The sequence below is a fragment of the Cucumis sativus genome, chromosome 6 (assembly GCF_000004075.3).
Source record: "Cucumis sativus cultivar 9930 chromosome 6, Cucumber_9930_V3, whole genome shotgun sequence".
Lineage (NCBI taxonomy): Eukaryota > Viridiplantae > Streptophyta > Magnoliopsida > Cucurbitales > Cucurbitaceae > Cucumis > Cucumis sativus.
In genome coordinates, this window is record NC_026660.2 from 18,976,555 (window position 1) to 19,105,267 (window position 128,713).

Below are 128,713 nucleotides of genomic sequence, written 5' to 3' on the forward strand. Positions count from 1 at the left end.
CTTTGATAGTATTGTTGGAAGAATTTTACTAGAAGACATGTTACATGTTCCACGAATGTGCTGAGTCATTGATCTTGGTCATACATGTTCTCAACTTGGTTCGTGCATTTCAATAATTTTAGCATAATTTGAGAAAGTGGTCGTTATGGTTTATTTCACTGATCGCCATGATATAGTAGTTCCTCAACATGTGAATAGATAACATGTTTGTGATCTAGCTTTATGTGGATTAGATAAATATCCTGAATCTACAAAACCAACTAAGTTCAAATTTGATTTATTTAAATAAAGTAAACTCATATCAATTTTTCCTTGGATATAACAGAGTATATGTTTAATTTCATTCAAATGTCTTTTTGTTGGAGAAGAATTGTCTCAAGCTAATAAATTTACTGACAATGAAATATTTTGTATTATATTATTAACAAGGTACATAAGTGTTACACTAAGATATGATACTTTTGGACCAAAAAGTTCTTCATTATCATCTTGAGGTCAAAACATATCTTTCTTCACATCTCCTGGACTACTTGCATTAGAATGTTCAATGAATGTACTTTATCCATAAAAAAATCTTTTAAAAACTTTTCATGTATAAGTTAACTAATGAACAAATATCTCATCTACTAAATGTTAAATTTGTAAGCCAAAGTAAAACTTTGTTTTTCCAAGATTCTTTCATCTTGGATTCTTTCTTAAGATGTTCTATTGACATTGAAAGCTTTTCAGGAGTTCCTGTTATATTTAAATCATTAAAATATACCGTTATAATAGCAAACCATGTTTGTGATTTCATTATAAAAATACATTGACATATTGGATTATTTTGATATCATTCTTTGACAACTACCGATTCAGGCGATTATACCACATTTTTTCTAATTGTTTTAATCCATATAATGATTTTTGTAACTCTATTGAATATAGTTTTTGAGAACTTGATTTATATGTTTCAATTATTTTAAATCTTTATAAGATTTTTCTATAAATATCATTATCAAGAGATCCATATAAATATACTACGACTAGATTCATAAGACACATCCAACATTGAAGAATATGTATCCTCATAATCAATATCAGGTCTTTATGAAAAAACTTGTGCAACTAGTTTTGCTTTATATCTTGTGATCTCATTATTTTCATTTTCTTTTCTGACTAAATATCCATTTATATCTACAGATTTGACACATTTTGGTGTTTGCACTACTGGTACAAAAACTTGATGTTTTGAAAGTGAATTTAATTTAATCTCAATTGTTTCTTTCAACAAAGACGACCAATCTTTCTCTGTCAACATTTTTAATAGATTTTGGTTCATGATCCTCGTTTTCAAATATAATATCAAGAGCAATATTATATGCAAAAATGTTGTCCACAACTACATTAGTTCCGTTTTCTCTTTTTTCTGTCATGATATAGTTTATTGAAATCTCATATTATCCTAAATTGTTTTATCTTCTTTGATATACTTGCAACAATATTAGTGGTGTTATTATTTCCAAGGATTATGCACTATTAGATTGACACAATTCCTTATCAAGTCATGCAAGGCATGCAATGCCTCAAGAGTACCTACCTGCTTGGTCGAAATCACCAAAAAGTAAAAGAAACATAAAATATATCAATGTGTTTAACTTGTCGGAAAATAAAAAATCTCCAATAAATTGCATTATATATGCACAAGCATATCTTTGAACACTGACAATGCCGACATCAGGTGCCAATTCTGTGAATTGTTCTGCTATGGAATACTTGATCTTTGACCCTTTATATTAGATGGTAGAACTTAAAAAATTCTTCACAGACTTGTTTCCAATTATTCATCAACGATCCCGTAACAGGCTTTCTATCCACAAGTAGTCCTAATTGTTGAGGTTGATGTCATAAATCTCGTGATCTTGTAATATCATACAATCATTTTATTTATCTAATAAAATAAAGTGTTTTATTTTATTTGACATGTAGTTGCATTAACCCATAAAACCAATAAACCAACAACCAAAGTTACCTTCTGTAACCTCAACATGTATGTGAAGACATACAAATGAATCATTTTTAAGTGATAACCTAAATGGTCTGTAGTAGATGGATAAGTTTGGATACCTTATCCTAGTGACCTTATGAATACGACTTGCTTTGTAGTTGTAACAGTTGTTCTACAGTTCTACAAATGATTTTACCCTAATCATTCATGTTGAGACATTAAAGCAGAGGTATTCTATACAAATAGTTTGTATAAGACCAAACCATGAAATGAATGGTCTCTCTTATTAACATCGTTACTAGTTGAGACTACATTTCACTAGGATGACCATAGGTGACTTGACCTGAATCTTGAGTGAGTTGTGAACTCCTGCCTATGAAGGTGATCATTTGATTTGCATGGGTGAGAGTGGCCTATGTCGCAGACTCAATATTTCTACCATTTTGACAATTCATCTGATTTAGGAGTTGGGAACACAACTACAGAAGAAGAAATTCACTCATTCTCTATAGATAAAGTAAGTAGAGAAATTGCTCTATTAATGGCTAATTTCAAGGCTTGAACAATGTGGTGCCACACCCTCTCTTGACCCTAGAGGAGTTCAGTTACAACGGAACTATAACTTATTGTTCATTAGAGGAACCAACAGTACTTAAGAAGTTAGATGTAACTATAGAGACAAAATGATATACGATAGTTCAAATTGATTAAAGGGAATAAATTGTATACGATACAATTAAATATAATGTATTTAATACATTATAATATAAAGTTTTTAGGAGAGAAATTAATATTTGAATATAATTCAAATAATAATAATATGAATAAAATTCATAAAAAACTATATGTTAAAATTAATATAGATTTGATTCATATTAGAACTATAAATAATAAGAGAGATGTAAGCCATTAGTTATATTATATATGAAATAATATAAAGTTGGTATGATATGAGGTATATTATGGATTAAATTTATATGTATTTTATTTTATTAATATATATTTAATTAATAGAATAACTCCTGGGAGTTAGTCTACGTGAGGGAGGGAGGGGGAGGGAGTTATTGATAACTCCCCCTCCACCTGTCCTTAGAAAAAGATGGTTGAGATATAGTCTCTTAGAATCTCTACATTTTTCACAATCTCTTTGTTCTAAAGAGAAAAAAATGTCTCAATATTTTTCTCCTTTCACCAAACCAAATCACAGAAGCTCACAACTCTATGTTGATTTTCACTTTGAGAATAACAAGAAAGAGTTTGTGGTATTCGGAGATTCAAAGAGGTGTTCTTGGGAGAGATTCTACAAACATTAGTTTCTTTTTCTTTTTCCTCCTTAGAATTATGTTTAGGCTTTTTTTTCTCTGAAATCTTTTTGTTTTTCAAATTGAATTTCATTTGCACGACGTTCATACAATTCTGTTATGAAAATTTTATTCCTCTAATTGGATCACAACGTCATGCAGAGTAATGATGCATTCTTCACAAGGCATATGAAATGTGCGAGTCTGAGGTCTCTTCAATGCTCTACTTAATCAATACAAAGGTGTCAATCTAATGAGATCAATCTTATTTAAGAAACCCAACCACTTGGACGTACAACATAGTAGGCTGATCAAACAAGATACTGCATTGAGATGTTACCTCCCTCCTCCTACAGCTTAAAACTACAGTACGAGAAGTATCTCATACAAATTGTGAACGATGTGTCTGTTATTGATACAATTGTATAACATTAACTAAACCAGGTTGTATGATGCAGAATCACAAAAAGAATTAAAATATAAGGAATGAATCAATTCAGTAACAAACAAAAAATAAAATAACAAAATCAATTACTTTTACTTATAGGGCAACCCATTACATAAAGAAAAGTCATATTATAAACAAAGTTGACTATGTACAATCGTACATAGAATGAATTACATTTATAGAATATGAACAATCATTACATACCAAAGTAAAATAAATCAACTACACTATTAAACATCAATCTTCTCCAAGCGAAAGCACATGATGTACGTAGTAAACAAGTACGCTTGCTATGTCACTCTCTCCCTTACATATCATGCATCTAACTTCAAAGAGTAAAATAGTATAATTTACTTTTAGTTGTTATTTTAGTTAACAACCAATGAAATAGCTAATGGAAGACAAAAGATAAAATAACACAATAACTTTGATAATTGAGTTCGGTGAAAACAACTCCCCTATTTTTAGAGAGCTTCTATAGCTCATATAAGAAAATTTTATTAAGATTCAAATAAGTATAACACTTTAACAATCTAGAAGACACTCTCCCTAGATCTAGTACTCTTTAATTTTTAGTTTTTCTTGTACCCTAAAAATAATCAAGCTCCCCTTGAGTTGTGATTTGAATCTAATGGAGAACTAAAAATTTATCACGATCTTAAATCTCTTACCATGGATACACCTTTTATTGTCTTTGAAGATATCAAACAACCTTTTCATAAAATAACTAAGAAGGTAATAACTTACCTTCACAACGATTCTTCAACAAGTTAAATAGTAGTTTGAAAGTGTCTTGTCAGAATGCCTTGAAGAGCAACAATCTTCCCTTTTATGGAAGAACTTTCGAGAGGAAGAAGGAAAATTATCTTTTAAAGATAATTCGGTTAAAAGATTCTACAGATTGCAAACGTTATTGATGAAGGAAGGTGTCTTCTAAAATTAACCGTTAGTGAGAGAAAGAGACCTAAACTAAAGGATTAATAATATCCCTAAAATCAACGAAAATATTTTTCCCTTTTTTAAAAATAAAAATAAACTCAACAAATATTTGTAAAAAACTTCACGTAACTTTTATGCTAGAATCTCTCCAATCCATTTCATTATATATTCAAATACTTTTTGTTTGACTATATGCTCTTTAAATAAGTTCGCATTTGAACGCAAACTTCCATAAATGGAAATCCATGTAATTACAAACTACAATTATATGATGAGGGCATGAAACCTCAAATGACTTAAGCCTTCAAGTCTTGGACCAAGTATGTGATATTGCATTAAAGTCAGTCAGTCATCCACTATGCACGAAATCATGTACCGAGTACACGACTTCAATGTCAGGTCGTATACCTGGTACACGACATATAGTCCACAAGTTAAAGTAATCATATACTATGTACACAACTTTGCTATTCTATTTTTATTAATGATTTTTCCACCACCATATTGTCAACAACAATAATTATTTAAATAACATTATTTTTAAAAAAAATCCATATAAAGCATAAAACATATTTGTTGACTAGTAACCAAACAAAATCTATATTATACATAAAACTAATATACATTCATTTCCATATACCAACAAACCTAACATAGAAAGAATAAAATTAGAAACGATATTTAATATTTTATAATATACATTTTCATTTTCATAAAAGACATATTTGAATATAGGAAAATAAACTAAAATATTTACAAATTATAGCACAATTTTAGATTCTATAAATAATACACATTTATTAGCTTCTATTACTGTCCATCAACGTCAAATTTGTAATATAAAAACTTATTTGTCACACAAATTTATATCTAAAAGTATAGCTTTATATACTTTAGTTAGGTTTATTGTACAAATTAAAGTCAAATTTGTAAAATATGTCGGTAGAATATTGCTTTATCTCTTTTTTGACCTCTTGAGCTAAGATTTGATGGGATTTGTTTTGAAAGTTGGTGGCAAACTAGTTTTTAGCAACATTTATAAACTTAGATCTTATTTTAGTTCTATATGGGATGTGTTTACAATGAATATGTATTTTTATTATATTGACGTAACTACAAAAGAATTATATGTTCTACAATGTTGTAATGTAAATAGAACATAGATAATAGATATTTTAACTTGTTATCATATTCTAAATTCATACCCCAAAACTTCTATTATACACTTTGTATATTTCCAAATTCTGATATGCTTAATTGAAGTCAAACTCGTAGAAATGGTGAGTCAAATATTCCTTTACCCTCTAAAAAAAAGAAAAAAACATTCCTTTACCCTTTCCGAATTTGTAAGGTTATTCAGTAAAGGTTAAAGATTGATACAGTTTTATAATATGTTTAAGAGTACGATGACTTTTTTATATTCAAAATCATTTTGAAACAGATTTTTGTTATTTACGATTTTGGGTTTTCAATCCTATTTTTACCAAGTTTGGTTTGGGAGGATTGAAATATATTGAGAATGGTTTTAGTAATTTATTTAATTTTAGTCCCTTTAATTACTTTTTATAATTGATTTTTTTATAAAGAAACTTCTATTATTTTTAGCTTTTGGCTACAGAATAAAAAAGCATAATTGATAGCATACAAATTTAAAATTGAACTGAAAAAATATCTGTATATGAAATGATAATTTAATAACTAAGAAATTAATATGGTCTCATTGGGTTGAAATGTTTTATATATATAATATTTTTTCAATGAGAAATAGAGGGTACAAAGTTGGAAATGTGATAATTTGAAACATTTACATTCATGATTTCATCTATTTTCTTGGGAAAACAGTAAAAATTAACTAGCAGAGAAGAGAGCTTCAATATGTTTGAAGCCTTTTTCTTTATGGAGAACTTGAATTAAAAATGTCATTTCGATCAACCCTCTTCCATTTAATTCTCGACTTCACACAAAAGCCAAATCTATGAGAATCAAAAACTGGTTTTGAAGGGTTTGTAGCTCTTTAAATCTAGAACAACCCCGGCGATTGATCCGGCCGCAGCTGCTATCGAGATCATGAGACAGGCAAAACTTAAGGTTTGCAAGCACAACCATCTCGAACTCCATTTTGGTATCTTCTTTTGAGCAATGTACATCTCGACCGGGTAGTACACGGTGAGAGGCCAAAATCCTAGAGCTCCAAGGAATCCAACGACGTCGTTGAAGAATGGGAGAAGCATTGAGATCACGGTTGTGACGATCACGAACGCTGTCCTCCAAACCAATCGGAATAGGTTCAGTTTATAGGGGCGGAAACCGGGGATCGGAACATCAATATCTTTGGTGATGAAATCACTATCAGGACTCTTCTCAGAAGCATACTTTTCCACAAAGGCAAAGAGGGGTTGGCAATACACTTGGTAAGCACCAACAAGATGGATAACAATGGCAGCATTGGCAATATCAAGGAGCCAATAAGGATTATAGAACCCGAACCCAGTGAGCAAGTTTCCCGGTGCCATGTCCCCGAATGCGGCGTAGCCAGCAGCGCCACACAACATGTAAAAAAGCGTTGTCACCGACACACTCACTAGAGTTGCCTTCTTCATTGTCTTAGCCTCTGAAGGTGGAGATTTTAGAGTGTCCTGTTCCACAAAGCAATACATACCTCCATCAATCAAAGTGAAAAAAAAAAGAAGAAAAAAACCGATTAATAACCCGATCCGACGCGGATTTTTTCCGAGATTTGTACCTGAATTTCAATGAGGATAATCGAGTATGAGTAGGCAAAAGCAATGTCTCCAAGAGCTTGGAAGCTCCTCCATACTTTTTGTGTTTGAGTGACAGTTCCTATGCTAATTCCAGTCAAACTACCTCCAATTTTTCCATTTGCTAAAAACAAACAATCAAAAGAAGAATACAGTCACAATCTTCATCTTAAAATCCCATTAAAAAAGTTTAAATAAATACTATAGTTTGATCCATGTGTTTAATGGGATTTACCAGCAATTTGAGCAACTCCAAGGCCAAGTCCAATAGTTGAGTAAGTAAAAGACATAACAGAAGCAACAATGGAGAGCCACCAAAGTTGATCAAAGTCTTTAATTTGGGAAAATACTATCTCTACAACACCAAAAGCTATCATATAAGGATTACTATTAATTTGGCATGGATCTTTCCCACCACTTGCATGGAAGCAGTTTGACCTTTTAATTGCCCTGAAGATGAAAATGAAAATGAAAATTTCACAATTAGAAATTAAAATTTCACTATCCTTAATTAACATAAATAATGAATAATTACAAAATTTACACTCACATCATGCTTATGGCTGAAGCTATTGTGTACCCAATTGCCACTCCAACAATATTTGCATATTGAACAACTCCACATAACTTCACATTCCAACCACCTGTCAAATTTAAATTAAATATTAAACACAATCAAAAAGGGTTAACCCAAATTATTAAACTTTAACTCTCTTTATTTTTCTGCTTCTTTTTCATATTCCTAAATCTTTTACAACTTTTTAATACTTTCCTCTCCTCAATTGTATGATACAAGCTAACAAGTTGCAAAAACAATTTTTTTTTAAAAAATTTAACCATTCTTGTTTTTATTTTATTCTATAAAAGATAAAGAAATTCGTATTAAAAAACTTGTTATTGTTTCTTAAAATGACTAAAAAATTGAAGTGTTTCTTAAGTGAAATTTTAAGAGAAAACTAGAAAAAGGCATTAGAAATCAAATTGTAAAAAAAAAAAAAAAAGGCCTAAAGTAATAGAAGAGGGTAAAATTGGGAATTGAACTCACCAAGATTGGCTTGAACAGCATCCATATAAGTATAATTTCTCTTGCCGGAAACAGGGTCGCCGGAGCGGTAACAAGCAGAGAGAAGAACGGAAGTATAATAAGTAACCATAGAAAACAAAAACATAACCGCTGGACCGGCGACCCAGCCGAGCTGAGCCGTGGCCCAAGCCAATGATAGAACACCGGATCCGATAACGGCTGTAATTATGTGAGCACTCGCCGTCCATACAGTCCCTGTTTTTTTTTTTTTTGAAAAAGCAAAAAGACACACCACACCATAAGACTCTGTTCTTAAAAGGGAAGAAAAAAACAGAAGAGAGGAGTCAGAGAAATGGGAAATTACCGGTTCGTTTGAGGCGGCCATCGTCGTCAAAGCACTTGGAACCGCCTTGTGGAACCACGTCGTTGGAAATTCCAAAAGCTTGGTTCTCACCCATCTTGAAAAACAAACAATAATTACAAATAATACAAAGAATTGAGTGTATGTGTGTTTTAGTTTCTGTACAGTTTCAAAAGAGACTGAGAAAGGAAAAACAGAGGAATTAAGTGTTTTTATTGTTTTGGGGAAGAAAGAGATGAGGAATTTAGAAGTTTTATAGAGTAAGAAGGAAGAGGAAAAGGGAAGCACGTGTTGTTTGAAGAAAAAAGAATGGTGGCGCGTGGAGTTAACACTATTATTAAAAGCGCGTATATGTTGACGGCCGACTATACTTTCTCATCACTTTGACTCCACATTTCTCACCTTCCTCCCAACCCCCAAAAATCTTTCATCTTTTCTTTTCTTTCTAAGAAAAACAAATTCAAACTATTTTCAATTCTTTGTTTTTAAATTATGTGGACAAAGGATAGGCTGTTTTGGCCTTTCTTATTATATATCTACTCTTTACTTTATAATAATCATCTGTATTTAAGATTATGTTTAGGGTAAATATGATTTTAATAACACCACCTTTACTATGACAGACAGTTAAGAAATAGTAATATAGTAATTAAATTATAATTTTTTTAAGGAATAATTCATTTTAATAGTTTGCATAAACTATATGTTGTTCATAAAAGCAAAAAAGAGAGACTTATTTGTTACTTAAATTATGTTACGTGTTGCAGTTGCATTGTAACTGTGATATATATTTTTTTATTTTAGGGTTTTCTTCTCAATTTATGTAACGACAGATTTCTACCCATTCATTTTGATAACAATTTTATGTCTTTTTTCTTTCTTTTTTTTTTTTCAATTTTGTTTAAAACATATTTAAAATATGTATTCATTGACTTTTCAAACCAATATATTTAATGATTCTATCACGTAATTAAAGAAGCATTGAGATCTCTACGTAAATAAATGATATGAATCTTTTCTCAACCGTGCATGGTTGAAAACAATACCTTACAATTCATGAAATCATCTATTTATCTTGATTTTTAATAAAAATGGATATAGCAAATAATAATAGTAACTAAAAAGCATATACCATTCTTTCCAAAATTGGTGAGGCATATGCCATTATCCAATATCCAATATTACAATGATTCTTCCATGCAAGAGCCGAGATTATTCGATTAAAAACTTAATCAATATGCCTCAACTAACCTAAAGTTACACTTTTAAACAAAATCATCTTATGAATTTTGAAGTGCAATAAAAAAATACTTTTTCTTTATGTCCATGATTTTACTTTACTTTCAACTTTAAATTTAAATTTAAATGTATCAATACTTTAACCTATTTGCTAAAATCTAAAACTAAAAACTAGACATTCAAACCAAGTAATTTAATTCATGTATATTATCATTTTCATTAATAATTATAAATACCTTTGGAATTTACATATTTTAATTCCTCAAAATCTAATTTCCCACTAATCTACTAACAAAAACCCTATAATCAAATTATCTAATACAGTATATTAGAACTCTTGGCTTGCATGTAAAAGTTTTTATATACACATATCCACAGAAATTTAAAAAATAGAGGTTAATTACTTTTACAATTTAGTCTAAGATTACCGACAACTATAAAGAATTTAACCATCGATTACCTTTCTATATCTTTATTTATTATACTTAGAGTCAACAAAATCAAACCTTTTTTTAATTTAAGAATATAGTTTGTCCAAACTATATATTAGTGGTAGAATTTAAAATTTTGGTACATTTTATAAATATTTTTTATAATTTTGTCATTTATCAATATAAACATAGGTTACGAAAGTGAGAAAACAAACCAATAGCTGGATCAATTAAATAGTACAAAAAAGAATAAATGAAGTAATATATGTTGAAGAACTCACCTTCATTATGGTATTGATGATTAAAGAAATTAAAAGGCCGAATGAAGTAATAAAAATGACTTGTGATGCCCTTCCCCTCTCTAGATCTCAAAATTAAAAGAGATCTTAATGTATTTCTCTCCTTTTCTCTCCTTATTCTCTCTAAGCTTTGTAGTTTTAGGAGAGGGAGAGAGTGAAGGGCATTAGCACAAGATAAGAGACAAATATGAGATTATGTGCTTTGAGTTGTGAATCCAAATTAATGTCCCTAACCCCTTTATATAGCATACAAAATACCAATATTTATTCCCCCCCAAAAAGAAATATCTTTGTCATTCTAATTAATATTGAAAGAGGGTCACATCTCCAATTTTTTTTAAAAAAGAAAAAGGGAAAAAAGAAAAGAAAAATGAAATTAAAAGAACGGTCACGTGCAAGCACTCTCCTCCCACCATTTATTGAATATATAATTGGAAGGGAATGTTGTTGATGATGATGAAGAAGAAGAATAAGGTTCTTCAATTGTTAAACCATTGCCATACACAAAAAGAGTGTTCAAGAGCCAAAGTAGACACATTTTTTTTAATAATTGTGTATTATATTTATTATATTATAAATATTTAATATAGTTTGCATGAAAGTGATATTAATAAATAAATCTCAAGGCAATGGATCATCACTCTTTGTGCTTCTCCTACCCTTCTTCTCTCATATAGTATAGATGTATATATTATTATTATCATTATTATTATTATTTGTATAAAGTAATTAAATAATTATTGCCCATATAAATCAATTCCCATAGGTTGATAATGGGAATCATATTCCTACCTTTCTTTTATTTCCCAACGATGGAGGAAAGGAGGGTTATTATACAAAGCTGATCTCTCTCTCTCTCTCTCTCTTCTTTTAAATATATTTTTTAATTGTGGAAATTAATCTTTTTAGATGAATGAAAGAATTCAAGTGGAAGGATTGAAGAGAACAAAACAATCAATTGGGAAGATTACAAAAAGGGATTTAGCTGTTTTAGAGAACTTGAGAATAAGGGAAAGACAATGAGAATTGAAGTTATGCATAAAATTCTCTAGAGGATACTCAAGGAGAAAGGGTACTATATCTAATCAAAGACCATGTAGCATTTTGTAGGGGTCACTCAACACCTATGACACAATTGTTATAAGTAGGATCCAAGGTCTATGGACCCACTTTCTACATGGCTTTTCTAATTTCCACGTAGCTAGATAAATGAAAATGGTGAATTTTTAAGTGAAAGGTTTGTTGAGAGCAAAACCAAGATAGTGATATATCAAGCACATAATATACCCAACAAGTTTGACATACCAAATTCGACATCAATTGAGTTAACATATGTGTATCCAATTCTTAATTTTTTCTTATTTTTTTGTTACTATCATGTATTACTCTAATAGTTGCACAATAAGAAGGGATCAATATTTAAGAGTATTGTTGGGTACAACATTATATAGGTCCAAGTATCTTCCTTACATGTCATGCAAATTTGGATAAGATAGGTTAACTTAGATTCATGACATACACATGCCACCTCAACTAGGATAGATTAGCTTGAGTGATCGATCGCCTTAATTGGAAGGATATATTGTCAAAACTTGATCTTGGGGACTTGACACCTTGAGAAGGGTACATCAACTCACGTGACTTGAAACGCACACCTCAACTAGAGATAATTTTAATCTAACTGTATTATCACCGGTTAGTTTAAACATATCAAAACCTAGTCAGAAGATGGCTTGGATATATGGTCTAATTCTTGCATCAACAACACTATGATCTCTCATTGCTCATTATCTATTTATATATATCTTCGTTTTATTAATATATAAACACTTAGCTTGCATACCTGCAACATTTTGCAATGGTTTTATCTATTTTATCGTCAATTTTCTAAACATTTGGAAAAAATGTAACATTAAAAGTTCGTCACAATTTATATGAAAATAAATAGAAATAATAGAATAAAAGATATATATATAGAGAGAGAAAGTATCTTTGAATAGTCCAAATTCCATCTTTTATTCATAATAGAGAAAGGAGTGAAAAAAACCACCATTGAATGAGGTATAGTATATATTTCCTCTAATCTCTTACCCAATTTTGCTTTATTGAAGGAATATTTGTCAAAAGTTTGGCCTTGAACGAGGGACCTGCACATATATTTATTATTTAACACTCTTTTGCACTTCATTTTTATCAAATAATCAACTTGAAAAAGAAAAAGAAAGAATCTGAGGCAGTTTTTGTAAAAGAAAGCATCATCAATAAAACATTATCAATCTTTAGATTCCAACATCTTTGATTTGATAAACACCAAGGCCAGGCTAAAAGTTTTAATTGGGAACTAGAGGATCATCTGTTCAAAGAAATAGAAATATATTCTTCTTTAATTAATAAGGGTATATTTATTACACCATTTTAGATTTAGACAAACATTTAATATTCTCGTTTGTTTCAATTCACTTATTTCACTTTTTGAAACTTAGATATTATTATCAAGGTATCTTTAAAACGCATTATCAACCTTTAGATTCTACATATGTGAGGCCCAAGTTTGGAATAGAAGGGTTATCTTGGAAAGTAGGTATTTTTAGAGTAGGCATTTTGAAGTTGGCGTTGAAGATGTATGCGTTCAAGCTAAGCCCGGTAAACACGAGAAGGCTTAAGGTGCTTGGTGGTGTAACGTGAGATGATGCCAAGCGAGAAGAGTTTAGTATTTTAAGGAAAAATGTATAATCTCGATTAGACAGTTGATTACGTCTTGAGTTTGGATTAAGCATGGTCTGGAAATGTAAGTAAACTAACACGTGTAAAATTGTAAGTAGGAGCTAGCGAGCTAAGAGAAGCTTAAGTATGACTAATTCAGCTAAGGATGAGTATAAAATAGGATTGAAAGGTCTAAAGAAAGTGTTGTAATTCTCAAGTGTTGAGTTGTTGAGAAAGCATCAGGTGAGAAGAGGAGTTGGAGTTATACCTTCTGAAAGGAAGGAAACTAAGGCTAAATATTTTTGTGAGTGATATTTTAAAAAAGAAAGAAGTGTTTTGAAAGCATTCTTTTATAGTCTTTATGTTGTTTATGCATAATGTATGTTGTAATGTTGTTGATGTTGTTTGTTTGAAAAGAAAGTTCCTATGCAATGATTGTGTGATGCTCGTATGTGAGTAAACTATTAGTTTTATTCCTATTAATGAGCTAGCTATTATGTGCTCATAATGACTAAAGGAAACCATAGTGGTGTTCCAGACCATATGGCGTTGAGAAGTTGGCCAAATGTGTCTAAGGCAACAGCCTAAGCAGCTATGAATCTGGAATTTCCAAGAGATGGTGGTGAAATGAATCTCAAGTCTATACGTGGGCATGTGGTTCATGTTCTTGGCAGAAAAGAATAAGTAGAAACTAATGTGTGATTTATGTTTTATTGAAATGAGGCATTGAGAGTCTATTTATGAAAATGAATTTACGTGGTTGTATTGTATTCTCCGAAAGATTTTCCAAAATCGTTACTCACTAAGTATTTGACTTACGTGTTAAGTTTTCCTTCCTCAAGATCAAGGCTTTGAGGCCAAGTAAAGAAGGGTAAGGCAAGGTGTGCTACGCATTTAGGCGAGCAAGCCAGACATTCTAAGTTGTTTCTAAAGAAGCTACGCTAGGCGTTGGAAGCCTTTTACTTATAGTTCCTTGTAATCGAAAAAACATGCATGTATTATATATAGAACACATGTTAACTAATAAAGAGAAGTTGTTATATGTTGTGTTGTGATTCTTGTCGCCTAATAACTTAAGGTTGTAAGTCTAAGCTAAGTGTTAAAGGCTTAAGTTTGGAAAAGGTGATAGATTCAAGTTGTGTTAAGATCGGTTCTTGAGTTAATTCCGCTTACTAGGCGTTGAGTGTGGTATCTCGCAAAGGGTTATGCATTGAGTATCTAAGCGATCACATCCTACATGGTAACATGAAGTGATTTTGTGACGGGATGTGACAACAACTTTGATTTGATGAACACCGAGCTAGGCTAAAAAGTTTAATAGTAAACTAGAGGGATCATTTTCATTGTGTTATAAACCATATCGATTATAGAAATCTGTAAGTGATAGAGTCTTCCATTTATAGAAGTTTATTAGCAATAAAGTCAATTGTTATTCTTTTGAAATGTCGTACTAATTATACTATATACACATAATTATTATTTTGAAAAGTGCTACGCATTGTAATTGTCCTTTAGTATTCTTGTCTATTTTACACAATTATCCTTTAGTATTCTTGTCTGTTTTACACGTTTCATATTTTCAGACTCAAAATAATATTGTATGAGAAACCTTAAAACTCATATGGCATCTATAACACCTTCAAAATGTGAGATTTTTATTTTCGAGAGATATGTAATTAAAATATAGTATGATTAATTGATTATTAGATAAAAATATACTATTTATAGACTTAATGAATATTAACTAATACATCTACTTTTATATCTATGGATAAAATCTGAAATTGTATATCATTCCCAGAATCTGAAATTTTATTATATTTTAGTTGATTTTGTTAATTTAAAACTTTTTTGCTACATATTCATATTTCATTAAACAATTAATTAATATAATAATATACAAATAATGTTAAAATTAATTTATGAGCACATTGTTTGTTCACTTTCATTTGAATACATAATTATTTTTGTTCTAAACCAAAATTTAACTAAACAAAAAGAAAAGAAAATATCTAATTATTGGGGGTGTTTGGGAAAGTATAACAAAGCGAAACAATTTTGAAAACGGAAAAAGTCCACATGACCATAATGAAAAATACCAAAAATGTCCTGCGATGAATGATCCAACGCATAAGATATTTGGAAAATAAGCACATAATTTATTTGGTAAATAATTATTTAGATTTGGCTATTTTTTCTTATACGATCGTTTAGATTTGAGTTTCTAAATCTAAACGATTTTTTAAAGATTCTTGGTAAACGATCGATTAGATTTGACAAACGATCAATTAGATTTGGCAAAAAATCGTTCAGATTGGGCAAAACATCGTTTAGATTTGACACCCGATTTAGATTTGATCGTTTAAATTGGGATAACCAAATCTCAACAATTTTTTTCAAAAAAATTTGGTACACGATCGTTTATATTTGGAAAATGATCGTTTATATTTGGTTATTTTTGGTACGCGATCGTTTATATTTCGCAATCCAATATCCCAACGATTTTTTCACGATATTTTATATTAGACACACGATCTTAAATAGTCAAATAACATTTTGAAGAAAAATAAATTGCGGAAGAAGAGAAAAAGACGATGAAAATAAAAAGAAAAATTACACAAGAAACAATATGAAAAGAAAAGGAAGAGTAAATGTAAATATTTAAAAAAAATGCAGAAGAAGAGAAAATGAGGATGAAAAGAAAAAAATGGAGAAGAAAAGAAAAGCAGGATGGAAAGAAAAAAATTGCAAAGAAGGAAAAGAAAAGAATTGCAGTAAAAAAGATAAGAAATATGATAATAAAGAAGGACAAGCTTAAAATTTTATTTAAGAAATTGTTAATTTCATAAGTTTTTTCATTATATTACATTGACCATAAATATTCTACCTCAAAATTTTTCTTTAGTTTTTTTTCTATATACAACATAAATAAATTAAACACATATATTTAACTTTCAAATATTAATTATCTTCCATATATACGTTAATTATATTTAATATGATTAAATTATTTTTAGTTAAATATATAAGCTAAACTGTTAAATGTTTAAAAGAATCTTCCTTAATTACAATGAACCTAAAAAACGAGCTATAACATAAGAATTCTCTCTTGATATACATACATACATATATTTTGCCTCAAAAATTTTTTTAGTTCTTTTCTATATACAAAATAAATAAATTAAACACATATATTTAACTTTCAAAAAAAAGTTTTTCAAAAATTCATTTTTCAAGGTTTGCAGCAGTTGTCGGAGTTGATGACAGAAAGTTCGTTGGCGGAGTTGTGAGAAATGACACCCGTAGTGGGTCGATAATGGTCATTGAAAGTGTGTTCAGAGTTGGTCGACAAATTTTATTGATTGAATTAGAAAATGTCACGTTTCGCTCTGTAACGCGTCATAAACCTTGTGTTGCGGCATGAGAACGTTACCTGACAATCATGTCGCCTCAAATGAAATGCTAGAATGCTCAACTTAAATCCTTGAACCTTAGCTTCATTGCCTAGTTCAACTTAAGTCCTTAAACTACTAAGCAATAAGAACATACAACACATGATAACATCAAACTTAATTATATTGCTTAAACAATAGGCATTCCAAATACAATGTACATGCTTTCTTTACTACAAAAACTTAAAACAAAGCTTAAGGCCTCCAATGCCTAGTTCAGCTTGCTCCTTCAAGCTCAAACTTAAATGCCTAGCCAAAACGTCTTATCGTGTAGCAACTTGCCTCACCCTTTTCAACTTCGTCTCAACGCCTTGTAACCTGAAGAGGGAAACTTAAGCCATAAGTCAAATACTTAGTGAGTGAGGTTTTTTCTAAATCCTTTTTGGGCATACAATTCATCAACACAATTTTTTTTTCATAAAACATGCTTCAATCTCTTATTCACAAATCACAAATCACATATTAGTTTGTCTTATTCCTTTCATGAAAAACATGAACCATTCCCACGCATGGACTACTGTGATAACGTATCATCTCCAACATCTGACCTCTTGAAAATTTCTTAGTTTATCTTTTGTTGCTCAGGCTGTCAACTCAATGCATCATCACCATGTGTCCATAGACCTCATAGTTGCCTTGACTCATTATATGCACATAATAGTTAGTCCATTAATAGAAATAAAGTTGGTTTACTTGTATACAAGCAATTCATACATCATCACATGAAACACATAACTTAAAACATCACATAAAAGCTTTATTTAGAAATCATGCTTTTCATAAACATTAACGTGTCTTATACAACAATACAAGCCAACATGAAACTTAGAAAAAAAAAGCTTTAAAATCTTTAGCATCTTTAGAAAATCGCTCCCTATACTGAGTTTCCTTCTTTTTTCTGAACGCCTAACCTAAACCTTCTTCTCGCTTAATAGCTTCTCAGCATCACAACACTTAATTTCTCTCTTAGCAAAATCTCATAATAACACCCTTCTCTCTTTTGTGCTCTTCTCCTATTTATACTAATCCTAAGTTGGGATTAGTCACTTCTTAAGCTTCCTTAATTCGAAGCTCCTACTTGAAGTGCTACACGTGTCAGTTTAACATTTCTCTTTGTGCTTAAGCTTAACCTTGACACATAACCCACTAATTAAGCACAATTAGAAAATTTTTCCAAAAAGTTCATAACTCTCCTCGTCTGGCTTCATCTCACGTTGAGCTATAAAACGCCTAGTTACTCTTGATCGTAATTTCCTTCATTGCGTCGCCTAGTCTCAACGTGAACTAGTACTCAAAATGCGTACTTCAAAATGACCATACTATTCCAGACATGGGTCTCACTGGAAAAAAAAAAAGGTAATCCATGATCTCGAATAGTGTTTACTATTCAAACTCATGAGAAAGAGTGTAGGAAGCATTGGTGAAAATGGTCGTTTAATTAATGGTGAAGATGATCAACAACCACCAATGTTCAAGACGATTGGTTGTTCGTCCACCATCATGACAATCAATTGCAAATGGTCATGGTTATTGGTCATTACCTATCACTACGACCATTTGTTAATAGGCACCACATCGATAATTGATGATAAGATTGGTCGTTGTTGATCAAGATGTTCATCTTATGAAAGTAACGTCCAAAGTTATAGGTCACCAACGATCAAGATGACTAGTCACCGACGATTAATAATTGACGGTCAAGACAATCCGAAGCCGACTATCAAGATGATCTGAAGCTGACGGATAAGACGACCAGTCATCGTGACCGTCTATTGATCGTGAAGTTGGCTAACGTTTGTTGCCAACAATCATCAATTATCATTGATTAGTGGTTGAAGTGAAATTTTTTCTAAAACATATGACATTCAATAAAAAAAAAAAAAAAAACATATTTCAAACTCCATGAGTTCGGTTTCTTAATCCCAAAAATTTTATTAAAAGTGTTCAAACATAGAGTTAGCTTCAAATGTTAAACCCCTAATTCCAAACTCATGAGCCAAACCTCCGAGAGGAATGATTCGTTTGAATTTTGAGGAAGAGAAAGAAGGTATTGAATTAAAAATATCAAAATGGTAGGTAAAAAAAAAAAAACTTATATTAATGTATTTAAATAACTAAATAATGTAAATGGAATTTTGAACAATTTTGTGTTATTAAAGAAAAAGTGTAGTAATTTTATATTCTTAGGTCAAATGGAAGACACATATGGTTAAAGAGTAATTAATCTAATATAAAGTGAAAGTAGAGATGATAGGATGGCTGTGTGGGGCCCAATGAATTTTAATTTTGAGTACACGTGGTGAATCCTCTAACATCAAATTAAAATTCTTTTGGTGCTTTGCATTTAAGTCTTTTCATCTTCAACAATCCAATTAACATATTTTAAATCTCTTAAATATTTTATTTCATTTCTTCTGCCCCTTTTCGTCTTTTTTTTTCCTCCTCAAATCCTATTCTATGTCTTTAATTTTCTATTTCTTCTATTTGATTCAAATAATTCAATTATATATATATATATAGAAGTCTCTTTCAATAGATTCACTTACTTAATAGTTACATTTTATTTTTAATAATTCACTCGACTTCATTTTATCTACACTTCTGTCCATTTAATTTTGATTGGTTGATCTTTCTAAATATCTAATAAACCACTTTATTTTTTAGAAATAGAATGTCACATTTATATTTTAGGAACCTATAATTAATTTAGAAGTTTAATAAATAGTATTAGAAGTAACACAAACTTTATTCAAGTTCATATGGATTGCTTTTTAAGTTTATTTCAACAAAATAAAATAGATTTTAATTCATTAAAAAAGGGATTATTAAATTATTAAGGTAAAATTAAGTGTAAAAGATCTTATAAATCTACACTATTATAAGTGCTTTTTTATTTCCTTTTTCTTTTTTTAAGTAATTAATTAATAATATTATTATTTTGAGAAAGTGGAGTGGTCTTTCATATTAAAAGAAGAATAATAATAAACAAATAGATTCCGAAATAAGTGAATCTATTTTTAAATAAAAGGTAAGTGGACTTTTTCCCATTGAAAAAGGGTAAAGAAGGAAGGCAAGGTGGCAGTAAAATGATATGATTTTGGAAAGTAAATTTTATTCTTCCAAAATTAGGTCAAAGATTAAAAGCAGTTTTAGCATATAGTTAAAATCCACAACATTTCATTCATCATAACCATCTCACTAAAAATATTTTTTCTTTTCTTTTTGTTCTATATTATGTTACTTCCTTTCCATTTTAACCTACATACTATGTTGAAGAAATTGACACACACTTGAAAAAAAGGAACTTTTATTAAAAAAATATATATAAACTATAAGCACTTTTCAAGATAACACCATTTTACCCTCAAAATATTCACACACTTCCAAATTTTCATTACTTTTCTTGCTTAACATGGTTCACAAATTTGAATCATATTCTTAATCAAATATCAATTTCTGTCAGGTACCTATACATGTGTATCATATGTGCATTAAATTTTAACTTATAATTTTAATATGAATCTAATTTATATTAAATTATTATTTGAACTCATTTAAATATTTTATACTCTCATAGATTAATTTTGAATCATATTCAAAATTAAATATATATAATAAAATTTAATTTAAAATATAAACTTTATATCCTTTGGGGGAATCTAACCTTTTTGATTTATTATTATTATTATTGATGTTGAGACTCTCAAATAAAAGGAGTTATTGGTTTTATTTTGTAATTCTTAATTGCAAAATTAGTTTTCAATTTCAAATCCAAGAGTCATTTCACCTTTGCATAAAACTTGTTTACAAGCAAACTACATGCAAAAGCTTCCATATCTCACCACTTGACATTCTTAGTGGGTAGGTGTCTTGTATGCAATAAGCCACTTGCATATCACATGCAAGTGATAAGCTTGACAAATCTCAACAAGTGTTATTATTTAAATTAGTCTAAGGGCAATATGGTAATTTAACATTTAAATCAAATTCAAAGTTTAACTTTTTCAAGTCCAAATTCAACATTTTGACTTTTAACCATTTTATTCGTCTTGACTAATTTCAACCTCCCAAGCATGAATTCCTATTCATTTCTCTAAAATTCAAATGACGTTTGAATATAAAGTCGGTCAAAGTTTGATTTTTCAAAGTCAAAAGTCAACATTTTAACATTTTACATTTTTGACATTTTTCATCAATTTTGAGCTTCCAGATATGAACTCATATTCATATTTAAATCACATTTAAACATGAAGCTCTATCTTAAGTTATAACTGATGAATGTATTAGATATATTTGTCGGTTTCTCTCTGTTTTCTTAATTCAAACAATTCGAATTATTCCATTATAATGGTCCTATAGATCATGAGCTCCAACGATCCGAGATTAACTAGTTAAACTCTTTAGATCGAGTTAATAAACCTTCGTTACTAACGAGTCATTCCACTAAAGTCCCAAAGTTGCACTCTCCTCAATATAGATATATTTGTGTCCATGTGATATGACAATGATAAGTAAGTTAATCATTCATAGGTTGTTCATAATCTCGGCTGGATCAAAGTATCGTTTTACCCTCGAGATTATATATTTTCTCCTTAAGTTCCACCGATCCACTATTAAACAATTAGTTTAAGATCCAACCTTTAAACCGAATCTCTCTTGGGCCAATAAGAGGGTGAGATCTCTTGTTCAAGACATGAATTCAGTCCTTAAGGGAACAACCTATCTACTAACCCTAGAGTGGGTAGGAGTGAATTTCGTCTTGCACCCTATGTCTCTAGCTATCCACCCAGTGTTACCCCTGAAATGAAAGACTTATTGGGCCAGCGCCATTGAGCTGCCCTCACCTATGCAGATCTAAGGATAATCCTGTGTGAATAGAAGTTTAGAGTTAGCTCAGGATTAAGATTAAGTTACATTGGATATCTATAAACGAAATAGTCAGTTTTACAACAATGTTATAACTTAAAAGTGACTATTTCATGGTTTCAGTCTTATGTAAACTCTTTACATATAATGTCCCCACTTCCATGTCTCTACATGAATTATTCAAGATCACATCATTTGTACTAACTACAAAGCGAACCGCATCTATAGTGTTCCCAAAATAAGGTGTTCAACCGTATTCGTATACTATAGAATGTTTAGGCTATATACCCAAACTTGGTCCACGTTTATGTCTTTACATAAAGTTCAAGTTTACTCTACTATAGCCTTGTGACCTTAGTTTATTGGCTTTAAGATTATAATATCAATAACGACTTATTGAATAGAATATGATTACAAATCACGAGTTTTAGGACATAAATTCCAACAGGAAGATCCATCAAGAAAAATGATATATTGATGGGCATTGTCCATCAAGAAAAAAAAATTATAATTTTAGTTTAGGATAAGATCATGGGCAAGACCCATCAAGAAAAATGATATCTTGATAAACATTGCACATCAAGAAAAGAAAAACTATTTCCCACGAAGCACGAAATTCGAACTTTTGTTAATGGGCTCAAAAAACACGATATTCATCAATAATATTCTTAAATCTTTACTATTTTTTTTTCTAATTATTATTACTTTCTATTCATCAATAATACAATATTACTTTTTTAAAAGTTAACCGTTGTAATTATAATTAGATTGAAATAAGTGATTTTATCAAAACTAAATTAGTTATTGTGTCAAACTTTAATGAGTTGAATTGAAAGTTTATAATTTAGGGTTTTTAGAATTTGTAGAAACTGACCAATATGAGCTTAACTCAACTGACACATGTATACATCTGTGAACGAGAGGTCTTGAGTTTAAATCTCCACTCCTACCGTAAAAAAAATTGAATTTGAATGCTACAATTCTTAAAACAAGAATGATTGAGGAGGGGAAGATGCCAATGTCCATCTTTGATAAAATAAGGTTATCAAAATATAATTGTGGTGAGTATTATTGGGAAAGGGATCTCTCTTTGATCTCAACTTGGAAATTAATTGAGGCATGTGAGATGTCAGATCAAGATACCACACAGTTAGAGAACGACAACTCCACCATCTATTCAAAGCCAATATGGTGACAGGATTTGGACTTGCATTCATTAATGTTAAATTTTATAAAAAAAAAAATGGCTTTCAGAATAGTATCAAATTTATGTTTCTGTTCATATCTTCACATTTCTATTTTCTTATAAAAACACTTCTTTTTTTCTTGATATTTAAACATTCAAAACTAAAAGTTTGCGAAACCTTGTTCCAGCCATTTTTCTTTAGGTATCAGTTGATATTTTATGTAAACAATGACACAAATTCTATGATGGCAATTTTAGGAAAATGCGTCTTTTGTTTTTCTTTTTCTTTTTCCTTCATAAAGTTAGAGATTTTAACTTTTGATGGATTTAAACTGTCAATCTAATCTCACTTTGGAGGATAGTTTTAAATTGTCATCAAAAGTGGGTTACAATGGAAAAAGGTTTTAAAGCGTCAGAAAAAGTAATTAAAAAGAAAATTATAGCAGTAGTACAATAAAAAAAAAACAAAATCATCAATCGATTATTGAATTTTTTAATGAAAATTTCAAATTATTGGCGTGCTTATTTAATTTAGTGAATCTAGAAAATAAAACTTAATCAAGAATGCATAAATAGAACCAACATTCTAGTGTTGGTTTAATTATAAAATTGAATTATATATATGTACAATAATGAGGAAAGAGTACAGCTCACCTGAGAATCCATGGACAAAGAAAAAACTGATGTCCAATATATATATACATACCCCTATCTCAAATAGTAAGTTAAGAAGGCATCCCTTAGTGAACAATTAATGGCTTCACCTTTTGTTCTCAAGGTGCGATAGGGTAGTCTTGATCAGTAAGCTACAGTCAAACCTCAAGCTCAGGGACACTTAACAAATGGGATTTTCTATATAGTTTGAGTCCAACCAAATTGCATCAACTGGCAATTATTTGACCAAACTCAGACTAAAATCCTACTTAAAGCTTATACTCTAACAAAGGTCTGAGTCCACCATATATGACGAACATGCATGGGTGGTATTCAACTACAATGTTGTATACATAACAATAGCATATACTCTACCGTGGGTGGTTATTGTTACTGCTTTGGTTTACTAATTTTATTAACATGTCAGAGAACATTGGGATTGTCTGGCAATATCTTCGACACAAATATTTATTTCGTGGATTTTTTTCTTCACCTGTATCTATATTCGACACAAATATTTATTTCGTGGATCTCTTTCTTCACCTGTATCTATATGCCTCTTTTCGTGCCAATAATATTTATTCTCTCCTAAATTAATATTTGTATAGCTAACCATATTTATATTGTGTTCTCATTTTCTTTTAGGGTTAACCACCTTATAAGAAAAAGTGTTCGTAAGTTGAAAGTTTTGAGTTTAATTAAAACTAAAACTTTTTGAGTGATTGAGAATTTAAGATAGATATAAAAGAAGTGTAGTGTGTGAAAGTGAAAATGGAAGAAAATAAAACTTGCCTAGCTTAAAGAATAATATCCACCTCATTGTTTTATTTGATGATCATCAATTTTTTTTATGAATAAGTTCTGATTAGTTAGTGTGCCTAGTCTGTTAGTCTGGAATGTATCGAGATAAGCTCTCTAATGCAATAATTAATTTCTAAATAAAAACATATGTATGATAGATTTGAATCTAGCATTAATAAAAACCAAACGTTTGCATGTGCTAGGGCCGGTTTTATTAAGACGTGATTAATTAATAACTTGAGAAGCCCCTAAGTTACTAATTGATTTGTATTCTTGAACTATCTTGATCATGCAATGCTGAAAAAGAATTATTCTAAATACAACCTAAAATCCACAAACAAAGCATGTTTCAAATTTGTTACTTATAATCAACATATATATTAGTGTGCAAAAAATATTATGCATTAACCCCTTGACTATACATAGAAATTAAAAAACATCAAATGTGTTCGATTTTGCTACTTGGTGATTAACACACTTGTACGAAGCACAGTAGGGATTAAAAGTCAGTCTAGAAGAATTTGCCTTAGATCAAATCAAAAAATATGCCCTTATAATAGGGCACAACGATGCTAAGAAGAATTTGCCCTTATCAATACCTACATGTTACAAATGCGTAAATGGATTACATTGAGATTGTTTACAATGTATTATCTCGTATCATTATCTTTTTACTATTATCGTTACCGTTTAGGATCAAATAACAGTATAGTAAAAGTTGGTAAAAGTGAATGTGATTGATCATAAACTTTTCCTAATAACATTATAGGTAACAATAATAAATATCCATCAGAGCAATAATTGAAATTTGTTCAAAAGTATTTGAAAACATCTCCAACATGACATAATTACGTGGTTGTCAAATGGAATCAAATTGATCCCCTCTACTCTTGAATTGAATTGCATTTATTGATTATAGATTTGTGGTGGACACCACAATTATGATAGAGAAGTACACAACAAACTTAATTCATTGTGGTCAACTTTTCCATATTACCATTAATGTATTACTTCTCTCATTCTCATTAGCTAAGGGTGGCCTTAATATGTACATAAAAGCTTTGTTAATGTTGAGGATGGTCGTCAGGAGGTCTTATGGTAGTGTGTATCTATGATCGGCACAAGATTATGGTTTATGATTTGCTTCGAGAAACAGACTTATCCTAATGAATTACTTCAACTTGTTATTGTGAACATTAAAAGATCGTTTGATAATGTTTATGTTTCTCATTTATTGAAACAAATGTGTTTGATAACTATTCTCGTTTATCATTTCGAAAATTTTCAAAAAAAATTCAAAAAAATTGATAAACTATTAGAAATAATATCTTTTGAGGTATGAGTTGATGAACTAGTTTTGATTATTTTGAAAAACAATGAGAGTGAATAGGACCCAAAACCCAAAACATATTATTTAATGAACATCAAAATAACAATTGATGACAATTAATTCCTATACCCACAACATGTTTTAAAGAAAAATTATCCACCATAGTATTTAAGACATGCATATATTTTCAATCTCTTTCAATAATTTCACATGATGTTTATTTTGTATTGTAATTAAATGATTGGGAATATAAGATAGCTTATTGAAATTATATTAAAACAAAAAAGAAAATAAATGGTTTCTCTTCTTCATGTTATCAAGTTGCTGAATATCTCATAAAGCATTATTTTAGATAATAAAATAAAAATTAATCATGCCCTCAATATCTTCTGATTCCTTTTGCCCATCCGATTTAATCAAGGCAAACACATTCAATGTAGTTTATGTGAGTTTTCTCATTACGTTGAAGCTTTTTGGTCGTCAACCAAATAATTTTTGTTGACAAAATTTTTTATTGACATTTCTTGGCCATCGACAAGGACTATGATTATATTAGTGAATCTAATTGATAATTTTTTTAAAACAACGCTAATTAGACACATAAATGTAAACGTTTGGGTCCTATTAATCAAGAAAAATCAACTTCTTGTTTGATAGGATTGTAGACTTAAAAAAACATAATAAAACAAAAGCTATGTTAGGCACAAGACCAAAAGCTAATATGGATGACTTATTAGATAGACATTATATTCTAAAATTTTAGAAACTTGAAAGTAAGAAAATTTGTTAGACATTTTTAAAAAAAAAAAGTTTAAAAAGGTTAAATTGGTAATTTAGTGATACGTTCACATGTAGATAATCTGTCCAATTGTAGAAATGTTGACATTTTGATAACAAAATTGACTATTGTCCCATTAACCAAACTTATATGATATACTTGTTTTGAAAATGTGTACTATAAAAAGTGTCACCCAAAGAAATTCAAATTCTCCTCTCCACTTTTGAGTCAAAATATGTATATTTTTAGATGGGAAACAGCTGACTATTAAAAGATGATTGAAATTTTGAATAGTCTCTTCAACCCCACCTACAATACCTCCACAAACAAAATTATGACACTATACTATTGGAACAAAATTATAAGAAGAGAAAAATGAAAAGTTTTTTTCTCTTTGTTTGAAGTGTGAATGGAAGAAGGCATTGGTTGGAAACGCAAGTTGCTTGAAAAGATAGAAAGGACATAGCAATGGTTGAGAGAGTTGGAGAAGTCAATTAAATACTTTTCATTTGTTGGCAGTTTTTTTCTTCTCTACAAATAAATAAATAAAGTTGTCCGAATCAAATCATATAAATGGATGGAGATAATCCAACTAACTTTTAATTATATTTACATTATACAATCTTCACTTCCCTCGTTTAATGCATATATCTTATGCAATAACTCACTCTTTTCTTTTCTATCAACTTTCTAAAACAAATACTTTTAACTTTTACCCCACTTAGTATTCTAAAAAATACTACTTCAATTTACTTATATATCATTAACAACGGAAAAAGTCGACTTTAAACACATAACCTCTTTGAACCACTTGCTTTGATATTATATCTTAAAAACAAATTTTATTATATATCACTAACACCCTTCACTTATAGACTTTGAAATATTTGAAACACCGACATTTGTAATAGCTTAAATTAGGACTGTTCTAATACCATCATAAATCATGCATCGATTGACCCAAAAACTTAATATGTATCATCTAACAATTACGAAGAAAGAACAATAAGTGAAAATGAATATTAATCGAGGAGTTTTAATTATATACATTCACTCATGAGAATAAGCATAATTACAAGTTGTATCTCCAACAAATGAAAACTTGTCAATATGGAAAAATGCTCAAAGTTGAATTTTCTTTTGTTTTTTTATTTCAATTTGGTCCTTTGAACAATTATTTTACCCATTTGTAATTTTTATCTTTTAAGTGTATTAGCAGTTATATATAATTTATACTATATATATATTGGTATAATAGTTAATTTGTATGAAGTATGTTAATGGTAATGGTAATTTCCATCATTTAAAACGTACCCAATTAATTAATATATCTAAATATCAATACTATATTATTGTTACACTAATAGTGTCTTTATTCATCTCAGCTAGATTTTAGGTAATTTCAAAATTATCTTTAAAACATGTATTAAGTATGAGATTTTCTTTTGTAAAGATGGAGAAATATTTATAGAGATTTAATTTGGAAAGCAATGTTTAAGCATAGAGGGCAGAGGAGTGAAGAAGGTTAAAAGGGGAGAGGTGGAGGCCCCAATAGATTAGCTCTTTGATTGAAGAGAAGATTGAAAGTCAAAGTGAAAGCTAAGGATCCTAAGTTCAACAATTTAATAGTATTTGTTATTTTTGGCCAATACTCCAACTTGCCCTTTCTCTTTATTGTTATTTATCACAATTACACCCCTCTATGGCCCTATTCACAATTTACTCCAAATTTAATGCTTGAATGTGATACCTCTTTCTTGGTTACCCCATCCACTTCTATTTGACACATTTACCATATGTTTCATCCAATTTTACAAGACTTGCCACATTTCCTTAATTAACTTTACACCCCTCCATGCAACCTCTTTTTTTTAGTTAAGAAAAACACCAACTTGATGAATATGGCAAAACTTTGATCCATTTAGCTTGAGAGAAGTCTATCTTATCTCTAGATTAGTAAACTCATATCCTAATCTAAATTCGACAAAGATAAATCATATATCAAATCTTTTATAAAGATATTATTATAGTTTCATATGAGGTATCTAGAACTTCAGACTTCTTTCTATTTTCTCGAATTCTCTTACAAACTTAGGCATCTGAGTTCTTTTTCTTCGAAGTGCACCTCCAAACGGTTATAGAAATAAAATATAAGATGATGAAAATTTATTCATTCAAAATTCAAAGTTGGTAAAAAATACACATATATGTATGTATGTATTTGTATATATGTATGCATGCGTATCCATATGTATATGTACATACACTTTTCACAAAATATATGTTGGGTTGGAAATTGGCAAATGCACAAAATTTATTGTTAAATTTTTCAAAATTTTATTAATTTTATTAATTTTTTATATTTTATTTTATTTTATTTTAATATCATATTATTGTTTTACATCTGTGTTTGAATTGTGTCTCATTTTTATGACAAATATTGGAACAAATTTTACCAAATACATTTTATAAATCATACTTTATCATCTTCCATTACCACTAATTTTTTTTTTTTTTTTTTTTGAAAGTGAGGTATATAACATTATGCAAATACAATTTTAAAATTTCTTTTATATTTTTGTTTGACAACTTTTTGAATAAATCTTACTTGAATATAAGTGATCGAATTTCAAATTTTAGAATCAAATGATTGTAGTGCATGTGGACGTGAATTCTCATCATTAAAAAATGAAAAAGAATAAAAGGATAATTAAGGTGATTGGAACGATCCATTGCAAATTGGCTGATATGAAATTGGGCTTTCGATTATTTGTCTTATTCAATGGATGGAGGTTATAGATTCTCGTGTTTTGAAGATGGAAAAACGAAGAAATCATCATTGGGAGATGCATTCCTAATCACCATCATTGAGCATTCGAGGTAAATTAGGTGAGGTATAATGTTTTACATAAACTCAATTTGTGGTTGTGTCGATTGCCCTCTTTCCTTTACTAGTATACTTCACTGTATATCGGTTTCTTTTCTCTAAAATGTCTTCTCTCCCTAAGTTTATCAATAATATTTTACATTTTTAAGATGAATTAAATTGAAATTTGTTTTTTTTTCTCCCAACTAATATTAATCTTATCTTACCATTAAGGTTTGTTCCAATAAAGTTGTTGTGTTTGAATCTTGAAAAATTACACTGATTCTCTTTTATTTTGTTAAGTGGGTTTACACAAAATTAAATCAGCTTTTGTTTTCTTTGGTTTTTCCATCTAATCTTTTCAATTTTTTTAATCTTGTAGAAACAATTTTTTTAGAGTCAGTATTTCTAATCATTCATTTTTTTTTGTTATGGTTTTAATTTTAAATTTATTCAGATAATTTTGAGTATTTTGATACTTTTTATTAACAGAATAATGAATTTTTTTATTCTCAATTTCAGTTCATTATTAATTTGTTATTCGCAACTTTTTCGTAGTTGCTCGTAAAATTTTCTTTATATTAGTGGCGCAAGAATCTAAAATAAGTACAATCACCATAATAATCTTTATCTCAATAAATAAGATTAAGATTATTGTACCATCACGATACAATGTCATATGAGAAGTAAAAACTTTAGATTAGATTAGATCAACAAATTGGTGAATGAAAGTCATGGTAGTAATTATTTTCATCCCATTTGAACAAACTATGCCATGAGATTGTTCAGTAAAGGGATGAAGGACTATGAGTTCAAAATTTAAAATCCAAAGATTATAAAAAAGAGATGTGAAACAATATAAAAGTTAGAAATGAATTAGAGTGTCATAGAGAGCGCATTTTAGAGATGATGTGATACACGAGAATAAATGAAACTTAATGATATATATGTATGTATACATGATTTTCCCAACGTTGAAGTGCTAATTCGTAATGGACTCCTGAAAATTGGGCTTTTCCATATCTGGGCTGAAACAAAACTCATTCACCAAACACTCCTACTTCAATTTTGTTATGATAAATGAAATGAAATTACATTACATCTATTCTTCATTCCAACAATTCATTGATTGTATTTAAGATAAGCTTTTTCCCTCTTTCAATCTTACTATGTCTCATTTGACGGTTTACTGGATTGGCTGCAATAATTCTAATCTTATTCAAATTTTTGAAGATAAGAATGTCACATGCCTTGTGTTGGTTTGAAGAGTCTCATCACATGCTGTTTATTCTAATGATTCTAAATAGTTTTTATGATCAACAAACTGTTGTTTCATAAATAACAAGATGCTTGTTAATTAGGCCTTGTAATCATTTTTATATGATTGAACTATGATGTGGCAAAAGGTAATGTCCATTAAAGCTGGGGTTAAGCTCATTTTGACTTTCAATAATATGTTTACCAACATAAAAATCACAATACCACGTTAACGTAATTGTGTTTAAGATTAAATTCTAAGGTATGCTTAAACTAATTTTAAGACTAAACAGTCACTTTTTTTTTCCTTTCAATTTTTCATGAAAACAAGCCCAGTCCCCGATAATTCACTAACTTTTATTATTAAACAGAAAAAATAACAATGAAATAAAATTTAACTTTTTACAACTTATTGTTTAAAATTGAGATATGTCAATAATCAGCAGAGATTCTAAAGAAACAACATATTTTTATCATTCATCCTTAATTGTACATTTAAAAAGAATATTATAAACAAATAAAAGGGCATGGTTGTTAAAGATAACGAATAAAAAAAGTAACCCTAACTTCCATCACACCTAATACACAAATTTATAAACCACACCTAAGAATGAATAAAATGTTTCTTTAGTATTCATATCCATCCATGCCAAACAAGCCTAATCCTACATGAGATTTGGAACTAAAATAATTTATCACATACAAATAGAATAATGTTTCTGACCTCATTTCAATTTGTTGAATGTATCATTTACTTGTTGGTTTATGGCATGAACACAGGTATCTCCCTATGATGTTTTTTACGGGCAGAGGTCCCCTGTTCAAGTGAGTGACAAGAATTATAAGAACATCGTAGATGAAGTTGAGAGAGAGAAATAAAAACTTGGGGAGCATTCAATTCCAAGAACAATGATACAATTCAAAAATGTTGAAAGACTTTTTCTTTGGAGAGGCAAACTATACAGCATGAGAACTATGGGTGAGCATAGGTCAATTGGAGTCGGTTTTTCGACCACATTGCCACCAAACCAACTACGGTTAGTTTAGTAAATGTTAGAACCGACCTTGACTGTTGAGGAGTAAAGGTCTATCGGTTCTATTTTTTATTTTTTTAAATTTGTCGATTTGGAATATTTCCAAACTGACACCGAACCACCCTGACCCCAATCAGAACCAACGACAACCAGCAAAAATGCATAATATAACATGAAGTTAGGAACACTAACCAAATATGGGAGTCATAGCTGTTGTTGCGGTTGTCGCCCAACACGTAAACATGGCCTTCTGGAATTTGCTGCAAGTTTCAAACAAGTGAAATTAACTACAAACTTGAAACTACAAGTCACATTCCGTAGGAAACCAGTATTATTCAAGTCTGATTCCAACGACTGATCAAAATATCAATGACTTAGCTGTGGTGAAAATCAATGACAGTCTGAAGATGATTTCTAAAGAATATGGGTTCGTTTTGCATTATGAAATCACCTTGACTGCTTAACGATTTCGGTTCATCTATAAAATCTCTAAGGACGTGCTTTAAAAGCCTTATCTCTCTAATAGAAAATTGTAGGAGGAATCGGTAAAAATGAAAACGAAAGTCAAGTTTCAAACAAAACTCACAGTTGACTTTGTGGTGTACATTGGCCGCTCCAGTAAGAAGCTTTCATCCTTAGCAACCCCATTGACATAGAGGCACCCCTGACAAACCTGAAAGGTGTTGGATAAAAACCACATCAATGGTTAGTTTCTTTGACTTCAACACTAAAAGTTCTTCTCCTGCTAATTGATATGGCGTTTTTAGCAGTCAGTGACTCATAAAATGGAAAAGTAGTTAAACATAAACTGCCAATATACATTTTCTTTCATAACTGGACTGTTGAGGAGTCCCATTTCTTGCATTATGTTCGTAGCTCATCGAAATTATTTCAGGCAACAATCTTCTGTATAGGCAAAGCTTGGACCTTAGATACATCAACAAACCCAATTTCTTATTACTAGAGTCACCATTTAAGGGTAGCTATAAGTGTACATTTATTAGTGCACAAAAAGTGGTCACTCCCATTGATACGAAAACACTAGTGACTTAGAATTAGGAACTCTTTTGCTATCAGAATTCCTAATTCTCATACATTAGAACCCTCCATCTATATGATTTCAACCCTAAGGATTGGGTTAGATACAAATTATCTTAAGATCAAAGCTCTTGAGACAAGAACAAGAATAAGTTGCGCTCAAGCTTTGAACGCTCTACAAGATAGGATGATTAATGCCACTCGAATGTTCTTGGCATGCAATTCAATACTTACCAAATTCAAGAAGCTCCCTGAGCTAAACTAAGCACAAAGGCCACAATTGCCTAATGAAAATCCTAATGCCACGTCATTGATCATAGTAAAATGACAAAAATACCCCCTACTGAATAATAGAACATAAAAAGGATAAGATAGAAAAATACTAAGATTACATCAAAATAAATATAAATAATAATTTGATGTCTTAGACATTCATATCACTAGTTATTTTCAATAGAAACATAACAACAATCTTCCATACCTCAACTGTGTCTCCGGCTTTGGCAACAACTCTCTTTACAACAATGTTCTCTTCTCTGAGTGCAGATTGCTATAGCACACCATAATTCCAACACGATCCTGTTAGGAAAAACTGTTCAAGTAAAAGACATGCAGATTAGTCATCTGTCAACTAACCTGTGTCGGGTCTCGGAAGGTTATAATGTCATTTATAGAAGGATTTCTGATAAGATAAGAGGCCTGAAGAAAATGCAACCAGGACATTGATATTAGTTTGAGCAGAGATCACATGAAAATTTTCAGAACAGTCAATGTAAATCACATTAACCATCCTTTTTTTTTCTTTGTTATCTGTGAGTGTCTCAACTAATGTCATAGGACAATGTTTAGACGTTACAAAATGTCATAGGTCATCAATACAACAGAGTTTAAACTTATTCCCCCAAAAGTCCCTCTACTTTGTTCACCTAGCTATGTTACCTCAGCTTAGACCAAACTATTCAAAAACGAGTTTTCGCGTTCAAAAAATGACAGGCTCTTGTAAAACTTATAAAGACGAAAATAATTTCTGTCTAAATTACTGAAATCACATTCCGTTGTCTTGCTCATGATTATACTGTTTTCTATATGTTTGATTCTTTCTTCTTTATATAATAATAGAACTAACAAGAAACTACCAACGTTTTTGTAAACTAATGCATAGTTAATACTTTAATACACATGATTCACCGATACTCTTCGAATATGATATAACTGACACATAATTTTGAAGATTCAGTCGATCGATCGAGCTTCATCATAACCACGCTTAAAATCTCAATCCATTTTCACATCACATGCACAAAAATACCCTAAAACCTAGTGGAAGTCTGAAATTTAAAAAAAAAAAAAATTAAGCACATAATTCGACAGATAAATACAAAACCCAGCTTGAAAAATATTACCGTCTCGACAAGAATTCGATCGCCGACGCGAAGAGTTGGATACATTGATGAGGAAGGAATGGAATGAATCTCCAAAAGCATAGACCACAAGATCAAAAGGACAAGAAATCTAAGGAAAGCGTCAAAGCTAGGCCATCTGGGAAAACCCCAACTGTGAAAAGTCATCCATCGCAGCGAAGAGTAAAACAGAAAGGGCCTCAAAAAGGTCATTCCAGATATGGGAGGAAAGAGAGGAAATGTGTGTGGAGAATGGAGGAGGTCCGATGGAATTTGGATTGAAATTGGAGAAAATGGAAGAGAAAGAGGAGGAAGTGACCTCGTGTGTAAATTTCTGGGAAAGTGAGGAGTGGAGAAAAAAATGAGTTGATACAACGATTTTGTTCTTCAAATGAGACTACGTTCTTCATTCTTCAAATTTTTTCATTTTTCCATTTTTCCATTTTTCATAATCTTAAATTTTAATTTATTTGAGGGTGACTTGTTCGTATGTTCCACTCTACTTTTCATTTTTTTTAATTTCTTTTTATTGGAGAAAATGCAAATACCAAAATAATCTCAACTTTCATATTTGAACTTTCATCAAGTATGTATGAAAAAAAATATTAATCTATCTTAATACAATACATGGTGATGTTACTAATTGTATTTATCAATGTATAATGTTATATTTATAAGTGTTTTGGTTTTAGTAAAAAAACAATTCTTATTTATATTTACTAAATCTAATGTGATCTTTTAAACTAATTAATTATGTATGAATTATTCAAATGAATTTAGTTTAGTCATAATTGACTTATCAAGGCTTTAATTTTTATTTTGCCTTTCAAATACATAATTGACTTGTCTAAATTATTGTATTTAATCGGAGAATTATAAAGAAGGACAAATTTAACAAAATATCACAAAATATATCAACATTGATAGAAGGTTATCTGATAAGCCAATCTTAATCCTCGATCCAAAGATCTAAGTTATTATCGTAGTAAGAACTTTTGAAATAAGAAACTAACATATCCTTATACTAATTTAGATTAACTAAGAGAAAAGTTAGGATTAGATTACCTCCTAGATCAAAGATCTAGAAGCAATATTTGAAAATCTTATTCTAAATTGAGTCACTCCACAATCAAATTTGATCAATGTTAGATTGAATGGTCACATGCATTCTATCACAATAATTGCAAATTAAGGGAAAAACTCTCAAAATGAGATTTCAAATTGCATTCATAATAAATCTTGTTCTTTACCAGTGAAATGATAAAGACATTATATAGTCTCGTAGGGGTTCTATCCTAATTAATGAAAATACCAAAAAGTCTTTAAAACATTAACTAATTTTTTTTATCTTTCAACAACTAATTTTCAACCATCATCTTTAATACTAAGCTATTAATGGTAGTTACCGTAACTGGTTAAATTAAAACAAATGAAAATACAATAAAAATGTGATATTAAGTAAGTCATGAGGTCTTCAAAATGTTGGCTTCATGGAAGCTTAATGTCTACCCCGTAGTCCGCTTCAATCGAGAAAACATTGACATTCAATACTCCAAATGACCCTTCGTCTCTTGTATTAACATGTGACACTTGGAATTGAGGATGACCTGACCTTATCCATTCTTGTACGTGAAGAATAAATGATTCGTTAATCTTTGATGTCTTCGATCTTGTAATTGGTCTGTATGGAACATCATGATTCTTATCGTTTTCTCCCTCTTCAAAATGATTCATCCTCAAATCAAGAAATTCATCACCAACATCAAAAGGACAAAATACAACGGCGTTGAAACAATAATTTTCATTTCCCTCGCCTTGCAGAGTAATTTTGTAGTCATGGAATTTCATATATAAGCCATTCATGGAACTTCACTTGGGATTCTTCGAAAAACAATAGTGATTCTTCCAACAGTGTCTCCACGCTCATTTCCTTGTTTTGAAAATCGTATGCTTGCCACCATATTTTAATTTTGATGCGAATTTTAAGTGGCGTTCTTCTTTGATTTGGCCTTGAAGGACATATGACGTATGACATTGTTGGGTTGAGCTCACCCATTAGGAAACAAGTTCTTTTGTATATAAGAACAAAAATATTTTGTTTTGAAAACAAAATAGATTTAACCTCACTAACTCTCTCACAATACATTTGTTTTTCGACTTTTCTTTCATTTTTTTCTCTAGGTCATAAACTATCCTATGCTTTTCACTCTCGCACCTTTTCTTGCAAGATTAATTTTCAAACAAACTACATGCTTTTGTTTTAGCCTCTTTTTTCTCTAACTCACCCACATCAACATGAACTTCAAGATTATGTTCCCACCTCTCAACTTAGTCTTGTCCATAAAATGATAAACATATTGAGTCGACAATCTAGCAACTCTCACCCATACAAATAAAAAATTCTAACTATTTCGACACATTTCAAAGATTAAGATAACCTTTGAAAAAAAGATATATCAAATCATTATAGTTTGTGTTTAGGGTGGAGACTATTATAATCTGAGTTCTTCACTATTCTTTTTTGGCATACATATATATTGTACATGAAATACACATTTTTCTTCAATTGATTTTATCAAATCTAGTTAATTTAGATGTTCATTTAATAAATTTAACTTTAAACTAGGTTTTTCACCGTCATCAGTAGCTAATTGGTGCCCGTAGAAGAAATTAGACAGAGAAAGGGTTAACAAACATAAATGCTACAAAAATAACTCAAATAATAATGTTTTTTTTTTAATGAAAAACAATAATTAGTTATAAAAAAAATTATCCTTATATGAGTCAAGGAATTTAATTGTATGATATTTGATGGAGAATATTAGGTTAGTGACAATTTATGACCACATGGTGAGTGTGAGATCACCTTTATTGTAAGAATAAAAAGTGAAAAGGAATATAGAAAATGTTTAAATGCTATTTTAATTAATTAAATTCATATATTTATTTGTACTATTTAGGTTTTTAAAATTTATGTTTAAACTTCTAAACTTTATATATTTTAATTTAACCTCTAAGTTTTCGTAACTTAAATTTTAATTGATTCTAATATGATAGTAATATTTTTAACCTTTCTTTGTAACTTTAGAATAATGTTGTTTTCCTTTTGAAACTTTTTAATTGATTCTAATATGATAGTAATATTTTTAACATTCTTCCTAACTTTAGAATAATGTTGTTTTCCTTTTAAAACTTTTGAATTTGTTCTAAAAGAATATTATTTAACTTTAAACTTGTTTCAAATTAAAAGATGGAAATTGATTTGGTGGTCAACGCACGGTTAAATATCCACTATCATATTAATTTTCATAAACATATTACAATCTTTTAAAAAAAAAATTATGAACAAAATTCATTAGATATTTCTTGTGGCATGATTAGAATTCGTAAAGTATATAATAAACCTTGGAGAGTGAGGAGTAGTGAAGAAAGAGAAAAAAAAGAAGAGTAGAATATTTATAATTCTAGGATTATATAACCTTTTCTCAAACATAAAATGGGCTAAGTCCTTGGTAGTTCGGGAACAAAACAACCCTTAAGTCCTTAAGGACATAGCTATGAACTACATTTCCATTTACGGATACAAAAACAAAGATATGATTTAATATTTATATTCTTTTTGGGTTCTAAAATTGTTAATATAATAAATATATGATTTAATGGAAGTGAACCCTGTATACATTAATAAACAAATATGCTGACATAGTTGATGTGGTTGATAAAATATAGTTTAAAAGATTGTAGAATAAAAAGAAACCCGAACTAAAATAACGTAAAAAAAATCATTAGAATCAATATAACCCATATTATAAATGATCCTTTCAATTTTGCATAAAGAAAATAGAGTGAAGAATATGTATAAAATAAAAAACGAAATATAACTTAAAAGATTAAGGTGGTGATTTTGAATGGCAAAAGGGAGAGGAGAATGAAGAAAAGTTGGATCGGACCAAAGACGTGCCCACTAGGCCAATCCCACAATGCCACCTCAACAAAATTGATAATTAAATAGCACCCACATATCTGCCACGTGTCTACTATCCAGTATCCCCTCCACAGACCACTGATCACTAGCATCTTAATCTTCCCCATTTCCCCCGATCTCTCCGCCCTCTTTCCTATCGTCATGCCTTCCCTACTCCTCTTTTTCCTTCTTCACTTTTCTTCTCTCCTTCCCGCCTTCTCCGCCAAGGTTTCAGGTGGCCACAGCATAGTCTTCACCACCCTCGGCAGATCCTTCTACGCCTTCGATATCTACACCTTACCGGCTGACGCTAATAAAAACCCTTCTTTACCGGATGAAATCCTAATCACCGACGGCCAATACGTCAATTTCAATGGCTATTTCCCTTCCTCCACCTCCTCTTCTTCCCTTATATCGCTTTTAACGAATCAATCACACTCCTTCACACCGGATTTCGAACTCGTCTATGTCACAGAGAGGAATGGAATCTCTACAATCTTCTACGATGCGGTTTTTGGCGGTATCGGAGTCAGTGCCAGGCGGCGTTCGGAGCTCGAGATTCCTCATCGACTGCAAATTCCCCTTTTGGATGAGGAACAGAAAAACGAAGCTAGGGTTTCCTTCAAAGATCGCCCCAGTTTAAGTGGCGATTATTTGGTGTACGTGTCGACTCACGAGGATCCTCGCGAGTCCAGAACGAGTTGGGCGGCGGTGTATTCAAGGAATTTGAAATCGGGTCTAACTCGGCGATTGACGCCCTATGGAATCGCCGATTTCAGCCCATCTGTTTCGCCATCTGGAATTTGGACGGCTGTGGCTTCCTATGGCGAGAAAGGATGGGCTGGGGATGTTGAAGAACTAAGTACTGATTTATACATCTTTCTAACTCGTGACGGAAGTCGCCGAGTTAAGGTCGTGGAACACGGTGGCTGGCCGTGTTGGGCTGACGACTCAACTCTGTATTTTCACCGGAGAGGCGACGACCAGTGGCTGAGTATATACAGAGCAATTTTACCGAGTCATGGAGAAATTTCTCTCGATTCAGTAATAATCGAACGCCTCACTCCACCTGGATTGCACGTGTTCACTCCTGCCACTTCATCGGCTAACAAAAACCTCATTGCTGTTGCGACGAGAAGACCCGATTCATCCTTCCGCCACATAGAGTTGTTCAACATCGTCACTGGAGAGTTCAAGGAGCTGACAAAAACAGTTTCGCCCAATTCTCACCATTTCAATCCGTTTGTCTCTGCCGATGGGACTCGTATCGGTTACCACAAGTGCAGAGGCGACGGCAACAGAAGAAAAAGCAACCTCCTACTCTTCGAGACCGTTCGTAGCCCTGTTTCTAATTTATCCTTATTCAGAATTGCCGTTTCTTTTCCCTCTTTTTCGCCCGCCGGTGACCGTATAGCCTACGCGAACTTCCCGGGGTTATACGTCATCGAACGGGACGGTTCGAACCAACGGGAGGTGTTCTCAGGTGCGGCGTTCTCCACAGCGTGGGATCCAGTGCGGAAAGGTGTAGTATACACCAGCGCGGGTCCCGATTTTGCTCCGGTGAGTTCTCAGGTGGATATTATTTCAGTCAATGTTGATGAGGAGGAGAGAAATATCAAGAAGCTGACGACAAACGGTGAAAACAATGCCTTCCCATCGCCGTCCCCTGATGGGAAATGGATCGTTTTCCGGTCGGGTCAAACCGGATACAAAAATCTATACATAATGGACGCGGTCGAGGGTGAGAGCAAAGGTCTTCGTCGGCTGACAGAGGGGCAGTGGACAGATACAATGTGCAGTTGGTCGCCGGAGGGCGATTGGATCGCGTTTTCATCGGACCGGGAGAACCCTGGTGGTGGAAGCTTCGATCTGTTTTTGATCCACCCGAACGGAACGGGGTTGCGGAAGCTATTTCAGAGTGGTTTGGGAGGTCGGGCGAACCACCCGAATTGGCGTCCAGATGGGAAAGCTCTAGTGTTCACTACGGACAATGCGGGGATATCTGGGGAGCCGGTTTCAAATCCACATCACTATCAACCCTACGGTGAGATCTACACTATTAAATTGGACGGATCTGATCTTCAGAGGCTGACTCATAACTCCTATGAGGATGGGACCCCCACGTGGAGTCCACGCTACATCAACCCCGTTAACGTGGAGAGTTTATATGACGTGGAACCCTGTGGCTTTGAGGATTGTCACTGGCTTAACCAAAATAACAAGGCCCATAATCATGTTAGCCCCGTCTTAACTGGGCCTCGATGTAGCCCATAAAACATCCAACCATCGTGGTCTCGCTTATTGTACTTGTGTTTATATATTACGGCTGCTTCTCTCTCCTTGTATGTCAATATTATGTACATATAAATATATTCGTACATAACGGTTGTGCTTTCTCTTCCTCCATTTTTGTGTACATAAATAATCAAGGAATGTTAAGGTGTAGTTATATCTCAGCTGCTTCAGTTGTTTCTCCTTCATTTAGTATTCTACACATTACTGCCTCTATATAACAAAGTTTTGAAGGAAGATGACAATAAAGCATATGAACTTTGTACAAATCTCAGCATTTTGGTAATTCCGTAATTCCTTACAACGATACAACCGCCGAGATCCCGACGTTATGCAGAATAACCAGTGGCATTGGCTTACATCGAAAACTCTTACACAAAGGAAAGAAGGGAGAAGATCCACAAAAATGAGGGGAGGGGAGGGGGAGAGGCATTTTATGTCTCTATCTCTAACTGCTGTTAAGTCAGGCTGCTACTACTATAATCCAACAGTGCATTGGAATACAAATTTACTGTGTTTGATTCTGGAAGAACTCCGGTGGTATCGTCGGAGGGCAGTACTTCTTCGCCACGTGCTTGTACTGAGGTAGAAAATCATCAAAAACATCAGCATAAAAACATGAAGAAATGAAAAGAACTTGATAAGGTATTTCTCTCTGAAGCTAACCTTATGCTGGCTGTATTTTTCTCTGATGGCTGGTAAGCTAGAATTATGAGTGTTGTTACAGCAGAGGCCATGTAAATCTTTAACGCAGTCGACAAGATCGGATGGCTGATAATGTGTATAATGCTGCAAGGTGGAATTCTGTAACAAAGATGAGGAGTATACACTGTATAAGTTTAATTGGTTTTTAATGGCACGATACTAAAAAATTCCTTGTTATTTTTTTTCTCTCATTCATCATAAAGGAGCAGGGAAGAAAATATACAGACGAGTGTCATACCCATGGTCTCTTAGTTGGAAGAAGAATAAACTTTGCCAAGAAGATTGCGGACGCAGCTACAAGTGATGGTGCGTAGCAGAGCATACTGTATTCTAAAAGAGATAATTCGGCAAGGAAGTTGGACAAGCATTCCAACTGCATTGATGGAACCTCATCAGTGCTCTGATCGGTGGCGCCTTGAGCAGCACGAACAAATCGCCTATACAATGAGAACGACAAATCAGAATTAGCAGTTCATTGGTAATGTAGGAAAGTGAAACAGAAAGCATTGCCAACACATCATCACAAACATTGACTTGCCTTAAGAAACATTTCGGTGTTGGAGCTGTCATTTCGAACTTCAAGTAATTCAAAACAGAAGATTCCATTTCCAATACCTCTTCTTTAAAATATGTGTTATCGGTAATGTAGCAAAATTCTTCCACTTGAGGCGCACATATCTCTTCATATTTTCTGAAAGAATACGATCTTTACTGGTTAGCATCAGACAATCATACCAAAAATAGAAGTGGGAAGGATAACAGAAATAATAGCAATCAGTTCTTACGAAGCAATCATCATGCAAGCAACACCAAGCAACTGTAATCGTTGCCGATCCATCGAATTCCCAGATAGGAAGCGATCAATGTAGTTGACAGTCAAATATAGAGTGTCTGGCACAAGCCTGTACTCTTCTGCTACCTGCAAATGAAACTTATCTTTTAGTCAAACCTCAAAGAATGAAGAATTTTTTTTGAAAACCAATATTGTCAACAAGAAAAATTCACCTCCACAAGCCAATCAACCAGTATGGCACGCATATTTGAATTTATATCCTTCTGAATCTTCTCCATGAAATCTGTAGAAGGCCTTTTCTTTGCCTGAACCAATAACATAACACAAAGGAAAGAAATTTGAGAACCAATAACTCAAACTAAATATAGATTGTACTTGAAATTCTATAAGGACACGAAGATTATCACCTCAGATGCTCGTAAGTGCTTGTAAATATCACAAGCAATTGTAGCACATTGCTGCGGATCCATGAAATCGGTATCAACATCGACAATGTTGTCATCTATTTCCATTTCTGTAAGTACATCTCTACTGCATATGCTACCTGATCAAGGAAGCAAACAAAACATAATCAATTCGTAACTCTCACTTCATTACCATTGTTTTTAAACGTTGTATCCTCATAAACTAATCCATGAGCTCACCTTTAGTTGGTGGCTGACAACTAATTGGTGCATGGCCTGAGATGCAGAGACTGCTTTTAGTTTTCCTTTCAACAGAATCAACAGCTGGGACATCAGTATTGTCCAAGTACTCGACGTCGGGACTCTTAAAAGAATCACAAGTGGATATAGTTTCATCTAAGGAAACCGAAACTCCATCTGATTTAGAGGGAGAGACATCCATACAACTGGAGACAGCCGTGACGTCAGTTCTTGAGAAAGCTGTAACGTTGCTAGGAGCAACTGCATTCGTCGTTTTGACATCAAGCATTGTGGTTGTATTGGTCCCCGGCAAGTTAGTGCTGCGAGTTCTTGCAGGGGAACTCTTTCTGGCCTTTACAGCTTTGGTTGCACAAGGCACCTACAAATCCAAAATTCCATTTGGTAAGGCTTCATTTCATGGTTGATTATAGGTCAAAACAGTAAAGGGTACAGATCTTCAACAATGGAACTGACTTCCATTGACAAGATTATAACAGACAAAGAAGCACATGCTGCTGTCATACACTTAAAATAAGAAAAAAGGTTGACCCACAATGCTATCCAAATTGTAAATCCAAGGACATGTTTAATAGAAAAAAAAAAAAAAAAACCATTGTATATATCGATTTCTCATACTTGTTGCTTCGAATGGAAACAAAGACAGCTATGAGAACACACTAACAGAAATCTTTAAAAAAATTATGATAGTGTTTTCTAAGCTAACCAAAACTCTGAGAAGTGGCACATTAAATATAACATTGTCACAGGAATCTAGACTCCTATTCTTGTTAAAATCATCCACCCATAATTTTAATCTTAGTTACTTGCTGCAAAGTTTCTTGATTGACAAGAAAAAAGACAAGGATATCATAAGAAATCCTTCTCTGTTCAAGTTTTGGGTATGATCCCAGACGAAAGTTTCGGCCAAAGTGAACAATTAAAAAAATTCAGGCAACAGTTACATGGACTTTCATTCAGCCTCCAGTGATTTAAATAGGGAAATTCATTTCAGAAAACCCCAAAACCCAAAAACCAAAAACCCTTCTGAAAAGGAAAAACATAAACACCCACAAAATTCAACCCCATCAAGAAACAAAAATCCAAGGAAAAACCAAACAACAAAATAATCAAGGCCTAGGATACAGTAAGGAAGTACCATAACAGGAGGCGGACCAGAGCTCTTGGCTGCACTATGAGACACATTCTTAAAATTCGTTAGGTTTCCAAGTGGCGCTCGCTTCTTGGCCAAATGTGGCGGAACTGCCATAACCTTTCCAACATTGTCGGACGAAGACGCCGAGGACGCTTGGCGTTTGGCCAAGGAGGACGTTGTGGAGGAAGAAAAGGAAGGGCGACGATTATGGGCAGACATGGCAGATGGAATCAAAGCTAGTTGAGAATTGGAGAGGAAAAATGAAAGAAAGGTAATAAATTGGGAGAAATGACTCTCTAATTGGAACTTGAACCTTGTTGGCGTGAGAGAGAGAACAGACCAAGAAAGCAAAGAATGAAAAATCAAAACAGGAAAAGAAGAAAAGAGGGGGAAAGAAAAGAGAGTTAAAGTTGTTGGAATTTGAAAGGAATCAGTATGGATGGAGAATTTTGATTTTGAATTGTGAAGATTTTGAAGAAGATTTTGAAGAAGAAGATTTTGAAGAAGAAGAAGAAGAAGAAGAAGAAGAGAGCGTTATGGAAAGGTGAAAGGGAATGGAAGTGTGGATTTTATAATTATAAAGGGGGGGTTTTAATTACAGTTTTTGGTTAAGGGCGGGGAATTTGGATGATTTTGAATTGGGAAAGATCCTGGCCGTCGATACAACGCTCGGTATTCGTTAGGAGCGGACAATGCAGGTGGGGTCCACTCGAAGCTACTTAATTTAACCTGTTGGTTATTTTTACACCGTCACAGACGAATGTGATTCCGCCACGTGTAGAGTCCTTGTCGGAGTCCGTAGGGGCCCTTTTGCAACATTCGAAAGTACGCAGCGGATGTCAGATTTAGAATTCAAGTTTATTTGAATTTGAATTCGAAACGGTCACTGAATCTGTCTTCCTTTTTTTTTCTTTTAATTTTTCTTTAACCAACCTTCTAAACGTATCCCATTTTTTAATCTCTCTCTTACGCCCTAACAAACAAAAGAAAGAAAGAGAGACAATTATTTTTATGAGAAAATTATTATGCCTTTTCTTTTTTCTTATAAGAAAAATTAGGTTAGTGATGCATTTATAGAAATTATTATGAAATGGAAGGTTTTTATTACACTCAAAACATCTCTCTTCCACTCTCCAGTAATAAAAGAAAAGATTAGTCAAACATCAAAATATGATTTCTTTTCCTTTATTTGTAACCAATTATCATTTATATATAAGGTATTTATCATTTATGTGCTTTGGACAAAATATATAAACAAATACATTTAATTCTTTTTCTGAATTAAAGTAGAATAATTAAATTAATGTATTCAAGTTAAAACTTGTACTCGACCTAAATCTCCACTTGCTTTTCTTTTTGTATGTAAAAGGTAAAAACTAGGGGTATTAAAACAAAAGTTTAAAGTGGAAAAATTACTTTCAAGTGTCTTCTTATTGTTTCAAAATAAGTCTTTTTTATAGTTCAACATCAACCTATCAACCTAACATATGAGAAGTATGAGAGGTAGTCTCAAACCTTGATCTCTTCATAAATAAGATATATTTTTATAAATCTATAACCAATCTTTTAAAGCTTTTACAATAAAATCAAATTAATTCTAAAAAATGATAATTAAGTCAGCTTATACACACCTCAACTAATCTCACGGTCAACTTGCGTGATCATACAATATTTAGAAAATTCACAACTTCTTAGTTAGGTATTGATATTTTTACCACTAGGTCAATCCATAATGGTTCATAATATTGTTTTTCTGCATTAAACTGTGTTTGAATTGACAAATATTTTAAGACTTGTGTGTTTTGTTAATAGTATAACTTTTTTTCGTGAAAGAAATAATCTTGACAAAGTCTTGACTAATTAGATTATTTTGAAATTGACACTAACAAATTTGGATAAAAATGCTCCATTGGTTTATCTCAATTAGTCACGATGAAACGACCACTAATCCAATCAAACTATATTCTAAAAGTCAATTTACCTGATTGCCCTTGATTTTTGAAATCTTCTCATCTTGTCTTTACCCAATTAACTATGTATTTCCTTTTCTTTTATCGCCCCAATAACAAAATGTATCTATTACTTAGAGAAGTTTCTTTCTTAATTATTTATATTAGATATACAGAAATTAGAAAAAAGATACTAATCTCCAATTATATCAAATTTATGTAAATAATAAAAATGGTTAAACGTATAGATAGATTAATTAAACCCTTAAATTTTCAATAATAAATGTATTTAGTCTTTTAAACAAAAGTTTTATGGAAAATCACTCCATTTACCCTAATCCTCTATTTTACAAAGCCAGAGAAAATTTATGATGGGAATATGAAAACCCCACTGTGATTGTCTTCTTATATATATATATATATGTATATGTTTATAATAAATTTGAAATTGTTGTATGGTTGGACTTTTGTTGCTTATTGGTTTTCGAACTAAAAGGGGAGTGAGAGAGGGAGCAATATTAATTCAAACTTCACACACTCACACTCACTTTGAATTTTGAATTCAAATAGTAAGGCTTCCTCATTTTGGCTTCTATTTGTTTATTTATTTATACATTTTCACAATGAGACGACAATATTCCAAAATATCGCCTAATCTAACCCTATAATGTTTATTGGTCCATTATTTTGGCACTTTCCCACTCAAATTGTCACAAACCATATATGTCTTCACAACACCTATTTACAATTAAATTGTATTTTGTGTTTTAGATGCGTGTTCATGCTAGAATTCATGAACTCAGTGGGTTCAAATAAGTTTATAGTAAATAGTGAATAGGGTAGGGACTATGGTAACAACTTGGAGGGATTATATATACATAAAATTAATTACTTATAATCCATTCATTAACAAACTTAATCTAATTTAATATGATTGAGAGACCAAACTAATTTAATCTAATTAATTCATTTGATTTATAATATTACATACGGTTTAAGTTATAAATTTTAAACTTCAAATTTTGGAAACGGAGAAAACTTATCTAAATTCTGGTTTCGTTTAAAAAAAACAAAACATGGTTGGTATACTAATTTTTAAAAACGATTTTCAAAAACAATATTCGAAATTGTCATTTTTGTTTTTAGAAAATTGTGAAGATAATCAAGTATACTGTTCTATTTTCAAACTCATAACTAAACATAAATTTTGAATTTTGAATTTGAACTTCTACTTCTTATATTTGGTTCTATATTGGAACCAAGTGTGCCGTCGAATACAATAAAGAGTAAGAATTTATTTTTGTTTTCTCCTAAATTCTTTGATTTTCAAAAGAATTTCCAAATCACGAACGAAACGAGGGAGTTGTTTTTTAAAATTTTACATTATTTGAATCATAGAACTCGAAAACAATTTTCAAAAACAAAATTTGAGTTTTTTAAAAAACATATATTTATTGAATTTAAAAACATAAAACATAATTTGGATTGCATTACCAAATATTCCTTTCCTAGAAAATCTAAATTATGGTTTATGTTTTCAAATTTACTAAATTCAAAAAATAGATTTAGAGTTTAAATTTTAAAAATTAAAATACATACTTATATCAAATAGAGATTAAAGTACTTTAAAAAATAATATGTCACGTAGTAAACTCAATTCAGTTTTTAAAATTATATACTATATAGAATGTAAAGTATTATAAAGTATATAATGTTATAAAATAATAATTATATATTTTTGTAAACATAAATCATATTGAAAAATATATTAATAATAGTTTTATTGTGAACTAAAAGTTAGTAGCAGAGTGTAACTAAAAATATAAAATACAACTCTCTTTTTATTAAATTATTAGTTTTGAAATTTCTATTTTTAATTATACCAAATATGCTTTTAGGAAATAATTGATATTTTAGAATAATTTTACAAAGAAATAATCTACATACTATTTTTGCAAAAATAGTTTTCTTTAATATCATTCATTTTCTTACTAAGAATATTAAAATATGAGGTCGATTTAATTTTCATGGTTATATCAAATAATTTAAAAATCGATATCGACAAATATTTGTGAAAGTGATAAAATTTATAAAATTTATTTAAATCAACAATTAAATTGTTGTTATTCTTCGACTAAGTTATTTCTATAAAGTTTAGAGATTTTGGAAGAGACATTTTTAAAAATAGCAAAATAAATTAGAATGTTTAAAATATAGCAAAGTTTTGGATTCTAACGATGATAAACTTCCATCACTATCCATCAATGTCACCTATAGAAATATTTTGGGATTTATTAACGTGTATTAGTAATAGAATCTCAAAATTTTACTATACATATTGTAAATATTTTATCAAATTTACTATTTTTTCTTTTACATTTTTCCTTTTTAGAAGCTACTCAAAGTAGCTTTTAAAGGAAAATTTGCATAGAGTAACATTTTGAGAATATGATATAACAAATATAGCACATTGTTTTAGAATTTTGCAAATATGACAAAATTTTCACTTATAAAAATACTCTCCCTCCTAAATTTGTTATTATTTCTAAACACTGAGTCATACTCATTATTTATTTATTCTTACTTTTTAAGGCATATTCTTATACTAGAAAACTTATTTGTTTTTTTTTTTTGTTTCAATCTTGATTTTAAAATATCAATAGTACAATAGTTACAATATAAAATATGATGGTTGTTGATCGAAGTAATTTAATTTCATTTGTGATTTCTTTTTACTTTCTTCGATGTGTATTTTGAGTTGAATCTAATTTCAAATGATTTTTTTTTTTTTTTTTACTTTGTCTCAGTTTTATATAACAGTGTTGTGATATACTTATATTGTATGTATTAGTTGGTTAATATACTTACTACATTATTTTCGTTTTTTCAAAATTTATGTAGTTCATTAGAGTTTATTAAGTATATGAATGATGTAACTCATTGTATCATTATCAAGTATACCAATAATATATTGTTAAAGCATATTAGTAAAGTGAATCATTATCAAGTATATGAATCAAGTTTACAAGTGTATATCAATAGTATATCAAGTGTATAAGTAGAACTTTAAGCATATCAAGTGTATTTAATCAATCAAATATGTAAGTGAATAATACTAAGTATATATGCAGTGCATAGAGTGTATCAAACATATAGTGTACATCAAACGTATAAAATTTGTTGAGTGTACCAATGAAGCACAACAAGTTTATTAGCGGTGTATCAAACTTATAAGTGAAGTCTTTAAGTGTACCAAACTATCAAGGCCTAAGGGGTATCAAGAAAAATCAAGTGTAACGAGAAGTATTATAATGTGTATCAAGATGTTTCAAGTGTGTATCAAAAGGTATCAAGTGTATCAAAGAGTATCAAATGCATCGAGTGTATCAATCAAATTTATAAGATATATCAAGAAGTATTATGTGTATAAATGAGTATTAGGTGTATCAGACGTGTATAAGGTGTATCAAACGTATATTAGTAACGAGAGTATTTGTGATATTTTATCTATTGATGTGTGGGATGGACTTTGTTTTTGTCATTTTCGTAAATAATAAAATGTGTGCTCTATGAACATAATTGTTATAATTTATTTTGCCATTTTTTCAAGTTTTCATTTTTAGAGTGTATTTTAAACCATTTTTAACAAATGAATATTTTGAAAAGCATTTTTTTTCGTACTATGAAGGTTTAAGTGATGGATATCTTTATTAATAGTAATATTAATTAACACGATAGACTAAATAGAGAACGTATTGATATTTAATATGTAACTCTTTTGATTTACAAATATTGCTTTTCCGCATGTTGACAACACGTCACTATCTTTTGCAATATTTTTATTCATTTCCTTTAAAAAGACGAAATTAAAGGGTTGTATTCTTTTTCTTTCAATTTTGTTGCTTTCTCAATCAATTTACATAATCTTTTGTTTTAATTTTGTTTATTTTAGTATTTTTTGTCATCTTTTATCATCTCAATATTGCTTTCACATATTTCTGTTTTCGTCTTTTATACCTTAAATTGGAAGTATTTCTCTTAGTATGGGGCAAGTTTTAAAACTAACTAATCACTATGTTTTCCTACAACCAACCACCAAATTTGGCTTACACCTTTTTAATCAATGGCCCATTTCATTAACAAATTATTGAATCCATGCTAAAAGAACTAGAGATGAAGGTTAAACGTCAAACTTTACAAGAAACATTTGTAGTTGTAGATAATTATGATAATTTAGTCATGATAATCAAAACAAATAATCTGTTTTGAGGATGGCTAGTGAAACTAAATGGTAAACAAAGTTGAAAAGTTTTCATAAAGATCTCTTCATGAACTTCACATCTCTATCTGACACATAATGCTCTTTGAGATGTAATGTAATCAAATAATTTCCCTAAAAAATAAATTTGCAACATTCAAAACATCGTTAGTCTTTTGGCTAGCTAAAAAAATGTGTCATTTTCCAATACCTATCTACAACTACTAACACATTCCATAGAGTCATATATCCTCTTTGAGTTCTAGGGAAGCCAAGGACAAAGACTAATGATGTTTTAGGTAACCTCTACCATTGATCATGCCCTTTAGAGCTTTGACAAATAAAACATCTTTCTTTAATTGAGAAAAGTATAACTAAAGTTTTATCCCTTCTAAAGTGTCTAGCTAAACCATTCAAAGTGTATTGTTTAAAACTGATTCTCTAAAAAGAAAGTGTGCGCTATGCAAAAAGTATTGTTTCTAAAAATGATTGATAATATGATTTTTTTTTCTTTTTTGAAACGTGGTTAAAACAATTATACCAAATATTCTTAAAAATTAAATCAGTGGGTATAATTCTTTTAAATGATTAAATGCTATGATTTCACCTAATTGAAGGAGGGTTATCTTTTCTACTTAAACCATTTGCCACTTTGTTACAATTACTTGAAGTATGTTTGATAACAAAGCTGTTAAATTTTTGAAGGAATTGTAACCATCTAACATGCATATGACTAATTGATTTTTTAGATTGCAAAAATTTTAAAGAAAAATTATCAATTAGCCATATGAATTCCTTGCCTAAAAGGTAATGTTCCTGGTTTCTCTTCGTGAAAATGGTATTTTATTTTTAAACAGCTAGTTAAAGGTATTAAACCACCCATCTACCTAAAAGTTTAAACGGATGGTTGAAGGCAAATTTAGTTATATATCACCAACAAATTGTTCTACAATTGTACTGAATTTTTTTAGGTAGAACTTTTGGATTTCTTTTATACACTTGGGTTGAGGCCAATCTAAAATTACTTGTATTTTGTTAAGGTCTACACTCATTCCTTGGATCTGATGAGAAACCTAAAAAGTATAGTTTATCTTGTAAAAAATAACACTTTTTAAATTAATGTATAAAACATTTTCATGTAGAATAGAAAAAAATTATATGAACAATATGTAAACGTTCAAGATGTGAGGCAAGTATACTATAAATGAGTCAATCATTCAAGTAAATCACTAAAAATTTATTTGGGTATGGTAAAAGGATTAACTCGTAAAGGTGTTCATATCAATTGATAGGCCAAATGGCATGACCAATGATTCGAAAAGTCCCTCATTTATCTTAAAGGTTGTTTTCCATTTCATCACCCCATTGTATTCTCATTTGGTGGTATCCACTTGGAAGGTCTATTTTAGAAAAAATTGAGGTCCCCTAATTGGTTTAGCAAATGGATAGAGAACCTATATTTGATAGTTATTTTATTGATTGTCATGCTATTAACACAAAGTCGCTAAGAGCCCTCATTTTTAGGTGAAGAAATTAAGTCTGTTGTATGTTTCTTAAATGAGGTAAGTTCAAAGGTTCTTCTAATAGAGAAGGGAATTTTTGTAATAAATGGAAAATATGTGGGTCGAGTAGATCAGTATTAGGGGATTCAAAAGGAGTTATTTCTAATTATAAAAGCAAAATGAGTTTCTTCTTTAGAAAATAAAAGGTCTTTGATCTGAGATAGTTGTAGAGGAGGGTACCTTGTTTGTGGTAACTTGCTTATTACCGAGAGAGAGGAGAGCTACCTAAGCTTTTTTTTCCCATCTACCTGAACTCGTATGTGTTGTCACGACCATTTGTGAAGTGCTCAGTTGTCATATATTGCCATGCTCCTTCAAGGAGAACATGACATACACAATCTCTAGGATATCCCAGACAATTTGATCTTTGATACTGGTTTCACCTTTCTTTGTAATCCAATTAACTTTATAGGGGTTGGGGTGTGGTTGGGTTGTGAGATTAAGAGCAGTAACCAAGTTTTTGGATTGATAGTGCCCTTTTACGAAAAAGGACATGTTTTTTAAAGTGATTTTCGAACTTTGGAGTGATCAATACTCGTTGAAGGACACAAGGCAGCTGGTCACCATAATCCAGTTGAATGTAGGCAAGATCCTTTAAATTGTCTTCAACACAGTGGGTCTCATAAAAAATATCCTTCTCTTGAATAGTTAGCTAGTGTTCTCCTCTGGTTGTCCACATCTATAACATTTCTCCAAGGTTGCTCGATGGTAGGGATTTGGAGTCCGCTTGGAGGTGCTGTCGTCATTGCGTTTGTTGTATGGTGGATTAGAAGTGGTTTCTTCCTTCTTAGGTTGCTTGGGGTGGAATTCCAGGGAGTGTTTTTGTGGAGATTGGTCTATAGGTGATTGTTAGAATGATTGTTGTGGTCATTCCCAAGGTTGCCTCCACTGAAATAGTTTATGTTTATTGTCTTCTTCAATTGTCGTTGCTAAAGAAATTATAATTTAGCTCCATTTCATTACTTCTCCTTTTTTTTTTTTTGTGTTCTCAAAAGAAATTTTCAATTTTGGTCGATTTGGAACATAATAAAATATGAGAAAGATGGAAGAAAGAAGGGTTGAAAGAAAAAAGAAAAAAGAAAAAAAGGAAGAGAAAGTACACAAAGTTGTAGCAAAACAAAAAAGAAGAAAACGAGAAAAAGGAGAAAATGAAAGGCAATGGTATGGAATTTAATTGCAATAACTGAATCATTTTTATTTGCAAAACTCTAACTTGAATTGGAATCTATAAGAGGTTTTAATTGTTTAGTTTATTTGTTTTTCACAACCGAGAAAGACTAACGAGGAGAGAAGATGAGTCTCAATCTATTATAAATAATAAATTCATTCCATATGCTTAGCGACCATAACCACATATCAATTCATTAGTGTACCAAACAAACATGGTATATTGCTGCTATGTAATCGACCTCTTCTAAAGAAACGCTTAAATTGAATTGGATGAGTTTCTAGATTACCCTAGTTTTTTCAAAGGTTTGGGTTACGTCATTTCTAAAATTTATTATTTAAATAAACATTATTTCAAAAATACTCCAACTGATTGCAACCATGTATAAATCACATAATTGATCAAATTAAAAATTTACAAGGATAACTGCAACTAACTCCATAGTTCATGGTTGGTTTATGCAATTTTTCCTTATTTAATTAAAAGCTTCTTTTCATTCCCACTTCCATGGTTGGAACCCGTCAAACAAATTGGTGTACCACAATTGTGAGCAGACTTGGGGCTTCACAAAATAGAGTTTGAGGATTTTAACTTTTTAATCTTCCAAAACAAAATATTTATTTATTGCCAAGTAATCAAACTTAAGTGACATGTCATCCCGTCCACAAACCGAGTTTAATCATCTTTTATTAGGATATTTAAAGTTAAAGGATCATTTAGAATCATTTTCCAAATGTTAGGACTAAAGTGTCTCTTTTAAAACTCTACGTACTAAATAAAAAGTCAAGAAATCAATCGAAGACACAAAGTTAAAATTAAATCTTAAAACAACCAACCTACTAAATGATAGAACTATACAAAAAAAAAAAAAAATTGAACTAACAATAAGAATAGAACATATTTTGAAAGTAAACATAAAAGTTTGAAGATCTCTAAGAAAGCATATATAGCTGTTAAAGTTAAAAGTAATATAGATGGTAAATTTAGAGGAATTTATTCAAAGCCTTGCTACACAAGTAGTCTTGCAAATTAATTGAAATGTGTGCACACATTAACACTTTGAAAAGTTAAAACAATAATTTAGTTAGGTTTGTCATAAACAACAAAACCTTATAGTAAATTGGATATATAAAGCTCAATTACTGATAGCTTGGGATAGAAAGGCCAAGTATATGGTAAAGATTAGAAAAACAAAGCAAGGTAAAATTGGTTTAGAAATTAGAAGGATTAATATTTAAGGAGCCAATTTTTCTTGTGATGTATTATTTGGCAGCAAACTTTTCCTTGCACAGTTATACTGGTTTATGTCATGAAACTTAAAATTTTGTATCCCATTATTATATTTAGCCTAAAAAGGGTTGTGTTCTATGTTATATCCTTATTTGCTCCAGACTCTATTATTCTTAAACCACAGAAGAATTCAGATGCTTACCTTTTTCTATGGTACTCTATGTTGATTGCAAGTTCCCTTTGCTGCACACAAGTGAGAATTGGGAACTATCTAGGACTCCAAAATCCATAAGCACCTAGACACATTTACACAAATCTGAAGTTAGATTTAGATATAGAAGATGTAATGGCTTTGGAGGAATCCAAATTGTAATAATTAAGAAAACTGAAGGGAATAACAACAATAGCTTCCATCAATTGAAGCAAATTCTTCAATGGTCAAGCTGATGTTTGAACTCTTCTGCTGGCTAATGGGAAATGTCAGTAATTGATATTCAGCTTCAAATTCTTGCTAATTAATGTACATCAAGTGCATTTAGATCGTTTCAAAGTGAAACACTACAGAACTGAATTGCCTTTGATTGAGTTATTTCTTATCAAAGCCTTCTGAATACTTCCTTGCAGGTATAACTATTCTAAAAGGTAATCTCTCTTCACATTCTCACTCTTTTGATTTTCTTTCACAGCCATATCTCTTATCGGTAATGTTGTTTGGGTCGTTGCTCTTTCTTTTGACAAGTCTTAAACCAACATATTTGTCACAAGGATGGTAATCAAGGGCTCTACGTTATTGTTTGAACTCTCCCAATAAATTCATTTTCTGTCCATTTAGCTTATTTGACAATACTATGTTTCCATTGGATATCTTCTCGGCTCATGCTACTCAAGTTTCACTTAATCTCTTCCCAATGATAAAAGGGTACTCTATCACGTATCCTATTAGAAAATGTTAATAGAGCAACTAATGGAATAATGAACTTCAACGACCTGTTAAGTTTAGAGAATTGTACACTCATTGGTAAGAAGTTGATGAAATATACATTACCTCTTTTTTTTCCAACTCTATCGCTTCAAAGGTTGAGCAAAGGTGGTAATGGCTAAATTAACCATTTTTGTCAGTTGAATAAGGTGGGGAGTATCTTAGATTTGCAAGCCTTGGAATAAGTAGGCCACATAAATGTGTTTATGAATGTTTTACCGCATTGTGCTAGCACAGAAGTTATTTTACCACAAAATAAGATATTAATGCTCATCGTCAACTTCGGGATGAGTAACTCTTCAACTCACGATGTTTCAGTCCAATGCCACTGCCCGGCCACCCATCTCTGTTAGGGGTGTAATTGGACTGGGTCAGGTCGGGTATGTTTTTCTTGAAATTCGACCCGAATTCAGGTCGGGTCTTTTTTATTTTTTATTTTTACCTTCTTTCCTTCCTTATTTTCACAAGACAAAACTCTTCATTTATTTTCTATAGAGAATAATGAAGAAGAAAAAAAGAACTAAACACTCGAAAAACTGGGTTTACAACTTATAAATGGCAACCCTTGAAACTCAAAAATGAAATCAGAAGAGACCAACAATGAAAACTTGTAAACGAACAACTAAGTAAGCTGATGGGGTGAACGGAAGACGGAAGGAATGAAGAACGAACCAAAGACGGAAGAGGGAAGAACAAAGAGTCACTTGATAAACGGAAGGACGAAAACGAACTAATAGCTTTAACCTTGACCGAAGGGAAGACGAAGCAAGGAAGAACAAACGGAAATGAAACGCGGAAGGATCTTTTTTTAACCTAATCGATTTTAACCTCCACCTGAATAGCACTAGTATGATCCTCCTCAAGACAAATCTCATAACAAACCTCTATTTAGGGAGGGTATAAAGATTTTGCCCAGTATGCGTTCGTGGACAACATCAAACTTAGGGTTGAGATCAACAAAAAAAAAAAACAAATATCCTGTCAACCTCCTCAATCTTGAAGTATTGTATGTCATCGTTGGGACAATTCAAGACGAATTCTCTGCATAGATTCATTTCCTACCAAATAAGAGAGTCTGTTAAAGAAGGATGTCACATCCATGGACCCTTATTTGCATTTGTGAACTTGTTTTTGTAGTGTATAAACAAGAGGCATTTTGATGCTTCAAATACAACTTTTTAGTCGTGTCTCAAATACCCTTAGCAGTTACAACATACAGTAAGAGTTTCTCGATCTGTGGTTCCATATTGTTGATCAATGTGGATAGAATAAGAGAATTCTCCCATTTCCAATATCATTCCTCTAGGTTTCCAATGTAGAATGAGGTATCTCCCCTACCAAAAAACCAAACTTGTGGCACCCTTCAAGGATCATATTAATAGATCGGGACCACAATAAATAGTTGACCATTCAATTTCTCCTCTGAAAAATATCATGCAGATTGTGGCACTGAATTAGACACATAAGAAGACAAAGCAAGGATCAAGGTTACTAGATTCTCATAATACACATGTGAGGTCAAACGGGTGTTGAACGATGTCTTTAGCGTTGCATAAATCATTGCAATTTGTTGTTGAAGCATGTCCGGTTGATGTTGATCGATATCAATCGACAACCCTACCCATAGGCTCTTAACTGCGTTGAGGAAGCACTCACCTCAAAAGTTGAGTGGGCTTGGGGATTTCCAACCTCGGGGAAGCCATTCAGGTTTGCAACTAACCCAATAGGAGGCAGAGCAACCAAACCAGCAGTAGAAAACTGAACAAGAGTTAGCAATTAAGTAAGTCCTGATGGTGACACGTGTGGCAATGCGTGAACAAACTGGGTGAAAGCGAAAGACAACGCATATAATGAAGGTGTAGGTGCCAACGACTACGGGTGAGGGCTTGGCTAAAGAAGGGATGGTAGCGACGAAATCTGGACCGTGGTCATCAGCTCTTCACTTCAACTTGCAAAGTTGGTTCTAAACTTGTTACGAAAGCATCCATTAAAACTGATATGAATCACGAAATCAAAATTGGTTTTGGGACTTATGGGTTGTGTTCTTTGAGTCTTATTATTTAACATAGTTCTTAGATCCAATGCCCAAGGGTTTCTTATCATTTGATATCATAGTTTTTGGTTCTAGATCGAGTATATCTTTTCATTATTGCAACATGTTCCTTTATTTTTTCTTAATTTTCATTTTTTTAGTTATATCATCACATTCTACCCACTATATAAAATCTAAAAAAAAATGTCACTTCCATTCCTAGTTTTACAATTTCGTCTTCTTCATTGCTTTAGATCTAGGTCTGATCTACAAATTTGTTGTCTTCAAGGTCTTCTAATTCAATTTCCTTCAATGTTAAATGTCGTCATTTTGAAAATATGTAAAAAAAAATGTTGTGATTTGAGAGATGTCACGTTGAACTTTGTTGTTCGTGAATTCAAGAGCAAAGAAGATGACTATCGAAAGCTACATTTGAAAGAGATCCTTTAGATTTTAGGACAGATCTTCTTGAAGAAGAGGAGAATGATATGGATCAAGAGATCATGATTGAATCAAATGAAGAAGTTGAAAGAGATAGAATCCTTGAAAGTGGAAGAGTTATTTTGACAACCAAAAGTCATAATATTAAATGTTTGAGGAATCATATATATATATATATATATGTGTGCTTTTATTTATTATGATAGTTGAAAGGACATGAAATTAAATGTTGTGACTTTCATTTCATATTTTAATTAGTATTTATAGGATTGTAATTTTCACTTTCAAAAATAAGAATTTGAGATGAATGAAATCTAAAAAATTTTAAAGTGTAGAATTCTGGTTCTATATGTTCTTGTGATAGAATGCACGAATATTTGGAGTATTCAAGTGAAGATTGATTTGTACTGCTTGTAGAGTGCTCTAAAGATCAAGGGTCATGGGAGCTTCAAAACTTTGTCTGATCCTCGGTTTCTTAGATCACCTAATTAACTCAATCTAGACTACCTTAGGAGTTGACATCAAATTGGTTTTGGAGCGGTTGGAGTTGTGTTCTTTGAGTCTTGTTTAATATGGTTCTTAGATCCAATATAGTAGTTCAACTTTATTATCGTCTTCTGATGTATCCTTCTTTATCCTCCTTCCTTTGATTCTTGTTCACTCAGAGTTCTTGATCTTAGAGTCAGATCGGTGCCTTGAGGGAATGCTAGAGGTTTCATATCAAAAACGCTTTTGCTTTCTGCCATCTCCAGTAAGGGTGCGAAATAGTTGAGGAACTTCTTCACGTAATCGGTATATGACCATCTTGTTGAATGCATGAGTCGAGCTCCCAAGCTACCCTCTCCTTGAACCTTAAAATGCTCAAACATCCTCTCTTTTAAATCTTACCAAGACGTGATTCTCTTTCAGTTATTGTTCCATGGAAACCAACCCACTTCAATCCAGACCCATCAAACGCACAAGATTCCTCTCAACGTTTGTTCATACTTCTTTCCTTAACATCATCCGACAATTTCTCTACACTTTTAGTTAGGCCAAGGATCAACTTCTTCAATCCCAAGATTTCCTTCTCATTGATCTCCGTCCTTTCCTCTAGTTGTTTTTGTGTCGTTGCTCATGTTTTCTCCAAGATATTTTGCGACTCTGATACCAATTTGTTAGGGTCCTAATAACCTGCCACTCACAAAAGTCTCAACACAATAATGAAACAGAGACAATATTCTATATTTATATATTGATAGAAATAGAGTAGAAAACAAGGTTCATGTAGATATCCTCTAAAGAGTGATAAAACACAAGAAATATCAAACTATAAAAAAGAAAGACGCTCCAGCTAATTCGAGAATGTCGACCTTCTCCTCCAAAGTTTATGCAGCCTTCTAAAAGATATGACCTAGCCTTCAGCAATCCCAAAAAACAGTTTCTTATATACTTCCAAACCTATTCCTTCCATAATCCGTACAGGTTAAGCTGTCACCTGATTATTACCTTTTCTACCTTGCATTTGTACGTGTAAATAATAGGGTCCCAACAGTATCACAAGTTAAGAATGTCAAAGATATGCAGTAACTACCACACATTATTGCTCAGAAGCTGTAGGTAAGGACTTTTAATGGAATTTCTGAGTGACAAATGTATATTACTAATTGAATTCACCGCCTTTATCAAAAAGCATCACAGCATCTCCTTAAAATTGATTAGCTGATGCAAAAATGAATGGGATGCACATGACAGATAATATAGTTTTAAGAAAAGTTAATTAAGATTTGTAATGAAGTAGAATACGATGATACCACAACAAAGATTTTTTTAGCACCAACACAGGAAGTGTCATCAAAATATGATCAACCAAAATTTATAGCTCTTCATATAAAGACTCTTCGAGATTATTCTGCAATTTTCAGTATCCTAAACGAAGCCTTCCAGTACTACAAGTGTCAGAAACTTTCTTCCATTCTTTATCACATCAAGTTGATGCTCCCATTCTTACCGCTTACACTTAATATAGACAAATTATCAGTAATTAAAACTTCCATTCTAAAATATTAATTCAATCTCCAATCCGTATCTCGCCTTACTCTTATTTCAGATTGCTCGTACTAATAACTGTGGATTTCAACGACAATAGTACAAAATAATGAACAAAGACATTTTCCACATACCCACACATGCTTTACAAAAGTTCCACTATGGCAGGCTCCTTTTCATCACATATTTGTGTCTCTGGAAAGTGAAAATGAGTACTAGTAAACACAGACAAACTAAAACTAATACTCGATTATACAATTTGATAAGGCTGGGGTACAATATAAACACTTTTAAGTTCAATAAAGAGTCCAGCTTTAAAATCTCTTCGGACCATCTACCTTAAATTTCTAGCTATAGGAACGCAGGTAGAGTAGAAGTATCTCTGGCTATTTACAAAAGATATCATCCAATTCAGAATGAACTTTAACAGAAAGAGTCTTTCTTTTTTCATCAAAACTACTTCCAAAACTGACCATTCCCATTGGCCATACTTCAAGAAATACTATCCAAGCTTCTCCAACAGGTTATTGATTTTAAGATACAGATAGATAATCATGCTACAAATCAAAATACTGTGGTATGGGACCAATGCAGATCAGGGAGAAAAACTTATTTACTCTGTGCCATCCTTTTGCGTATCTCATGTGCCGTGTTAAAGATTCCAAGAGTAGGCTGGTTGCAAACGAAGCATTTCTTATTCTTTGCATGGTGCTGCAAATTTTTATTAACAAAAAATGATTTTAGATTCATTCTAAAGATAAGATAAGTAACATGAAATACCAGGAAAAGAGGGAAAAAATGAAGTATGTGATGATGTAGGATGAAATGATCATCTACAAGTATGCCCTAGATATACAAATAAAAAATATACTGAGTTTTGCAGTAAAGGAAATGTACTCTAGACATGCAAAGATATTAAATCAACATCAGTGAAACAATCACCAAACTTACAAAAATTATCCAAATACTTCAGCCACTGCGTTCCCTATTAACATTTGCTAACGATAATGCATGCCAGGAAAAACTTTGGGAGTGGTTGAGGGGCTGGCCACTGAGTTGGTTATTGAAAGCAATGGTTATTATAGTTGTTGGGTTATAATAGTGTTCAGGTGCAACAATTTTAATTTGGATCATAACAGTTTGTATTTGGAGTGTAAACTAATTTTGTTTGGGTAGGAAATAACACCATTGCCAAGAGAAGAATAGAGGATGAGTAACAAGTAGTAAATACACAATAAATAGTCAACACGCTAGGAAATAAAGTTTTGAAAGAGGATTTATTATACTTAATTGTAGGTTATTGTTGGAAATAAGGAGCTTTGTTGATGGTTTATAGCCTCAAGGTATTTTAGTATTTTACTTTACCCTAAGTTTATTTCCCTTTTTGTATTAGGGCTTGCTAGAGCCTATAAAGTTGTCTTCCTTTTAACAAAAAAGACTCCATGGTTTTTTCTCCCTATTCTAGGATTTTCCATGTAAACCTTGTGTATTCTCTTTTCTACCTCTCAACAAGGCATCAGAGAGTAGTGAAAAAACCCTAGCCGACATTGACAAAAACCAACCAGTGCAAGATAACTTTAGTTAGGCACCAGTTTTGCTTCAACCGTAGCTGCTGCAGCTGTCAAAACCACCAACTTTTCCACTGCAGTCCAAGCCATTGTTGATTGTTATCTTCAGTCCTTGCACTTCTGTCTAATTCTAGCATTGCCGCAACCCTTTGATGGAAACCTTAGTCAGAATATACACCATGAACCGAGATTAGTGAGTCATTCGTTGAACACAAAGGTAAATTCCCTGCTGCAGCAACAAGGTCTTCTTCATCATGTATCACCTAGTAATGAACATCAAGCTTCGTTGGTTTATCCCCGGTAATGGTACTACAACAGTTGGCTAATCTTGTTGTCTAATCTTCAGACAAGTTTTCAGCAACAAATCGCTGCTCTTGGGGTAGCCCTAGGTGATTCCACAAACCTATATTCCAGTACAGTGAATTATAGCATTACTTCTGGTATACTGATGTATCCAAGGAATCCGGTAACCTCTTTCCCTACTTTAACTACTGCAAACTATTTGTCTGGCTCTTCGGAAAGTTTCACAGGGTTAAATACTGCGAAGTTGAATGGTAGAATTATTTCTCCTGGTCTCAGTCAATTAAAATGGTCCTTGAGAGGCGTCACAAGTTTGGGTATCTAATTGGTGAGACACCAGGACCTAGACCAGATGATACTCAGAAGCGCGTTTGGAAAAGAGAAGACTAATTACTTCGCCCACTGTCGATTAATAGTATGAAACCTTAGATAGGAAAACTATTGTTGTAAGTTGCTACTGCTTAAGATATCTGGGATACAATTCGAAAATTATTTTCTAAATGATAGAATGCACTCGTCTGTACATTCAATGTAAACAAGCTCATGAGTGCAAACAGGGGACGATGGATGTCACTTCATACTTAAAACAAATTGTCCCTAATCTGGCCGGAGATGGATCTATGTCGTGAAATTATCTGGGATAGTCCATGTGGAGGTGTCCAGTATTCCAAGATTAAGGATGTCGATTGTGTTTATGATTTCCTAGTTGGTTTGATCTCCAAGATGTAGAACGAAGCTGTATATTGAGACAAAGGCCTATAACTTATGTTATGGAATTGTGTTCTAAGGTACGCCTCAAGGGAAACAGTCAATGTTGTATATGCTACAGATTCTGCTGCTTTTAGAGCGAAATTATCTGGTTCTAACAGTGACAAGCATAAAGGGAAACAGATCACGGTGTGTGAACATTGCAAGAAACCCTAGCATACGAAATAACACTGTTGAAAGTTACATAGTAGACCAACCATTGACAGAAAACGTCCTCCAAATGAAAAGCCCAATCTTGGGCAAAACAATAGAAAACTACTAAGAACAAAGCAAACTTAAAATTCTTTCAACAAGAATCCCAAAATAGCTAAAGAATGCACACTAAAAACTTCAAAATCGTTGAGAAGAAAACACCAAGGGAGAGCAAACAACCACCCAGCTTCAAGTTGTGTATTGTTTAAAAAATATGCCTCCTAATAGTCCTTAAATCTTGAGTGACTAACTAGGACCGAAATATTTCACAAGAACTTTTGAGGGCCAAAATAATAGAAGCATCTGTCGAACCTTTCATGGTCCACTAAAAGACTTCAAAAATAAATGAATGAAAAAACAAGATAAAGTCTAAATTTTGTACTCAAACCAAAATACTTCCACATTTCTCAACAATGAACTTCAAGAGATCTGAAATTTCAGTGCTTAGCTTGTGAGAGTAATAAAGAGGCCTACGTCTCAGTAATTAAATCTTCCTCTGTTTGAAGTAGGAAATTGAGATCATATTCTAAAGGATCCTTCAACGACTAGTCATCCTTCTCTACTGTCTTTGGCATATGTTCGACTTCCTCACTCCTCACACTAAAAGGAGAGTCAAAATCTGGCACATTCTTCTTTCTCAATGAAGAGATTGGAGTTTGGGTAAGACTTCTTTTTCGATGTAGACGATATTGTCTTGTCAGGAGATGATACGGCTGAGATCACCAGTCTGAAAAAGAAAATGGCTAACATATTTGAAATCAATGGTCTAAGGAATATAAAATATTTCCTAGAAATGAAGCTGGCAAGATCAAGGGAAGGGATCTCTATCTCACAACGGAAATACACCCTTGACCTATTAAAAGAAACAAGTATGACTGGATGTAGATCTGCTGACACCCCTATTGAGTTCAATGCAGAATTAGACAATGATAGAACAAAATCCTGTGAAAGTTCTATTACTTATGTCACACTATACCAGATATTTCCTATGTTGTCAGTATTGTTAGTCAATTTATGCACACACCCTACGAAGAACATATGGAAGCTATGAATCGGATTCTGAAATATTTGAGAAGTTCTCCAAGTAAATGGTAAATTCATTGATGCTTATACCGACTCTGATTGGATAGGATCAATTATTGACAGAAAATCTACCTCTGGATATCGTACTTTTGAGTGAGGTAACTTAGTTAATTGGAGAAGTAAGAAGCAAAATGTTGTTGCTAGAAGTAGTGTTGAAGCTTAATACAAAGCTAAGAGTCTGGTTCAAGAAATCTTGTCTGATCTTCACCAAGACTGTGTTTTACCTACGAATCTCTATTGTGATGATAAAGCGACCATGAGCATAGCCAATAATCTTGTACAACATGATAGAACGAAATATGTGGTGATTGACGGACACCTTATAAAAGAGAAACGGAACAGTGGAAGTATCTGTATTATGTAGAATTCATCTTGTCAACTAGTTGCTGACGTTCTCACCAAAGGGTTACTCAGGTCAAGTTTTGACTCACGTGTTAGCATGTTGAGTTTGATTGACATCTACCCCCAACTTGAGGGAGAATGTTGGAAATAATGGGCTTTGTAGATAGTTTATAGCCCTGAGGGTATTTTATTATTTCACTTTACCATAAGTTTATTTATTTTTTTGTATTAGGGCTAGCTAAAGCCTATAAAGTTTTCTTCTTTTGTAACTTCCCTTGTTTTTGAAAATAATAAAAGACTGCCAAGTCCCAATTGTGGTTTTTTCTCCCTATTCTAGGGTTTTCCACGTAAACCTTGTGTGTTCTATTTTCTACCTTTTAACAGCTATAAATACTTGTATACACCACTATTATATTTGGTGCCCCAAACATGGGTTGGAACATAATAACCCACTCTACCAACTTCTTTTTGGTGCCCCAAAACGGCCCCTAAATTACAAAATATAATTGGAACATATAATGTTCTATAGAAAAAACTTAACATAGTTGGAAAATCCTTTATAGAAAATATAATAATAGGTCACTGCAACAGTAACGAGCAAGAACAACAACATGAATGGATGGACATTTTTACGAACTCAAGGATACAGTTGCAAAACAAATAGAATAGATTCTGTTCAGGTAAGACCTGGTCGAATAGGTGAATTATTTTTCAAAATAATTCTAATAAACAATCTATCTCTTACTTTAAAATTATCCTTCGTTTTTTAAAAAACATTGTATTTCTAAATATAAAAAACATCATAAATAGGTTTACTTTAGAAAAAATGCTATGGTAAGTCAATGTAAATGAACAAATACGGCAGAGAAAGTATGTAAGCAGACAATTATTTTTTTTCTTCATTTTCACAACAAAAAATTTTTTCTCAATTTCAAGTATATATAAATATATTAGTGAGGAAGGTAAACCATCAGCATATAAGGAACTCTGAAGCACGTTTTGATCTCCTAGAGAAGAAATGACTTCATGATCACAATATAATTAAGACACAAGTAAAGACAAAGAGAGAGCAACTACCTTTAGTGCACAATGCTCACAGAAGTAATGCTTGCACTTTGTCACAACAGGATCCACAAAAGGCTCGCGACAAATAAAACAAGCAAAGGGCAACGCATCTTCTTCATCTTCATCACTTTGTTCTGAAGTATCCTCATCCCCATCATCAGATTTCATAGCTAATTTTCTCTTTCTTGCTTTCTCTACTTCCTCCCATTCCTTCTCCAACTGCCACCCAGACTTGTAATCCCCTCGGTCATGCATAAACTTGCACGCATCTCCATAACCACAGTAACCAGTCTCCTTGTAATCCTTGCAAATATCAGGCTGATAATCAAATCTTGCCGATGCTCTTATGTGAGCAGAAGCTCTAAGCGGCCCATGTGCTCCACCAGCTTTTTCACTAGAAATTGTATGTTCCCTTCTGAAGCCAGCCTTGTAATCAACATAAGCATTGACCCCTTTATACAACTTCTCACCACCAGAGCTCTTGCCTTTCCCCTTCAAAGCCTCCTCAGCTTGCTTCAAAACTCTCTCACGGATGGCTCGTGCATCTCTTGAGAAATCAGTCTCTGTTTCTAGAGTTGCAGTTGCTCTGCTATCATGGTGAACTTGAATTTCCTTTGAAGACTCAAATTGGAAAATTGGTTTATTAGGTTCCACATTGGACTCATTAGACGATGAATTTTTAGAAGGCCCAGAAGAAAAATAAAGCTTGCTTTCAGTCTTAGGGGCTTTCTTCTGATTTAGCAGAAACGAAGTCTCAGCTTTAGAGTCCTCCTCTTCGTCTTCATCAACCGTCCGCTTCCTGATGTTTTTGTTTTTGGTGGGTTTTCTGAAGAAGCTACAGACTGAAGAAAAATGGATTAAAAACGTATCTAGAGAGAGCGACAACAATGAAAAAAATTGGAGACACAAAACAAAGAACCCATGATGAAAATAGGTAAATCTATATGCATATATAAAAGGAATGGAACGAAACAAAAACCCCTAATACCTTGTTCAGACGGCTGAGTATCGCCTGTATCTGTCATTGTATACGAGAGTAAGAGCAGCTAGATTAATAAATAGATGCTACAATGGAATTTAAAAAAAGAAGAAGAATAAGAAGAAGAAGAACAAGTTGAATGATCGAAATGGGCGTCGGTGCAGGGTTGTGGCTCGGAATCGCGGCGTACAGATATAGCTGGTCAATGCAGATCAAGAAATCGTGCCGCTCTGGGACTCCCCGTGGTCGTTCGAGGATCTATGAACCGCGCCGCCGCCGGAGCTACTTGTGAACTGGGTGTCCGCCGGGATATGTTGGTAGAGAAAAGTGACGTCGCTGACTGAAAGGCGAAATTAGGGTTTTGTGTTTCTTTTCATTCCTTTTGTTTCGATCCCGATTGTGTAAGACCGTGGCTCGACGGATAGGAGATTAGTTAAAATTTCCGAAGAGTCTATATCTACGGACTATATTCTCACCCCGAAAATTCAAGGGAAATATAGGTGTTAAGTACATCTATCGATGTCTATTTAGTGTTCATCGGTAAGTGTAGTTGAAATTCTAAAAATCTTCGAGATGGTAGAAGTTTTCAAGGAAATTGTCAAAAATAAGATTAAAAGCGGACTAATAAATGAATTTTAGGATTAATTTTGAAATGATGATAAGAGAGGATTCAAAGCGGAGTAATAAACGAATTTATTTAATTTATTAAAATAAAGTTTATTAAAATCAGATTTTTCCCTAATTCTAAAACTAGTAAATAATGTATTTATTGAAATATATAAAATATCTCAAAACCCTTCTTCTTCCTCTTCTTCTTCATCCAGCTAACCATCTCTCTCCCTCTCTCACGCACGTTGGGAACGACGTGACTTTTTATCGAAGACATGCTCGAAATCCCCCTCTTTCTCTCCTTCAGCCGACGCCACCACCCAACATCCCTTCCACCGTTGAACTCGACAGTGAATCCCAGTCACCGTGCGCAATAGCTCGCTGGAAATCAAGTTCATCGTGGTTTGTCTCCATTCTTCGTTCAGATTCAACTTCTAGAGTAAGATTTTTGTGTTTTCGAGATTGTTTTGTTAGGTGATTTTGAATACCTGTTATTTTAGACTTGAGTTTAACATTACCCATTACTTTTCGACGCTAGATTCGAGTTTTAGAAGCATTTGAGTTATTGTCCAATTCTTCGAAAAGTCATATTAACTCCATAAGATGAATTGATTTAGAGTTATAGGGAAGGAGAAGGGCAAAGTACGCAGAGCAATGGTATCCAGCCAAAGTTTTCATTTTCACTCCCATTTTCTTTTCATTTCTCTTCAAATGCTTTCATTTTACCCACAATATGAATGTATTCAATCAAAGTTTCATTATTTCTATTGTTTGTATTTGTACAATATATTAACTTCAAATACTTTCATTTTATACACAATGTGATATACTGATGGTTGTTTTTATGAAAAACATCCCTCATAGTTTTACTTTTATAGGAGATATGTGTTTGTTTTGTCTACCATCATATTCAATATTGTTGTTTACGATTATTTTTCTAATCTGAATCTACATTTTTTCTTTATGGTTGGCTATGTGATGAAGCATTTTGGTAGCTTACAATATGTTTGATGAAATGCCTCAATGAAGCATTTGGTTGATTTTTAATTCATTTTTGTTCGTTCGAATTAGGAAATCAAGGCCAAGGGACATTTCATGGCTATGGGCTGAAGCTTTGAGAAAAAGAGGATGAAAAATGAAATGTGAAATTTTAAACTTTGATGATGTGTAGAGTCTTTTTTTTTTATGTCTATGCATTTTCCAAGTGAATTTGAGTACTTTTGATTTTTCAATTGGTCGTTTGTTTAGGGTTGCTATTGAGTTATATCATAATTGTATGATAGTTATAGCATAAACAAACTATATATATAAACTTGAACATAAGTACTTGTTATCTAACTCATTACTAAATTGTTGTAATTTGGTTACTCTTGTTTTACTATTGATTGAAGATTAAAAAAAGTTATGAATGTTTTCACTATGAGCAAGAAATAAACTCTTTATATAGTTAATGAATTTATCTTGATTTAGAGGAAGCTTTGATAAACCATCAATTTAAGTAATTATTTTGGTCTTGTTATAGTTGTAAATTTTATTTCTTTTTGTTGGTGTTTGAAATCAGTATACAATAATGGTCCTACTTCTCTTAGGCAGAGAGAAGTCTGATATTTGTGAGGTAAGACATTTGCTATTAAATCTAAATGTATCGTTGAATTTCGTTTTTCATTGTTATTATCTTTGAAAAAGAAGTCTAACCTTCGCTCTCTTTTTCTTTTTGTCTCTATTATGATCTTGCAATCTTGGAAGCATTACGGTTTGTTTTGTAACACAAAATTCTTTTATTTGATTTGGATTGAAATTATGTCTTGCTTTGATTGAAGGATAGGGGAAGTGATTATTGATACTTATAGGCATGTCTCTCTCCCTTTCTTACAATAAGTATAGTAGCAACAAAAATTACTACATGATCTTCTATATTGAAAGGAAAGACCAAAAAACGGTGGTGAATTAAAATGGCTCACAAAAATCATATCATTAAAGTGGGACCCTCAGACATACAGTGAACGGTTATGATTTATGCATTCCTAAAATATAGTCATTTTGTTACAATGGAGGCTATATTTTTTATTTTTTACTTTCTAGTATATGCTTCGTATTGTATATAATATTAAGTCATCATTTATAATGCACTTAGTAGACATCTTTATAAAGCTACGTGAACTTTTCATATGACATACCTTTTTTAACAAAGCTCCCCAAACCTTGTTTGTAATATTTGCATTTTTGGATAGATGTGTTGTAGGTTCATTGTTGATATTGGGTATTCTTCAATAAAGATTTATTTTGTATAATAGAATTTTATTTGCCACTTACCATGCTAGATCTTTCCAAGATGAGTAAATTTGAAAATTCTGAAGAAATAACATTTGTATTGACCTAAACTTTCTTTAGGTGCATTCCAGTCAATTAGAAGGAATGTCTCTCTCACGCTAGCTAATAATCAGTTTTATTAGCTCTATGGCTTTTAGTTTATTCTAATTTAGACACTCTTTAATACATAGGGTTCATTTACGATATAAAATAACTGTCTTCGTAGACCATTTTTCTTGTAGTGTAGCAATAATGAATGATTTGTATTTTACTATTTTTAAATATTAATTGCTAGTAGTTTAGCTATTTAATTTTTTATTTGGCTATTATTTTTCTAGTTCGTTGAATGCAACTTTGTTGGTTCGTTTGCCACACTTAATGGTAGGTTTTTTGATTCATTGATATCCCATTGGAGATATTTTATGTTATTCAACTTTTGGTGTTGTAGTTTCAAAAAAAATTGTTTTTATTTCATTAGCCAATGAAATTTGTTTCTATTATAAGAAAGTTCTTGTAACCACAAGTCTAGTGTTGAATACATATTTTTTTTAGTATTCTAGGAGAGAATCCTTAGGAACATTTTAGAGATAAAATCATTTATTTGAATGTCTCTTGCATGATTTCATTCAGTTTGCTAGTGGAATCATATCGATCGCTGGAGAGAAATACACATGATCAACTAGATGGCATTGTTTCATTAGCGAAATGGAGGATTTTAAATAGATTGCATGATAGGAATGAGATGGTACTGTCAAGTAAGTTGCAAAATTATTGTTGTTAGATGCTTGTGAGTAAATATTTGTTTTGATCCAATTTTATTGTTTTTTGTTTTAGGTCCTTATTGATAACATAAAAGCACTAGATCCAATTCCTTACTTGGAATCAAAATGAGATTCATATGATTTTTAAAGAATTCATGCATTTATTGTCTGCTCACCGAGCATCTTTGTGTGTAGCTCATATCATTGATAAAACTCATGGGTGTGTTTTAGTTCTTTAAATTCTTGTCAACGTGTTTATATATGCTTTCTTGATAGTGATTTCTAGATTCTTCCTTTGTAGTTAGCTCAACATGAAGGGATTTCTTCAAAGCAATTACCTGCACTTGTTTCTGCGTTTCTACGAAGAGATTAGTAACTACTAGAAACATGGGTATATTGTTTATATTGAAGATGTAAAAGAAGGATTGGAAAATGCTCCAACAACATTTTGACTTTTTTTCCGAAGATAACTTAGGTATAAATTCGGTTGGGTTTGGGTTTTAGGAAAAAAATGGAACATACATTAACTAAACAATAATATTTATAGTAAAATTTGTTACCCATATTTGATTAGCCTCCCTCTTTGATTGACATTGATTTAATGTCCTCTAATCGAACACTTACTTATAGTTTTCCTTAGTGTGTATGAAAGTTAAAAGTTACTGTGTTAGTGATACTTATTTGCTTGTCTTGATGGATCAACCACAAGCTTTGTTAATGACCATCCAAAAGGTCCAGGCTATGTTCCTCGAGCTCCATATGAATTTGATATGACGGTCAATATGATCCTTTAGATTCTTACATAATGACAAATTAAAGGTGGCGTTGGATTTGTTCAGGAGATCCTTCATCAATGTTGTTTTCTTCCTTGACCAGGGACCTTAAACATTCCATGAGATGATAAGCATTGGGTTTCATACTTTTCTGTTTTTGATATACTTGTAAATTGTTTCAAACTTGATTGGAAATGTTATAATTAAATCTATGGTTGTTGTTCTCTTCTATTATGTGTCATTTTCATTGTGCCTTAATTAGCTTGACAACATTCTTTTAGGTGATGTTCTTCTCTAGTTATACTTTAAAATAAGATTTTGTTTTCTTACTGGGTTTGGAAGAATACATTTGAGCATAGAAGTCAACATGGAGCAATGAATTAAAATAGGACTTTTTGTACGGTTGGTACCTAAAGATGTTAATATTTATTCTTTTTGTATACAAACTACCTTTTAACAAAAAAAAAATGGTTATTAGTCAATGGGTGTACGAATATTACAAAGTGTATCCCGAAAAATAACATAAAAAAAAGTTCAACCCAACCTAGCCCTCACAATTTGTATTGAATAGTGCAAGTTGTTCAGATTGTCAAATTATTTGAATACGCCTACATGTGATAAAAGTATACCGATAAAGTATAAAGGAAAAAATGCACATAATAAAAACATGATTAAAGTACAACCATCTCATTTTAGTGTTAATCATGATGTGCTCAAAGCCTCGAAGACTCTATAAGATCGTTTAAACTCATTTTTCAAACCAAAGTGGCAACAACAATTAGACCCTCCCTTCCATTTAAGGAAATTAGAGGTACATTTCAAATTTCGGACGTGGCGTTATCCTGTCCAGGTGGCAATAATTGAGAAAGCAGGAGGAAACAAAATAATTTGAATTTCCCTTACCAATTTTACCAAATCCAAACAGAAAGTGCTGTGCATCATATGCCTTCCTATTCCTTTTGTTGTTTTCCAACTAACCACATGTAATATATTCATTTTTAAATAACTAATAATATTTTCTTTATTTTCTTTTTCAAAATTAATAATATATTTTGGTATTGGCAGCACCACTCATTTTATATCACCATTTGGCCTTCTATACTCTCATCCACCATCATTTTCGTACGAGCATAATTTAATTACAAATACTGTACTTAATTAGTAGTAATTAACATTTTTTAAAAAATACCTTAATCTTATTCTACTTCACTTATTCTATTCAAACAACAAATCATGCAATTCAATTTCATCTCACCAAGATAATAACATTATAATCAACAATGAGTGGGATTTGTAGCTTAGTGACATTTTTACACAGCCTCTTAAGTAGCTTAGTTCCAACCAATTCAATTTTTCTAAAATTCAAAATACTTAAGGAATTTCAAAAATCCACTCATTCTATTTTAAAATAATTCTTTTTGTAATTACTTCAAATAATAAATTTTATATGAAATCAATTTTAAATAAGGAATTTTTGTAAAAATAGAAAAAATTGAGCTATTTACCTTTTACCAAACAAAACCACTAAAATATAAAATTAATTACTCATGATTTTTGAATGAACGATAAATACTTTGTCAACTGTTCTATTTTTTATAATTTTTCTTTAAAAAACAATTAATTAAACATTTTAATATCAAATACTAAATTAATCATTTTGCACTTAATCCTACTACTCTTGAAACTAATCATTTGAAATGAATCTCTGTTGATATATAAAGAGAAAGTCCCAATTAACAAAGTTATAAGCCTTCTAAAGATCAACCTTCATAGCACAACAAAGCTTACTAGAATTAAGATGATAACCCCCAACCAACTTTTGGCAAAGCAAAAGATTATCAATAATACTCCTCCTAAGAACAAAGGCAGACTGATTACCACTGATAAAATTTGGTTAGCACACCCAAAGCCTATAAGCCAAAAGTTTGCAAATGTATTTATAAATCACATTACAACAAGAAATATGTAAAAAATCCTTCATACGCTCAGCTCTACAAAGTTTAGGAATGAAAGTGATCACAGTAGCATAAACCCTAAGAGGCAAATAACAAGACTCAAAGAAATTCAAAACAACGTCACATAAATCCTCCCCAACAACGTTCCAAGCACCTTTAAAGAAACCCACAAACATGAACCAAGCGCTTTTGGAGAGGTGTCCATGCCACCTTAGACACATGATTAGAATTTAGTACAGATTTCCACCTAATGGTCAATCTGAATGTTCAAACCAAACCTTGGAGAACATCCTACAAGCTGTGCATTGAACTTTTCAAGAAGTTGAGATTCTCACTTCTTTAAAATTGTATTTATTTGAACGTTAGATTGTTAGTTCCTAAATTCTCATAATTTAGTCTATTAATGAGTTAAATTATGGTGTATAATTCTAGAAAAATCAAAATGGAATTAATTTTTTAGTCTTCATCTTTCAACACATTTCCATTTTTCTATATACATCATTTTGCTTAAAATTGTATTTATTTGAATGTTAGATCGCTGGTTCCTAAATTTTCAAAATGTGATCTATTCGAGAGTTAAAATTTTAATTTTCCAGTATATATTGTTTAAAAATGTTTTATATCATTTGGTTTAAAATTGTATTTTTAGTTCTTAAATCTCCAAACATTTATCTAGTAAAGTAGTTAATTTTAAATTTTGTATAGTATATTATTTAAAATTTTCTAACGAATTTATGAACTCCTAATTTACATCTAATAACTACATATTTACCCTTTTATTATTTTGTGATTAATTGATTTTTTTTTTAATACAATAGGGATGAGATGATTTCAACCATAGATCTACAACTTTTTTATCGTTAACTATCTATATGTTAGTTGAGCTATACTCAATCTTTTAGTTTAGCGTATTAATATAAACTTCAATCTAAGAGGTCGGAGGTTCAATCTCTCACTCTGCAAAATATTTATGCTTGCAAATTTCTTTGCGGATATTTTTCTAAAATTGATATATCAGCGATACATTAACACAAATTCATAATTCGTCGATATCATATTTCACTATTTTTCTTGTCGAAAAAGATCTTCCTCCTACTATCTCTACGAGACATCCCATTTTAGATTCTTATACCCCTCTTATCCCCATGGCTCTGCTCTTGTTAATTGATCATAGCATTACTTTTATCCTTGGTACTAACTTACATATGTGAGAACGATACAATACCACACCACACCAAGTTAGCTCAGAAAAAGAAACTAATATAACCCCACAAAGAACGTTATTGTTGTGGGAGTTTTTCACACCAAGTAACAAATAAAATAATATATATATATATATATATATGTGTGTGTGTGTGTGTGTGTGTGTGTAAGGAAATACAAGGAAAATTATAATCTCAACATTAATTTTTACAAAATCATTAAAAATATTGTTTTAAAAAATGAAAAAATAATTATTTCTTTCTAATATAGAGTTTATGAAAGGGTTCGAATGTCAAGTCAACTATGATAAAGAACATAGAATCATGTGGATGGTGCGTGGTCAATTGTTAACGGCACGTGTTATGCCTTATCCCTCAATATGTCACCATAATTTTGTTTAATAATCACAAATCATAATCATTCTCACGATAATACTATAATTTGTCAACCAATTAAACAAAACAAAAAATGATAATATATAAACATTGAGGTTATTAATTATCCAATATGAGTACATCCAAGTTTATTGTAAATTATTATCCTAAAATTAATTCAAATTCAACCTATTACGTATATCAGATGTTACATTATCTCTCTATATGTTACATGTGCGTACGCTTTTTAAGGTATATAATTAAGGGAAAAGTTGTTTAAATTACACTAATAAACTTTGATTATTTTGTCATTTTGCAATAATATTCGTGTCTTAATTATATCTTTAATAAGTGACAACTTTTATCGGAGAAAGGTCGTTGATTGAGAAAGCTTATCCACTTGATTTGCAATGAAATTTTTTGTTTTGTTAGTAGAAAGTAGAATTTAATTGATCGTTCAAATGAGTTTTTTTGGAATTCGATTTTTACGATCCTTTTCTTTTTATGAAATGTTGTAAGAACGATAATTTATCTTTTTACAAAAGTTGGGCGGTGACTTTTGTTTTTTATTTTGTTTTAAGTAAAAATAAATAAAGAAAGAAATGAAATAGGCCATTATTGCCCCCTCTTATTAACTAGTTTTAAATCTTGATGGGTGATGATTTAGAAGAAATTAAAAAAGTTAATTCTTATATATTCCTCTTTAAAATATTAGATTTGAGATTGGCATATATACGTGTGAAAACAATTAGAAAAATAGAAGGACCCTCTCTTTGTTTGTATATTCTTGACAAATATTAGAAACATTCATTATACACTAAATTTAGGTCTCATGTCTCGTAAATTATTTTGAAATCAAATATCAATATCATAAAACATCACATATTCTACAAAAATGAATGGAATATCCTATATAACAACATATAACCCTATCCCCCTACCTATCAAAATCAAGTAATAATATCTTCTAATATACTTTATTAAAAGAAAATGAATAATTGTTTTGAGAAAAATAAATTTGTTTTACCCCTAGCTGTATGAGTTTGATTTCGATTTGATTTAAGTTTTCAGTAAGATTTAAAATATTATAGTTTTATCTTTTAAATAATCGCTTTCACATTATTTATGTTAATTAATTTAAGATAAATTTTTAATGCAGTGTTGATCATTAAAATTAAATTCAAAATTATTAACTAAAATGTGTAACCATTTTAAAATCTAATTATCAAATGAAAAACTAAACCCTAAATGATTGGATCCAAGAGTTATTTGTATTGACTTGAGAGTAATTTTAGCATGGTTGAAATGATGAAAATTTTAAACAAACCTTTAACTAAAAATTAATATAAGATTGATATAAAATCCAAAAGAGTACTTTAATTTTGGTTTGTGTTTTGAGATGCATTTTAGAAAGAAAAAAACAGATTTGTGTAGGTTGGATTGGAATGAACCTAGTTGACAATTGCCTTGACAGGAAAGAAGAAATCTAAATGAAAGCAAAATCTCATTAAACCTACATATTTTATCAGCTCACTGTCTCAGTTCCATACTCTAACAAAGTTTAAACAAATTTAGAAACCTATATATATTACCTATTCTAGAGAATAATGACAACTTTTATTTCAAGTATATGGGAGGGCATGAAGCATGTCTTAGGTGATTTTTTTAATATTCAAATAAATAAATAAATTACGTCCCACCATTTGGACTTGTCACTTTATCATTTATGCATATGTTTCCAAATTTCATTAAGCATGTTGCCAAAGCAAGATTCATGTAGTCTACTGCTAATAATAATATGCTATATAATTTGAACATCACTCACCTAGAATAATATATGCACCGTGACCAAAATGTTTTTGTCATTAATTGGTTCATCAAATAGTATTAGATACGTTTTTAATTTGTGAGTGTAGAACCTGAAAATCAAACTTGGGTATCTTCCAATTCTTTTCACTAATGTCTTTTTCTTTATTATTATTTTTTAGGTAGAATGTCACTATAAATATATATATATATATATTCTTTAGAATTTGTTCATTCTTTATTTCTTCAAGGAGCAATCTTTATTCTAATTTTCTATCAGCACTGTAATATTATAGAGGGAAGATTGGATAAAATTCTCCATTTTTCTCACAAACAGGAAAATTAAATATCAAAATGAGAGTTCGAATTAGTTTTATAAGACTAATTTAGTCGTGTGTCAAAGTTGATCTAGACATTTATGAATAAAAAAAATTCAAGATAAAAATAGAGAATTTTGTAGGTTTGATTTTCATTTCATCACTAGGTTTCAAAATATACACTTTTAGTTAACTTAGTTAACTTAGGTTTGATTTATTTTCTACATTTTAAGATTTTTCTTTTTAACCTCATTTTTCACTAAATATTTACTTTTTAATATTAATTTTTTAGTCTTTATTAGTCTATTATCTATTAATTAATTTAAAGCAATTATATTATGAAATGAAAGTTTTGTCGAATGGAACGACACTTAAATTTCATGAAAACAAAATTGTAACATTTTCAAATCTAAACTCAAAATTGAAATCAAACTCAAAATTTAGAACTAAAATAGCGAAACTTATGATCCAAATGGAAATGATAATCCAAAACCCAAAGTATAAATAGATATTTCTCTGTTTGAATAATAAATCTTTTAACTTATCAAACCAATTTAAATTGTTTATCATATTTTCTTTGAATTTTGTTATATAAATTTAAGAAATTTTGATTGACGATATTTTGGTAAAATTAAGATCTCGACATTTTTATACAAATAGAACAATATCTTTTTTAATCACGAACATCATCAAAACAATAAAGACCGAATCAACTCAAAACTAATAGATGGTATTAATACATCACTCTTATTAAATATTACTGTACTTTTAATTAAGTTGATTGTATTAACATTTCAAAATAAATATAATTACGGTGACAAAAATTTCCCCTCTTTATTTCTTATTAATTATTTGTTAATAAATTTAAATAAGCTGTTAATTGGTTTTGTATTAAAATATTTTTCAGCTGTTGTTATCATATAACAGTGTAACTAATAGTTCTATATAATAATTAAGCCCCATTGACTATAAGAAATACATGCATCCAATTTAAAGATAACAAAAACTATATGTTATAATAGACGTTTTCTAATATATATATATATAATATAAGGTAGCTTGAAACACTAGGTTTTCTTTTTTTTTTTCTCTCTCTCTCTCTCTTTTTATACACTATATTTGTAGTAGAACAATATCTTCAAGGGGATGGGTGACTTATGGTTAAACCAAATAAAATTTACATCTTTATTAATCCAAAAAAGCAGTCAATAGTTTGGATTATTTAGTAGGTTAAATTATAGAAAAATGACTTTGGATAAAAAAATATAGCTAAAATTTAAAAAAAAAAATCAAAAATACCCTTCAACTTAAAAAAAATACTTCTACTGTTCGTTTTGAATGGAATCCAACATTTGTTTTGAAAATATCCTCAAATTATTGAACACTTTTGTAAATAACTTTGAACTTAAAAGAAAAGTTAAAAAATACTTTCAATGATCTATTACACCAAGTTTCTCCTCAAACAATTTTTTTATAAAAATTACCTACAAACATGAAATTACACAAAATATCACAAAATTTTAAAATAATTTTTTTAAAAAACATCACTAAAACAATAATTAGTTAAATAAAAATTATATTTGACTATTAACAGGCTAACGAAAATACAAAATAAATAAAATCTAATAAGGATAAAGAAAAAAATGGAAACACTAATAGATAAAATAGACTATTAATAGTTTAGTGTTAATAGCTTTTTTTTTTATTCCACTAATTATTATTTTACCATTCCTTTTTATTTTGGAAAATTTTGAAGTTTTATATTTTAACTTATTTTTTTTATCTAGGAATTTGTGAATTTTGGTAAAAATTAGATTAATAAGAAATTTTTTTAAAAAAACTATTTTTAAGCTTAAAGAGTATTTATGAAATTTTCAATAATTCAAGAATATTTTTTAAACATATTGTCAACGATCATCTAACCCTAATGTAAAGATGTTTTTTTAATTAACATTTTTTAAAATTTAAGGCATTTTTTAAAAAAAATTAGAGATTCATGGTTTGACAATTTGTTAACATATGTATCATCATTTTTTATGTATCCAACCACATATCTGGGAAAAAAACTAATTGTCATTCTAGTTATATATGTTTCCAATAAATAATTTTTGTCTTTATTTTTTAAATCTACTTTTTATTTGTTTTAATTTTGTTGAAGATTACAATTTTTTAATTTAGGGTCAGGAATATTGAATTAAAAAAATATCTTCTTTTAAGAAACTCATTTTTCTTAAAAAATAAATCATTTTGAATGGTTTTTTAAACCCTTTGTTTTTTTAAAAAATCACGGTTATAAAAAAAATGTAAATATTAAAACTAACCAAATTAAAATCAAAATCCTAATCAAAGGATCATAAAAGATAACTTTTTCTTTTTTTAAAAAAGAACATATTTAAATTAAAATTTTTAACTTCAAATTTAAAAGCAATAATAATTGCTAACTACGACATTTTTTTAACTTTGGACTACTTTCAAATAAATTAAAATATCACAATTTATTTAAGAGGTTTTTTAAAAGTAAAAGAAAATTGAAAAACTATTTATATTTCATAAAATAAAATCACAAAAAGCAGAATTATAAATGTTTTATTTTTTACTATTTTTATACATTTATAATAGATGTGAGAAAGCAAGACTCCTTTCTTAGTTTATAAATATTTTAAGAAGATTTTTCATTTAAAATAAAATTTCTTTTTACTTTTGAATTAACGAAAATATCTTTTAAATGTAGTGTAAATAAGGACAATATTTAAATCTTGTTATATGTATAGCAAATGGAAGAAGAAAAAAAATGTGGCCACGTCAGGACAGAATTGGCAAACCCATCATTATAAATACGTAAACTCCTTATTATGTTAAATCGTCAAGTCGGCATCAGAAAGAAAGGGAAAGTCAGCAGATGGAAGCACAGATGAGTACGGCGGCAACACCGTCCTTTGGTGGTGGCAGCAATCGCATAGCGGCGGTTAACATCACAACTCCAACCAACGCCCTCAAGCCACAGAATCACCAAGAAGGAAAAAACACCACCCATCAGGTCTTTTCACGATCATCTCCATATTTATTTTCAACAATTTTGTTATTTACAGTACTATTTTTATTTACATTTTGTGGTTGGATTATTCAGAAACCTGGATGGAGAAAGTTCCTATCATACGTTGGCCCTGGGTTTCTCGTCTCATTAGCGTACCTTGATCCCGGCAACCGTAAGTTTATTGGTCTTTTTATAAAGAAATTCAACAATAATATACTTAAATCCATTTCGAGTAAAATAAACTATAAATAAATAAATGTCCAAATCATAAATATTTTTTTAAAAAGAATTTGACTTCTGAGCATTTAAAGAGAATTAGACAATAAAGTATACATGCATAACTAACTAGTGGGGAAGCAAAGTTTTGTTTTTATAGATATGTATATATATATTTAATTTGAGTTGTTTGAAATATTTTATTGCAATTGTTTTAATTTAAAATAGTTTTAGAACAAAGTTGTAACCTGACAGACTCTATCGTGTCTTTTTCTTTTCTTTTCCTATTAATTTGCAGTGGAAACGGACTTGCAGGCCGGAGCTAATCACGGGTTCGAGGTATACAAAAATGTTAATTATCTGAAGAATATAACATGTTGATTATTATCCTTATACTAATGATAATAATAATAAGGTTAGATGTAAATTTAGAAGTTTATAGGAATTATATATGTAAATTCAAGAGATTTCTGTCTTATTACAGTTTAATAGTGAAAGAATTGTGACGTTTTTAAACACTCTAAAATATATATACCACTAGAAAATAAATAGTGGGCCGACCAAATAGAGTGAATTGGAGTAGGTTTGATTTTCATAAATTTTAATTTGAGATTGTAATACATAAATAAAGTGGAGTTGCTTTTATAAGAAAAGTTATTTATATTAATATTTTCATTATATAATGGTGAATTATGATGGGCAGCTTCTATGGGTGGTGCTTATCGGATTAATATTTGCACTCATAATTCAATCCCTTGCTGCAAATCTTGGCGTAAGCACCGGTAAGTAGTCTAATCTAATCATATATATAATTAGGATTAGTGTAGAATTAATTGATTTTCTTTTCTATTTTGCACCCAACCTTTTTCTTTAATAAGTTTTTATTCTAACCTTCTACCTGAAAAAACGAAATTTTGCAAGGCTACAAGAACACTTAGTTACCTAAAGAGATACTAAATTAAAAGGTTTCTTCCCTTTTCTAAAGAATTAGTTATAGTTTCTTTAAAAAATGAAGGGTGTTTGAACTATATTGACAGTATACAAACATTCTCCTTTATTGCTCCATTTAATATATTAAGATAATGATGATATTAAAAAAACACTCCAGTTGCTAATATTTATAATTTAGTTCATAAATGGAATGGACTTTGTACTAATAATTTACAGATGAATTTAATTTTTGATCATTTTATTAGTTACATGTGTGTAAAATTTATGATTAAATCTTAACCATACTAAAATTTAAATTTGTGAACTACATTATAATTTTTTTACTTATTAAATTTGAGGAAGAGTATGTTGCTACAAATAAAAAACTTGAGTTATTACGATAGCTAAATCATCATTGACTAATAAGTATTAAAAAATTACTTGTATAAAATATAATTTAAACTACGTGCTTTATACGCGTTTTTGTTTCATAGATACATAAGATGAAATAAAACTCACATACCCATAAAACATAAATGAGTTGAAAATTTATAAGCATGTATGAAATATTGTTCTCCCCTCAAACAAAAATTAATTTTTTTTATGTTTAAAATTCTGCGTTTATAATAAAAAACATTAAAATAAAAGTATTTGCATGTGTCAAAATTATAAGTAAAAATTAGAGAAAATGTCAATGCATGTCTACTTATAAAAAAAATAAAATTAACGAAATATAAAAAGAAAATATGAGAGATACCTTCAACGAAGTTCTATATGTTGACAAATTCAAGAGAATAAGAGATCAAAGTAAACAAAAATCATAAAGATAAAGAGATCAGATCGGATAAATTAATAATAATAATAAAAAAAAAGTAATGTTCTAATAAGCTAAAAAAACATAAAATAGAAAGAAGAAAGAAAATAACTTAAAAAAATTCCAAGCATAACTTCATAATCATTTAGCTATTACACTATAAATAATTTATTAAAGATCAATTTTAGAAATCAAGCATTAAAGATAAGTACTAAATTCTAAATCAATAAATTTATCAAAAATTTCAAATTACACGTACTATGAATAATTTATTTATAATTTTTAATGATAAATTTTATCCAAACTTTAAACTTCTAAAATCTTTTAATAGTTTTAATGTAAATTAGGTTATACAATCCTATAGACAAATTTTTTTTTTTGTTTAAATTGCAAATTTAAAACAAATAAAATCAAGTTAGCAATGAAATTTATTATAAATATTTTTTAAAGGGAAACATTGTATAAAATAAACATTTAAATCAAAATACTGGTTATGTGAAACTATAATTTTGTTTTAAATTATTTTTTTAACTATATAACAAATCACTAAAATGAGCAAACGAAGAAAACAAATATTTAAAATTCTTTCAGATTTGTATAGATTTAAATTAAAGGTGTTGAAAATAATAATTGGAACTGATCACGAGAACAGTTAATGATTACTTGATTAATTAACACTAATTATTATTATTTCTTAAATTGAAGGAAAACATCTTTCAGAAGTGTGCAAAGCCGAATATCCAAAATTTGTGAAGTATTGTCTTTGGTTGTTAGCTGAAGTTGCTGTAATAGCAGCCGATATTCCAGAAGGTATTATATATATTCAATTTTACTATACACTCTAAACTAATTAATTAATTTTCGTTAATTTAATTTAACTTTATATTGTGTGTGTGTTTGTTTGTTGTAGTGATAGGAACAGCCTTTGCTCTGAATATTCTATTCCATATTCCTGTTTGGGCTGGAGTTCTCCTCACTGGTTTAAGTACCCTTCTGCTTCTTGGTCTCCAAAGATATGGGGTAAATTCATTCATTTAATTATATTTGGTGGTTTAACTTTTGTTGTTGTTGTTTTTAGGAAGAAATAAATCAATCAATGAATTAATCAAATAGATATATATTGTATACGTAGGCGAGGAAGCTGGAACTGTTGATAGCAATATTAGTGTTCGTAATGGCGGCGTGTTTCTTCGGAGAAATGAGCTACGTGAAGCCTCCGGCGAGCGGTGTTTTAAAAGGAATGTTTGTTCCAAAGCTCAAGGGCGAAGGAGCCACCGCGGACGCCATTGCTCTTCTGGGAGCCCTCGTTATGCCGTACTACTACTACCTCTATCTATTCATTTTTTCTTTATTTAATTCTATGTAATTTGTGTGTGGAATTAATGGAACTGCGCAGGCACAACCTGTTTCTTCATTCCGCTCTCGTGCTCTCAAGGAAAGTCCCCAATTCCGTCCGTGGTATCAACGTATGTAATCATAAATAAACCCATTATGATCACATCACCTGTTGTTAAAATTATAAACATGGTTTGATCAAAATAAAATATATTTGGGTTTGATGCGGGCATGCAGGACGCGTGTAGGTACTTCCTAATAGAGAGCGGAATTGCATTGTTCATAGCATTTTTAATAAACGTTGCCGTTGTTTCTGTTTCCGGCACCGTTTGTACCGTCGGAAATGTCACCCAAACAACCGCCGATCAATGCTCCGACATAACTCTCAACTCCGCCTCCTTCCTCCTCCAGGTTTATTCTTATTATTATAAAGAACGTACCGTTTTAATTTGCATCATTAATATTATATATATTGAAATAAATGTTGAATATATTGATTCAGAATGTATTGGGAAAATCAAGCTCCACTATTTACGCCATAGCGTTATTTGCATCGGGACAAAGCTCCAGCATCACCGGCACTTATGCCGGTCAGTTCATCATGCAGGTATTGTATTGTATTTAATCATTAATATATTATATTTATTAACAACAACAATAATAATGAATGCAAATTTTGGTTGAAGGGATTTTTGGACTTGAAAATGAAAACATGGGCAAGAAATCTAATGACAAGGTCCATTGCAATAACGCCAAGTCTCATCGTCTCCATCATTGGCGGTCCTCAAGGAGCTGGTCGTCTCATCATTATTGCATCCGTAATTTCTCTCTTTTTCTTTTTTTTTTCTTCCTTCAAATTTTACAACTAATTAAGTTATGTTTGCTAAAAATAGTTTCCATGGATTCAGAAATTGGATTTCAATTTTAAAATTTGTATAGAATTTTTTTATATAGTATATTTATAAACTATATAACAACCAACTAAATATTGGTTTGTGTATAATTTTTTCCTAAAAGAAACTATTTGGCAGGCTAACTTTTTGTTTTTTTGAAAAAATCAACAGAAAACTTTGATGATTTATTTAATATTAAAAAGAACTAATGAAATAGAATTACATCAACTAAAAAAGGATTCAAATATCTTTCTTATTAAAAGAAGATAGGAAAATTGGATTGATGAGAATTTGATGGGTTGGGTAATGCGTAATTTGCATTCAGATGATCCTTTCCTTCGAGCTTCCGTTTGCTCTAATTCCACTACTCAAATTCAGTAGCAGCAGCACCAAGATGGGCCCTCACAAGAACTCCATATACGTAAGCCCTAATCTTCTCTCCTTTCGTCTTCCCCTATGGCCCACCACATATTTGGGCCGGCCCATTAACCCATTTATACTAATCTGGTCTCTTTTCCAGATCATTGTAATCTCATGGATATTGGGCCTGGCAATCATCGGCATCAACATCTATTATCTCAGTACCGCCTTCGTGGACTGGCTAATTCACAATAATTTACCCAAAGTTGCAAATGTTTTCATCGGGATCGCTGTGTTTCCCTTAATGGCTGCCTACATTGGTGCCGTTATTTACCTAATGTTTCGAAAAGATAGGGTTGTGACTTACATTGAACCCGAGAAGGACGATGCTGTGGCTCAAGCCCATTTGGAAAGTGGGCTTAATAATTCTTTTGGGCCTCGTGACGTCACTCCACTGCCTTTCAGAGAGGACTTGGCCCATATTCCACTACCAGAATAGAAGACTTGTTACCTAATATAGGCATGTATTCAACTCTGGGCTGATGGGCTTTAGTGCCGTCATGGCCCACTGTTTTTTTATTTGCTTGTGGCTACATCTACTTTCAAAATCTTTAGATGATGTATGATTAAAGTGACGTCAATAAATTATTAATTTTGTTACTATCTAGGGTCAAACGGTAATGCTAATAATACCTAAAAGATTCATAACTCTTTTACTAGATAACAAAATCTTAGAGCAAAATTAGAAAAATAACTCTTTTTCACATATTTGAAGAGGCAGTTTGGTCGTTGATGGTCAGTATTTGAGGGAATGCACCGCTCATAACCCTCCAAATGCCTTCATTGTCATTCAAACCCCTTCTTCTAATGACGAAGAGGCTCAAACCCACTCCTCCCTCCACTCCCTCCACCAAGCCATCGCCACCGCCTCCATCTCCTCCTACTCCTCAACTCTCCCATTCAAAACCAACCACTGTCTCCCTCCACCACTCGTCCAAAAACCCAAACAAAACCCTACCTCTCCTCAAATCCCCCCAATCCCCATCATCCTCCAACTGGGTCTCTCTAAATCTCACCAGATCAGACCTCTCTTTGCCTCTCACTTTCCCCACCGGCCAAACCTTCCGTTGGAAACAAACCAACCCCTTTGAGTTCACCGGCGTCGTTGGCTCTCATCTCATCTCTCTCAACCATCTTCCAAACGGCGACGTTTCATATTGCCTTCACTTTTCTTCTACATCCTCCTCCGCCGCCGCCAGATTGGCATTACTTGATTTTCTTAATGCCAGCATCTCCCTGAGCTCCATTTGGGAGGTATTCTCGGCGGCTGATCCGAGATTCGATGCGTTGGCTCGCCATTTTGAGGGGGCTCGAGTTCTCAGGCAAGACCCACTTGAATGTTTGATTCAGTTTTTGTGTTCTTCCAATAATAATATTGGGAGAATCACCAAAATGGTGGATTACATCTCATCACTTGGGAATTATTTGGGTAATGTTGGAGGTTTTGATTTCTATGAATTCCCTTCTTTGGAGAGGCTGTCCTTGGTCTCTGAGGCTGAGCTTAGAGAGGCAGGCTTTGGTTACAGGTTAATCTCTCTATTTCATTAGCTCTATCTGTGAGGATGGGGACGCTTCCCACATTGTAGGAAGGAAAATACCTATGAGTCTATGACTATGAGATGTTATAGGACATTAAAGTGAAACCAAAAGTACAACTTATGTTAGCTTAGGCTAAATGTAGAAAATATCATTTCATCAGGATAAATAAGAGAGCTCCATTGTGCTAACACCATCATCAATCTTAAAAATTCCTTTTTGATTTTCTGCTTTTGGTTGTTTTCTCGCATATTTTATGAACTTTTTCTCATTACTTCAGACTTCAGAGCACATTGGATTTCTGAGCCAAAGTTTCACAACCAAAAACATTAGGGATTTGTTAACCATTTGTTTTTTTAAACCTATTTCCTCTCAATTTCTTATGTTTTTCATATATTTAAGTTAAAAAGTTGAAGTTTAAGCCAAATTCGGAAAACAGAAACCAATTTTTAAAACCTTCTTTCTTTAGTTTTCAAAACATGGCTTGATTTTTGAAAATATTGGTAGGTAGTAGATAATAAATTAAGAAACCTATAGGTTTTCTTAAGTTTTAAAATTTTGGCTTCGTAACAATGCAAGGAACCTATACAGTTAGGCATAGTGTATATAAGCTTAGTTTTTTAATACATAAAACTAAAAACAAAATGATTATTGAACAGGCAGTATGCTGTATGGATGGTTTTATTGATAGCTTAATGTGAATAAGCAGGGCTAAATACATAATTGGCGCTGTGAATGCACTAAAAGCAAAACCTGTTGGAGGTGCAGAATGGCTTCTGTCCCTTCGTGATTCGGATCTTGAAGAGGTGATCGAAGCCCTTTCTACTTTACCGGGCGTGGGTCCAAAGGTAGCAGCTTGTGTTGCCCTCTTCTCTCTCGACCAGCACCACGCCATTCCTGTTGACACACATGTCTGGCAGGTAGTATCTCCTTTTTCATGTGAATTAAAATTATTTAAGTTTCATTCTTATAAACCCAAGGGGCTTTGCTTGTCTGCAATTGAGAACTTTAATCCTTCTCCTCTGTGGGGGCTGAAAAGAGGAAAGATATTGCTTACTGGGAGAAGTTTGTGTTCAAATAAATAGAAGTGAACATAGATTTGGGGTTGTAGGCTTTATCGGATTAGTTTTAGTTATGTCGATTTTGGTTTTGTTGGAAGTTGATGTAAGGCTTTTTTCTTGTTTGGGATGAAAAGATTGCTACAAGGTACCTTGTTCCTGAGCTTGCTGGTGCACGCCTAACACCAAAGCTTTGCAATCGTGTGGCTGAGGCATTTGTCAGCAAGTATGGAAAATATGCTGGATGGGCTCAAACTCTACTTTTCATCGCTGAGTTGCCTCAACAGAAGGCCCTTTTACCAGCAAATCTTGAGAATACCAAAAGGAAAAGATCTACAAAGCAGCAGAAAGATATGGCGCATGCTGGTAACATAGACCAATGTGAATAGCTATATTTAGTTGGTCCCAGGTTTTCGAGGTTGAGGTAAATCCTGATTTCTCTTGTAGAGCAAGATTCAAAGGTTTGTTCAAAGATCAAAGATGAAGATGCGAGAGGTTTGTTCAAAGTACAAATTACTGGTAAATGTGGGATACCGAATGATGATTGATGTGATTAATGCTAAGCTTTGCTTGCTTCTGAACGAGTAAAGTTTTCGATAGGAATATAGTACTTAAATATTTTGGTTTGCTTTGGCTTGATGGTGTTTCCTCCTTAAGGAAGAACGCAGAATTTATTCACCACTTTTGGGGAAGTCTCACATTCCATTCCTTTGCAGCATTTCAATTGTAATATGTTAGGAAAGTTCAGTTGCGAAAAAAATTGATTTTCTGTAACAAGAGAACTGTGGTTGCATTTTATTGTAGAGACTTGACATGAATCAATTAATAATTGAAGTATTGTGTAAATGTTTCTAGGACATCAAAAAGAATGAAATAAGCTGTGGTAAGGGAGAAGATTATTGCTAAAGCTATTTATATATTGAAAGCTACTGTGAATTATCATGCCATCTACTTCATGCTAGGCGTATTTGATCATTTATGTGCATTGTGCATCGACCAACAATGTTTTCGTGACATGTGGACATGGATCGCCTCGAAAGTTCAGATTTGAGATTGGAATCGAGCATTTGGCCCTCCCTAGACATGCCTGAAACATCACAATGCAATTTTCATGTGAGCTATTGTCTTGATTGCCTTTAATTTAATGCAAGATACCACTTTCTTTATAGAATGCTAATGTGTTTCAGGAAAAAACTCACATGTTCTACAATGGCTCTGGAGTTTGGCGAGTGACACAGTCCAATAGCATAGCTTTGACAATCACCAGATGGGGTACCAAAGCTTGCAAATAAGATGTTGGAGATTTTCTTTTTACTAGGGCAGCTTAATTGGACCTTAGGCCTTCTGGTTCTGTTCTTCACTCTTCTTACCTTTTGTTTCTTTGCACCCATCCACGAAGCTACTAAAGGATAATGTGATTCAGACACTTGCCCACATGTTTTGGTAATCAAAACGGAATCCAAAGATATCTCAACTGGGTTTCCTGTTTCTTCTTCAAGAATAACTAACTGGTTGTCAGTTGGCTTAAGGAAGGAACGTGGTACATTATACCTGGATTGAAGGAGAGACAGAATTGTATAAAGATGCAGGAAACTAGTGGAAGGAAATATGAGACATAAAGTATGATATAACACTAAATATCAAGGTGAGTAAACCATTTACCATTTCTGTGAAGGCTCTCCTTTTGGGGTGAGGAACGAGACCCAGTACCGACCAATGCCCCGGCCATTAACCCAAACTGCACCCTTCCCCATGGAACCAAGGTTCAGTGCAATTGGATCATCACCAGGAGGTGCATCAAACTGAGTCTGCCCGATTAGCAATGAATGACAATGACAAAGGTCAGTTAATGAACATTTGAATTCAAGATAGTTGCTATTGATTATTGGTAGTACCTTGTACCATGTGAGCGGCTGAGAAGAGTTTCCTAACCTGCTCCACTGAACATTGCTTGACCCAGTGTCTAAAAATATTTGGGATTGCTCTCCTGATAGGCCAACCTTTGCAAAAATATTAACAAGAGGTTAGTTTTAAGTATGTGCTTGCGGATGTGTACTCTTTTGTGCATATTACATCAGATTCAAGTGTATATGAACTCATATTAGGAGTTTAAAAGTTAATGAACCTTGTATCCCCAATGTTGTTCTGAGAAATCCTCGCCTTGAATTCCCACTCTTCGCAGTCCAGCAACTCTGGTCTCAAGAAATGCTCCAGAATCCTTTTCGCATTAAAACTATCAGAATTCACTAAGCGTACAGCGTTAAGACATATCAACTATGGAAGGGAAGATTAAAAGATTCGTACCGGTAACCCAACCATTACACTGAGCAATGAGATATTGTTGATGCCATTTCTCAATGTAATATTTTTCGCCAAAGAGAAACCTTTTTCTTTGTAAATTCCATGGGCGGAGCCTATAAAACATCAACTTTTAAATGCTCGGTATTGTGGTTTCTTCGAGTTTCAACTTTCAACCATAAAAAGGAAGATAAGACTAGCCTGCATAATCTCCATTGACAAATGCATGTAAGGCATGAGCTCGAGAATCCACTTCAAGTGTTTGTTGAGAGTCAGGTGAATCTTGTTGAACCCTACATTCCAATCAAGCCACATAACTGAACTAGTTCATTGACTTCCAACCATTCTTTATCGAATTCAAGAATAATCAGCTGGTTGATTTCTCACTTATAACTTACCTAAAAGTGTACCAAAGATAATCTGATCTGTCTTTTGTAGTACCCATATGCTCTAATAATTCGTTTGCTCTTAATTCAGTATCATCAATGTTAGGTATCGGTTCCTTGAATTCTTCCCATTCTAACAAATCGAACTTTTGTACTGCCATCATTGATCTTGTATTATGTTGTACACTTACCTGATCATTTCAACGGTTGAAATTGATGAGGAGAAATAAAGTCGTTGCTAAAAACTTTCTACTAGTTAGTATAAATCTTACCCTTCTAGTATTGAAGGCCACATTTTTACAATCTGGTAAGATGCTGATAGATCCGAGAGGTAGCTCATAAGTAACATTTTGAAAGAGGACATTCGAGTCTATGGCTCCCCTATTCACCAAAAAGGCAGCACATTCATTGGACTCCGTTTTGAAGACAATGGCCTGCCAAAAAAAATAAAAACGATGACTAAAGCCATTTAACAATCATTTGACCTTTTAGTTTTTTTTTTTTTTAAACAATAAACTAATAAACTTTATTTTCACCCGGTTTCTTGAACTGTTGCTAAAATAAAAGCAAAATTTTCAAAACTAAAAATCAGTAGTTTTTAAAACTTGTTTTTACTTTTGGAATTTTTCTAGTAACTCAAATCTTCACCAAGTAGATAGATGAAAACATCACGAGAAATGATTCAGTAGAGATGAAAACACCATGAGAAATAGTGAGAATCATACATAATTTTTAAAAGTCAAACCAGTTATTATTCAAAATCATGAGTGATCTACAATTTTCGAGAATAGCAACAGCAATAAGTAAATAATTATCATTCTCATCCTTTGGTCCTGTATTTAGTATACAACATTCCATTTTCAACGTTGACGGGAGGAACAGTATTTTATTTTGCATGGAATGGAGTTAGAAACATGTTAAAGCTTACTTCTACTGATTGTCCCAATGAGAAATTAGATTTTGTTCCAGTGAGCAAAGGGGTGGAGCATAGCTTAACTGCAGCATGTAACTCTTTAAGATGACCCCATTTTGGTTCCCTAGTTAAACCTGCAGTCAAAATGTGGTAAACAGTTTTTAGTTGATGCAAAGTTCGAACAATTGAGCTAATTTTATTAAGATGGGTAGTTTTAGAAATTGTCATACCATATTCGTCCAGGGGGCTTTGGTCATAATAACCTGTGATCATAAATGCAGAGGCTGATCTTCCAAAGTTTGTTCCTCCATGATACTAATGTAAAAAATGGACAGCGGTTTTGGTTCAAGTTAAACATGTACATCTTAGTTAGGTTGATAGAAACAAACAAAAAATTGAGAGAGAGATTTGTATCACTACCATATAATAATTGACATAAGTCCCATTCTTTGCAGCAATGAAAAGAGCAACATGAAATGCGATCTCCTCTGCTGATCTTATGTACGGTTCTTCACCATATGTTTGATAACTGTAATCCCACGCCCCCAAATAAACATAAAGGTTATTGATCTTTAAACAACAAATTTTAATCTGATATTCAAGTAATTAACAATCTCTATTAACGTTCAAATAAGAAGCATATTCTTCCTCTATTTTCGTGAAAATGATACGCAAGATATCTGGATACAATCCAACCGCAAAACATACAAACTAGTCCAATTCTCAGTCCAAATAGATGGCTTATTGGGTGAATTTGGTCCTGTGAATGTTTCTCCGCATCTCATCCCATTACACGTATTAATCTGCCATGATAAATATAAAAATGAACACGTTAGAGATAGAGAGGAAAAGTAATTAATGTATACTTACTTAGTACTTTTGACAGAAAAATACCACAGGGTCAGGTGCATCGTTTTGCTTGCACATGCTCCATGGCACACCAGTCTGAAGGCTAACAGCCATTTTTGCTGCCCATTGAACATAAGGCGGTCCCTTCTCACCAAAGGCTGCCTCCACCAATGTGTATTCATTCTCAATCTGCAATTCCATCCATGATTTCTCATAATAAGGAGCACAATGAACACAAAATTGAAACATAAATTAAAAAGAAATTCAATGGAGTAGTTATTTGCCATTGGCTCAAACCTGTGAAAGTATAATTGGTCCTCCTTGTGAAGCATATAAGCCTTCCGACTTCATCATGTTCACGATCTTCGTTGTGAAGTTTTGCATGTGAAGCTGCCATTAAAGGTGCAGAGTGACCATGAAAATGTAACGACTCGCTTGGTTATCCCAACTTAAATGGACTACGGTAAATATAAATTTAAATATCATTTTATTATTTTAGCTACAGAAAGATGCATGAGTGTGACCCTGCATCCAAATATTGCTCAATTAACTATATCAATACTACAAACAGAGCCATTAAAAGCTTAGCTTAATCAATGCATGCTAGGACCAAGAAATTCATGGTTTAGATCACCCAATTTGTAAAAGAAAAAAGGGGGAAAAACAGAGGTATACCTTAAATGGTTCGTTGTCAGATCGATAAACAATTCCAAGAACATCATGTAACCAAAATGGTAGACCTCTGTTATTAGAAAGTTAAGACAAGGACCAAGAAATGGACGTTATTTATTAGGTAATAGTTGAGACATAAAGTTTAACTTTTCTTTATTCAACGAAAGAAAATACGAACGCAGAACGTAATGAAAACAAAGGGAAATATAAATCTATCAGTCTTTACCCATAACTCCATTCAGCCTCAATGAAGGGTCCAATCCTAAGGCAAGCATATAGTCCTTGAGCTTGTATTTCTTTCACAAATCTTACTATATCACGTCTTCCACTAAATTCATACTGGAAAAGAGTAAGGAATACAATTCATTGCCATGTCACCTAAAGTTGTAGAGCTACATAGGGAGTAGAGAAACATCATTGAGTTACCGTTCCTTGTTGGGGTTCGTGAAGGTTCCAGAACACGTAGGTTTGTATAACGTCTATTCCACCTTCCTTTGCTTTGGCTATCAAAGAAGGCCACATCTACATAACAAATTAACAAAAAAGGACAAAAGGAATCGTCTTAATTCAAACTTGTTCAAACAACTGAAGCACAGGTGAAAAATGCTGTGGCCAATTGAATTATGCATGCGATGAGCTGTTCTTGAGATCCAGCCTTTTTCTCTGACAGTTACTTCCACGCTTGATTTTGAATTTCATGGAGAGACTTTTCATTCGTCCACTGTGCGGTGACGTGTATCACATGATGTTTAATATATATATGTATGTATGTATTTTGTTCGCTTTCCAAGGCTGCATTTAGTATCTGTTCTTTAAAATCATGTTTTTTTCGAAGAAAAACTTGTTTGATAAATGAGTTCATTTTTAGACTTATGATTAAAATCTATGCTTTTTTATTCAATTTTTTTTCTTGTTTTCTAAACATTTGACTTAGTTTTTAAAGATTTTTGGGAGTAACAAAACAAAGAAACACTAACAGACTTATTTAACAGGATGTTTGCAAGATTAATTTTTTAAATTAATTTTAAAATGGAGTAATGTATAGTTTTGCAAAATTTTATTTTTATTTTTCTTTAAAATTTGTAAGAAAACTCTTATTTCTTCTTTTATGTATAGAGGTGAAAATGACGTCAAATAAAAAATAGTGATGCAAAAAATTAAAATAGCAAACATAACATATGAAATCATTATACTCAACTTCAGCACTAAAAATGAAGTCATTATACCAATATAAACATAGTTGAATAGTAAAAAAAAGGAAAAACTTATTGTGAATATCCAAGTCAAAAACTTCATTCTCTAATAGCACATTTTTCAAATAAGTAAACAAAATAAATAAGAGAGAGAAAAAAAAGAAATAGAGGTAATTGCCAAACCACTCGTTTTCAAACTCAATCTTAGACTATCCCATCAGCAGTTGAAGTGACTAAGAACACAACCACATCTACATACAAATACTAAAATTAATGTGGTACTAAAAATTTTGTTTAATGTCAATTAATTTTTTTTATTGCAAGATATAAATTTAACACAATAATTTTAATTGGTAGATGAAAACATAAAATGATGAAAACACAAAATTTCAAACACCGAAAAATATAAAATTTCAAACACCGAACAAAAGTAATGTTTAAAATTATAGTAACATTAAAAAATGTAATCAAAATATTATTTAAAAACATTGTTTATATTTTCATAATTTTAGCCTTTTCAAATATAGTAAAATATAAAATATAAAAAAAAATCAAATCATAAAAATTTAATATGAAATTTATTATATTTTGTAAATAATTTTCAACCTATTTACTATTTTCCATAACTTTCCTATAACTTCTTATATATTAAAAAATAATAATAAACAGTTCATCAGGCACACATATGCAATGAAGCCTTTGGTTTAAGAAATAATTGGAAAACTTAGGGAGTGAATATCTAGTTCTTATTATATTTATAAATTATAACAAAACTAAATGTTTTCAAGGAAGGGAAAATTAAAGATCAGAATTGCTGCTTTTGATTGCACCTAATTCCAAGAAATTCGTTTTGAATTGAATTACACTTAAAACAAATATAGAAATGCCAAAATATTATATTTATAATGAAGTGAATTCTACTCCAGAATTTTGAATAATGCCGTAAACAGCAATTTACTACCTCCGTTGGCGGGAAACTTTAACAATCAAAACACAATTTCTGAAAAAAGAAAAGAAAAGAGAGAGACACAGAAATTCCATTTTTCAAAAAAGTAGATTTACAAAAATGCACAGACATGAACGATGAACCAATACGGTTATCAATAACAAAACGCATTTCATTTCCCTTTTTAAACTAACCTAAAACCTCTAACCAATGTGAAATGGATGATCCATAGAAAATTTACTTTCCCACCAAAAAATTTCACAGTGAAAATTCAACCGCCATGAATTGCTAAACTCAAATTATAGAATCAGAAAGCATCGAAACCATCGCAGAAGATCAAAGACGATGAAGAAAAAGTAAGAAATAGTTAATCAAGCTTACATCAGGAGTGCTCCGTGGATAGTGAATGGAACCAGAGAAGAGCAGTTTGTGTTCGCCATTGACGATCAAGGATCTTCCATCGTAAGTTGCGCCGATGCCGTCGTTGCCGCCGAGGACGCAGTGGAATAACGGTGCCGTCAATAACAAATAAGCAGAGTAAATGCATATGATGATCATGATGCCAGACTCTGATTTCGCCATTGATTCTCAAACCTTTCTGTGCCCAATTCTTTTCAACTGCGGAATTTATACAAAAAAAAAAAAAGAAAACTAGAAACCAACTTCTCTGTTACTGCTCATTTTGCTTAGAAGAAATGTACAAAAAAAACGTCTGGATCTGTAAAAAGAGGAAATTCATATATATGAAATATTTGTGCGTAAGAAACGAGGCGTCTCTCTTGATTTTATACAGCCGCTTTGTTCATAATTGGCTGTCAATTACTTGAAAAGAAATCAAAAAGGGAAATGAATAATTAAATGAAGAGGGAGAAGTGTGAAGATGGGGGATTAGAGTAGAACTGGGATCAATTTCCGAATTTCAATGGTAAGTGGGTAACGAACTAGTAAATACAATTTGTCCGGTACTTATAAAGGATTATAGATAAATAAGGAGGGAGGGGGGGAAATGAAAATAAAGATAGTTAGTGGGTATGTTTAAGTAAATTAAGTCAAGAAAACCTGACCCGGACCCATTGGTAGCGGAAGAAACTCGTCTGTTGAGTCACGTGAGAGACAAAATATTCAAGATATACCACCACCCACGCTTCCAAAGCTCTCACGCGTGTGACACATTTTTAAACGCCGTATGAGACTATTTTTCTTATTAAATAATTGATTGAATAATTGACCTTAAACACAAAATGTAATTAAATTGTGGTTATTACTTATCTTTTCGGCTATAACTCAATCATTAAAATATCCTTTTATTATACCATTTAGACTTGTCCTCATACTTTAATGCCATTTTTCGCTCAATTATATAGATTATACATAATTTTGGTAGTTTAAATTGTTTTTTAAATATAACCAAATATCAAAATATTATTTATTACTTTTTTTATATTTTATAATATTATGATTATTTATAAAAATATTTATCAATTTCTTTATTTGCTTTTTCACAATTTCTTTCTTCTTCTTCATTCCTCATCTTTTTTTCTTCTTCTTCTTGGTATAAGATCTAAATGATGTTGGTACATGATCTAAATGATCGTGTATCAATATCTAAACGATTAGTTGTCTATCCTAAATAAACAATGATCTATGCTAATAAATCGTTTTGATTTAGTACAAGACTGTTTAGATTAGAAATAAGATCGTTTATACTTACTACGAGTTCGTTTAGACTTGCTACAAAATTGTTTAGATTAGATAGAATGATACAAGATTGTTTAGATTTGGTATAAGAGTACAATATCGTTTAGACTTGCTAACATATTGTTGCTGAGAGATCGTTTAGACTAGGTATAAGATTATTTTTTTACGCGTGTGTGACTTATTAATTGTAGGTGTATTTTTGTTATTTCACGTCATAGGTTTGTAGGCTTGTTAGCTTTTTTCTTTTCTAAAAAATATTTTTGTGCTTTGTTCAATATTTAAAAAAAAAAAGATTTAAAAATTATCCTTACTCTTAGATTTAGATGGAAATAGTTAGTGTTTAGTTTTAAAAGTGCTATCAAACTTACAAAAGGTTTCAAAACTACTCTTATTATTTTGGTATATGAACACAAACGGTTAATTAAAGTATGATTTGGACAAATAACAAAAAGTGGGATCCTTTTGAATTATAGCAAAATGCATGGGATCCACTTGTATACATATTTGCTTAACCTAAAATGTCCTTCACAATACCTTTAATTACACTATAATTAATACAACAGTTTCATTATTATACTATAATTAATTGGTCGAATACACCACTTTGGTTGTTTCCGTTTGAGTGTGAATGAATTTTCTATTTCCATGCTGATATTTTGACATCAATTTTGATTTTTGGTTTGAAAATTCCAAAATTAGTATCTAATTTTCTACACTATTTGAGTTTTGATTTAAATTTTTAAATTTCATATTAGACTAATTTTCATAAATCTTTTTATTTTTTTTATTACTAAACAAAATTCATACAATTTTAAGATTGTTTTTATCAATATAATTTTATTTTTTAAACAATTTATAATTTCTTTTATCATTATCGTTAACAAAATTTGGACATGGAGAATGATATATATATCTCGTTTATAACCAAATTTTATTATTTTTAAATATGACTTTATAATTAAGTATATTTATGATTTTTAAAAAAATAACAAAATATTTATACTATATAGAATAATTTAGAAAACGGAAAAAGTACATAAGTCCACAATAAAACATCAAAAAATACATCTATCAACACTCAATTAATTTGACACTCGCACGCGTAATATATTTGGTACATGATCATGTACCAAGATCGTTTAGATTTGACTACTCAAATCTAAACAATTTTTTTTTTAAGATTCATTTGGTACACGATCATTTATATTTTGTTATTTTTTTGCTACACGATCATTTAGATTTGATCATTTAAAATTGGATTACCCAAATCTAAACTATTTTTCTCAATATTCTTTGGTACACGATTGTTTAAGTTTGACTATTATTTGATACACGATCGTTCAGATTTTCTTATTATTTGATACACGATCGTTTATATTTGACTATTTTTTGTTACACAATCGTTTAGATTTAGCTAATCGTTTAGATTTTGGTAGCTAAATCTAAACGAAAATAGTAGATTTTACAAAATATTTGCAACTTATAGCAAATTCTATCACTAATAGTAATAGATATGTTATAGTGATAGAAAACCATTAACGATAAAATTTAAAATTTTGTTATAGCTTGTAAGTATTTTAATTTATTTTGCTATTTTAAAAGTATCATTTTTTCATAAAAAAATCAACAATAAACTAGCATTGTAGGCTAAATTTAAGATTTGTTCGAAGTATATGGATCAAAATAATATTTTAAATATTTTATTTATAAATAAATGTTTACTAACTCTTTTTCTTCACTAATGTAGTAAATAAATCTAAAGTTAGAAAGATTTGAATCTTTGAGTTGTAAAGAATGGAGTAGATATATGATTTACAATTAAGTCAGAGAAAAATTGTAAAAAATAGTAAATTTGACAAAATATTTACAAGCTATAACAAAATTTTAGATTATATCTATAACAAACATTTTGACAAACATCGATATATTTCTATAAGTGACATTGATAATCAGTAATAGAAGAAATCTATCGATTTCTATCATTTATAAAATCTAAAATTTTTGTTGGAGCTTATAAGTATTTTAATTTATTTTACTGTTTTTTAAATTCTGGTTTGGAGTTAAATTATGTGTGGCAGTCAAATTTCAATTTTTTTTTCCTAATTAACTATTTTGTTATGTATTTAATTAATTAAATAATTAACTAAATGTATTTTTTCTTTGTTGTAAAGATGGTTAATTATATTACTATTAAATGAAACTTTCCATCAAATTGTTTAGGTTAATTATTTTTATAAATTTAACAAAACACCAAAAGATTTACAGCAAATATAACAAAAATAAAAAGTTCATCAAGTTGGTAAAATATTTTCAGAAATTTTAAATTTTCTCTTGATATTGCATATGATTTGTTACTTTTCTTTCTTCTTCTTCGTTGCGATTTATTCATCTTCACTTTCAGATTTATTCAGCTTCTCTTCTAGATTTTCTTTCTTATATTTTTATCTATCTTATTTTTCTTTCTTTCTTTATCTTCTCTTTCTTTCTTCCAGCTCCTTTTCCAAAATATCAAGATCTCGTTTAAATATCATTTTGATATGATCTAAACAATGACTTATCAAGTCAACACGACCATTTAGTATGGTCAATACAATCGCTTAAATATAAAGCCAATTTTTCATTGTTTAAAAAGAAGTATATAATCATGTGGATATGATCTAAACAATCGTTTACGTAGTCAATACGATCGTTTAGATTTGAAGCCTTTTTTCCTATTGTTTAAAAAGAACTAAACGGATCATGTGAATATGATCTAAACAATCATTTACTATAGTTAACACGATCATTTAGATTTGAAGTATTTTTGTCATCGCTAAAAAAGATTACACAATAGTTTTGATACTACTACATGAACACATATCATGATTGTTTAGAAAAAAAATTACACGCATGTGTGTCCGATTAATCGCATGTTGATTGAAACATTTTTGTATTTCCTATTGTGAGCTTTTTCATTTTTCCAAATTACTTTATACGGTATAAATATTTGGTCGAATTGTTATATTTTTGAAAAAACTCCAATTATTTATTTAAAATTAAATTATAATAGTTAGCCATGTTAGTAAATAATTGAAATGATTAAAATTAATATGTCCTTACAAGTAAAAGATGAATTAAGTATTTATTTTATCAATAAATTAATATGTTTTAGAAACTACAATAGAACAAAAAGTTGGTTCATTATAAGATCTAATCCAAACAAATAAAAGTATAAATTAAAATATAATTCAGATCTAGAATCTAATAATGATTTATCTCTTGAGCAAGCAAATCAGTTGACTTAGGAAAACAGAACTACAAAATATGAATATTTCTTCCCAAGTCAATAGTCTATGTTTGAATTAATTCTTTCTTTATAAATCCAAATGTCATAATAAATGCTCACTTCAGTCTCTATTTAAAATAAAAACAAGTTGAAGTCAATTAATGCAATATTGTTTTTATTCCTTTCTTTGTACAGCTGTTCGACATAATAGGTTATTATAGTTCACTCTACGTTGGAGATACCAACTATATTTATAGCTTTATTTGTTACATTACTTACTATTTTTTTTCATCCTCTCTTTTTCATTTTGATACAACGTTTATTATTTTCTATTCAAATAAAAATATTTTACACTCCAAACACAAATTATGATAATTAGCTAGTTACACTAAAATAGTTTGTGCTCTAGACACTAACTATTACAATCCAAGTAACCATTAAATATTTTAAAATACAATCATAATCTTGTACAGGGAGAAAGCTACCATTTTGATCTCAACTTTAAAATGTGGCATTTTTAATTACTTAGATGTATTTATCACTCTAAAATTGTCATTTCAAAAACTTCTTTTTGTCGGTACAAGTTAAGGGTTCGTTTGGTAATGTTTTCTGTTTTCTGTTCTCTGTTCCTTCTTTTTTTAGAACAAGAAACCATGAATGTTTTTTAATACTGTTTGATAACTGTTTATGCTTCTTGTTTGATAACTTTTTTTTTTCAAGAAACAAGAAGCAAAAATAGAAAATGTGTTTGATAACTGTTTCTTGTTTACTTATTTTCTTTGAGATTTATTGTTTATTTTATTCACATCTAATTCAATTAAACATTACACCATTCAATTTATCAAATCTAGATAGAAAAGTCTTCTAGTAATCTTATGGAGATCAAGATTGAGATCTGAAAGATAGAGCCAGGGAGGAGGAGAAAGATGAAAACCCACGATGAAGAGGAGGATTGAAATCTACGGCAAAGAGGAAGACAAAGACCTATGGCGAAAACACAAATCCGAAGCAAACCCACAATGGAAACCCAAATCCACATGAAGAGAAAGAAAAAAACCTAGATCCGGCAAAGAGAAAGACGTTGTGTAGCGGAAGACGATGGTTATTTGGGGAAGACGATGAAGATAAGAGGAAAAGAAAAAGGAAACCACGTGAAGAGTGGTTATTTGGGGAAGAAGATAGACATAAGAGAAAGAAAAAGGAAATCACCTGGAAAAATGAAAATGAAAAAGAAAATAGAAAAATAATTGAGAAAAAAAAAGGAAACGGATAAAAATAATTGAGAAAAAAGAAAAGGAAACCAATAAAAATAATTGAGAAAAAGGAAAAAGAAACCAATAAAAATAATTAAGAAAAAGGAAAAGAAAATCAATAAAAATAATTGAGAAAAAGGAAAAAGAAACCGATAAAAATAATTGAGAAAAAGGAAAATGAAACTAATAAAAATAATTGAGAAAAAGGAAAAAGAAACCGATAAAAATAATTGAGAAAAAAGAAAAGGAAACCAATAAAAATAATTGAGAAAAAGGAAAAGTAAATCAATAAAAATAATTGAGTAAAATGAAAAAGAAAACCGATAAAAATAATTGAGAAAAAAGAAAGGAAAACCAATAAAAATAATTGAGAAAAAGGAAAATGAAACTCACAAAAATAATTGAGAAAAAAAGAAAATGAAACCAATAGAAATAATTCATAAAAAAAAAGGAAAACTAATAAAAATAGTTGAGAAACGAAACAGAAAAACTATTTTTTTCCAATAATTTGTTATAGAATGAGAAACGTTTCGAATTTTTGTATAACGAGAAATAGAGAACGTTACCAAACACCTCTGTTTCTTAAAAAAAATAAAAATGTAATCAGAAAACAGAAAACAAGAACGTTACCAAACGGACCCTAAGTTACTCCTAACTTTAATCATTTTTATTTTTTTTAATATATGTATAAATTGCCATAATTTACTACATTCACATGTCATATTACACCATTATGACTTTACACTACACTCCGTCTTTTAGCTACGTAGAGTAGCTATTTGGGCTTCGAGTAACTCATAGTCCACAGATAGGCAACCCACCATAAAATAGAGATCAACAACAACTAGTCGCAGTCCATGATACTGGCAGTGCGATCGGCAAGGCTTCGTTCCGAGCGATGAGCAACTAAACGTTGGCTCGAGTCAGACGAAGTGCACGATAGACAGGTGAGATATGATGGTGGCAGCCTGTGCATAGGATTTTTATGTAAAAGAAACTGTAATCCTCTTTTCTTTTTGTTTTTTTTTAATGAAAACACTAATTGTTTTGCAGAGATGACGACAGTGGGAGATGACCGCGGATGGAGGAAGGCACAACATGATAGATGAAGATGTTTCACAAGGGTTTGAAAGAGGACACGGCCGCAAAATTTTCAATTTTCGTCATGGTTATGACAAGTGTGGGTTTGCGAGCGTCTTGTAGAAAGGAAGGAGACAAAGTTGGAATAATGGTTTTTTATTTGGATTTTTTTTAATTATACAAAAATTATGTTGTTAATTAACAACATAAAAAATTGTGTCAACAAATATATATGCAAATTCGAAATTAACTTTTTTTTTCTTCAAAATTTCTTACTTTTTATTTTTAGTGACACTTTTCTATTGATTACAAGTGTCATTGTATCACAAATTTGTAGTAGCGAATCTCTAATTTCGTTACTAATTTAGACATCAAGACCTTTTTTTTATGTAATAATGCATGTAATAATGCAGATTAATTCTATCGTCTCCTAATTACAAGTTTACCGTTGATGTTGTGAGAAAGTAATATGTTTTTTTCTTTGACCAAAATTTAATATCAATAGTTGTCATCATGTGAGGGGACAAGATCGATCTACCAAAATAAAATTGAGAGTTCATACAAAATCAATGAAATAAATGCTATAATTATGTTAAAGAAGGACCTCTGAAGGTAGAAGTCATAGGTCAATTAGATCCCCATAACTAAAATTAGGTTGGTAACCTGGTCGGGTAGAATTTCTTTGAATTAGATCACTATAACAAACTCTCGAAGTTGGAAAGGCAATATTGAAGACAGATCTAAGAGACCTTACCTATTTCTAGAGTTTGTGTTGTTCTGAATCCAATAATACAACCTTTTAATTGGTAAGGTCTCTTAAAGACAAACATAAAGGTGCATTATAGGAATCTCATGGTATGATCTAATAAAAAATTAAATTTATAAAATATTTGCCTATAAAGGACCCTTGGCAAGGAACATTTTGTTTAGGTTGGGGTACTTAAGCCGACATTAATGAAGCACCTCTAGTTGGGAATCAATGTGCATGATGAAATTAGTCAAATAATCTATAAGTATACAATAAGTGATTAAATTTATTAAAGCGTTCAATAAATAAGATAAAATAAATATTATTCAAATAATCGAAGTTTTTGGTCCCTATACTTGTAATTTTGTTCAATTTTAGTCATTGTACTTTCAAATGTTCAATTTTAATTCTTGTTAGTAAATCTTAGATTTAGTCTTTGAAGTTAATTTATATTGACATTGATTAAATAAACATAGTACTTTTTATGCGAACAAAAACAATATGTGAATATATTTTTAAAATTTATAGTGAAAATGCTAGTAAGAAAATAAAAAGTAATGAAACAATCTATAATAAAATAGGTAGTAATGACTAAATTTAATATCGATATAAAATCTAGGGACTAAAATTGAACATTTGAAAGTATATGGACTTAAATTGAACAAACTTTAAAGTACAAGAACCAAAGTGATATTTTCACCAACAATCAATATAAATATTATATTGAGTAAATTAACAATATAATGACTTAGTAAAAGTTAATTAGTCAATTTTTTTTTCTAAGTTAATGAACACCCTAGTTCTGAAAACACTTAGTAGAAGAAAATGACATATTTGACATTGTGCTTTTCCTCGAGACACCTTGATGCATCCCCCTATGAATGGTGTTTGCATAAGTCAATATCAAGGTGAGTTGGAGAAAGTATATTATAGTAAGTGGGTGTCACGACCCACCCACAATGCCACCTTCGTGTGTTACAGATGTGGACACAACTTAGGCAGTCCTAGCGCCTCTGAGTGAAATGCCAAAATGCCTAAATTTTAAAAATTAACTTAGCTTGGACTTTAGTAACTTAAAACCATGCAAAAGTGATAGACTATGATAACACTTAAGCGTAAAGAAACTTTATAGTTTTATTCAATGTGAAAAAAAGGTGCATAATTAACTTGGTAACTTAAGGTAACGATTAAGCTGACAATTGAAGTAACAACATGAGTAATAGACAGAGAAAATAATAATCATAAAACAAGAGAAATATTGATGATCCAGTTAGATGACAACGTAACATCTACATCTAGGGGGTCTTAGACCCATAGGAAGAAATCATATATTGCCTTATAAAATAGTTTATGAGTACATCATTATTGTCAACAATATACACATCAACATAAAATAGAATAATGATGTACATAGTCAATCCAAGTTTACTGATACTATATCCTTGGAGTGTTCTACATTGAACCCGTCTCATGTACAACAAGGTATGCTCCTCTTGAATTAGATATCATTAGAAGTTGTTGTTCTCTTTAGATATGCTTAGATTTAGTGTACGTTGAAGATTTTCTTTTGATTTGTTGTTCTATCTTGATGACTATGTGTCACATTTCTTCCAAATCTCCTCGCATGGTTGAATTTCTTAACGATCGGCAAGCATCTCAACAATCTCTTCGTTAAGTTCATTGTAGATCGATTCATGCTAATAGCTTCCTCATTCTCAAATATATTAACATCTTCAAGTAATAACAACATTTTCTCACAATAACTTTCCACACTTTTGGTCCCTTGTCTCAAAACGTACAATTTGTGAAAATAAGTTTTACCTTTCCCGTTTCGGTATAGTAGTGGTGATAAAATGTAATCTCAATTTTCTCCTCCCAAAGCAAATGTTGATGTAATTTGATATACTTCCAAGCAACTAAAAGTATGCTTTGATCAACATGTCAGCTATTTCTTAGAACACTTACATGAATTACGAAATTCAACTACTTATAACACATGAAATTCAGAAGCTTCCTTGACGTACTTGCTTCCAACTTTTTTTTCCTTTTTTCTGAATTTCCAAACCCAACACCGATTTTCAATTGCCTTTTCTTTTCAACCTTCTCATATTAAAAAATTGAACTTCTTTTAGCATTGTTATTTTTTCCCTCAATTATTCAATCAATTTCTTCCATTTAGTTTACTTATTAATTTTTAGCCGCAAACCAGATCCTTGGATACATATATTTTTTTGTTTTTCTTTTTAATAGTACAATTATTTGAATAAAAACAAAGTTGAATTTAAGGATGAAATTTAAAATACTCCCATGGAGAGATATCCTAAGATCTAATACTAGATGATATGAAAACCCTATGATTTGAAATTAGGAACCCAATTCGTGAATCCCTAATATCAGATTCTAAAACCCTCAAATCAATTTGACAACAAACCAAAGGGAAGAACTAGAATTGGATTACTTTTTGATCGAAGACCAAAAGATACTCAACGTTTGAACACTCCACAAGCAAGACGATTAAACTTGTCTGAATGCTCAACATGCAACCCCAGATCAAGAATTACAAATGTTGGTTTGAATCTCCGTCATCAACACAGTGGAAAAGTTCATTTTGAATTCAATATGTTAAAAACCGTTTTTACATCTTAATGGTCAGACTTAAATGAACTCTCTATTTAAAAAAAATCCCTAATGCAACATATTAAAATAACAAAAATTATCCATACTTAAATGTTATTAAAAAAAAGGATAAAATTATAAAATACTAAAATGACATCAAAAATTATTGAATTAAATATAAATAAAAATCTGATGTCTAGGTGGTTCTTATTAGTTACACTTACAATAATCCACTAAGATGGTTAATGAGATTCTCACCAAACTAATGGTAACTAAATGGTGCGTTAGACGAAGAGATAAAAACACTTATATAGATCGAGGTAGAGAGCATATGAACTTAAGATTCTAGGATTATTTGATAAAATATGAAATCACATCCCAACTCTTAGCATCTAGAATACCACAACAAAATGGTGCGTTAGAAAGGAGAAAAACAACCTTGTTGAACATAGTTTGATCAATGATGAGTTATGCTTAATAGTCATGTACCTTTTGGAGATATATAGTACATACTACAATTTACATTTTAAATGTCGTTCCTTAATAAAAGTGTTTCTAGAACCTTTTTTGAACTTTGGAAAGGTCGTAAAGTTAGTTTAAGGCACTTCAGGATTTGAGCTTGTCCAGCCCTAATCTCAAGAAGTTGGAAGCACAGTCAAAAGTATGCCTAATTGTAGATTACCCAAAAACTTAAGACACTACAAGAAATCGAAAGTTTTTCCATGTCGAGGGAGACGTCGAAAAATAGAGCGTCGGCACAACATACAACTCCTGACGCATGTCAAGGGGCATTGGTTTAAGGGAGCAAGCCCGATGCCTTAAATGAAAACGTCGGAACTACTCTGCTATTTTGATTTTTTTTTTATATATATCACCAAGTTTTCGTTGATGCTCAAGGAAAACACGTCAGAAAAAGATAAAATAATGATTTTATCGTTAAACTTTCTTTGACGTCGAGGACAAAAACGTTGGGAAACTTTGGAATAATTATTTAATTGTTCCCTTTCCCTGACACAAATGAGGAACCCGTAGGTGAAAGATTGAAATAAATATATAATCGTTGAACTACCCTCGACGTAGTGGAAGAGGACGTCGGGAAAATTTAAATAAGTAATTAAATGTTGAAGGAAGGTTGAAAACCCTTTTTCGACGTCAATATTGACCGAGTTAGGGAGACTGAATAATAAATTTTAATGTTTAGTTTTTCCTAATGCCATTAGTGAAACGTCGGTCTTGGTTTACACTAACTTAACTTTGACCGTTCCCACTTCTCAATTTTTTTCATATTCGGTTGCTCCTTAATAGAAGCAGATTTGTCGATATTTAATGCAAAATCTGCATCCATACAGCCGAGAAGTTTCTCTAAGCTTTCCTTCCAATTCTTGAAATTCAATCCATTTAACTTTGGGATTGAACTCAAATTTCCAGATATTTGAGTAAGACTAACTGAACAAAGAATGAGAAAATAAATTATATACTCACAATTAATATGTGGTGTAAACGTGAAATTTTCCTTGGATTCTTTACTATTGTCCTATATAATATAGGAAGTTAAATTAATTTGTTAAGAATGGAAGTTAAATTAATGTGTTGAAGAAAAATGCAATGCTTTTAGTTCAAGTTGGGTTAATTATTTTGGATTTTTTAAAGAAAAGGAAAAAAAAAAAAGGAAAAAAAATGGAAACAAACTTATATATATATATATATATTAAAAAAGGGAATAAAGAAAAGAAAGAGGAAAAGATGGAGATGGGATAATCATTCAGTGCATTCTTTTTTTACTCTTCTTCTTCTCCACTGTCTAAGTTTTCTTCTCTCATTTCTCATCTCTTTTTGGTTTATCAACTTCAGACTTGGGTTGAGGAAGAGTTTGAGAAGGATTATAAGCAACAGTTCTGCACTTTGGAGGTTGAAGAAGACAGGAAACACAAACTTAAGTCATTTATCTTCACAGATTGAATCCACACCGACATCCTCTGGTTTTTTAGTCTGTTTGAACTGCTCAAGAGAAAATAAAAGGTGAGGTTTACTTTTTTTTGAAATTTTATTCAATTTTTAACAAGTTTTGTTAAAGAAGTTTGGGCAAATTCTAATGTTAAAGTAATGTTTTTTGAAAAGGCATTTAGGTCACAATTTAGTGTGGAAAATCGTGAAGTCTATGATTTTTTTTAGTTTCTAGATTGTATAGAGCGATTTAGAAGCTCTATTAGGTATGGTTGAAAATATTATTAAATTTTCTAAATATTTCACGAAGAAACTATGAGTAAAAAATGATTGAAAGTAAGCTTAATTTCATAAATGAGTCAAATGTTAGAATAAGACCTGATTTTGGACTACCTCTGTTATGGGCGATTTTTGTAGTCATCTGTTGGGTATTTCATTTTCTTTCCTTCAAGTAAGTTGTAGAGGAGTTCAAAGTGAAGCATCTGATATAAATAACATTATTTTTAGTCAAGTATTGAGAAAGTTATGAATATTTGAAGTTAGGTTGTTGAATTTGAAAAATTAATTTTAAGAAAAATTGTGGAATGTTCTTTTATACTTAAGTTTAGAATCGATGGATGTCATATTTTGTGTGTCATCTTTAGTTTAGTATAAAGATACAAGACTATATAAGGTTTGACACTCTTTTGGTTTGTTTGACAGACTTAAAAGAAATAGACTGAGTCTACACCATGGAATTAACATAAGGTTGTGAGTGGCAAAACATATTTCTAAACTCCTATTTATGTTTATGTTTCTATGCTTTAATTTGATTTCTATGAACTGTTTCAAGCCAAGTTTTAATATTAGGTTTTATGATGAAATTTATACATGAACACGTTATTATCAACTTTCTGAAAAGTAGTTGAAACAATATCATTTTAAGCAAGTATTGTTTTTTTTCTTTAAATATTCAATTTTCCACGAACAATCTGAATAAGCTTGAGTTTCATAAAAGATAATGATAGCATACATAGTTTAATGTTTTCGTATGACTTTCTGAAATTTTTGTTAACAATATGACTTAGATGTTGAGCTCGAGGCTATATGGTACCGTGTGCACATAGGTTAGATTTCGTTGTCGAGTTTGAGTGTACTCCGTAACATTGATGTTGTCATGAGTGTTGGGGCAGACCCCACTACAACAAAGACAAAGGGAGTGTTGGGCGGGTCCCACTACATTGTAGAGCTAGTAAACGTTGGTTGTACTGGGCATGCCCTACACAATATAGATTTGTCATGTTAGTTAAAAATAGATATGCCTTGCTATATTTCAATGACAAACTTGCTGAGTATTTGAGAAAACTGTTAGTAGTACACGTTTATATTTAAGGTTTTGACTAAACATATAAAAATGTGTAAGGTTTTTCATGTGCTCTGATTTCCAGAGTTACAGTTTTGAACTTAATCACTCACTTAGCTTTATAACTTACTCTTCCAAAATGTTTTTTCACTTTTCAGGTAGAGATCGAGCTCCCGATGCCTGATAAACTACCTTAGTCTGCTGAAAGCTCTAAGATCATTAGCCAGTACATGGGTGGAGTTGTACATAGTCTATTTTGTTATGTGTTTATTTGTCTTTGAAGGATTTAGATACTTTACAATTTATGTAAGCTCTGCGTGTTGTGATTGTATAAACTTTTGTTGGATATCCTTCTACTTAGGATGTCTTAATCAGGTTTATTTGCTAAACCAACTGTTTCAGGGCTACATTTCCATGTATGTCTATGGGTTGTTTAGGTTCCGTTGTGTTGTGTTGCATGAAAAGTAGTTTATATACAATATTAGCATGTTTATCAGGTTCAATAGTTTATCAAAATTGACAGGTATCGTTAGAGGAGAGTGATGTCAGTCGGCTTCATGTCGTCTTCCAGGCTAAGTTAGTAGGTCGTTCGAGAGGGGGTGTAATATGTCATAAAATAAAATATGACAAAATAATTTCACATATATGGTGGGTCCCTTTTACAAGATACCTAGCACAACATTGATATTCAACCTTTGGGTAGAGATATCAACTTTAGTACTCTCCAATTAGCCTTTCTTTAGATTGACTATTTTTCACATGAAAAATCCTTATAACTATCACTTACTCATTGTCACATGCATACTCATAATTTGGCCAAATAATTATCTTCCTTTGGACTGATAATCATTCGTATAAATCCAATGAATATGCATATCCTATATTTTAGAGTTAAACTAATCTAGATAACAGAGGCTACTTTGGCAACATGTTATTTTGTTAATTCAATCTAAAATATGAGACACAATAATGATAATTTTATTATTGTAAAAAAAATAATGGAGGAAGAACATAAATCTTTATCAAAATTCACCAAATAATTGGTTTCATTAAAATACAATTCATGCAACATAAGCATGTGAACATCCCAAAAAATTATCATTCAAGTTTAATCCGCATAATGATAAATTAATCTTGCTCAAATTAAACTTGAATTCACAACATGAATAATCAAATCTTAAATCTAGATCAATTAAACATAAAACCACAATATGATTAATCAAATATTGAACCTACAACATGATCAATTAAACTTGTATTCACAACATAATTAATAAAATATTGAATCAGATCAATTAAACCTAAGACCATAATATGGTTAATCAAATTTTGAATCAAGAAACCAATAAAAAAAAATTCCAACAATCCAACATGAAATTCATGCCCTGGTACCACTTGTTGGCATAAATACTTTTAAATCTATAAAATAGATCAACCCAAGATCATTCATGTTAAATTGTTAAGAGTAATTTACGTACTAGATTTCGTTGATTATTACTATAAAATAGCTATTGTCTTCTCAATCAAAACCCTAAATGTCATTAGTGGGATCTTTCTCTTGATAGAATAGTAGAAAGATTGAGTGCCTATTGTTTTAGTATATTGGAGACCATAGCTCTAAGTCCCTTTTATATACTAGTTCAATTAGGATTTCTATTAAATCCTAATCAATCTAGAGTAGGCTTCTACCAATTTAATCCATACTCAATTAGGAATCTTGAATCTTAGTTAAATAGATAACATAATAGGTCAAATTTAATAAAATAATAAATTATAATAAATTATTAATTCACGTACCAATTATATGTATTATTATTTAAATACATCTAACTCTTCTCATACATAACATTGAAGTTTATCGCCAGAAAATTCCAAGACTTTGTGTATTCCTTAGTAGCCCAATTTGTTGAGGCCCAAAATAGAGGCCCAATTGAGTTGGTTTGTCCATTTTTCAAATGGAGACCACTGGTTCAGTTATGAACTCGTGGGTTTTAGAAGTAAACCCGAAAAAGAAGATTCCGATAATTTTAAGAACTTAACAAAGTAATAATTAGAAAAATTAACAAACGCAAGAAACTGAGGCAAAGGGGTTGGAGTAAAGCCCAAGCCATCCAATATCTACTAAAATCAAGTGTGTTGCTCGTTCCAGCATTTCTCTTTGCGATTCAACTCTCTCTTCTTTCAGGTTTCGATTTCTTCTTTCATCTTCAAAGATTCAGTTCATTTTCCATATCTCATTGTTTTCCTTTTTAGGGTTTTGGAATGTGATTCTGTTCCTTTGATTTTAATTTCCGTTTCGATTTCGGCGCAAACATTTCCGATCGACCTGGACTGACGATTGCTTACCCTTTTTTTCCCTCATATCGCAGAGATTCTCATAGTTTTTCCACAAGGAAAGCTTCATTTTCTGACCTGATGTCGGTGCGTTTTTCTTCTTAGCATTATTTTGCTGCTTCTGGAACTTTTAATTAGCGTGTAGTTCATTATTTTGATATTGGATTGTCATTGTAGATCTTTGAGTATAATGGAAGTGCTGTAGTTGCGATGGTGGGGAAGAATTGCTTTGCCATTGCCAGTGATCGTAGGCTTGGTGTTCAGCTGCAGACTATTGCCACAGATTTCCAGAAAATTTACAGGATTCATGACAAGCTATTTCTTGGCCTTTCGGGGCTTGGTACCGATGCTCAGACACTGTATGTTTCTGTTGGTGGATTTCTTTGTTTTGGTCTAATTTGTCATTGCTTACCTCCTGCCCTTGAAATGAAGGTATCAACGGCTTGTTTTCCGGCACAAACTGTACCAACTTCGTGAAGAGAGGGACATGAAGCCTGAGACTTTTGCTAGCCTGGTCTCAGCTATTCTTTATGAGAAAAGGTTGGACAACTACTTAGTTATTTCTTTCCTCTTTTTCAGTACCCATATTCTCTATTTCTCGTTTTCGATGAAAAAATATGGATGGGATTTCTATAGGATTTCCACAGCTTCCTTTGTGTGTGTTGATTCTTCTACCAATGTAATTCTTGTCCTTTGGTGTGAGATTTTAAGCTAACTTGAGAGTTTATTGCTTGGGAACCTTTCAATGCTATACAGTACATGCATGTAGTTAGACCGTGTTATGGAATTGGTATATGTTTGAATGACTAATAAGATATTCTATACTTAGTTTAAAATAGGATTGCAAGTTGAATTTCTGGATTGTTGAAATGTGGACAAAGTTGGGAACTGTATTGGATCAAGTGTCCATCTCAAGATAGTTCCTAGTCTCTAACCTAGCATTTATAGGCAACAAGATCTGTTGTGACATAATAACGACTGTGTAATTGTAGAATGAACCTTTACTCTCAGTAGGATGTAAGTTAGTTTTTCACATATGCCATGAATATACCAAAAGGTTAATGATAGGAATGCAATTAGAGATATTGTAAGTGTATAATAGTAATTAGGTAGGCCGTAGGCGGTGGTTATGGGGTTTGGTTATAAATGGAGGGACTGTGGAAAGAGGAAGTTAGCATTGGGTGAGTGAATAGGTTGGGAGAGATATCAGAAGTGTCAGTATGCAAGTACCTCAAATCAAATGTTTAGCTTGTAGTTTCTTCTTAATGTTGCAACAATAAGTTTGTATGTTTTAAGTGTTTGGATACCAAACACTAGTATTATTTGCATGATCTGAATACTTATATTTTGGTCTTCTTAAATTTCATGAAGTGGATCACAGTACCAAACTAAACTGTCTCAATTACCCTACTTTATAGAAATGGCCATGATGAAATTGTGATATTATGGGATTGGGTTAGTACTAAGTACTTATCGCTCTGAAAATTTTTTGTTCTATAGTTTTTTAATAAGTCATCCATGGATATCAATTGACAGGAGAAGGGTTGTGTTTATAACATTTTCTATAAGATTCATTCTTTTTTGATAAGAGGTTGAATTTATGACTGTTATTTGGTCTTTTAGTATGGATAAAAACTCGTATATCAATTTTCTTATTTGTAGGTTTGGTCCATATTTTTGCCAGCCTGTAATTGCTGGATTGAGTGATGAAGACAAACCCTTCATTTGCACGATGGATTCCATTGGGGCCAAGTGAGTACTCTCTTTTTCTCTTTTTTTTTCCTAGTTACCAACTTCTTTATTTTGTTTGATTTTATTTTTCTCTAAAATCATTATTTGCATTTCTTCATTTTGTTTGAAATGTGCATCTGGCTTGAAGTTGCAGCCTCTGCGACACATTGCATTGGAATCTGATTTCTGAGATGAATATTTTGCTAGATTTAGGATTATTAAATGTAAAACTCATATGTGTCAAATTCATTGGTTCACAGAGAGCTTGCTAAGGATTTTGTTGTTTCTGGTACTGCATCGGAGTCCCTTTATGGTGCTTGTGAGGCAATGTTTAAACCTGACATGGTATGTTGGTATACTCCATTTAAATATGCTTTATATTTGTAATTGGGATTCTAAATTGCTTTACATGAGGATGCAGTATGCAAAAGAAAAGAGAACCCTTAAGAGGAAAGACTTCAGAATATAGTACTAAATGCCATGGCTTTGGCTTGAGAATGACGAATACATGAAAACAGGGATGCAGAAACAGAATCATAATAGAAGAAAAAGGATTAAGTGTATGTCCATAGAAGGAAGAGGCAGAGAAATTAGTGCACGTGTGTGTTAGAAAGAGAGTAGAAAAAAATCTGATTATAGATGTACATCAACCATTTTAGAGAATGGAAGAATAAATTAGGGAAGTAAAACACTCTTCTAGTTGGAGTTGGAAAATCAGACATTCATGGATCAAAGGAATTGGTATGTTCATGGACAATCATTGGAAAAAGAGAAGAAAAAAGTGAAGATCACTCTTTGGTCATGGATAGTGACTTAAAATGTACTGTGGTGAACTGATGAAGTGATAAAAAAATCTGAATTTCGAATTTCCTGAGAGATGGCCAACATGGCGTCTTTGAGTAAGAGCATTGAAGGTTAAGACAAGTATATGAGTGGCACTGGGCATTTATCAGTTGGTTAGATTGACATTCGAAAATATTGAAAACCAAAAGCAATAAACTTATGGGTTATTTTCCAAAGACCGAAAAAAAGAAGAAAAAGGAGAACTAAGTTAAAAAACCGACATTTCTTTAAATTGGCACCCAAATGTTGTAGGGTCATGCGGGTGTCCCGTAAGATTAGTCGAGATGCGTGCAAGTTGGTTCGGATATAAAAATGAAATTTCAGTCGCCCTATATTATTGGGCGCCTTTAATTATCCAGTTTTGAGATAGTGGTTCAGCTTTTAAAAGACAGTCCAATATGGTCTTGCCCTTTTGGATTTTTAATTGAACACCTCCTGTTAGAATGGAAAGCCACCATAGATTCTTTTATCTGATTGTGCTATGCTGCACATGATGTTCAAATTTGTCCTATTGATTGATAGCACCTTAAATATTCTTGTTAGGAAAAAATATTGTCATAGTTCTTTTCTTTTGTGAAAATGTTCTCAACTAAACTCACTCCGTTGATTCATTTTTGTAATGCCCAGGAACCAGAGGAATTATTTGAGACCATCTCTCAAGCGCTGCTTTCTTCTGTGGATAGGGACTGTTTGAGTGGATGGGGAGGGCATGTCTATGTTGTGTAAGCCACATATTCTTAACTCTCTATGTTTAATGGTCGATATATCTTTCTGGATAGTTTATTCGTGTGTGTGTTTTTAAGAAGTTTGATGTGGATTGTGATTACTCTGGTAGATATTGCTTTTGCCTTACAATTATATTACTTTGGACGAAATAATATTCATGACATAAAATTACCTTAATACACCAATCCACATATTATAAAAAAGGCAATAATAATGATAATATCTGTAACAGAACTTGTCATGAGGAAAATTGTGCAATTTATTAATTGACTAGGTACGCATTATTATGTCTTGTTTCATAATTTTCGTTTTTGGTTTTCTTAACAATTTTTTGGTAAACTTTTCACCTTAAAAACACAACGAATTCTATGCAAAATTTCAAAAAACAAAACCAAGTTTTTAAAATCTACTGTTTTCAAATTTTGGCTAGGGTTTTTAGATTTTTTTTCAAAAAGTAGGTAATAAAAGAAAACTCTACCTAGGTCCCTTTTCTCGACAATAGACTAGAGACTACGGATAGTAGTTGTGGGAGGGTGGGGTAATAAAAGAAAATTTCTAATCTTTTGATGTGTTGCATGTAATTTTTTCTCTCTAGTTAATAATTTAAACGATTATGTTGTATTCAAATAATAGTAATAATAATAAAATAATCTCAACCATTATGGACACCCTGAGAATTGAATCAACATTTCAGAGATTTTTCTTTCTTTCATTGTAAACGAAAAAAAATTTCTTTCACATCTACCTAACTCTTACCTTTTTCTCTTTCCCTTTTAACCTTCTTATCTCTGTTTACCTTTTCCGATTTTTCATTGTATATTTGTCACTGAAATTACCCTGTAATGTGTCATTGTTGCAGTACGCCTACTGAAGTGAAAGAGCGAATCTTGAAGGGACGCATGGATTGATCCATTTTTTTGATGTTTGAAAGATGACTTGTTTCATGATTACTTCAAATTAGGCTGCAGTCCAGGGCAATGGAGTTCACGAGTGAAATGCAAGACTTTCATGCTGGGCTGAAACTTGTAATGTGCTCTATATAATTTGACATGGAATTGGCTTTATCTAGAACTGTCTACTTGAGACAATGTTTATGAAACAAAATGTGCCTTTTGGTTCCAAAATTGATTAATTTAGATTCGAAAATTTCCAATTACTTTTTGATATTGATGGTAACTTAGCTTGTGCAAATCTGTTATATTCTGTCTTATCCATCCATCCATTGAATCAGATATTGTGCAGTGCGGCCTGAGGCCGTCGCTGGAAGGTGACGTAAGATATGGCTGGTGTTTTGCTAAAATGAGCATAAAAAATATATTACTTGAATGATACAACTTTCCTTTCCTTTGCACGAAACCTGCCTTCTCTGCCAAGAAAACTTAGAACCTCTACTCTAAAGATGGATTATGGGCTTGGTAGGCTGAAGAATTTGAACAAGGTGGGAATCTAGAATATTGAAATGTTCATCGTAGTTGGTTTCCAGTTGCCTTCTATGAAAGTTGTCTCTCAATCAAGAAACCAACAAAAAAAAAAAAAAAAACACAACCTCATATATCCTAAACCATGGCTCTTGCATAGCATGAATGTTCTCTAAGATTTTGATCATTTTTAATGGAAGAGCAAGAGGATAATAAGCAGCAGCAGCAGCAGCAACCGCAGCTTCCCCAAAGGATTTCTCTTGCTTATGTTGAACAGGTGAACACAGATTTGATCATGGCCTTGGCAATGCAACAGCAGGAGCACGAGTTGGCCTATACGACGCTGGAGACCATTGCAAGTGATAGTGAAGAAGACGAAAATTCAGATTCCAACAGCAACAATGGTCTCGATACAAATGCTACCTCACAAAGGCAAGAACTTGTATCCCGGTGGGCTTTTTTGGAAGACGATGAGGAGACTACGGATGGAAATGATGATATGGAAGAAGATGAAGATGGGGATTTTGAGGGTTTTGATCTGGATGAGCTAACTTATGAGGAGTTGATTGCATTAGGGGAGTTCATTGGGGAAGAAAAGAGGGGCCTACCGATAAACGAAATACCTTCATGCTTGCACTCGAGCAAGTTCCAAACTATCGAAAACAGAAGTGGGATAGATCGGTGTGTGATTTGCCAAGTTGAATATGATGATGGTGAAGAATTGGCTGCTCTTCCTTGTGAGCATCCGTATCATTCAGAATGTATAGGCGAATGGCTTCAAATCAAAAGGGTTTGTCCAATATGTGGCACAGAAGTTTCATCCCCCAATGGTTCTAAAAATGAATAATCTCCAAACAAATTGGTGGGCTAATTGCAAAATGGGGGAAAAGGTCAGATCAATGTTCGTAATTTGTTCATTTAATTGAAAGGAAATGTTAAGAACTTCACAAAAAAGATAGGAAGGCTTCTTTATATTTTTATTGTTTTTAAAACCCAACATCTCATTCTAAAGGTAGCCTCTTTAGGTTCATTATGTTGGAAATTATTTGTATTAAGATTGTTGTGATTAACTGATACTTCTCGTTAAATTATTCACCTCATCAAATTCTTAGGAACAAAATCTAGGTAACAGATATACTTCATGTAATTATTTTAGATGAAGCAAAATGTGTGAGTTAAAAGATCTGAATAAATAATTTGAGCTGTATATAAATTAGGAATTAGGGAGATACAAAAGAATTCACAATTTTGTTGCTTACTTACTAAACTACACAAATTTATTGTTTATAAATTTATGTCAAAACCTTTCCATGGTTGTTTTGAAAAGACAAAAGGAAAAAGAAAAACCCAAACTTTCAAGATTAAAACGAAAACTTCTAAGTTTAGGGGTATAATTAAAATCAACTCCTAGCTTACGGCTATTTGTATTTTGTGATAATTTAATCATCTTTTTTAAAACAAAAGATACAAGTAATAAACTTTTCAGAAGAATTAAGATTAAAAAGCATTTTTGTTCCTCCAAAAGCAACAATTTAATCTATCAAACTTAGTTGGTATTTATACTTTTAAATTTAAATTATTTAAATCCTATGCAATTTATAAAGATTTTGTTTCTATTGAAAAAAAAAACATAAAAATAAAGTTGTCAATTACGTAATAAATTAATTTTATTTAATCACACTAATATTTTTCACGATAAAAACTAAACCGTTAAAAATTGTAAAATATGCGGATTAAATTGTTACTTATTAAATTTTAGAGACTAAATTGTTTCAAAATTTAAAAGTATAAAAAACTAAATTGTTTTTATTTTCAATCAAATTTAAAAGTATAAATACTAATTTCACAAATTTGTCATCATGGAATGAACTTCTACCTTTTTTTTATCTCCTCTTTTTAGTTCGGAGACTAAAGTTATTTTTCATAAAAATAAAGATTTAAATTTGTTAGTTTCATCAAAGTAGACACTCTTTTTCAAGCCTAGTAGACTCATTTAAGTAGAATCAGCTAATTACAAATGCACGAGAAGGAATCATACTATAATTTTTCTTGCTACTCTTTTATATATATATATATGTTAAGAATTATCTTAGTGCAGAAATATTGAGCAGGAATAATATTAAAAAATGGTCTATGTATTGCCTAAATTAATACCGTAATTTATTTAAAGTTTTACATGATAAAACTAGGAGCCCAACAAGAAATCGAACAGCTGATTTGCTATGATAAAAAAACCTATTTACTTTTTCCTTTTACATTCATGAATGATGAGTAATTACAAAACCAACAAAACCAAATCCATCTTGTTCCTAAATACAACTCCTAAGTTTATGATTAATAAATTAATAGCCATATTGACTGTTAAAGAAAGTTACTTTCCCTTTAATTCAACATTATGCATTTCTTATTACTAAAACACCATTTCCCCCCTTCTTCTAGGACTCTTCATTAAACCACAACTCGTGATAAGCTTATATATAAACAGGAAACATGACCAGTTATTCTCACATTACATTCTGATTTCTGACATAAAGGTGAACACAAAGTTCCTACTCGTCTATTCAAACACAATGCAATTGTAGGTAGTCTGTTTTTAAAATTATATTGAACAAACAAGTTTATTAAATATCTAATCAAGAACTAAAGTAAATGATTTATCAATCTCGTTAAGATTATAATGGTTTTAACTTCAATGTCAATAGCTTGTAAACTATGTTCAGTCTTGGAGTTTACTCACAAAATACTTCAACATGTTTTTTGTAATTCAATGGAGAATGGCAAACTCTGTTCCCTAGTCTGAGTCGGAATCAATATTGATAGAGGATCTCACTGACCTTCGCCTGCTTTCATCGTACTCGTCTTCCTCTTCTTCCTTTTTCTCACTGATGATACCTGAATATTGTGTTTAGGGTCAGAAAGTCACATAACTGAGAGTTAATATAACATATCCGATAGAAAATCCACCTTTCTTTGTCAAAAGAATTTCCAACGTCTTTGTACTGAAATCATCTTTTCCACCTAAATCTTGGAACCCAACAAGCCTATCTGTAGCAACGCCTTTCCTGCAGCCAAAAGAACCGAAGTCCTTCAAAACAGATTCGTGCACACAAACCCACCAAATGTAGAACTACTACTGTTATTTTATCAACAATATTTGAGTGTAGCCCAAGCTACAACTATCTTTTTATAACCCAGCAATTGTTAAATTAAAAAATGTCTTGTTGTAAGAAATTTGAACATTTTCAAAAAGGTTAAATTATTATTTTCTTGCCGTGTGGCAAATGAAGAGGCCATAGATAGGTGTAGCCTGCCCTAACTTTATTTTTTATAAGAAACAAATTTCATCGATGTATGAAATTTACAAAATCATTGGGCTTCTATCCAATAGGTTAAGAGAGAAGAAAGCTGCACCATGTCATAACTCTCAAAACAACTACTTGAACCATGTTCGCACTAATTATAATGAGAAGATTTTTAGCTCTCTGAACAACTAATTGAGCCATATTATCACTATCCGCGAATCTGGGGCTGTCTCTTTTACATAGTTCCCCTTTTCTTTTGACATATTAGCAACAAATAGAATCCCTACCTAGTTGCCTTTCACTAACTAGAAAGGTATGTCTACAAGAATCACTGGACCAAGGAAAATTGATGTTTACCTGAAGAGAACAACGCAAGGCAGAGTTTTGATTCCAAGTTTAGTAACAAAGAAGGGTGCATTCTGCAATTTTCTTTCAGAAAATTAGCCCCTACAAGTTCTTCACGAGGACAAACTTTCACAACAAATGGTTCAAAAAGAGCCGATACTGCTGTTAAAATAAAAAAAATTATACCAACCTCCGCGTCAAGCTTGATGAATTTTGTGTCTAAATGTTTTGGTGCAAGAGTCTTCAAATGCTTATCCACAATCCTAAGAAAGAAGGATCCGATATGAGACTTTTACAATGTACACCGCATATTGTTTGGATTAGTAAGGGATTTCAAATTTAAAGATTTACTTGCACCGATAGAATTCATGATGATAGAAGTGGCAAATCACTTTTTCACTTCCAGTGACTTCTCCCAAAAAGTCTCCCTCTGTTATTTCTCTGTATTCGCCATGCCCTTGTCTCTTCATTGCTTCTCTCTTCTCAGCTTCCTTCTGCTTAAACAAATGATAATGTTAATGCATTGCCTATTTGGGAAAGTTGGCACCAAACTGAAAATCAGAATCAATCGTGACACATTACGAATCACAATGAACTGCACACAGGAGAATATACAATTGGATAAAGGCCAAGGGTTTGGTAAATATGAACGAAAGTTTCATGTTTGGTAAACATGAACTGAATTTCCATGTTAATGGGAGCTTATAAAAACATGTTTCGAGTCTATAGGAACCTAACTTGGTGACCAATGGAGAACTCCAAATTGCAGATGAAGATAGAACATATATAAACAACTACACACAAACTCAGACCTTCAGGGCTGCAATTCTATCTGCATGCAACTTTTCCAGCTCTGGATCCTGACCCAGGTAAGCAAACATTAGTGAAAATCACGAGCATTAGAGTGCAGTATGGAAGGACCCCAATCATTAAACGTACATCCATCAACTCGTCAAGATCAACTTCCTCGTTGTTAGAGTTTGATGCCTGAGCCTTCCCTTGAGCAAGCAATTCCTGTAAAGTCCATAAATATATTCAAGAAACCGGTAAAAACTGCAATCATACTTCACAGCCCTCAACGATTCCCAGTTATCCATAAGAAGTATAAAATGTTCTGAATTTAAAATTTTTGGTAAGAGCATCATTTACCAAGAGCTTCGAAGAAAAGAAAGGTCAGAGAATGAGATCCCAAAGAGTCAATGTTCCCACATTAAGGAAATATAAATGTAAAGCCCAAAATCCCTAAGGTCAATGTTATGATGGACATGTAAATGGGGAAATTTTTAGTTGAGGGAAAAAATTTGTTGCAAGATTCCTGAGAGAATCACACGCCTGGAATCCAGTAGAGATGCATATATGGACAACACAGATAGAGCCTAGAGGGGTATTTTGAGTTTAACCTTTGAAACCAGTAAGTACTTATGAAACAAAATTTTGAAAAAATATATCACAACATACTGATACTTCACTACTACTTTCAAACAAAAGAACCAACATAAGAAGAATCGAAGGTCAGCCTCATATAACGCAGTCCAATTTATCAAACTAAGCCACTCTGATTAAATCATAGGTTAACTATAACAACACACTGGTGCAGAGTTGTAGCACATTTAAATAAATGAAAAATAAAAAAACATTGCTGCATTGTATTGAATAAGGTTAAATTATGCCAAAAGAGTGTGATCCAGGTTCTGTAGTTATGTACAAAGCAATTTGATAGGGGTGAAGGAAGAAGAATCATCTGATTCAATGCAGCAATGTCTAGGTTGCAGATCAATAAACTGAAGTTGCAGTTATAGATGATATGTTAATGCTTTCTAGAATCAGACACTAATATAACCCGATCGCTATTGATATCTCAAAACGAAGCTGGAGAAATAGATCCGAATAAAGAAAAAATTAAATAAAAAACACAACTTTGGAAGGGCAAATTGATGGTACAAATACCTTTTGATAATCACGAGCTGCAGCAGCCATTACATTTCCAAATGCTAAATTTGAAAGGGTGGACTTAACGGAGTTCGGATCCATCTCAACCCTGTGTCTCGAAAAGATCAAAAAAGGAAAGGATCTGAAGAGAAGAAATACAAAATTCAGTAGAATTTGCCGGCGAGCGGAAACCACCAAAAGGACTGTGGAGTAAGGGAGAAATGAAGGACGACGGTGGCAGCGGTCCGAGCGGATGAACGACGTTGGCGTGGTGACAGATGACTGAGTTATTTTATTTAACAAAAAAGTTGTTAGGGTTTTCCCTTTTCTTTTCTTTTCCTTTTTTTTTTTTTTTTGAAGAACTTCCTATTTATTTATTATTTTTTTTTTCTAATTGTCTTTTCCAATTTGATATCACTTAATCATACAAAAAGAATAAACATTGACATCTTATTGTTTCGATATTGACGACAGTTAACTGTCACGAATTCGTATATTATGATTTTTTTTTGTCGTATATTTCTTAATTACTACATTTTTTACAATAAAATACATGTCATGTCATGTTCTTCTAGCCGCTCCGTCATTACACTAACTAGTTTAATCACAAAATTGTTATAATAAATCACTCATATGAAAACAAATAGTCAACATTATAATATATATACGTTATGATACACTTTGTAATATTCGTACATTAGGATTGACTAATAACTATTTTTTGTTAAATGTAGTTTACATACAAAAAGAATAAACATTGACATCTTTAGCTACCAACAAGCCTAAAATAAGCAAGATTTTGCTACCAACCATACAAAAAGTCTTATATCAATCGATTGCTCCAAGTTGGCTTCACTGCTCCAATGGATTCTTCTATACCTAATAAGAAAACAAAATCTCATTTTAGAGTATGACTAAAGAACATTACATAAGATAGAATTTCAAAACTCACTTTCCTTGTTTTGTATTCACACGTATAGAGAAAATATATAGTTATCAAAAGCATAAGTATGATCAAATTGGGATATGAAAGTTTACCATTTTCCGTATATACTCAATTTCAGCAAACAAGCGTTCATTCTAGAAGAGAGAGAGAGATCCATGGTTTCTGTACCTACAGGAAAAAATGATAAAACGGTCAGCAAAGGATAAAATAATAATTTCTACAAACTTGGGCAGCATATTCGAAGAAAATAAAGTTAAGGCAATTTCCAATAATGAAAAATGTAATACCTATAAATAAAAGCCTAAAAAAGTTAAGTTATAACTATTAGGATCAAAATGCTCATAAACCAATCTTAAAAGTGATGAATCTTCACATGTGGCTCCAAAATTACGGTATATATTTTTTTTAATTTTTTGGACTCTATTACTTTTATTTGTGAATTTTTCCTTGTGATGTTGAGATTATGAACTTTAATTGTAGGATATTTTGAACTAAATTGTTCATTTTTTGAAGTTGGAATTTTGAAAATATGAATTATATGTGTTTGGAACTTTTCAGACACTGAAGCTAAAGAGTGTTACGTATTTAAAATTGATATGCGTTCGTTGAAAGCTTCTACTTTATCCATCGTCAATCTCAAATTATAATTTCCACTTTGATTTTCACTAAATGTAAGTATATTCAATTTTGTTGTTTTTCTATTCTCATGCTCAAACGAAAATTTTCCCGTACTCCTTAATATTTTCTTGTCTTCACATTAACAATAAAAGCTACAGAACTACAAAAGCTACAGAGCCTAAAGCCTTTAATTTGTTCATCTTTAGTTAATTGGATGTACGCCTCGTGGTGTTTTACTTTTATGTGCATGCATTTAGATTCATGCAATTAATTATTTGATGTCGTCTTCTTTACAACTTATAAGTGACTAATGCAATTAATTGATTGATGTCGTCTTCTTTACAACTTATAAGAAATATTGTCGATTGTGGTTTCTATTTTCACATCCAATCGTTGGATCTCCATTGATGATTTGGTTGTCTTGCATGCTAACTTCTGTAATCCATTTGGGAGCAAAGTTTTTATAACATTTAACTTGACAAGGCGGAGGTGTGTTTCTAGGCGGATCTTTGTTGATCTGTATAAAATGAGGTATGTGTCATTAATAATGTAGGAAGGAAGTCGCATTACGTCAGAGAAAGAGATATTTACAGCATCAGACGTGTAAGATTTATGATCGTGAACATAGGGAAGGTAAGATATTTACACCATTGAAATATTTAGTGTATTGAAGTTGCTAGAATGCCACATTTTTTTCAAAAGTTGCCTTTTTAGAATTCTAAAGATCAAATGGTTTATTTTGATATTGTTTGTTGAATGATTGAAGTCATACCAGGTTGAAAGCTAAGTGATTGTGTAGATAGCCAAACGATCGTTGAAGGTTGAAGATTGAGAAGACGTTTATGATTTCTTATTTAACTATTCTATTAAGATCTTGTGTTTCATGTACTCTTGTAAAATATATACATACACACAAAATTAAGATTTTATTTTGTGTATACAAATGTAGAATATTATAGTTTCTAAAAGAATATTAATTTTATTGATTTTGTTGGCGTGAAAAAATATTTATCTACACGGATCAATGTTGGTTTATAAAAAATGGACAATAATGCAACAATTAAATAAAAATAAATTTGTAAAATTGGACTAAAACTCAAGGCTTTAATGTCGCTTTTAAACCGACATTGTTGTCTTCTTTAATGTCGATTTTAAGGTCAACCGACACTAAAGATCTTCAATAACACCATAAAGAATGTCGGTTTAAAAATGACATTAAGGACCATTAATGTCGGTTCTAATGTCGTTTTTAAACCGACATCAAAGAAAAACGACATTAAAGACCTTTAATAACGCTAGCATAGATGTCGGTTGCCAACCGACACTAAAGGCCATTAATATTGGTTTTAAACCAACATTAAAGGCCAAATTTCTTGTAGTGTTTATATCCGAAAAATTTCATCTTTTTCTGTCAAAAACGCAAATTTTGACATTTTATGACAATTTTTTCTCTTTTTTCAATTTAAGATGTATACAACTGTCGTAATAAGTATTTTTTGTTGTAGTGATATTTGCACACACAAAGCTACTGGAACAACACATCAAGGTATCCCTGCACAATCTTCACTCCTACAACAAACGCGTCCCATTATCTCAAAACACCTATGCTAAACCACCATGCACTCCGTCATGTTCCAAGCAGTGTCACACGAAAAAACAATTACATGGAAATGTTTAGTTGTGCCTAGGATGAAGATAAGTTTCATCTCCTATTGGCAAATTGGGTGTGAATTTGGTGATCATCGCCAATGCAAACTCATGAGAGGATCCCATGTAATGGTCGTTGGCCACAGAAACTCTAAACAGTACAAATGCCACTTTGATATTGGTAAAAGATTATAGAGATGATCATCGCCAATGCAAACTCATGTGAGGATCCACTTATTGAAACAGGATTAGATGTTAGTGATCATGTCCAGTAAGAAAATACATTCTTTAATTAGAACTCTTAAGTAGAGAAATAGGATAAATTGAAAAATGAATTCATTTTTGCTTTAAAATATTTCAAAAGACAAATTTAGTACAGTTAAATTCATCATCTTCCATGGAAAACTTCCCTAAACCAAGGAACCAAAATCCAACCAGGCTCCAGATAAAACCATAGTCAGTGCGAGATGATTTAAAAATGCAAAAAACCAGTTTAATATACTTTAAAATACAGTCAATATAAGCAATAAAAGGGAACGTGCTTCAAGGTTTTGTTTAACACCCCAACTTAAAAATGAGTGTGATTTGAAAATTGAAAGAAGAAAAACAATTAGGTAAAAAAGTTTAGATAAAATCAAATAGACTATAAGTTATAATCAGACTTCCAAATAGGTTAGGGTTTCAATATCGCAAATAATTACTTGAACTTTAGATCAGACATTTGTGAGTGATCAATAAATCAAAAAATCTAGAAGAAACATGATAAAAAAAGACGTGATTCTAGTCCTAAACTTGCTTGTGAAGAAGCTTGAGGATGAAGAAGGTAGAACCAGAACCAAAGAGAGCTCCAACTCCCACCAATGAGAGAGACTTGAACTTTCCCTCCATTCTCTCAAGTCCAGCTCTCGCCTTTTCCGCTTGTTTTTGTGTTTCTCCAATTTCTTCTGTCCCAAGCAATAACCCTAATTTTTGCGATCGGGTATGGTTCTTCATCAACGACGATATCTTTTGCTGGAAATTACTTTGGCAACAATGTGAGCCATGGATTGGGAAAGTGATTGACATTTGAAAAAGATAATAAATCAATTAAAATATTGATTCCAAATTGTTGGAATACCAAAGATTGATAATTAATTGTCGATTTTAGTTGTGTGGTGTCGAACTACTACCTTGAAAGAAAAATTCGGTGTGAACTCAGTGCTAAATCGCTTATGTCGGTTGCTCCCAAGGTTAACACAACTTTTCCAACTCAAGCGTCACATGAATTGAGAGTAGAATCAAAAGAAAATATTGCTTAGAGAAAGGAAATAGAGTTTTTTTTGACAAGAAAAAGAACCGTACGTCAAAATCTTTTCTTTACAAAAAAAAAATATACATATATATATATATAATAATTATTAGAACTATAAAATAAATTAAATAATAATTATTATTAATTTCCAATTCAAACATCAATTATAAAACAGTACAATGATGATCATTCCCGACTTTATTAGCATGAAACACACATGAGGTTTATACACATTTGGATATGAGAGATACGAGAATGTTGTTAATTCTATCAAATTCTTGACCCCAGTTCAAATCTTCAAACATATGTCAAGTGTGTCATCTCCAACAATGTCCCACTACCTTTGGTAGAGGAGATCGAACTTGAACAACTGCACAACCTGGAGACTTTAGAGGAATGCATTCCTTTAATTTGACTGCCATTTCAATTTTATTCCTTGAGATCAGGCCTCTCTAGCTCCACTTTTTCAGCAGTACTTTTCTGTTTGTGTGACTACTCACTTTCTTTATATGTCCAAAGCTAGAATTGGTTAAAGTCAAAGAAAGTCATGAAAAAAGTTGGTCGCTACTATCTTTGTCCTTCAACCACCAACTCTCATTCTCACCTAAAAGCCTTCGGATTTGAATAAATGTGTATGATTAGATAAGGAGAAACTTAAAAAAAATTAACTAAAAAATAATTTAATTGTATTATGATTAAATAAACAGAAACTTAATCTAAAATTCAATAACATAAAATTAACTAAATATTTGTGTATATCTAAAAAAAAAAAAAAATACGACTAAAACTTTTGGTATTTTATATATAAAACCATCAACGTTGTCCATTTGAACTTATTAATTTAAAAAAGAAGTTCGGCCAGAAGATGGGTGTGCCACAACAAGACAAGAGTAAAATTTCCAATGTCTCCATCAACTATATCTTTCATGGTATTAAAGTGGTAGAATTTTATTGCCATTGAAATAAAATCATATTTTCCTTAAAGAAATGACAATAATAAATTGACTAGGTAACAACATAAGGTACTCTCCATGTTCTAAATTTTAAAAGTGTTTAATAGGTATATAAATTTTCATTTAAGCATACTTAGAAATTAATCTTTTTAGGTTTTCTCAAAAGAAAAAAAAATACCAACTATTTAGACTTTATAAAAAAAATCGATAAAAGAAAAAAATTATTAATTCAATAAAGTGTAAATATTGGGTCTATTTTTGACAATTTTCCTTAATTTTTTAATTTCTAAATATTCTTAAATTTTTATTTCTTTAAATTTTATGCTCAATAAATTACTTATTTAAATTTAAATTTTATATATAATAAGTTATTAACCAATCATGATATCTTATTTTTTCTGAATTTATTTTACGACTGGTGAAGTTTATAGTTTAGTACTTATAGTTTAACCAAACCTTATAAAAATTCTATAGTTTGTTAAAATAAATTCTAAACAATCAATCTATTAAACTAAAAATTTTAAAGTGGAGAACCTTACAAATTCTAAAATATATCTATTAGACAAAAAAAATTATTAGATCATTTAAAAAATTTAAAGGTTAAATAAATAAAATGTTAAAATCTAAACCTATAATTTATTCCTTAATTTAAAACCAAAAAGTTACATTAAATTTTCATTTTTACCTTGATATTACACCAAAATTCTCATCTTGGCTGTATTGATGATAGTGTCTATTAATTAATTAAAAATAATAACATAGAAAAATTTGATTTCAATTGTAATAATAGTGGTAAATGTTAGTAAAATTTATTAATATAATCAGGAGACATTAAGTAAAGACTAAAAGAGAAAAAAAAAGTTAAAATGAATGGTGAAAAAGTGTAAAGGTTGGAATTAGAAAGCGAAACAAAAATAATAATTAAGGAGAGGAGAAAAGGAGTTGTGGTGAAATAAAAGTAAAAAAATGTAATGTGAAAACCTCAAAATTGGCTGCAAAAAGAAGTATTGAGTGTTGAGAAGAGACAAGCGTATGGTCCACACTACACCCATGTCTTTGACTTTTTCTCTCTTCAATTTTTTCTCTTCTTTTCTTTTCTTTTTTCGTCCAAATGAATTGTATTTGTATGTAACACATTTTCCATTTTCCATTTTCCATTTCTTTTATTTATTTAAAATTAATTTCCCACCCAATGACCCAAAGTTTACTCTTTATGGGCGGCGCCGCTCACACTTCTAATCCCCTATTTCCATCTCATCCTTCCATACCCTATTCCCTATCTTTCTCATTTATCATTCTAATACTTTTCCATATAATTGTAAATACAATATTCTTTATCCTTTTAACAAATATATCCATAAAATATTAGAAAAATCAAATATCCATTTTATAACCCATTTATCTCCTAATCCTTTCTCACTTTCATAACCCTAACTTTAGTTTCTAAAATAAAAATAACCTTAACTATCCATTTTAATTCTTTTTAATTGTTATACGCTACAAATGTGTAGTGATCACTTAAACTGAACTTAGTTCCACTCAAGCTACTTAGTAGACTCTGTCAAAGTTTTTGCTGTACATTCTAAGGAGTTGTTTGGATCGAATATGTTGTTTTATGGGAATGAATATTAAATGATTGAAATTTATATGTTTGAGTTTTAAATGTCTAGGATAATTAATGTATGTATTTGGATTTGCAAGGTAACAAATGTCTAGCAGTTGAATGAATGCTTTTGATTTACTGATAGAAATTAAAATTTAATAAAATATAAAAGAACAAGTAAAGTAATCATAATTACATTTAATTATTTAATATTTTATTACCATGATTAGTTGTTTAATCACTTAAAATATATATAAAAGAATATTTTTAACTAATGTTTATTTGATTATTTTTATTATAATCACTTGAAAAATATATAAAAGAACATTATTAATTAATATTTATTTCTAAATTGTTTAGATGCAATTAGGGTAAGTAAAATTGATATTGTTTTTCGTTGTGCATGTCTTGTATTCCATCAAGGTTGATCCCTTAAGTACTAACTTCAAGCCTTAAACAAAGGGACCCCACCCTCTCATTGACTTGGGAGAGGATTGGATTTATAGGTTTAGCCTTAAACCAATTGTTTGTTAAAGGATCATGTGAGACTTAAGAAATAAGATGTAATCTCTGGAGTAAAATGGTAAATTAATCCAACTGAGATTACAAACAATCTATGAAGGGTTAACTTATTGATTATGGTTATATCATATAGACACAAATATATCTACAGTAAGGAAACTGCAGCTACGGGCTATAGCGAACAATCTCAATTAGTTAACGAAAGTTGGTTACCTAGGTTTAAAAAGTTTAGCTAGTTAATCTTGAATTGTTGGAGCTCATGATCTATAGGTCCATCATATCCTTCTACTAGCTCATAAAAAAGTTATACTTAGAACATTGCGATTAAAAAATTCTAATTGTTTGAATTATTATTGTATTTGAATCATTAATAATATGTGATACAACTAACTATTCTAAAGTTGAGAGAAGACTCATGTTTTTATTAAAATTTAAAATATAAAAAAATTGAAAATATATTGGTGGTGAAATGAAAATAATCATAGTAGTCCATGCGTTGAGAGACCTCAATGTCCAAAAGAAAGGAATAAGTAAAGTCTAATGTAGTGTGTCTTGTTCTCAGCGCGTGTTAAGTTGTTTATCTTGTAAAATAATTTTATGCATGCACTTGTATTCCCTAAAAGGTTCTCCTAAAATGTCACTCACTAGGCATTAGACTTACATTTTGAGTTTGCTTTCTTCAGGCAAGCAAAGTGAAAAGACCACTGGGAGAAGGTGAGTTGTTGCACTAGGCTCTAAGAGTTGTTGCAAGGCATTGGAAATTAGGAGTTTAGTTTTAGTTTATATTAAAGTATTGCCTTGTATTTGTATTTGTATCAAGTTTGTTTAAGAGGAAATAAAGTTATTTAGCTCTTTCAAGCTTTAAGGTGCTGCGTTTTTATATTGTCGAGCATGATTCATTTGAGTAAAGGCTTAAGAGTGGATATTCCAATATTTCACTTAAAAGTGCTAGGATTTCCCAAGTCATGTCCACACTTGGAACGCGAGGAATGGATTCTGGGTGTGGGCGGACGGGGGCGTGACATAGACACTGCAAATTTTCTTCCTTAAACTAAGGAAAAGTGCTTAATGGGGGACAAACAGAATAATGTAACCATACTTTTGGAAGCATATATAGATGGATTGGGTATGAGTCGAGGGAATATCATATACAATTCATTAGAGTGAAATCTCTATCGAAATTTCTATCTTCCAATAATTCCTCCATATTCCAATCACGGAACAATCATTTATTGCAGCAATGCAATCAATATTTAGAGTCAAAGAGAGCAAAACATTTGATCGGCATCTCAACATTTACTTTCTTTCCC

General features: G+C 31.3%; 11 protein-coding genes and 2 long non-coding RNA genes across 20 annotated transcripts; 7 read left to right on the top strand and 6 right to left on the bottom strand.

The window, feature by feature from the left end:
• Nucleotides 1–6,365: 6,365 nt before the first annotated feature.
• On the bottom strand, nucleotides 6,366–11,013 carry LOC101222030 (amino acid permease 3). The gene is made up of 7 exons (XM_004149381.3): nucleotides 10,771–11,013; nucleotides 8,823–8,916; nucleotides 8,480–8,713; nucleotides 7,985–8,078; nucleotides 7,670–7,884; nucleotides 7,419–7,558; nucleotides 6,366–7,311 (listed from the first exon to the last, which is right to left on the bottom strand). Exons 1-7 carry the CDS (start codon nucleotides 10,774–10,776, stop codon nucleotides 6,658–6,660), a joined length of 1,437 nt encoding a protein of 478 aa, XP_004149429.1. The 5' UTR covers nucleotides 10,777–11,013; the 3' UTR covers nucleotides 6,366–6,657.
• A 20,117-nt stretch (nucleotides 11,014–31,130) lies between these two features.
• Nucleotides 31,131–34,562, bottom strand: LOC101221795 (chloroplast processing peptidase). The gene is made up of 6 exons (XM_004149380.3): nucleotides 34,157–34,562; nucleotides 33,390–33,452; nucleotides 33,235–33,303; nucleotides 32,302–32,388; nucleotides 31,908–31,975; nucleotides 31,131–31,498 (listed from the first exon to the last, which is right to left on the bottom strand). Exons 1-6 carry the CDS (start codon nucleotides 34,364–34,366, stop codon nucleotides 31,429–31,431), a joined length of 567 nt encoding a protein of 188 aa, XP_004149428.1. The 5' UTR covers nucleotides 34,367–34,562; the 3' UTR covers nucleotides 31,131–31,428.
• A 3,373-nt stretch (nucleotides 34,563–37,935) lies between these two features.
• Nucleotides 37,936–40,562, top strand: LOC101203758. Its single transcript, XM_004149391.3, has one exon. It carries the CDS (start codon nucleotides 38,280–38,282, stop codon nucleotides 40,389–40,391), a length of 2,112 nt encoding a protein of 703 aa, XP_004149439.1. The 5' UTR covers nucleotides 37,936–38,279; the 3' UTR covers nucleotides 40,392–40,562.
• A 92-nt stretch (nucleotides 40,563–40,654) lies between these two features.
• Nucleotides 40,655–44,262, bottom strand: LOC101221569 (cyclin-A1-1). The gene is made up of 9 exons (XM_004149379.3): nucleotides 43,708–44,262; nucleotides 42,552–42,930; nucleotides 42,315–42,451; nucleotides 42,120–42,212; nucleotides 41,900–42,033; nucleotides 41,653–41,805; nucleotides 41,353–41,551; nucleotides 41,076–41,213; nucleotides 40,655–40,989 (listed from the first exon to the last, which is right to left on the bottom strand). Exons 1-9 carry the CDS (start codon nucleotides 43,921–43,923, stop codon nucleotides 40,918–40,920), a joined length of 1,521 nt encoding a protein of 506 aa, XP_004149427.1. The 5' UTR covers nucleotides 43,924–44,262; the 3' UTR covers nucleotides 40,655–40,917.
• Nucleotides 44,263–59,458: 15,196 nt separating this feature from the next.
• On the bottom strand, nucleotides 59,459–66,244 carry LOC101221334 (zinc finger CCCH domain-containing protein 1). 2 transcript variants are annotated; one of them, XR_004217517.1, is made up of 4 exons: nucleotides 65,658–66,244; nucleotides 64,682–65,511; nucleotides 62,654–62,906; nucleotides 59,929–60,062 (listed from the first exon to the last, which is right to left on the bottom strand). XR_004217517.1 is itself a non-coding variant. In XM_004149378.3 (3 exons), the coding sequence occupies exons 1-3, from the start codon at nucleotides 65,692–65,694 to the stop codon at nucleotides 59,961–59,963; spliced, it is 969 nt and encodes a 322-aa protein (XP_004149426.1). In that variant the 5' UTR covers nucleotides 65,695–66,227; the 3' UTR covers nucleotides 59,459–59,960. The 2 variants fall into 2 exon arrangements, 1 of the variants encoding a protein (XP_004149426.1); XM_004149378.3 differs by lacking the exon at nucleotides 62,654–62,906 and having other exon boundaries at nucleotides 59,459–60,062; nucleotides 65,658–66,227.
• A 203-nt stretch (nucleotides 66,245–66,447) lies between these two features.
• Nucleotides 66,448–67,638, top strand: LOC116404590. The gene is made up of 2 exons (XR_004217518.1): nucleotides 66,448–66,696; nucleotides 67,329–67,638. It is a non-coding gene; the product is annotated as an uncharacterized LOC116404590 (long non-coding RNA).
• Nucleotides 67,639–78,640: 11,002 nt separating this feature from the next.
• On the top strand, nucleotides 78,641–84,001 carry LOC101219356 (metal transporter Nramp5). The gene is made up of 13 exons (XM_011660146.2): nucleotides 78,641–78,793; nucleotides 78,884–78,962; nucleotides 79,305–79,345; nucleotides 79,710–79,788; nucleotides 81,456–81,560; nucleotides 81,661–81,770; nucleotides 81,883–82,064; nucleotides 82,147–82,216; nucleotides 82,323–82,496; nucleotides 82,588–82,692; nucleotides 82,772–82,903; nucleotides 83,304–83,399; nucleotides 83,499–84,001. Exons 1-13 carry the CDS (start codon nucleotides 78,656–78,658, stop codon nucleotides 83,835–83,837), a joined length of 1,650 nt encoding a protein of 549 aa, XP_011658448.2. The 5' UTR covers nucleotides 78,641–78,655; the 3' UTR covers nucleotides 83,838–84,001.
• Nucleotides 84,002–84,124: 123 nt separating this feature from the next.
• Nucleotides 84,125–88,428, top strand: LOC101219118 (N-glycosylase/DNA lyase OGG1). 5 transcript variants are annotated; one of them, XR_004217364.1, is made up of 6 exons: nucleotides 84,125–84,924; nucleotides 85,644–85,854; nucleotides 86,130–87,105; nucleotides 87,180–87,833; nucleotides 87,953–88,015; nucleotides 88,175–88,428. XR_004217364.1 is itself a non-coding variant. In XM_004149761.3 (3 exons), exons 1-3 carry the CDS (start codon nucleotides 84,173–84,175, stop codon nucleotides 86,379–86,381), a joined length of 1,215 nt encoding a protein of 404 aa, XP_004149809.2. In that variant the 5' UTR covers nucleotides 84,125–84,172; the 3' UTR covers nucleotides 86,382–87,106. The 5 variants fall into 5 exon arrangements, 1 of the variants encoding a protein (XP_004149809.2); XR_004217363.1 differs by having other exon boundaries at nucleotides 87,180–88,015; XR_004217362.1 differs by having other exon boundaries at nucleotides 87,953–88,428.
• LOC101218881 (beta-galactosidase 16) lies at nucleotides 86,757–94,368 on the bottom strand. 2 transcript variants are annotated; one of them, XM_011659127.2, is made up of 19 exons: nucleotides 93,631–94,368; nucleotides 91,537–91,632; nucleotides 91,337–91,449; nucleotides 91,114–91,180; nucleotides 90,736–90,828; nucleotides 90,484–90,627; nucleotides 90,298–90,392; nucleotides 90,010–90,118; nucleotides 89,820–89,904; nucleotides 89,605–89,723; nucleotides 88,949–89,110; nucleotides 88,689–88,867; nucleotides 88,492–88,583; nucleotides 88,297–88,406; nucleotides 88,118–88,210; nucleotides 87,888–87,992; nucleotides 87,655–87,800; nucleotides 87,192–87,543; nucleotides 86,757–87,079 (listed from the first exon to the last, which is right to left on the bottom strand). In XM_011659127.2, exons 1-19 carry the CDS (start codon nucleotides 93,829–93,831, stop codon nucleotides 86,969–86,971), a joined length of 2,472 nt encoding a protein of 823 aa, XP_011657429.1. In that variant the 5' UTR covers nucleotides 93,832–94,368; the 3' UTR covers nucleotides 86,757–86,968. The 2 variants fall into 2 exon arrangements, with proteins under 2 accessions (XP_011657429.1, XP_031742962.1); XM_031887102.1 differs by having other exon boundaries at nucleotides 87,655–87,992.
• An 11,263-nt stretch (nucleotides 94,369–105,631) lies between these two features.
• LOC105435857 lies at nucleotides 105,632–107,636 on the top strand. Its single transcript, XR_969812.2, has 3 exons — nucleotides 105,632–105,928; nucleotides 106,556–106,600; nucleotides 107,354–107,636. It is a non-coding gene; the product is annotated as an uncharacterized LOC105435857 (long non-coding RNA).
• A 1,565-nt stretch (nucleotides 107,637–109,201) lies between these two features.
• Nucleotides 109,202–113,993, top strand: LOC101218171 (proteasome subunit beta type-3-A). Of its 2 annotated transcripts, XM_004149757.3 has the most exons (8): nucleotides 109,202–109,380; nucleotides 109,565–109,616; nucleotides 109,707–109,888; nucleotides 109,962–110,069; nucleotides 111,192–111,281; nucleotides 111,521–111,605; nucleotides 112,731–112,825; nucleotides 113,689–113,993. In XM_004149757.3, exons 2-8 carry the CDS (start codon nucleotides 109,611–109,613, stop codon nucleotides 113,735–113,737), a joined length of 615 nt encoding a protein of 204 aa, XP_004149805.1. In that variant the 5' UTR covers nucleotides 109,202–109,380; nucleotides 109,565–109,610; the 3' UTR covers nucleotides 113,738–113,993. The 2 variants fall into 2 exon arrangements, with proteins under 2 accessions (XP_004149805.1, XP_031743186.1); XM_031887326.1 differs by lacking the exon at nucleotides 109,202–109,380 and having other exon boundaries at nucleotides 109,544–109,616.
• A 133-nt stretch (nucleotides 113,994–114,126) lies between these two features.
• On the top strand, nucleotides 114,127–115,338 carry LOC101217935 (E3 ubiquitin ligase BIG BROTHER-related). The gene has a single exon (XM_004149756.3). The coding sequence runs from the start codon at nucleotides 114,441–114,443 to the stop codon at nucleotides 115,092–115,094; it is 654 nt and encodes a 217-aa protein (XP_004149804.1). The 5' UTR covers nucleotides 114,127–114,440; the 3' UTR covers nucleotides 115,095–115,338.
• A 1,497-nt stretch (nucleotides 115,339–116,835) lies between these two features.
• Nucleotides 116,836–120,143, bottom strand: LOC101217690 (thioredoxin domain-containing protein PLP3B). Its single transcript, XM_004149755.3, has 8 exons — nucleotides 119,842–120,143; nucleotides 118,834–118,908; nucleotides 118,707–118,754; nucleotides 118,246–118,388; nucleotides 118,085–118,157; nucleotides 117,907–117,968; nucleotides 117,212–117,309; nucleotides 116,836–117,139 (listed from the first exon to the last, which is right to left on the bottom strand). Exons 1-8 carry the CDS (start codon nucleotides 119,923–119,925, stop codon nucleotides 117,039–117,041), a joined length of 684 nt encoding a protein of 227 aa, XP_004149803.1. The 5' UTR covers nucleotides 119,926–120,143; the 3' UTR covers nucleotides 116,836–117,038.
• Between the last annotated feature and the right edge of the window lie 8,570 nt (nucleotides 120,144–128,713).

What these genes read in the sequence shown, in the direction of transcription:
- LOC101219118 (XM_004149761.3), top strand. Translation starts at nt 84,173, where the DNA reads ATGCCTTCATTGTCATTCAAACCCCTTCTTCTAATGACGAAGAGGCTC. An exon ending in GAGGCAGGCTTTGGTTACAG is followed by an intron (nt 84,925 to 85,643) that starts GTTAATCTCTCT and finishes GTGAATAAGCAG; the next exon opens with GGCTAAATACATAATTGGCG. An exon ending in TTGACACACATGTCTGGCAG is followed by an intron (nt 85,855 to 86,129) that starts GTAGTATCTCCT and finishes TGGGATGAAAAG; the next exon opens with ATTGCTACAAGGTACCTTGT.
- LOC101219356 (XM_011660146.2), top strand. Translation starts at nt 78,656, where the DNA reads ATGGAAGCACAGATGAGTACGGCGGCAACACCGTCCTTTGGTGGTGGC. An exon ending in GAGCTAATCACGGGTTCGAG is followed by an intron (nt 79,346 to 79,709) that starts GTATACAAAAAT and finishes TATGATGGGCAG; the next exon opens with CTTCTATGGGTGGTGCTTAT. An exon ending in TTGGTCTCCAAAGATATGGG is followed by an intron (nt 81,771 to 81,882) that starts GTAAATTCATTC and finishes TTGTATACGTAG; the next exon opens with GCGAGGAAGCTGGAACTGTT.
- LOC101221334 (XM_004149378.3), bottom strand. Translation starts at nt 65,694, where the DNA reads ATGACAGATACAGGCGATACTCAGCCGTCTGAACAAG. An exon ending in TACTCAGCCGTCTGAACAAG is followed by an intron (nt 65,512 to 65,657) that starts GTATTAGGGGTT and finishes ATTTTTCTTCAG; the next exon opens with TCTGTAGCTTCTTCAGAAAA. An exon ending in GTGAGCATTGTGCACTAAAG is followed by an intron (nt 60,063 to 64,681) that starts GTAGTTGCTCTC and finishes AAAAATTTGCAG; the next exon opens with CACCATGCAAAGAATAAGAA.
- LOC101221795 (XM_004149380.3), bottom strand. Translation starts at nt 34,366, where the DNA reads ATGACCTTTTTGAGGCCCTTTCTGTTTTACTCTTCGCTGCGATGGATG. An exon ending in CCTTCCGAGACCCGACACAG is followed by an intron (nt 33,304 to 33,389) that starts GTTAGTTGACAG and finishes GGTGTGCTATAG; the next exon opens with CAATCTGCACTCAGAGAAGA. An exon ending in TGTACACCACAAAGTCAACT is followed by an intron (nt 31,976 to 32,301) that starts GTGAGTTTTGTT and finishes TGAAACTTGCAG; the next exon opens with CAAATTCCAGAAGGCCATGT.
- LOC101217935 (XM_004149756.3), top strand. Translation starts at nt 114,441, where the DNA reads ATGGAAGAGCAAGAGGATAATAAGCAGCAGCAGCAGCAGCAACCGCAG.
- LOC101218171 (XM_004149757.3), top strand. An exon ending in GCTATTCTTTATGAGAAAAG is followed by an intron (nt 110,070 to 111,191) that starts GTTGGACAACTA and finishes TCTTATTTGTAG; the next exon opens with GTTTGGTCCATATTTTTGCC. An exon ending in ATGGATTCCATTGGGGCCAA is followed by an intron (nt 111,282 to 111,520) that starts GTGAGTACTCTC and finishes ATTGGTTCACAG; the next exon opens with AGAGCTTGCTAAGGATTTTG.
- LOC101217690 (XM_004149755.3), bottom strand. Translation starts at nt 119,925, where the DNA reads ATGGATCCGAACTCCGTTAAGTCCACCCTTTCAAATTTAGCATTTGGA. An exon ending in CATGAATTCTATCGGTGCAA is followed by an intron (nt 118,158 to 118,245) that starts GTAAATCTTTAA and finishes CTTCTTTCTTAG; the next exon opens with GATTGTGGATAAGCATTTGA. An exon ending in TCATCAAGCTTGACGCGGAG is followed by an intron (nt 117,969 to 118,084) that starts GTTGGTATAATT and finishes AGAAAATTGCAG; the next exon opens with AATGCACCCTTCTTTGTTAC.
- LOC101203758 (XM_004149391.3), top strand. Translation starts at nt 38,280, where the DNA reads ATGCCTTCCCTACTCCTCTTTTTCCTTCTTCACTTTTCTTCTCTCCTT.
- LOC101222030 (XM_004149381.3), bottom strand. An exon ending in GCTTCAGCCATAAGCATGAT is followed by an intron (nt 7,885 to 7,984) that starts GTGAGTGTAAAT and finishes TTTCATCTTCAG; the next exon opens with GGCAATTAAAAGGTCAAACT. An exon ending in TGGAGTTGCTCAAATTGCTG is followed by an intron (nt 7,559 to 7,669) that starts GTAAATCCCATT and finishes GTTTGTTTTTAG; the next exon opens with CAAATGGAAAAATTGGAGGT.
- LOC101221569 (XM_004149379.3), bottom strand. Translation starts at nt 43,923, where the DNA reads ATGTCTGCCCATAATCGTCGCCCTTCCTTTTCTTCCTCCACAACGTCC. An exon ending in AGCACTTACGAGCATCTGAG is followed by an intron (nt 42,213 to 42,314) that starts GTGATAATCTTC and finishes TTATTGGTTCAG; the next exon opens with GCAAAGAAAAGGCCTTCTAC. An exon ending in ACACCGAAATGTTTCTTAAG is followed by an intron (nt 41,552 to 41,652) that starts GCAAGTCAATGT and finishes CTCATTGTATAG; the next exon opens with GCGATTTGTTCGTGCTGCTC.
- LOC101218881 (XM_031887102.1), bottom strand. Translation starts at nt 93,831, where the DNA reads ATGGCGAAATCAGAGTCTGGCATCATGATCATCATATGCATTTACTCT. An exon ending in ACGATGCACCTGACCCTGTG is followed by an intron (nt 90,393 to 90,483) that starts GTATTTTTCTGT and finishes TTATCATGGCAG; the next exon opens with ATTAATACGTGTAATGGGAT. An exon ending in CATTGGGACAATCAGTAGAA is followed by an intron (nt 89,111 to 89,604) that starts GTAAGCTTTAAC and finishes TTTTTTTGGCAG; the next exon opens with GCCATTGTCTTCAAAACGGA.